The 121,975-nt window shown below is 46.5% G+C and overlaps 4 protein-coding genes across 9 annotated transcripts in view; 1 reads left to right on the forward strand and 3 right to left on the reverse strand.

Moving 5' to 3' along the window:
• The window catches only part of USP22 (ubiquitin specific peptidase 22), a 200,609-nt gene extending 192,896 nt beyond the window's left edge, over window positions 1-7,713 (reverse strand). Inside the window, exon 1 of the mRNA XM_075069166.1 lies at window positions 7,500-7,713. Coding sequence (XP_074925267.1) covers window positions 7,500-7,625 — 126 coding nt within the window. The 5' untranslated portion in view covers window positions 7,626-7,713. The remainder of the gene's footprint in view (window positions 1-7,499) is intronic.
• A 27,414-nt stretch (window positions 7,714-35,127) lies between these two features.
• DHRS7B (dehydrogenase/reductase 7B) lies at window positions 35,128-58,105 on the forward strand. 6 transcript variants are annotated; one of them, XM_032782948.2, is made up of 8 exons: window positions 39,937-40,546; window positions 42,251-42,416; window positions 44,643-44,824; window positions 48,694-48,809; window positions 50,446-50,656; window positions 51,956-52,048; window positions 54,420-54,572; window positions 56,478-58,105. In XM_032782948.2, the coding sequence occupies exons 2-8, from the start codon at window positions 42,274-42,276 to the stop codon at window positions 56,681-56,683; spliced, it is 1,104 nt and encodes a 367-aa protein (XP_032638839.1). In that variant the 5' UTR covers window positions 39,937-40,546; window positions 42,251-42,273; the 3' UTR covers window positions 56,684-58,105. The 6 variants fall into 6 exon arrangements, with proteins under 6 accessions (XP_032638841.1, XP_032638842.1, XP_032638839.1 ...); XM_032782950.2 differs by lacking the exons at window positions 39,937-40,546; window positions 42,251-42,416 and adding an exon at window positions 35,128-35,223; XM_032782951.2 differs by lacking the exons at window positions 39,937-40,546; window positions 42,251-42,416 and adding an exon at window positions 38,512-38,981.
• A 4,248-nt stretch (window positions 58,106-62,353) lies between these two features.
• TMEM11 (transmembrane protein 11) lies at window positions 62,354-73,013 on the reverse strand. The gene is made up of 2 exons (XM_032782955.2): window positions 72,902-73,013; window positions 62,354-63,250 (listed from the first exon to the last, which is right to left on the reverse strand). Exons 1-2 carry the CDS (start codon window positions 72,967-72,969, stop codon window positions 62,734-62,736), a joined length of 585 nt encoding a protein of 194 aa, XP_032638846.1. The 5' UTR covers window positions 72,970-73,013; the 3' UTR covers window positions 62,354-62,733.
• A 4,780-nt stretch (window positions 73,014-77,793) lies between these two features.
• NATD1 (N-acetyltransferase domain containing 1) lies at window positions 77,794-113,827 on the reverse strand. Its single transcript, XM_032782956.2, has 3 exons — window positions 113,532-113,827; window positions 90,188-90,306; window positions 77,794-82,607 (listed from the first exon to the last, which is right to left on the reverse strand). Exons 1-3 carry the CDS (start codon window positions 113,626-113,628, stop codon window positions 82,491-82,493), a joined length of 333 nt encoding a protein of 110 aa, XP_032638847.1. The 5' UTR covers window positions 113,629-113,827; the 3' UTR covers window positions 77,794-82,490.
• Between the last annotated feature and the right edge of the window lie 8,148 nt (window positions 113,828-121,975).

Here is a 121,975-nt window from a genome sequence, read left to right on the forward strand (position 1 = left end):
ATGCTAATGTCTAAGGAGGCAGAGGAGAATCTTTGCTCAGAGTGAGCATATTTTTGTCCTCTCAGTCAGACTGTGCAAAATGTACTTAGTCTCCTTTTGTCCTCTGAACTGCAGCAACCACCGGAGAGTTGAAAGTAGGTGTGTGGGAAAAATCCCTCGTATGACAGGCTTTAACAGTTACATATCTTCTTTAAAATGGCCTGGTTAGACTTGGCTGGTTTAGAAGAGTTGTTGAAAACAGAGATCATACAGTGATCTTACTGTTAGAAGAGAAACCCAGTCTATTAAACACCAGATTAGATATCTCCTGACATAGACAGGATCGCTCATGTCACAGCTTCCACTTTAAAATGAATGGTATCTTCAGAAGAGGAAGATGCCGTTGAAACTCCTACAATAGAAGACCTCTGACTATCAGGCTCCAGATCAGTGTCCTGGTATTCAATTGCTCCCCATCAGTTCTTCCTATGAGTGCTGCTGCTGCTTCTTCTTTATATCCTGGTGATGCAGACCGATCTCGGAGCACTGTACCCAGTGTATGAGACTTCCCCCGACTTCTAGGAGGGGACTGAACAAATTCATCCTTGCAGGGATCTATGTCCACATAACATCTAGACAAGGGAGGGAAGTATACCAGGTTCCTTATCTTCGTACCGAATAAAGTGAGGTTATTGTCTGTTTATATGAACAGTGCGTAGTGCTTGTTCTAGTTCCCACTCTTTACAGTGATGGGAACAGAGGTTCTAAATTAACCTGTCATCATTAGTTTAATACCAGACTGTGGATCTGATCTCAGATCTGAGGCAGTAAGTAGGGGAAAGCTAGTGGTGGCTTTGGCATCCCTAAAACAGAAAAGGGGAAAACAAACTTCCTGGTGAGCCTGTAGGAGTTGTAAGAAGACAGAGTGAAAGGTCTGGGGAAATCTGAATCTGCTCCATGATCTTGTCTTTCCACCCCTGAAAAAGCTAGAGCAGTAAGTGGCCCTGAGGCTTTTCTTTTATTCCCTTTAACACTCTGACCATGGGATGTATAGATCTGCATAACCTCCACCTCAGATTCTAAGTGCAAATGGAAGAGATATACCTGGACAAATATTGTTAGAGATACCAATGACATTGTGTCAGAACCAACACCCAGAGCCATTTTGCTTGTTACATTAGGGGAATGACCCTTCTTTAAGTATTTGCCCTGTGGCTTAACCTTTGGCCTAGGTTCCAAGGGTATCTTTGGAACTGACCTCAAGGAATCGACAGAAACCCAGAACTGTGCTTGGCCCTGCTAATAGGAGCAGTACTTTGTACCATACTCTTCCTTGGAATGGGACGAGTCTGATCCCAAAGGATGCTCCCATTAGGATTGCCTCTGTTAGCAGAGCCAGACACCTGTAGGGATCCATTGTATCTGGAACTAGGATCTGATGGCTCAGGAACCCTCAGTACCAGAGGTTTTGCATTCACTTCAGGAACAGAGGATGGAAATTTTAGAGAGATCTTGTGTTTTTTATTCCTTGAGGAGCAAGGGTCCAATCCAAGCCTCAGTCTAATTCATGGATCTACTGGTTACAGAACTGGAGCTTTGGCCTCCTGAAGTAGTACAGCTTGGAGCCAGTTCTGATGCTCTTTGTGAGCTCTTGGGGAGAAAGTGCCAAATACCGCACACTGCAAAGGAGAGAGAGTCCTTTCCCAAAGCAAGCTAGACGCCTCATTTGGGCATCCAATCCAGGAAATACAGCAGGACAATACACCTACCTTGAAGCCTGGCCTCTTTGCCTTTGTATCAGCCGTAGCATCTGTAAACCTGCACTGAAGTGCAATCTTGAGGAGGCTTGGGAAGAGAGGAACTGCAGAGGAACCAGTCACTAGAAGCAGGAGAAGGGACTGCAGCACTGGGATGAGGGGGGTAAAATGGGACCCAGCTGGGGCCACTTCCCCCTAGAATTCAGAACTAGACAGGGACAGGGACAGGGACAGGGACACACACACACACTTTAGAGGCACTACGACCTGTCCTGCCTCCACCATGCAGCTTTGGGTGGAAACCTGCAGAGAGGAAGCCGGCCGCAGATACTCCAGCCAGCACGAACAGTCAAACCAGAGACTTTTAGACATTCAGAGAGCTTTCTACAGTTGACTGGACTTTTTCTGCCCAGCACTGATTGCTCCAGTCTTCCCCTTCCCTGACTCTTCATTCCATACCAACCCTGTCCTCCTCACATACATTCCAAACTCTCTTCAGCTAGTTAATCCCTCCTTAAGTAAACTTACCCCCCAAAATCATGGCACTCACATGATGTTTGTGTCCATCATGCTGTTCACTATATTATACCCAAGGCTATGATTTTGTCACAGAGGTCGCAGAAGTCAGAGAATCTGTGACTTCCAAAGACCTCCATGACTTCAGCCCCGATGTCTGGGATCTGCAGGGTCCCACCACCTCCCACAGTGACAGGGAGCTGAGTTACCCCCGCTGTCTGAGGCAGTGGGCCCCCAAGCACCGAGCCACCACGTGCAGTAGGGGTACCCCGCAGCTCCATGGCCGCTGCAGCAAGGCAGGGGGACCACCTCACAGATCTGAGCCCCCAGCCACCATGCAGCTGCCCCGCCCCTTCCCATTTTATCATGGATGTTTTTAGTAAAAGTCATGGACAGGTCACAGGCAATAAAGAAAAATTCATGGAAGCCTGTGGCCTGTCCCTGACTTTTACTAAAAAAATCCATGACAAAATCTTAAGCCTTAGTTATACCCCTTCCCCCACATTGTGTCTATGTCCATCTAGATTGTAAGTTCTTCCATTTACTACTCTGTTTGTACAATGCCTAGCACAATGCTGCGCCATTCTTGGTTGGCCCCTAAGAACTATTGTAATAAAAAAAAAAGTTTATTCATGTTTAAGAAAATAAGATAGAATCTTACAATAATCCTGAAACTTCCATGGAGCTGAGTCTTCAGAGAGGATCCTGGTCCATCTGCTGCTGCATCTGGAAAGAACTGAGGTGGCTTGAACACCCATTCCCATAGCGCCTCTCTCTCTAGTGTTCAGGAACGGTGAAGTGAGGAGCAGTGAGTGTGCTACTCAACACTCCATCCTCAGAGCTATGCTGCCGGAGCATGCCATGAGTTGGAATGTGCAGACGCCACTCAAAGAAGGAGGATTAAATAGAAACTGAGTTGAATTGTGAACTGAAGTATCTACAACTGAGAACATACAGCTTTTATCTGCCAGTACATGCATAATAATTGGTTCATTCCCTAACCATAACCTTAGAGAGAAAAATGTCACTGCAGTCTTAAATACACAGGAGTTAATACTCTGGGAGAGATTAAAGAGAAATTATCTGGATTAGAGATACAGGGCCTGGAAACCTTTCCCAGGTGGGACATATGTGTCATCAACAGTGCCTGACCCGACGGCCAGTTATGCTTTGACTGATCAGCATAAGTGTGAAACAATCATGCATTAGAGTACAAATAGGACCCTATGTACAACATGACTGTGGCCAAGCAAACAGCTACAAGCTTAATTTTTATTACACAGTATTTGCCTAAAGAATAGAGGTAGTCCACACCAAGCCTTGCAGGATGGGGGCAGGGGGGAGGATGTTTACCTGCAAAGTCCAGCAGTCCTGTCCAACCAGAGCTAGGATCCAGCTGTTCCTTGAGTTCAGAAGGCCCCTACTTAGCACACTAACTGCTCAAACCACAAAAATCAAAGCATATGATTATGATGAACTGACTGAGGGCAAAAATCCAACCCCCACTCAAGAGGGATTCTCAGCACTGCAGAAAGATTTGCTTACCTGAAGCTAAAGCTTCAGGCAGGGCTTTAAGTGTTTGCCTCCCTCATAGACATGGAATTTAAAGCTCCAAGAAACATCACTGAAGTTTCAACTTATGTTACATAAAAGTGAAATGCCTAAATGATGAATATGAGACTGGACAAAAAATAGATTGGTCTGTTCCCATTTGTTTCTAGTCAGTTACTTTGTTTTTCATCCACTAACACAAAGTTAGATTTGGGGAGCAGATAACAGATTGTGTCCTTTTAAAGGACCTACGTAGAGGCCTAATTATAAATATTTTCAGGTCTAAATATATTGGGTGAAAATCCAGGCCCCACTGACTTCAACAGGGTCAGGATTTCACCCACTATCCCCCTGTGAGTGAAAAGTCACTTGGCCATATATTTGTTTATGATCTATCTATCTAACAATGGTTTGACAGAAGCTTGTATGCCTTTCAAGCTAAACTAATCTGCTGTTTTTTCATCCACAGAACCCTAGCTCAAGTCTGATTTTCAAGACATCTTAAACTACTACTGGACAGTGATCATCACACCCTGTTTAGTCAAGAATTACCAATACAGATGTCCAGGACCCAAGCATATACAAACACAGAATCCTCTCTCATTTCTCATTAAGATCCTGATTGAAGACAAGTGTAAAGACCTAGTTCACACGTTCAGTCACACTCACCACAGCTTCACAAAGACACTTTCCTTTGGATTTTCTCCTCACCTTTAATTTGCATTCTTCAAACCCTTGCCAGCCAGGTCTGCTCTCCAGTGGAGTTTTGCCACCAGCATAGCTAAACTGATTCATTTAGACCAGTGCAAACCCCTAACTCAGAAATGGTACACTGGTGTACACTGTGATTTGCACCAATTCATCTCCCTCAGAGTAATCTTACACCAATGTACCCTGTCTATACTAGTCATCTGTACTGGTGCAAATGCATGTTAGTTATGCTAGCGGCTAAAAAAAACCAGTGTAGACAAAAGCCACAAAAATATTTGAGGAGTCTGTACACAAGGGGCCCTACACCAAGACTGATCAGTTATAACTGTATGTGTAATAGCCATTGCTTGTTTCTGATTAAAAACAATCAGGAAATATACTCAGATTCTTTAAAAAGCTACCTCTTTAAAATTCAATCTGTTCTATTTAATATTCTGTAAATGTAGAGTGTATTGGATTAAGAGTTTAAGACCATATAAGCATATTTGTAAAAGAAATAAGAGTAAAGACTGGAAACAAATGGCAAAAGGCAAGCAGCGCTGAAATGGTCTTTTAAAACATAATGCAGCACGCAGTATAAGTAACCTAGTAAAGCAGCAGAAATGGACAGTTTCTGCCCCCTGTAGTTTCTACTGCTATCTGGATTTTTAAGACAACACTCAAAAAGTAAAGATAGCGTCCAAGAAATCTAAAGAATGATAGACTGATGATCACTGGATAACCAACCATGCAAGACAATTTTCATGGTAGGTTCTTATGACCAAGAGAGGGTTTATTCAATGAATCTTCATATTAATATAAAACTTGACTGTGATTTTGCATGATTTCTACAGCAATAAATGACGAAGATTGTGATTGAAATTCTTTCTGCTGAAAACTCAGTGACATAATTTGAGAAAACCAAGGTCCAGTTTTTCTGAAGTCATTCTTCTATCCACCTCTCCATATTGATCAGGATTCAGACATAGAGCTCTCATCCATGGAGGGGCACATTCTTAACATCAAAGCTATGCCACATTCATAGCAACATACCAATATGGAATTATTTTCCAATTGCTAGAATGCTCATTCAAAATTAGTTTAATTATTGTTAAAATAATTTCTATGTGAAGAGGCAGGAACTATTCATGTTCTTAATCAAAACAAATTTTTCACTCCAGCAGTAAGACTCACTAACTGATACTGGTCAGTCTTTCTACCTCACATTTGACTTTTGTCTTTCAAGATATACTAGACATAACTATCATGAATGTATGTTTTCATTTAAGCCATTATACACATATAAAAAGTCATGTTTTGGCCTATTTTCCTCCCTTTAACACAAAATTATTGCAGGGTACGAAGAAGTTTGTTACTAAAGCATTAGGGTACATTCAATGACAAGAGGAGCATAAATATTCAAATATGCCTGTAGCTAGATTTAATACTGCTTGAACATTAGATAACTAAATAGTTTTATTAAATATATAAGTGTGGTTAAGTGTCCCATTTGCTGTCCCTTTTGGAAAGAACATTTTATAAGCTGGACAGGACACAAGTTGCACAGTCCTTTTATAAGCCTTTTTAATATATCTAATTTCTGAATGTTGTCTTTCATTCTCTCTCTATTTTTATGAGTGATCTGAATAACTGAATGAAAAGAAGTTATGATCACAAGACAGGTAATTGATTGCTTCAATAAGAACAAGCTTTAATCCTTCAGTTGCTGTTGCAGTCTCTTTTTCAATCATTAACGTGATCACTGAAAGAAATCTGCAAAGTCACTAGCTTACTCTGAGGAAGGAAATCTATGAACAGTTAACAGATCAATCTTGCAGAAACATATCTGCCTACATGACCAATTTTTAAAATATCTGTTAAGTAGTAATTGACTTGTTTTACACAAATGTTCCTGCCAGTCTTCTCCAATATATTCATTATGCAATTTGTGCAGTACATTCTCTATACATGTGAAAGAGCAAAGTACCCTCACTCTTGCTGTGTATAAAATACTGATTCAATTCTTTCCCCCATACACACTTTTTCCTCACACCAAACTAGGAATCATCTCCTGATTCTGTTAGCAGTGAATGCATTTGATCATTAAAAAGTCATTCCACAGACATACAAATCTGCAGACATATTTCCAGTCAGTGTGTCTTTAAGCCTTTTCTAAGTACACATTAGGTGCAAGCGTGATTTGCAAGCTCCTCTCTCCTTTCCCACTGTTCCATAAATTTGAGGCTTGTCCTGCATCTGTCTCTGTATCCCATGCTTCCCAAACGCTAGACTATCTGCTTAAGTGCCTATGCAGTAGCTACATTTAATAATTTACCAGTGGGTGACACACTGGATTAAAGATCCACTTCTCCCTTTCAGCTTCCTTATCCCAGCCTGTCACTTACTGTACAAGCCCCTGATCGGAAGCAGCCTATTCACTGCAGGAGGCTGCCTCCCAGTGCCCAGAGCTCGGCTGCAGGCCGGCCATGCCCATCTGCCCCGGGCGCTCTCCCTCCCCTGCAGACAAGCAATGCAGTTGCCTGATTCCGGGAAACCCTCACTCTCCCCAGCACCTGGGAGGCGGCGGCGGCGCGTGGCCCAGCCTCCCACCTCTGGATGGGAGAGGAAAGCCCTTGCGGCAGCCTCCCCTACCAGCCCAGCCCAACTCCTCCGTCCAGGGCAGGTGTTTGAGGGGATCCCCTGCTTCCCCGTCCGTGCTCAGTGAGGGGCTGAACGGCGCTTCCTCCTGCCCGCAAGACCCCGATCGTCCCTTCGCCCCGCGGCGCGGCAGCCCCCTCCCCGCTATAGGAGACCGCAGACACCCCGCTCCCGCCGCATAGGAGAGCAAGGCGGGCCCTGGGGGGGGGGGTAGGCATGGGGGGAGCCGCCCCCCGGGATCGGGGCCCGGGGTCCACTGGGTTGGGCGGAGCGGGGTGTGGCCCTGCCACCCCCCCTCCCGCGGGCTGAGGCGGAGGGACGCGCGCCGCCCCCCTCCCAGCCCGGTACCTTGCGCTTCCTGGTCTCGGCCGAGCCGCTCCACACGAAGCACTGGTAGATCGCCCGCAGGTTCTGCTTCCAGTTCTCCACCTTGAAGCCGGTCACATGGCAGCACCCGGCGGCCGGCGGACTCATGTCCGACCCCCCCTCATCAATCCGCCCGCAGACGGGCCGGGCCGGCGGGCAGCGAGCCGGCCCCTTCCCCCTCGCAGCCGCACGGACACGGGACGGGGCCGCCGCTCTGCTGCGCCATTCTTGGTTGGCCCCTAAGAACTATTGTAATAAAAAAAAAAGTTTATTCATGTTTAAGAAAATAAGATAGAATCTTACCAGCGGGGCGCGGGGCGCTCGCCCGAGGGCCGGGCTCCCCCCGGCTCCGAACAAAGCGCGGCGGCCGGGCGGCAGCGCACAAAGATGGGGCTGGCAGTGGCGAGGAGGAGGCGGCGGCGGCCGCTGCCGCCCCCAGAGTGGCCGCCGCTGCCGCTAACTCATGGAGGCCGCTGGGAGGCGGTGGGGCTCGGGGAGACCCTGGCGGCGGAGGTGCTGCCGGGAGGGGGAGGGGGCTCGTCCGCCGCCGCAGCTCCCCCAGCCGGCCGCCCGCTCGGCTTCTGTCTCTTTAAATCGTCCCCCCTCCCCCCGCAGCGCCTAATGGCCCTATCTGCGAACTCAACCTAGCCCGCCAGGCCCGGAGTGGGACAGACCAACAGGGAAGGGACAGGGGGCGGTGTCGGCCTGCCGCTCTGCCCCGCCACCATTGGGGCGGTAGCCTGGGGAAGGAGCGCGACCGTTGGTCGGACGCCTGTCACTCCATACCTGAGTTTCGCCTCCTCCGGCGTCTCATTGGCGCGTCGTCCTATCCAACATGACCCCGCGGGAGAAGGCGGGCACTGACAAAATGATGGACAACGTAAATAAACCAATGAGGAGACGAAGACGGGACCTGTGTTGCAATCAGCGCTGCCAGATTGGCCGCAAGTCTCCCGTGGCGAGGCAGAGATCTAAAGGGATTGGCTGAACGGAGTGTCAGGGTGGAGCCGCCCACAGCATCAGGCTGCGTTGCGGGGCAGAGCTGCTGTCATATCCGCTTATCCCTGCAGCTTCTCTGTTACCCCAGTGATTTCCTGAAAGGGGGGAGGGGGTAGAGGATGGGCGCTGGAGCTACTCCCCCCTTTCTCCTGCGGGGCAGGATACATCCCCCCCCACAGGCCATAGAGCTGCTCTGCCCCACGGCACTAGCCACAGAGCCAGCCACAGAGCTGTTCTGCCTCATGGCACCCGCCACAGGCCACAAAGCCGCTCTGCCCTCCCACAGGCCCACGGCACCCACCACAGAGCCACAGAGCTAATCTGCCTCATAGCACCTGCCACCGGCCACAGAGCCGCTCTGCCCCGCCACAGGCCCATGGCACCCACTAAGGGCCACAGAGCCTCTCTGCCCTGCCGCAGGCGCATGGCACCCACCACAGACCATAGAGCCACTCTGCCCCTCCATGGGCCCACGGCACCTGCCAAAGGCCCCAGAGCTGCTCTGCCTCACCACGGGGCCTGTCACAGAGCCACTCTGCCCCACCACGGGCCCACGGCAGCCACCACGGGCCACAGAGCCACTCTGCCCCACCATGGGCCGAGAGCACCCGCCACAGAGCAGCTCTGCTCTGCCACGGGTCCATGGCGTCTGCCACTGGTCAAGAGCCGTTTTTCCCTGCCACAGTACCCACCAGAGCACCCACCACGAGCCACAGAGCCACTCTGCACTGCCACAATGCCCACTACAGGCTATAGAGCTGCTCTGCCCTGCCTCTAGCCCAAGATGCCCTCCACACCCAGTTAGCGTGTTGCTTGTGGCATTGGCCTACGGATAGGCCCAAGTTGGCAGTCTATGGCTCCACACCAACTGAATAATTCAGAGCACATGCAGATGAAGAGGGCTCTCTCATGCCAGGGTTTCCCTCCTATAACCATACAACACAACTATTTAAATACAGCCCCTGGTTCATTAACCTCCCCTGGCCACAAGGAGCACCATGCATTATACACTCTGAAATCAGAGTTAGGCTGTAGCTTTTTTCACATAAGCTGCAAGTCTATGTATGCATGCACATTAGGAATTCAAGTATCTTGATATTCAGGGGAAACCAAAATGAGTTCAAATATTTTAGAATTTGTGTTTGTTTTCAGCCTCTAAGAAACATTTGTAGAACCTAATACAATGAGATCTCATCATTTTATGGCACTGATATGCTAAACTCTTACCATAGCATACCATGATATGATCAGTTCTGGTATTACTTCAGCCTCATCCTCTAAATGAATACATAAGGAAATGACAAGCGAGTGAAAAAACATGAAAATATTTGAATCTAAACACAGCTCTTATAGACTGTATTTGCCACACACTACACAGTTAATGTACTTACAGAGTTACGTAACAGTGGAGGGAGACAATGGGCATAGATAAGAAGGGGAAAACGACAGGCTTTTGGCAGAGATTTGTAGAGATAGAGGTAGAGAGATTCTGGAGGCTGTTTCAGACAGCAGGTGCTGCAGAGGATATCGCTCTTGCACTAGCAATGGGAAGATTGTCGAATAAGAAAGGTAGTGCTAAAGCACTTGGTTTGCCAATCTTTTTCAGTTCATGCTATTATTTAAACACTTTCTGTAGGGATCCCAAACATTAAATGCAGCTGAAACTGCTGTATCAAGGCTTTTTAATACATAAAGCACTGTGAGGCTTAATTCTGCTCTCCAGGCCTGTGGGTTCAGCTCTCATTGAAGTCAAAGAGAATTGTTACTGCATATCACACAGCAGAATTTTGTCTCATGTTATCTAGAGTTGCCACTATTTGAAAAAAGAAAAAGGGATACTTAGTTGCTGTTGTATGAAAATTATTGCAAATTATTTAATAAGCTATTTGCAAATAATATGTATATTTCCATAAATTTCCATTTTAAAATAATTGTGGGATTTAATACTTGTGAAATGCATTGTGTTGACAGCCCCAGTGAATGAAGTTCTCTGTTTATCTACAGGTCTCCAGCAGAGAAAATTTCCCACACTCTGCCCTGCCACTGTGCCCATGATCTCGGGGTAACTTCCTGTAGGGATAATAGGAGCAGTTCAGTCTTCATGGCTCATGCAGTTCTTAGCCTCTCTGCTGAAATTCCACAAAGCCAAAGGGCAGCTGAGGATGATGCCCAGTCCTTTCCTTGACCCCATATAATAATTATCACTAGAAGGCCATCACTGTGGGAGTCCAGGCTATGCTTTTTAAAATAATAATAACAGCAAATAGTGCTGCTGCACATGCTTCCCCCACAATGCCCTCCATCCCTAACATAATGTTTGCTTCTGTCTTATGCAAACACAATGCTTTCAGTCATAGTTGCTTGAGTGGTACACCTCTTCCACCACCCACTCACTCACTCACACCAGAACTCCCATGAGTCATAGCTAGTTTCCTAGGCCCCAATCCTGCAATGACAGCTGTGTGCGCAGTCCTCTGCGACTGTGTGGCACCCTGTTGACTTCAATGAAAAAACTAATTTGATAGTCTCAATGTTAACCCATTTTACTGTATCACAAAACTACCATATAGTTTGCTAAAACATCGCTCATTCTCTGCAGTCTGATAAGGTCACTTATGGATGTAAGGAACAGCAAGAGGGAACCAGTATACTGACTTCATCATGTGTGAACTAAAATAAAAACCAACTCTTTCAGATATGGCAAAGATGCCCCAGTGTTAATTCCACAAAAAGGACCAGGGAGAAAAAACTACAAACTCACTAATGGTCCGATCCTGCTCCTATAAAATCAGTGACAAAATTCCCATTGACTTCAGTGGGAGCTGAATTGTGCCTTAAACACATTGACTATTGTATGTTTCTCTTACCATCACAAAACAACACAAAACCAAAGAAATGTCTCACATTTCATGTTCAGGCATGCTGTTTAATAAGCATACTATCTTGATCTGAACAGCAAATCTGTAACAGACATATTTGAAAGAGACATCTCACCTAAGAAATGTCAAACACAGTTATTTAAAATAACCTTGATCTTAAGATCTATAAATCCTTAGCAATGAAAAACCAACAGAAAATATACTATACATTTATTAATCAAGCAACTAGCAACTGCCTCAAAGGATAATTTAAGCAAGCTATGATGGCACTCAGATATCATCTGTTAAAATTCAAGAAGGAAATAAATGATAAAACTGAGTTCTCTTGGATGTTTCTCATCCAGCTACAAAAGAGCCATCAAAGAATTTTATCAATTAGTTTTAATTTAGAAGCCAATCTTTAAACTTCCAGTGGTCTCTCTCTCTCTCTCTCTGACAATGTGCCTGTTCTCCAGAGCCTTGAACTAGCTAGTTATCTATCCCTAGTTCCCATCACTGTAAATCAAACCAGTACATTAACTCTGATCATTTATGGGGAAACAAATACATGTTGTAGAAGCACATTCACTGGCAGAACTTACAACATGTGACATTATTTCATCGGTACCTGTGCCTCTCATCTGTCATCATGTGGTGTCAGCCTACTGACTGCAATAAACAGTTCCCTCCTCCCTTCAGTAGGTGCTGCAAAAGGAATAGTGGATTTTGTATGCTGGTATAACTTGCACATCAATAATTAATAATTAATTTGCCAAATAGTATATCAGCTGCATTTAGCAAGCCAAAAACTTTTGGCAGATATCTGTGTTATTCAAATTGGAACATTTTCAGCACTGCTGATTTTGGGTGCTGAATGCAAGACACACCCTGCCCAGTCTTTGTTGGTACTGACAACGCCCATGAGGTCAATGGGAGTTGAGGGTACTCATCATCTCTGAAAGGCAGACCTGAAGAATTTTAAGTCAGATGCCCAAAAACTGAGACACTGAAAATTAGTGAACACTTTTGAAAATGATGGCCTTTGTTTTCAAGTTTTAAGTCCCCTGAAATTCTTTCTGGCACGTTATTTCCTCTGCAGTGACCTCCTCCACAGAGAACAGAGCCAACCACCACCAGCTGTAATAATCTGGTGTGGTACTGAGCTACTAAGTCATAGAAATCACAATAAGAATCTGTCCCAACATTATGTATAAGGACAACTCCTCAGGCTTGTTGAGATCAAGTGCTTCCTCAAAGAGTGCTGCCAAAGCTTGAACAAAGATCTAGAAGAAGGGATCAGTGATCCATCAAGTTGTTAGTCCCTATGCTTTCTATCTTGAGAACACATCAGAAACTTTGCAGTGAAGTATACAAGTTTCTCATTCTACTAATATCTTTCAGTTGTTACAACCCACACAACGAAGGTGGCATAACACAGCTAAATGGCAGTCAAAACAAAATGAGAGTAGAAAATGGTGATATATTTTTGTCATGTAGTAATTGTCAAATCACAACCTCCTTGCTTATATACAAGAGTTTACAAGCTTGCTCTAGTTTAAGTTACTCTTGGGCATAACTTAGGAACATTTCTAGACCGTAACCTTTTTGGTGCAGCAGACAAATTGAGAAAAGATTTGCCTCTGGGGGCAGGAAGCGGCACCAGTCACACTTGGGTCTGTCGGAGGAATTTTTATGTTGAAAGCACTGAAGATTATGTAAATTGGTGCTTGCCCCTGAATTATGGTGGAATATAAATGTTGATAGTAACTGAGCATACTGCAAACATGCAGCAACTTTGCCTCTAGAGAGCCACCAGTGTTACGTGATATCTCAGCTGGGAAGAAGCAAAATTCTTCCATATGGAAGAGAAAAGCAACTGAATCCTTCCATTCATGCCATCCCAGGGGGCAGACTCCTGGGCTTTACAGAACATGAAGTGGGCAAGTCTCATTTTATTCCCTAGACATGCTTTCCCGCTGAGTGTTTGCACAATTTTCCTACACAAAAAGGATATACTGTTTTAATTTTTCTCAGGTGAAAATTAACCGTTTCCCTTGGAGGCTCCTAGACATTTGAACAGCATCAAGGTTTTTGCTAGGACTCTTGACTGAAAACCTTAACTGAGGTTGAGAACAGTGTGCAGTAAAGCCTGCATTTGGTCTTTTAGGCTCCATCTGCAAGATGCTGAGCAGTCTGGTCCCAGGATTGAGTTCAACGGGGCTACCAATGGACTTGTGCAATTTGCTGGCTTGAGGCTAGTGTGCTCAGCGTCTTGCACGAGTCTTTTGCATGCCACTACAGGATGGTAGGACTGAGACAATGAAGCTGTTAGGTTTGTTAGGTACACATTGTCATAAAGCAATGTTACGGAAGATTACTCTTCTCCCTGTGCCAGGGTGCTGCTAGTGGAGGCAACTGAGCAGAAGCACCTTCAGTGTAAATTGGAGGGAGCCAATAATAGGACATTCTCCAGTGACAGGTCCCAGACTTCGGAATTCGCGCTCCCTTTGGTTCTCCAGGACCTGGATTTGTTATGCACCCAGAAACACTGCAATGACCATCTCTTTTCCTAGGCTTCAGGGAACAGGGTAGGCTAAGTCAGAGCCAGAGCTAGGCATAAGCAGACTAACTGCTTAGGGCCCTGAGTAGCTCAAGGGCCCCCCCTCCTCACTTTTTATTATAAGAACTGGCCTGTTTTAGTATTGTGGTGGGGAGGGAATATTCCTGCTTAGGGTTCCCAATGGACTAGCACTGTCATTGAGGGGTGAGGTTGCTTTATGTTATTATCATCCTATTAGATGATGGAAATGTATTTATTGTGCTTTGTGTTGGGTATTCTAATTCATTGGACAGTCACTCAGATCACCGGATGGGGGACTAGAGATAAATCTAAATAAATAAGCAAGTATTTGCAGTAATTGGGCTATGCACGTATCATCATAGGCATAAACAGCCTCCTTCCACAGCTAGGGCGAAAACAAGACATTATCATGGATTCATATGACAAAATGTGATTAGATAGCAGCCTGTATTCTATCGAAAGCACCTTATATCCTATGCCTCTAGGTCACACACAGTTCAGACAGCAATGAGCAGGCAGAATGAGCAGGTGAACAAGCCAAATACTGCAAAGCCTGAGATCCCCTGGAAGGAATAAAGGATAACCAGACCTGGCCCAGGAGGTCTGCAAAGCCTGCTGCTGTGGTCCCCACTTCTGATTTGGGAGATTGAGGAATGTAGGAGCTAACAACAACTGTTATTTTTCAGTTGTTTTAAATAAAAACAAAATCCCTAATTCTTTTCTGTTGGGGAGATGTCCATCAAACTATAAGCCAATAGAACCCCATTGCTAGGGTTGAATATTAATCTCTGAATTTTCACTAAGGATCGAGTTCCTGATCCCCAACCGTCCACGAAAACCATGGCCTAAGGGGCTCCTCTACTTTTGGGAGGACCCCAGATGAATTCGTGGCCATTGGGGCATTGCTGATGGCATGCCTTCCAAGGTGGCTGCTTGCAATTGAGCTGACTCTGATGAGCAACCAGTTTGACTTCCGGCTACCAGGAGTGACAGCTCAATAGCTCAAAAGCATGAGACTAAATAGAGGACTGAGAGCAAAGATTTTGCATTCTAATCTCAACTCTGACATTGACTCCCTCTGTGGCCTTTAGCAAGTCACTTCACATCTCTTGCCTCAGATTTCCCATCTATAAATGAGATAACACTACTCACCTATCGCACAGGGGCATGGGTGCTGATGTTTGTAGAGCACTGTGTAAACAATAACATTAATGAGATCATTTCCACCAGCTGAGGATCTGGCCCCTATCAGGAACTACAGATGGGTAGCTGAGTGCATAATTTAGCTCTGAGAGGCTGCAAGAAGGTGTACGTTGGAGTTGGCCGCATGGGTGGAATATGAACGCCTCCTTCGTGGAGGCTAGTCCCTCAGCCACGCTCCTTCTGCCCGAGGCTCTGCCCCTTCTGCCCCCCTCACCCGCTAGAGCCCCGAGGGCCCTGCCCTGAACTGAGGCCGGAGGAGCACTGGCCAAACCGCCCTGGGCTGACAGCAGCCCTTGAGCACCAGCCCGAACCCTGGGCCGCCTTCCGGCCCCAAATGCCAGCCCAACCCCTAAGTCACTGGCCAGCCGCAAGCACCAGCCCACCCAACCTGACACCTGGGCCACCAGCCAGTCCCAAGCACTGGCCCAAGCCCCAGGTCATAGGCTGGCCCTGAGTGCCAGCCTGCCTGATCCCTGGCCAGCATGCCCGATCCCCGGTTGTCCCTCCAGACCCCCAGGCTTCTGGCTGGCCAGCCCTGAGCCACCCCCTGCCCTGAGCCGCCCTGGGCCACCACTGACCACCAGCTAGCTGAGCCCCAGCTCCAGGCCGCTGGCCTGAGCTGAGTCCCTGCTAGCTTCAGGGGAGAGGGGGAGCCAGAGCATGGCTTTGGGCCAGGCCGTGGCCATAGCCTGGATTAGGGGAGGCTAAGCCTCCCCTGGCCTATGATACCTGCCGCCCATGGTTGGCTGGAAGGGCTACATTCACATATGTAGACAAGGCCTTAGACTCAGACTCCTTTACCTCATTAAACTGGCATGCAACTTACACATCACCTCTGAATATGGCCTGTTTACAATTTTTTTGACCAATTTAACATTAAATCTTTTTAATGAGTTTCTTTACAATTATCACTTGTTTGTTTGGGGTTTTTTTAGAGTATCCTAATGCTACTAATACAAACCCAGGCATATCTAAACATAGAGAAGCTAAAGTACAGGTTGCAGGAGGGAGGAGGAGGCACCAAGAAGACAGTCTGTGTGCACCTGGCTGGAATGCTAACTGCAGCATCTCTGTAAATAATTATCTTAATAAAGAACCAGCTTAGTTTTACAAACATGGAGTCCTTTCATGTTAATCCCCAGCTTGCTGTACAAGAAACATTGCTAGTCCTCCAGTGCCTTCCCACAATTCTCCCCCCGTGGCAAGAATGGACAGACAAGTTCTCTTAAAATTAACTGGGAAAGAATTCATAGAGCGGCTCAGCTTAGGGCAGCACAAAGAAGCATATGATGTGCCCCCAGAAGTGACTGCAGTGCCAATGTGGACACAGCAACTCAAGTTGTTATTTCTAAGTGTGGCCGATCTCATTTGAGCAAGGCTACATCAAAAAAGTAACTCAAGTGTAGATAACTTGAGTTAACTCTGCAGTGAAAACTTACCATAGGCATTCTACATTCCTGACCGGCACATGCAGCATTTACAGTCAGGACAGTGATTTGGCTACATATGACATTACTCAACCTGGTGAAATAGTTTGAATAAAAAGTGTGTGATGAAAAATGGCCTCTGTTTTTAAACAATTTTGTTGTGAAACATTGTTGACTTTGTTGACATTTTTCATTTTTGGCCAAAATATACGAGTCTTTTTATTTAAAAAATATTTATTGAAAACATGATCTGAAATTTTATTGAAATGAGTATAGAATGTTTCCTCTAGTTTTTGGTAAATGAGCATTCACCCAGCTACTGAGCTAAATAATCTTATACTAGTCCCAGCTTTACCTTCTTCCCATAATTCATTAATTTTGTTTGCATTCTGATCCATTAACAGAAGCATCTAATGACTGCCAGATTGCCACATGGCACTGTCATTGTGCAAAGGGGAAGAGGAGCTGCTTTGGAAATCTACCACACAGTGAGTGAGGCACCATCCAAGCTGTACACCCATCTGCACAGGTACCACCAAGAGGATGTTATACTCTGAGGGACAGGACGGGAGGATGAGTGAAATGCTGAAGGATGCAACCAACCTAGATAAACAGAAAGGGTTGCCCCTATGTTTCTGGAACCCATTCATTAGTACCTCCTTAATGCTGTCCTGGGGTGAAATCCTGGCCCTGTTTGAACTCAATGGGAGTCTTGCCTTTGATTTAAATGAGCCAGAATTTCACCCTGCTATTAATCAAATCAGTTTTACCTGGACAATACTCCAGGATCTGGCTCCAATTGAACACATAGTAAAGTTCACTTGTTTAGTCTCAGAAGGCAGCACAGGATATATGGCTAGAAGAATTAAAAAATCGGTTCCTCGGCAGGCTGTTTGTATGGAGTGATGGATCCATCCAGTGACGTTTCAGGAAATATGTGGACAAACTGGGAAAAGTCCAGAGAAGAGCAACAAAAATGATAAAGGTTAGAAAACAAGACCTATGAGGGAAGATTGAAAAAATTGGGTTTGTTTAGTCTGGAGAAGAGAAGACTGAGAGGGGACATGGTAACAGTTGTCAAGTACATACGAGGTTGTTACAAGAGGAAGAGGGAGAAAAAATATTCTTATTAGCCTCTGAGGATATGACAATGGGCTTAAATTGCAGCAAGGGCAGTTTAGGTTGGACATTAGGAAAAACTTCCTAACTGTCAGGGTGGTTAAGCACTGGAATAAATTGCCTAGGGAGGTTCTGGAATCTCCATCATGGGAGATTTTTAAGAGTCGGTTAGACATACACCTGTCAGGGATGGTCTAGATAATACTTAGTCCTGCCATGAGTGCAGGGGACTGGACTGGAAGACCCCTCAAGGTCCTTCTAGTCCTACAATTCTATGAACAGAACTGATACCATTTTCTTTAGGATATAAATGTTGACCATGACATCAGTGGATCCCTGTCATCTTTTTGGGGGGAGATTTTCAAAGGCACAAGGGCATCCATCTCTTTGAAAATCGTTATGCAATAAAATCTTTGTTTAAAATGCTTGCACTGTCACTGTCTGTGCTTTCCCACTCCCTCCTCCAGGCACTATAGCCCTGTGCATTTCCTATTTCTCAAGCCAGGGAAAGGTACCTTTGCTAGATTTGCTAGTCAGCACTGCTCAACCCAAGTCCTTCTCTGAGCATAGTGACTGTCAAAGGTAATGCACCATCCCAGAACTACGTGACGCTGGAGGCTTGTGTATAGAACACTTGGTTCACAGCAAGCTGGGCTGTAAATCTACCTTGCACTAGCCTTCTGCACACTAAGTCTCTGGGTTGACCCTGCTGCCATGCACCCAAAGTTCCCTAATGTGCTTTGAGCTACTTTGCTTTGAAATGGGAGTTTAGCATGTGGCAGGCTTGTGTGATACAAACCCCAAGTCTTCACTGCAAAAGAGGTTTTTACAGCAGGTTATCCAACACATTAAGTATCCCACTGTAAAATCACAGAAGAGACAAGGCACTGTAATTCTACCACGAGATCACCTATGGCAGGGGTACACACACCATTCATTTATGTTTTTGGCAGTGAAGTGAAGACAGCACCATAGTGCCACCTGATCAGCATACAGACAAAAAGCACAGGGAAGGATGGTCACTATAACAATACAGCTACTCTGTCTGGCAAGAGAAAGACATTCGAGCACATGACAGAGTGGAGTCTAAGGACTGCTGCTCCCTTTACTGCACAGTCACATGGCATCATGTTGCACACCTGTGCAAAACCAGGCTCCCTGCCCCCAGGGGAGCAAAACCAAAATCTGTCTCCAGTATCTGATGATCTTTAATTCCAACCATTTAAATAATTAGCTTCCCAAAACTATGAAAACAACCTTTATTTTCTGGCTTAATGAAGGAAGCTGGGTTCCACTGAGTAAGCCTATTAAGACGTTGCTAATGCACTGTTTGATTTCATTGCCTGCAACTGAGCACAGAGCAGCATGGGCTCCTGGGAGGGCGTGAATGCAAGGAGGGCGGTGCTGGAGGGTTGGAGTGGAAGGCAAGCAGGGAATCCCCAGAAAGTCAGGGCTTTGTGGTTTTATTCTCAGGGTGGCTTTGTTTGTGTGTCTGGAGGGTTTTCTTTGAGGTTGTTGGAAATGCCATGCGGCCCGTAAGGAGGATAAAATCCTGAGATATCTTAAGGGCTGAGTAATTTGCTGCAGACATTGACCAATCAAAGTCAGTTTACATAGGGAACACATAAAGCGGGCTAACAAACAGAATGAATAAAGAGAGACAAAGAAGCCTAGCCTTTGGGCAGTCACGCAGCAGCTTTTGCCCAGGCTTGGTAGCTAGGACAGTAGAAAGTGCTGCAAAGTGCTTTAGTACAATGGCTTCCACACTGTGGGTCGCTGCAGCTGGACTGAACCATGCTTGCCCTCCCTACATGTGGCTTGCCAGCTGGTTGTAAACTGGTTCCTAGGAGCACATTGTAAGGGCTTGCTTCATGCTTCCTGCTAGCAGGTGTTGGTTTAAAGGTTGTGCTGTTTTAAAACAACTCTTAATTCTTTGTTTTCTGTGTGTGCAGGGCAGTGATATGCTAGGAGCTCAGTGATCCTACAGAAGAAACTAGGGTTGGAGGGGTCTGGATAGCCCTATTCTATGCCCCAGAAACCCCACGTAGGTTGACCAGATGTCTCAATTTTACAGGAACAGTCCTGATATTCAGGGCTTTGTCTTATATAGGCACCTACTACCCCCACCACCACCACGATTTTTCACATTTATCTGGTCATCCTAACCTCACGCCACATCACAAACAGCTCAGTATTAACAGCACCTCTGCCTTGTGCCTCACCCAAACTATTCAGTGCATTGTCTTAGGCCCCAGTCCTGCAACCCTTTTTTGCATGGGCAGATTCCAGGGCCACAGAGCCCCAGTGAAATCAATAGGTCTCTACATAAGATAGTGATTCCCAAACTGGGGTTCATGAACCCCTGGGGGTTCACAAAATGTTACAGGGGGTTCTCGGGAAAAAATTCCCTAATGGCAAACAGAGCTGTCCCTAGGGACCCTGGACAGCATGGGGTCAGCAGCCTGGAGCCCCTGGAGTTCCAAGAGCTAAGCAAATCAAAGCAAGCATATCTATCATACTGAGGAGATTTAAATTTCAAGACTCCTTATAAGAAATGGAAAGGGAAGTGGATATTTTTTGCTGTTTTTAAAATTAAATAGGCAGGTATTATTGTTTTTAAAATTATTATGAAGAACAAGTTTAAGCTTTGTTGTAACGTTTGTTGTTTGCCTGGACTACTCAAGACCTGAATGATTATGTAGGAGGAACTCTTTGAGTTGGCTTCTTAAATACCTTCATGCTGTTTCAAATCTGATACTCCTTGATGAAACATAGGAGCCTTGTCTTATATCAGGCTTATTCAAAGTGATACAAGCTATGGAAGTGAGATCTTGGAAGAGTATTGCCGTTTTCATAATGTAATAAAAATAGTGTAATTATAAATAATAATTAAGAATAAATAGTGTGTAATAAGCATGTCATAAAAACAAATTGTATATTTCCAAGATCACTGCTTTTATAATTTATACTCAGGTAAAGGAGAAAATCGCTGGAAATATTCATTTTTAGGAAGGGGTTCACGAGACTTGACATTTTAGTGAAAGGGGTTCACAGGCTGTTAAAGTTTGGGAACCACTGACATAAGAGAACATAAGGGCTGCAATACTGGGTCAGACCATAGTCCATCTTGCCCCAGTATCCTGTCTCCAACACTGGCTTGTACCAGAACTTCAGGAGGGGTGTATAGAACAGGGCAGTTATTGAGTGATCCACCCCAATCTTGAACTCCCAGCTTCTGGTAGTCAGAGGGTTAGGGTTGCCCCGAGCATGGAGTTGTATCTTTGATCATTTTCATTATTAACCATTGATGGACCCATCCTCCATGAACGTCTTTAGTTCTTTTTTGAACCCAGTTATACTCTTGGCCATCACAACATCTCATGATAATTTGTTCTGCAGGTTAGATGTGCATTGTGTGAAAAAGTACTTCTTGTTTGTATTAAACCTGATCCCTATTAATTTCATAAAGTGACCCCTGGCTTTTGTATTGTGTGAAAGAGTAAATAACATTTCTCTATTCACTTTTCCCTCACCATTCATGATATATAGACCTCTATCATATCTCCCCTTAATTTGCTCTTTTCTAAGATGAACAGCCCTAATCTTTTTAGTCTCTCCTCGTATGGAAGTTGTTAGATACCCTTGTTCATCTTTGTCCTTCTTTGAACACTGTCCCATTCCACTATGTCCTTTTTGAGATGGGGTGACCAGAACTGGACACAGTATTCAAGGTATGGGTGCACCATGGATGTATACAGTGGCTTTATGATATTTTCTGTATTATTTTCTATTCCTTTCCTAATAGTTCCTAACATTCTGTTCACCTTTTTGACTGCTACTGTACATTGAGAGGAAGTTTTCATAGAACTATCCACATTTACTCCAAGATCTCTTTCTCAAGTGGTAACAGCTAATTTAGAACCCATCATTACACAGGTGTAGTTGGGATTATTTTTTCCAAATGTGCATTACTTTCCATTTATCAATGTTGAATTTCATCTGCCATTTTGTTGCCCCATCAACCAGTTTTGTGATATCCCCCTGTAATTCTTCACAGTCAACTTTTATCTTAACTATCTTGAATAATTTTGCATCATCTGCAAATTTTGCCACTTCACTGTTCACCTCCTTTTCCAGATCATTAATTAGTATGTTGATCAGCACAGGTCTCATTACAGTTCCTGGGGGGACCTTGCTGTTCATCTATCTCCCTGGTGAAAACTGGCCATTTATTCCTACCCTTTGTTTCCTATCTTTAATCAGTTACTGATCCATGAGAGGACCTTCCCTCTTATCCCATGGCTACTTAGTTTCCTTAAGAGCCTTTGGTGAGGTACCTTGTCAAATGCTTTCTGAACATCCAAGTATGCTATATTGACTGGATAATCCTTGTCCACATGCTTGTTGACTCTCTCTAAGAATTCTAATGGATTGGTGAAGTATGACTTCCCTTTCCAAAGACTATATTGACTTTTCCCCAACAAAGCATGGTCATCTATGTGTCTGGTAATTCTGTTCTTTACTACAGTTTCTACCATTTTGCCTGGTACTGAAATTAGACTTACAGGCCTGTACTTGCCAGGATCTCCTTTACAGTCCTTTTTAAAAAAAAACAGTACATTGGCTACCTTCAAGTCATGTGATATAGAGGCTGATTTCAGCGATAGGTTACACAGTTCTGCAATTTATATTTGAGTTCCTTCAGAAACCTTGGTTGAATGCAATCTGGCCTTGGGACCTTATTACTATTTAGTTTATCAATTTATTCTAAAACCTTTTCTGTTGACATATCAATTTGGAACAGTACTTTAAATCTGTTGCACAAAAAGCATAGCTCTAATGTGGGCATCTTCCCCACATCCCCTGCAGTGAAAACATACATGGGTGCAGGGATCTGGGAGCATGGAATAACTTGCAAAATCAGGGCTTTAAAGGGAAAAAATAGTTACTAAAACAAACATCACGTCAGGCATCTCCTGAGATTCCAGAACAGGGAATAACCAGGAGCTCACCCAGCTGTTCAGGAGGATTTCTCAGTCTCTCTCTTCTGCCACTCCTTCTCTCTCTAGTTCTATTGGCCTCTTCTTCTGATCTGGTCTGTTTGCTTGGACTCACATTCCCTTCCCCGAGAATGTTCTTTGCACATACTTCACACTGTTAGCTTTTCCTCCCTGCTGATGTCTGGAAAAGTACCACTCCTTGCGTACCCAACTCTATCACACTCCCCTTAGCATAACTGTGGACTCACTGCAGCAGGGGAAATTACCTCCCTCTAATGACTTTGCATTTTCCTGTCAGTGTTCACACGCTTACCCCGCATCCTTTACTAATATTCCCTCCTTGTTTCTCTCTTCCCTGCACGATATGGGCATGTGTGCGTGCACAGGCACTGTTGTCAGTTTTCTATACTCTCTCCAACTGCTTAGTTCAAACAGCCACTCTGCAATCATCCAAATCAAACTGGCACAGCCCAAATCCAACCACCACTACCCAGCAGCCACTCCCTAACTGTCCAGTTCAAACTGCCACTTCCTGACTCATTCCCCCACTCCCAGCTAACCAGGGACCTTCTGGAACCTTCCAAAACCCAAGTTCATTCCATTTTCCTGTCAGAGAGACATCACCCAAACACTCTGCCTGCTGTCTGACTAGAACTGCAGAGAGAAAGAACATCAGTCTAGCTCCATTGGGCTACAACAATTTATATCTCTATGGCCCGATTTTCAGAGACGTTGAACCGCTACAGCTCTCATTTTGAGAGGTAGGTGCTCAGAACCTCTGAGAATCAGTTCCGAGGTTTCTAAAGCTGACCACGCAAAATTGGAGGCCACTTTTGAAAATGTCGCCCTTTAAGCTCAGTCCATTGGATCTTGCTGTCTCCTGTGTTATACCAAGACATGTTGAACCATTCATTTCAGGGAAGTTACACCAGGGTGAATTTGACTATATTTGTCCAGGAATCTGAGAAATCATTACAAACAATGGAGAGCTAATACACAATTGAAGTCATTAAAAAGTCAAATCCTATTTTGGAATGATGTCTAATGTAAATTAATCACTTGTTAGACAATGCAACAATCAGCTATTCAGCTGCTATTCATTATCAAAAACAATACAAGAGGATCAGCAGAGCAGAGCCATGTACCAGAAGAAACCCTTTAGGAAAAAACACGGAACCAGGACTGGATTCTCTGTCTGCTCTTCCATTGTAATCTGACAATAGTTTGCTAATGTCCAATGTCAGTTATGTTAACAAATTTCATCTTTTTTCAAACACAGAAAGAGTCAGTAGTAATATTGGCCTTCAGAAATGAGCTGAGTTTCTTGCTTGTGTTAGGAAGAACTATGTGCATTAAGGCTGAGATTTTCAAAGCCCTTGGGTGATCTGAAAGTCCAATTTCAATTACGCAATTTGACAATCTCAGGCTAGATGGCATAACCAAAACCCTGGGTACAGGTGGGCATTAAGTTCTGTGGCAAAGTCCTTGTCATCTGGTAGAAATCTATTAAATTTTACGCCAACATCAGATTCATTAAAATCTTGAAGTTTTTACTTAATTCAGTATTTAAACGATTAACAGAATCAGTACAGCTGCCCCTGTATTATTTAGTTTGATATTACATTGTATTTATTCTAGGCTGTCCTCACATTTTCAGGTTCCACAGCTTTTTGCACTGGCAATGCCTAATGGCATTTTAGGAATTGCTGGGTCAGATGGCTGTTTTGGGAACTGGTTGGAGCAGCGGTTCTCAAACTAGGGCGGCCGCTTGTTCAGGGAAAGCCCCTGGCGGGCCAGGCCAGTTTGTTTACCTGCTGCATCTGCAGGTTCGGCCGATAGCAGCTCCCCGTGGTCGCGATTCACTGCTCCAGGCCAATAGGGGCTGCAGAAAGCAGCCATACGTCCCTCACCCCACACCGCTTCCTGCAGCTCCCATTGGCCTGGAGCGCGAACTGTGGACAGTGGGAGCTGTGATCGGCCGAACCTGCAGACGCGGCAGGTAAACAAACCGGCCTGGGCCACCAGGAGCTTTCCTTGAACAAGCAGCGGCCCTAGTTTGAGAACAACTGGGTTAGAGGACAGTCCAGGCTTTGGGCATCTGGAGAGGATTAGAGATTTGAGAGGAAGCTAGGAATCTGGGAATAAGCACGTTAGCTAGATTTTTCTGTTACAAGGCTTGGTAGTAAAAATTTTAATGTTAGCATTTTAACATTCATCCTTAATTTTCAGAATCAATGACCCATTGAAATGAATGGTGCAGTTCATACCACTCAGAGATATTCACAGAACCATAGAAATGTAAGATTGGCAGGTTCCTTGAGAAGTCATCAAGTCCAGCCCACTGTACTGAGGCAAGAACAAGTAAACCTAGAAGACTATCACTGACCGGTGTTTATCAACCTGTTCTTAAAAACCTCCAAAATGATGGGGATTCCACAACCAGCCTTTGAAACCTATTTCAGCGTTTAACTACCCTAACTTAGGTTAGATGCTAGTTTTTCCTAACATCTCATCTAAATCTCCCTTGCTGCAGATTAAGCCAATTACTTCTTGTCCTATCTTCAGTGGACATGGGGAACAATTGACCACAGCTCTCTTTACAACAGCCCTTACCATATTGTTATCAGGTCTTCCCTCAGTCTTCTTTTCTCAAGGTCAGGCTTTCTAAACTTTTTATCATAACAACATAATTATTGTTTTTGTTGCTGTCCTCTGAGCTCTCTCCACATCTTTCCTAAAAGGTGGCATCCAGGATTGGACACAGTACCCTAGCTGAGGCCACATCAGCGCCGGGTACAGAGAGGGACAATTACCACCCATGTCTTACAAATGACACTCCTTGTTAATACATCCCAGAATGACAGTAGCCATTTTCACAACTACATCATATTGTTGATTCATATTTCATTTTTGATCCACTATAACCCTACAGCCTTTTCATCAGTACTAGCACCTAGCCAGTTATTCCCCATTTGGTAGTTGTGCATTTGAATTTTCCTTCCTAAGTGAAGTACTTTGCACTTATCTTTATCGAATTCCACCTTGTTAAATTCAGACCAGTTCTCCAATTTGTCAAGGTCATTTTGAATTCTAATCCTGTCCTCCAATGTGCTTGCAAACCTCCTAGCTTGCTGTCATCTACAAATTTAATAAGAATACTCTGCTACATGATTTAAGTCATTAATGAAAATATTGAATAGTACCTGACCAGATATTATTTCAGGCTGTCTGCAGACTCAGGCATTAGATACTGCATTGGTTCAAGTCCATTCATGTTTCAAGGTTATCTTCCCAACTATGAGGACTAGATTTAAAAAAAAAAATTAGATTCTGGAGCTAAATTCTACAGTAAAGGATGAATTCCATGGCAAACTCAGTGGCTGTGAAACACGAGGAACCCTGGTTATGACTCTGTACAGAATCTGAACTTTAATGTACACTTTTAAAAAAACAACAACATCTTACTCGCTCAACTATCTAGTACTAGCTTACTATCCCAGAGCAGATAGCTAGATACTGCACCAAATCCCACAGCCCTTACACATGCTAAACACCCCTGGAAGTAGCTGGGAGATTTGGCTTGCCATTGGTTGTGACTGAAAGTGAGCACCATGTGACAGCTGGCTGGTGGTTCTCACATGCGATGAGTTGCCAGGAGGGGATCCTGAGGGACAATTATTCACATCACAAAATCCATCGTTGCTATTGGCGCAAATTGGCATCCTGTGGTGGAAGATAAACATCCTAAGGATCCTTTTGAAAAGAGAACAATACCAAATTAGCACAAGAATAGTATTAATACACACTAATATATACCATTAATATATTAATATAACACTAATAATTCAGTGCAACCTGTACAAGAGAACAGTCTATTTGGCACCCCCTTTTTTTTTTTTATGCAAACTTGGCTTCAAGTATCTTGACGTGAACTCAGTAAAAGGAAATGATTTTTGTTGGTCCCTTGACTGGTCTTTTTAGATAGGTTTCACTGTAATTACGAACCTCACAGCAGTGGAGGAAGACTTAATTATGAGAGTTACTGTGGGTGCATTGTCAGACAGCTACAATCCAGTTCTTCTTGATAAGACACCTGGATCTGATTGAGATGAACCTATTGACTAGATAATTACAGTCTGTGAAGTGCTTTAAGATCCTCATGTGAACAGCAGCCTGGACACACTCCAAGCAAGGTTCATTAAAAGCCCCTTGACTCCACTCAGGAGTTTGGTTTTTTTAAGTCTTGCTGTACACCTCAGGATACACACTGAAAGATTTTGTATTTATTTTTTAGAAAAAAGTAAGTGACTCACCAGTTTCAAACAGTGACATTTCAGTCCTGAACTATTCTCAGAGCAGCTGGCTCCATGACACAAAGACATGGGGGAGAGAGTCAGATTGAAATGTGAAAGCTACTCAATCTCTTCCCCCACACAGGTATGTTGCTTTGAGCTTCAGAGCCATGTGATTGCAGACAATCTGGTAAATTCTACACAGGAAAAAAAAAATTTGGAAAAATCTTTCTGAGCCAGAGATAAAAGTCAACTTTTGCTAGGCTAGTTTAACAGCATGGTTTGATCTCTGAACCCCAGCCAAGACAGGGAAATTCAGTGTCCTCAAAAATCTACCCCTTGAATTTGGGCATTGTAGTTCTGGGCTGCCCTCTCAAAAAGCCATCATATGATGCAGATGCAAGGCTTAGTCCTCGGCTGCACCCAATTAATGGCGGGTGATGCTTGAGGAGCGGGGGAAAGTCAGAAGAAATCCATTTGCAGCTCCCCAGTCCCACAGGTAGTTCTACATGATCCCCGGTGTAGTTTGGAGCAGCCTCAGTGTAAGTGCAATATCATTATCATAAGCGTTAACACCCTACATGTGTGCATGGTGTCTCTCAATGCACATCAGTGGTGTGGTATGTCAGTATGTATATGACATGGCAGTCCCAGCAGCATGTTGCGGACATGGGCATCAGCATGGCTGATCATTTTGTCACAGGAGCTATGCGGATAAGTTAATTAACATTTCGGATGCACTCAGCTATCAAGCAGCAAAGAGTCCTGTGGCATCTTATAGACTAACAGACGTATTGGAGCATGAGCTTTCATGGGTGAATACCCACTTCGTCAGATTCATGAAAGCTCATGCTCCAATACATCTGTTAGTCTATAAGATGCCATGGACTCTTTGCTGCTTTTACAGATCCAGACTAACACGGCTGCCCCCCTGATACTCAGCTATCAAGGTGATAGATGCATAAGCAGATGCCACCTTGCTGTCACACATGCATCAGGGGCAGGTTTGCAAACTGGACACATCAGCATGGCATGAGATCACAAACTGCGGACACGAAGGAGGCAGCGTGAGCATGTCAGCATGAATGCAACGTCACAGCTGTACATGTCAAAGAGGGAAAACCTCTGGGCAGTCTCACATGGGGCCAGTGCAGGATGGTTTTCTACTGGGTACATTGCACCAGTGCTTATGTAGGGGACAGGGGATGTATTTAACCTGTAAAGTGCTGTCTAGATTTACAACACTAGACAAATCATTGCTCACAATGATGCGATGAAAGCACACGCCTTGCTATGCCTTGTACAGTACAATCTAGTGACAGATTCTGGTGCGTGCTGGCATGGGAGATAGTCATCCAGAATCGTGTTCAATCCCAGTTGCTAGTATAAAAGAGAAGACTTCTTTTGTGGCATTCTTTGCATAACAGTGCCCCTGGTGCCGATTGGCAAATCCAAGCCCATTCCAATCCCTCTCCTGGAGGCAGCCTTATTAAAATCAATGCTCACTCAGGGAAGAGGTGCGTGCCTGGTTGCTCCGAATGGTGAGGCATGCAGCACCGGTGACCTTGAGTAGGTATTCGCCTCATGAATACAAAGATGGATATAAAAGCCTTGGGCTCCCCCCAGCCCCCTTATTAAAAAACAATTTCCTGCTTAAGGGAGGGAAGTGCCATGGGCTGTTAAATGAGTGGCTCTGTCAGAGCTGCATTTTTTGGTAACTTCCCTAAATGCCCTTCACCAGCAGGGAAGGGGGAGGGGATTCGCTCTTTGAAGCCACTTCCTTGGGGGAATAGAAAACACGGAAAGAATTCAATTCTCCACTACAGCCAAGTACCATTGATACATGATTCGAAAACCAGAGGCCGAAAGGCCAGCAGGCAGGCTGGTGGATGGCTGCTAGATTACAGTAGCATCCGATTATGACTGTCTGCCATCCAGCATCAATAAGTGTCCCCCCATAGTGTTAAAACAGAGAAGGCAGAGGAGGAAGAATGGAGACCACACAAGTGAAAGGAAAATCAGGAAATTCAGTGCAGATCAAAAGCCCCATCTAGTGGAAAAGAAGAATGCTGCAGTTCAAACCTGTCCTTGGTGAGGCTGCGAATGGAATCTGGCTTTCTACAATGCCTCTCAGATGATTTACACTAGAGGTGGGCCAATAAAAACGTCCCACAGTAGGCATCACAGCGATGGACAAGAAGACGGGGAATAATACAAACAATCAAAAGCAGTCATAAAAGAACTCTTAATACCGTCAGCAAGCTTTGCCTTCCACCAGAGGATCTCAAAGCGCCTTAAAAACAATAAGGAATTAAACACCCCAGGAAGGCTCATAGACTTTAAGGCCAGACGGGACCATTGTGATCATCTAGTTGACCTCTGGCACATCGCAGGACACAGAACCTCACTCATTCTCTGATAGACCCACAACCTCAGGAAGAGAAGCATTGCCATTTTATTTCATTAAACTAGGGAAGAGAAAGGTTAAATGACTTGCCCAGGATCACACAGGAAGTATGAGGCATATTTGGGAATAGAACCCAGGGACCCTGACTGCTATATCTGAATCCTCCGCTATGTCAATTGTGAATGAATCTTAACCTCTTAATAGCCTAAGGAGGTGTGTGTTGGGGGAGGGTATTAGTATTTATATAGTTCCATAGGTGTGCTTGTTGCTTTTCCAGCCTGCTCCTTCCTCCTAGAAGCTTTCACAATCTAATGTCTTGTCTACATGGGGAAGTTAGTTTACTGTGCATTAAGGTGTGAATTTAAAGTGAGCTAGCTATTCCGCACTAACTCCCCATCTGGACACTCTGACAGTGCACTAAGCTTAGCACACTTTTGAAGTGTATTAAGCTAATGCGCAGAAAGGCACCCCTAGTGCGCAGTCTGAGTGTCCACATGGGGAGTTAGGGCAGAATAGTTAGTTAGCACTGGCTAGAGCACACCAGTTACTGCTGGCTTTTTTCCTTGTGTAGATAAGCCCTAAATTAGACATCACAAAAAGAGAAAGGAGGGATGGAACAGAAAGTTATGTGATGTATTTTGTGTATGTATGGCCCATTGAAATCAATAGGAGCAGTATGTGCTCAGCACCACTACAACTCTGCCTTAAGCTGGCTTTCAAACATTAAAACACCCAGAATTAGTGGGCACCTCTGAAAATGTGGGCCTCATCTTTTCCATGTCTCAATTTTTTGATCTGTGCAATGGGTAAAATAATACTTCACTGGGCTGTTGAGGGAGTGTGAGTCTAGGTGCACACAGTTCTGCAATATCCATGATCAGAATTCTTTTCATTCCATTCCTCAACCCTTAGTCTCTCTCTTAGTTCTATTTTCATTCATTCATTCTCATGAGCCCAGAGTCTATGCAGGTGGAGGGGAGGAGAGATCTCAGTTGTACAGCAGAAGTTGTGATAAGAAAAGCTCTACCCAAGCTCCAGCCCTTTGAACATTTACATTTTCTAGCTTGAGACACTGTGAAAACTGGAACTTTCAGTCCAGGCTTATTCAAGGACCCTTACCCTGAGAAAGACTTTGCTAACCTGTGGAGGAGCTCTGCAAAAATGTTATCACTTAGCAGGGGTTCTCAAACGTCATTGCACCGACCCTCTTCTGACAACAAAAATTACGACATGACCCCAGGACGGGAGACCGAAGCCTGAGCCCACCCGAGTCCCATCCCTGAACTGGGGGGCCAAAGTCCAAGGGCTACAGTCCAAGGCAGGGGGCCTGTAATCTGAACCCCACTGCCCAGGGCTGAAGCCCTCAGGTTTCAGTTTCGGCCCCAGACCCCAGCAAGTCTAAGCCAGCTCTGACAACCCCATTAAAATGGGGGACAATCTTATAGGGATAATCTCATGCTCTTAAAGGAGGCTGCTAAAGCATTTCTTAAGGGAGCAGCCACATTTTATGCTTCTGCTAAGAGAAAGATGATGAACAAGAGACTGGAAGAACTAGAGCACAAAACTATGGCCCTAGAGAATCAGATTAAGAGACTGTGTATCCAGCTGAATGATGCTTGCAAAATGAATTAGATATCACTAGAACCATTTATAACTAGCTCCTAAAAAGAGATGATGTTGCTCTTTTGGTTTTCAAAAACACCTTCTGTAAGGGGAGGAACAGAACTGGCAGAATGCTTGTCCGGGAGGCACTGAAATGTTAGAAGGCTTCCAGCTCTTAGCTGTTCTGGAACAACAAGGTTTGAAAGAGGGGCTCAAAAGACAGAATAGATGGTAATAAACATTCCTGTGGAAATTTTTAAAGAGCATAATAATTTTTGCCAAATTGCCATGTGTGTTCTCCAAGAGAGAAGCCTTGGTTACAAGAGATAGCATCAAATTAATCTCTGGTGCTTGAAATCAGTGGTATTACTCCAGGGATTAATTTAACCCAATGGGTTTAATATGTGACACTCTAGGGAATCCTGATGCTGCTGAAATCCAGGGCCTTCTGTTTCATTTTGCTGAGTTTCCATCTCTAACTGCAAACACAATCTAAAATGTAGCCTTTATTCCCTGGATTGCTACTGGCAAAGCCACCATCAGGGCTATCCATTTCAGAAAGGAGCCCCTGGGACGTCGTTGAGTTTCAATCCGACTTTGACAAGCATCTGAAAAGCAGACAGGTGGTGATGCAGTGGTGACTGTAGCTTTTTCTAGTTAAGTGAAATAGGGTGGCAGATGTTACGCAGGTTACCATGGAGGTTAGAAGTAATCAGCTCTCAGGCAGCTGCACAGTGGCCTGTGAGAATGGAACTGGGTTATGCATGGAAAAGATGGGTCAGAGGTGATCTTTGCATCTCTGAGTTCTAGGAGTCTGTAATGACCATTGTTTCCAATGGCATTACTATGAAATAATTTGAGTTGTTTTCAGTAAAGAAGTTGTCATTTTGGGGATTACATGTAGAATAGTATGCTATTCTTTCCTCTCCTCCCCCAAAGAAGTACATCAGTCACAAAAATTTTTATAGTGAAGTGGATCAACCTCACTCCCATTCCCTTTCTCTCCAGAATTTTGTTCTCTTATTTATGGACAATCCCTAACTGAAATTAATCCACGTCACCCGTGTATCTCCCATATCTGAAGAGAGGAACAATACAAAATAATCAGAACATAAACTGTCCTTCAAACAGCACTAGTGGAGAGCTAGTCTACCACTTGCTGTTATCTATGCTTGGCCTATGGATGGTGCTGCTGTGCCTCTGGAAACCATCTGCACACACACTTTCCTGGCTTTAACTAGGAGAGACAAGAAATTCATGGGGTAGTTTAATCTCTGAGGACCAGAAATAGGAAATGGCTATTTGAGAGGGAAATGCTGTGAAGTATTTAGTAATTAAATGTTCATTTTAAAATCAGAGCCACATCTGATGCTGTTAAAAGAGAAGGACTAATGATATGGCCAGGTAAATGAAGAGAGGCAGACCCAGCACAGCAAAGTGCTGTGAAAGATTTCCCCTTCCTCCATCTCTGCCAGTGCATCTCAATCCTGACCTGCAAACCTGTTTTTATTCCAGTCTCGGGCTTCCTCACACAGCTCTGTCAAAATACCTCAACCCTGCTCGCAACCACCACTTCCCCTTGCTATTCCAGCTTTGAGGCACTACACAGCTGCACCAAAGCAGGTCTGTTCTCTGCAGCAGCACACCTTTATGTGGGTCCTGGTCTTCCTCAAACAGCTCTGCCAGTGAATCTCAGTCTACAAAACTGAAATGAATTTTTGAAGATAGCACTAAGTGTAGTGCTAATGAAAAGTTACGACCTGGCAGTTTTAGAAACTGGAAGCTTCTATTAATCCACAGAACATGTACATCACGGAGAGTAGAAGGACAAGTTTCTCACACAATGACCAACCCATGGGCCTTAACCCTGAGAGAGTTCACATTTCCATGGTGCAGGGGCTATTCACAATACTCAGCCCATTCAGTGTGAGGGGCTGCAAGGAGTTCCAACAGTGATAGGGATGTTGGTGTTCCTTCAGAGTCGTACTGAGACCCTCAAATTCATTTCACATAGGACACTGGACAACCACTAAAGACCTAGCCTGGAGTCAAACTGCTGACCTAGTGCTGAAAGGCTCCACATCCCATTATCAATCCCCCGAAATTTATTGCCTCAGCAGAGAGATTTAGTTAATGGAGACAAAACTGAACCCCCGCCCCCCTTTGTGTTTGCAGGCCCCATCCCGTCAAGAAGAGGTTGAAATGCTAGTGTTCCAGAGTCTGGATTATGAGTTTATAAGACTACTGAGTGAGTGTTGAAGACTCTTCAAGGTACAAACACCTAGTCCTGTAGTTTAGGTAAAAGTTCTCTGTGGTAGAAAACAGAGTATTGTCCCTCTTCTGAAACCCATAAACCTAGCAATCCTCAGGAGTTTATTTTCTGTGCAAAGATGAAGTACAGGGTTCAAAGAAGATTCTTCAAATATCAACAGGGATAGAATCCGTACAAAAATCTCTTTTTCAACCCAGCTGGTATCCTTAAGTCAAAAGAGAAGGTGTTGAAAACTGGTTAAAGATTCCTCGGCACCAGATGGTGCTCCTGAAGTTTGTCTCAGGGATGTAGTAGTCTGAGTGAAATCTGTCTATTAGATGCCCTGTATTAAAAATCATCTTTATATAATGCAGGCCATTTGGGGCCATTTTTGAAGCAGAAGTGTCATTTTGACACTTCCAGTTCATCTGTTTTTCAAAATTCTGCTCAGGGATCATTTTGTTGCACCTTGGCATTAACCCAAGGCACATGATCAGGAAAGTGGGAGTCAGTTTATGTAACAGTGTGTTAACTCCTGTTCAGTTCATCACATAAAAAACCCTCAGAAATTGCCTTATAGCTCTGAAAACATATCCATAGCTTCAGATAAGCAGTAATGTTATTTGGCTGTTAAAACAAAATAAGTTCAGTGGCACAAACATATGAAACCATGTATATTGCTTTTAGCTTGTTTTTTCCTTTATGTCCTCTTAACACTTGTCATTATAGTTACTGGGGCCTCAGAACTGACAGACTGCAGGATGCTCTTAAAATATAATTTTACCCAGGGGTGCTGGAACTAGGGGTTCTGCTGCACCCCCTGGCTTGAAGTGGTTTCCATCATATACAGGGTTTACAGTTTAGTTCAGTGACTTTCAGTACTCCCCACTATAAATACTGTTCCAACATCACTGGTTTGAATATCCGCTGATATTCTCTACTCCATATATAGCACTGCGATACTATCTCAATTCTTCTCCACCTCCAATGGAGGATTCGCCATAATAACACATACCTAATAAGAGTAAGGAGCCCACAAATGGGGATCCATTTGGACGTATATTTAAACCTACAGTGGCCACAGCATCACTACCAGGCCCCATAATAATGCCCCCATTACACCTCTCCTTCAATAGATACTGACTTCCCCTCCCTGAACTAGTCTTTTGGGGCTGAGCAAGCAAGGCTGGTGTCCTGCTACCCGTTTCGTCTGGGTGTGATTTAGGGCAAGAGGGACAGACACAAGGCCTACTCCTCCTCTGAAGTCATTGCTGTCTGTTTCCTCTTTTCCCACGTGCTCCATTATTTCCCTCCCTCCATTAGGGGAGGCACCACTACTCTTTCTGGAGCCAAGGCTCCATTGCCGGCTCTGTCGCTTTTCACCCCAAGGGCCCCCAAGCCCGTGGCTGCCCACTCCACCCTGCCGCAGAGGGGCAGCAGGAGGAGGAGAAGGAACCACAGGCCTTGCGGCCTAGGCAGAGGCTGCACACCACAGCTCCCAGGGCTGAGTGAGAACCCCCAGAGCTACCAGGGGCTGCCCTGGAAATCCCAGAACACGTTTCCCAGTGATTTTCAAGCCTCACATCTTGTAACACTGACACAGCCCCCGCCCTGTGCCCGGATAATGTCCGGGCAGACCCCGAGCTTTGGAATCCCAGCGAGGCAAAGGGACCAGCTTATCCTGGACACGGGGCAGGGGGGTGGGGGTGTGTCTTTCTCTGCCTAGCGGAACCCCAAGGAGGAGCCTATGTTTCCCGCCCGAAGCGTAAGTGAGAGCGGACCCATTGGTCCGTTCCTTCAATCACCCGCTCCGGCCCAAAGCGGGCAACATCCGCCTCGCGCCGGCGCACCCCCAGCGAAGGAACCGCCTCGCTCCTGGTGACGCGAAGGGGCGGGGAGCGCGTTCATTGGTCGGCAGACGAATCGCGGCCACTTCCGGCTGTGGTCATGGTGACCGGGATAGCCAGGTAGGGTAGGAAGTGGGGCGCGTGGGGTCCCGCCCCTGCAGGGCAAGGTGGGGGTCGCGGGGGTGGCCCCGGCTCCGGGGTCAGGTAGGGCTCCGTGTGTGGACCGGAAGGAAGGGCGGGCGGGGGCCTGGCTCTGGAGAGCTGCTGGTCCGGGTGGGGGCCCAGCCCCGTGGGCTTTGGGGCGGAGCGAGCCCGGCTGAGACTCCTCGTGCGAGGCGGGGAGATGGGCACTAGCAATGGGGCGGGGTCCTTGCTGATCTGCTTGTTCCCGTTACCTCTCTGCGTGTATCTCCCTCCAACAACCCCATCTCGCTGGGCGTGGGAGGGAGGCCTCGTGAAAGGGTCCTGCTGAGGTTCACGACGCTGCAGCCTTGCGACCCCTAGGACGTCGGGCAGAGGGAGACGCGATCAAGCCCTTCGGCTGTAACTTCTAGGTGTTACTTCTCTTCCCTGCACACTTTGGTAATAGGAACTGAGAGATCGTGAGAAGGGGCAGGGGACGGAGAAATTCCTGGGAAAGCAGCCCTAGAAGTGAGCGACTGCCTGCAGCTGTGGTGCAAAAACAGCTTCTTGGTCTGGCAAACATCATGTGGTTCTCCCCGGAGGAACCCTGGTCCGCTTGACATTAGTAGATCTGATGTAGAACGACTTCTGCTGTCAGATTATTATAGTACGGAGAGATTAGAGAAAAGGGGCATAAAGATACGTAGCCTAAGGGACTGGTAAGGTCTGTTGTCTGGAACCTGAAAGGGAGAGTGGGCATGAAGACTAGTGAGTTGCAGAGGCACCACTGGAGAAGGAAGGTGGATCTGGCCAGTTCTGTTGACTTTTCTTTGCTGAGTTAAATTTAGTTGTGACAATTAAAGGGGTTAGTTCTGTAACTAAGTGTGAAATTTGAAAAGCTTAATTCTGAGATGTAATTGCAATCTATGATATGAAGAATTTGTGTGTGGTGACCAGCTCTTTAGCTACAGGAGAGTACAAAATCAAATTACTATTAACAGACAGCTGTTAATAACTTATAGTCTTGGGTAATGGAATAAGGAACATGTGGACCTCTAGGTTACCAATTCAAGTCCACCCCAACACAGTAGTAGTGACCAAAAGTCATTGCTGTCTGATGGCTGTTCAATGGCCTATATGACATAGAGATGCATCTCAAGCCAGGTCTCCATGAGAGACTTTTGCCAGTATATAAATGTTAATTTGAGGGAGTAGCTATTTGCATTTGGGGGGTTTTGACATTTGTATGCTGACAAAATTCCTAGTGTAAAGGCAGTTATGCCTACACAAAAATGCTTTTGCTGGTATAGTTTATATCGTTTGGGGAACAAACTAAGCTTTGCAGTAAAAGCACTCCTTTGACATGAAAGCTGTGTCTATACTAGTATGATTTGCCAGTAAAGCTATTCTGGAAAACCTTTTTTAGTGTAGGTCTGGTCTTTTTTTGGGTCCTAGTGGATACTTGTCAACATCAGAAAAATCACAGCTGGCACCTTTGTTGGTAGTCTCAGCGAAGAGGCTATAAACAGAATGGGTTGTACAAACTGAACTACCCCATAGATGTAGTCCATAGAGGTCAGGAAGGCTAGTAAGACAGTGTGTGAGGAGGGAAGGAAATTGCATCACTGCTGTCCATACTGTATCTTAGGGCTTGTCTACACTGACACTTTACAGCGCTGCGGCATTCTGCGCTCGGGGGTGTTTTTTTTTCACACCCCTGAGAGAAAGTTTCAGCACTGTAAAGCACCAGTGTAGACAGTGCACCAGTGCTAGGAGCTACGCCCCTCGTGGAGGTGGTCTTTTTAGAGTGCTGGGAGCCTCTCTCCCAGCACTGTGCTGTGACTACTCAAGCCACGTTAAAGCGCTGCCAGTGTAGACTAGCCCTGAGTCTGTGAATAAAGATAAGTGCAGGGCTCTCAAGCCAATACCTTTCACTGCTGTTATACTCACTAATTATAAAAAACACAAGGGAGGAGGGTGAAATTGGAGATAGGTTAATTTCCCCAAAATATTTCAGATAGCGTTTGGTCTGACAGAATATTTTTAGTAAGATATTCTTTTTGGCTTTTGAATCTTTTTTTCCTATATTTGTCAGTGTTTGAAATTGTGCACTACCCCAAGCACCTCAGCAGAGGACTTAGAAAGGGGGATTTAGAAATTAAGTTGTATGATCAAAAAAAATTGCTGAGATTAAGAATGATCTGTCCTGAACTCCCAATCCGGCAGTCAAGTGCTGAAAACATTCATTTTTTCCTGTCTCACATGGAGATCACTATATTGTATAATGACCACAGGTCAAATCATACACAACACTGTGACATTTCCTATTGAAATACAGATATTGTTTGACTTAAGATACACTTTGTAGTAATGTCTACAAGATGAGCAGCTTGTAGAAATAAAGGTGCAAAAACTGAAGCCTCAAAGTAATACAACTATGTCCATTTAAAAACAAAACCTCTGAAACCACTGATCTGTTGCTTTCCATTGTGTTCTACTATGTACAACAAAATTCAAAACCAAGATCCTTACCACTTATGGTTCTTAGAGCGTCCATGGCGCTCTTTGTAAGAGTAAGAGAGTTAACCATGACATCCTGGCCAAATTCCAGCTTGGGTTATTGCAGGCTCTCTCCCTAAATTCCCTCTGCCTTTTCAGTTGGATACAGAAGTTTTGAATTTCTGTGTCATGTTGGTGAGTTCTGTGGAATGGCCACCGAGTGCCACCTTAGAAGTTTTAGTGATGACTGATTGTCTCTGACTAGTTTTCACATTATTTTCAGTTTATAGGGTCCTTTGGAACAAATGATATTATGTAAATGTAAACTACTGGTTTTAGGTAACTTAATTGTTTAGATGTGTAGGAGTGCATGGCTACCCTTCTCCGTCAGTCTTGGAGGGAGGCCACGCCCCCTCACTCGGGTCCCTAACAAGGCAAGGGTTACTGGGGAAATAGTTTCTAAGGCAGGGGTGGGCAAACTATGGTCCCGGGGCCACATCCAGCCTTTCAGATGTTTTAATCTGGTCCTCAAGCTCTTGCCAGTGCCGTGGCTCCTGTAAGCAGCGGCATGTCCCCACTCTGACTTCTATGCGTAGGAGCAACCAGGGGGCTCTGCACACTGCCCCTGCCCCAGGTACCACCCCTGCAGCTCCCATTAGCTGGGAACTGTGACCAATGAGAGCTACAGGGGCGGTGCCTGCAGACTGGGCAGCTCACAGAGCCACCTGGCTGCACCTCCGTGTAGGAGCTGGAGGGGGAACATGCCGCTGCTTCCGGGAGTGGCTTGAGGTAAGCGCTGCCCAGAGCCTGCACCCCTGACCCCCTCCCATGCCCCAGCCCTGAGCCCCCTCTTGCCTTCTGAACCCATTGGTCCGGTCCCAGCCTGGAGCCCCCTCCTGCACTCTGAACTCATTTCTGGCCCTACCCCAGAGCCTGCACCCCGAGCCGGAGCCCTCATCTCCTCCCGCAACCCAACCACCAATTTCATGAGCATTTATGGCCTGCCATACAATTTCCATACCCAGATGTGGCCCTCGGTCCAAAAGGTTTGCCCACCCCTGTTCTAAGGGCTTGTCTACACTACCAGCTGGATCGACGGGCAGCGATCGATCCAGCAGGGGTTGATATATCGTGTCTAATGTAAATCGATTGCTGATCGCTCTAGCGTTGACTCTGGTACTCCACATCAACGAGAAGCACAAGGGGAATGGATAGGAGAGTGTCTCCCGTAGAGACACCACAGTGAAGATGCCACGGTAAGTAGATCCAAGTACATCAACTTCAGCTACGTTATTCACGTAGCTGAAGTTGTGTAACTTAGATGGATCCCCTCCCGTAGTGTAGACCATCCCTAAGGCCCTGGTCCTTTAGGCAGGGCCAAGCACCAGAGAGTCTAGGGGCTCAGGCCCTCAAGCAAGACCTGAGCAACAAACAGTTGGACATCCTGGCTCTGGCAGATAGCAGACCAACACAAGTCTGTTGGCCTAAGGTAGGGAGGGTGCCATCTAGGGGTGGGGTTGGTAGCAAGGGGTAAGGGGACCCTGGCCCATCCTATTGCACCAGGTCCCAGCCCAGAGCCCTAACAGTGGGGGAGGTTTCCACCACTGGGTCAGTGGAGATGCAACTCAAACACTGACCTGGATTCAGGCAACAACCCAACCCAACTATCATCTGGTATCCCTGCGCTACTTCCTATACTCTCCTCATGGTATACCTGTTGTTTGGGGTTCTCCTCCAACTCCCCGAGGTACACTGCTAATGGCAACTCTCTGGGTCCTCATTGCTGTACAGGTCTCCATTGGGTTCAGTCCTTGGCAGGAGGCATGTGTCTCCTCCAGCAGTTCCAGCCCAAATGAGCTGCAGGGCCTGCCTTTTATTCTTCCTGGCCCGCCCCTCTGCTTCCGGCAGGGTGGGTGTGGGTCTCCTGGCTTTGCCCATCGAGAGACAGGTGGGGGAGGCCAAGCCCCCTTGCTACAACATGGATTTAATCACTTCACTGTTACACCTGTATGTTTTTCTTATCACATTCTGAATTAGCTTTGAACCTCAGTCTGTCATTTGCAGAGAACTCTCGTGATAACATGGAAGTTCTGAGTTTATCAACTAAAAATTGCTGTTCACTTTTCATAAGATCATTGTAGCAGTTTAATAGGTGATGTTTCTATAGCAGTTTTTTGAAGTCTTAGCTGATGTTAGGTGTGATTTAAATTTCTCTACAAAGTAGTCAGCTCAGTAAAGAGATTAACTGATATGAAACATAAACACCCCTGGGCCAAACACTTAAGACACTGGGACATGTTAAGGATGGAGAGAAAGGAGGGTTTTGTTTTTGTTTTTGAAATGTAATGTGATCCAGTTTCAGGGTCTCTACTCCACTGGAGAGCTGAACTACATTTGGAACATGCTCCTACTCTGCAGAGATCTCAGCTAATCCATGAGTCTTTCCTTGCCCCTGCAAAGTACATAACATTCATTATTCGTCCTGGTAGCTGTTCACTTCAGTCCCATCAGCACCAGCTTAAAAAATTCAGCTGCTCTCTCTTCAAAGATTATTTTTGTTTTTTTGTTTTTTTTCTCATTCTTCTCTATATCTATATAAGCAAGGGGACCTAAATGACTCTCACATCTCCAAGGTCACAGACAGTGTTCCTGAGGTCTGTTGCTAGAAGCTGTTCTTGGCAATTTCCTGCCAGTGTTGGAGTGAAAGTGGCTGCTTGGCCCCTTGCCACTTCCCAGTTTAGATCTGTCTGCCCCGTGTCACCAGATCAGAGGGAGACACTATCACAGGAAGCCACTGCTGGCAAGGGAGCTCTTTTCAAAGGTAGGAGATTGTACTTTCTTCAAACCAAAGACAGTAGCTATCATAGTACAGGGCTGCACTTCCAGCACAGTTACTCCCCTACATAGGGGCTCTTCTCTCTTTTTGTTTTATTTTTTAAATGAGACCCTTCACTTTCTAAAAATACCCTCACAGTTGCTACCATTTGTCACGTAAAGGACAACGTGATTCTCGGAGGCTGGAGTTACAGGAGAATAGGTATTATGAGAGACAGTTCTTCACCGTGTAACTGTCTTAGGTTTGCGGTTTTTCATAGAGCCCCTTGGTACTTTAACTTGTCTGTGGGGCTTTAGTGCTCTCTTGTACTTGATAGACAAGCCCTTTGACTCCTGACATCTTCTACCTTCTGTTTGTTTTGTTTTGAGGGGGGAAATTATTTGGATGTGTGGCTGTGATCTGTTTTATACTATTTTGTCTTTTTGACAAGTTCCCAATAATTTGTATTTGTTTATATTCATTACAGTTTTTATTTACCCTCCTATTCTCCTCCCTCGCAATCTGTATGTTCTTCTGTGCTTTTGGGGGTTGTGAGAGTTATGATCAGTGATTTGCGACAGTTATGAGCTTGAAGTCCCCTCTTCTCTAGATAATTTGGTATCATCTTAAACCTTCCTTCTAGCGGTCAGAAAAAGGTAGTAGATCCAAGTCTTGGAATGGTTATGGTGGAATCTTGAAATTTGAAGCTGGAAGTCTGGGGAATGTCCATTGCATCTTAAATTAACCAGCACGGTTGATATATGGGCTGCCTCCTCGAATCTCTTCCTGAGATCCCTTTAGTTACTGTGAAATTTCATCAGGTTGTAGGCCTTCTGACCTTCTTTCCACAACCTTTTGAGTATTACAACTTGACATTTTGTGCTATGGATAAAGTCCTTGTTGATTCCTAGCCTGCATTCCTTCCCCAGTTCACAACTACTCATTCCTTCAACTCCTCCACCAAGTAAACCTCAAGAAAACTGATCAGGGCACATTCTGATACCCTGTTGTGTCAGCAAAGATGCTGTGCTCAGTGAAACTGATAGTACCCTGCTTAACAAATGAGAGCACACCCTGTACTAAATTCCTTGGTTTCTGTGGCCATTCATTCCAAGTTGGGTCTGCGTCCACACTATCTGTCAATCATCTGTATTTAAACTCTCACAGCAGGACACAACTACTAAGGGCTAGATCCGTTTCCTATTAAAAGGGAATTCTGTTGACTTTAATGGGAGCTGCAATAGTGCCCAAGGTGAGAGGTAGTCTTGCCTTTCATGAACCACTGAAATCCTTTCCATCAGGAAGTTAGTCTAACTGGCAGCTAGTAGGAGCTACTTCTGTCCTACTTCTCTCCACCCCTTTTATGTATTTAGGGACTATCAAGCAGTGTCCAGATTCCCTCTGATACTTACCAGCACAGGCTATTCCATATATTGACCAGAAAGCAAGGTAGGATAGGGTTTTCTATTCAAGCTATGACTAGTGAGTGAAACCCTCCCTGGAGTTTCCAACCCCAGATGCCAGGAGAGTAGCTCCCTCCTTGAATTAATCCAAAAATGTCCTGAATGGTGGGGTCATCAGGCTATGCATTCTGTCCTTATTTCCATAATTCAATTGCTTGACAGTTACTTAATGGTTTTAAATTCCACTGGCAGTGGTGGTCCCTGGTGATGTTCTTGATTGAATGAAGGACCTTTGCTCTCCCCATAGAAATATAGACTGTAGAACGGCGAATGGAATGCAGTAACCTGGTGCCATGTTTACTTGGGGCAAACTGTCCTCCAGCACCAAGAGACCCAGAGTGGACTAAGGTATTTTCTCTGTTGACCATGGAATCCGAGACGGTTGTTCCTTGGGCACGGATGTTTACAAGATGGTTTGTAGTTTTTTACTTCCTATCCATTTTCTATTGGTGCTGCCATTTGCTTTAATTGGATTCTCAAAAACCACAAGTGAAGAAAACAGCAGATCGCTGGGAGCTTTCACCAACCAATAGGGAGACACACATACACAAGTCACCTTCTTCTGCAAAGTCATGTGACTGTGAGGAATGGGGATAGTTGCTGGTATCCATGTTGTTATGTTTTTTTCATCCTCTTGTCTGGTTAATGGTTTCGCTGTTGGCCACTGCTGCAACTCTTATGCCATAGTGATGCTTTCCAAAGCACTGAAGTGTTCCAGCACTGCAGATGAGATGTACGTGGTACATAATGCACCAAAGAAAGGGCTAAAGTGTGTTTGTGAGCATAAACAAAAGCCTTTGTAAACATGACGTCTTAGCATTCCTCTTCCGTATTTACTGTTTCAGTGACATCCATATTAAGCTTGTTCAGTATTACAAGTCAGAGAAATGAGTGGGGTTTTTCTTTTAGCTGTAGGTTGATCCTGAAATTGGAGCAGAGCTTAGTGATCTAGGTCTGAGGTACTTTAGCAATTCTTTCCTATTCTTATACCTCTCCAGACAATTAAGATCAACCATGTTGTCCCTGATCTTTGTCCTAAGGTCTCAAGCCTGACTGAGTTGGGGCTTTCTTTGTCCTGGGATTCTTGTTTATAGAATTCCATTCCAATTCCATCCTCAGAGTATCTCAGTGGCTGGCAAGCCTTCCTATTCAGGTAGGTATCTCTGATCATTCATATCCCCCGTTTCACCAGTTCTTTCTTCCTGGAAATTGTAAAATCAAAGTCCTGCTGCTGGTTGTGCATTTGGTTCACTGTGATCCTGAGGTGGAGATTAGGTCACTTGCCCAGTTTCCCCATGTATAAATATGGAAATAATAGAAAATGGGCTACAAAAACTAATTAGAGGTACAGAAAAGCTTCCAGATGAGGGAATCAAAAAGACAGAACTGCCTAGATTAGAGAGGAGCTGAATAAGAAGTGATATGATAGAAGAGAATAAAAAGTGTGGTGTAAAGAGGTGGTGAGTCAGGCACTCGTTTATGTTCTTTCAGAATGCAAAAACAAGGGGATGCTCAATGCAATTAAAAAGCAGATGATTTTTTTGATCAGTAAACCGGATGACTGATCCCCACAACAGCCTGGTGCAGGAGGTAATTCTAATCAGTGTGAACTTGGACGCTGCAGAATTGCTATAGCTAACACATGGGAATTGTCCATATCCTGTAGAACAGGGTGGTTAGCACAGTTATTGTAAAACTGGTTAGAAGGTGTTATATCCGCACTGTACATGTGGGGAAACAGAGGCAAGCGGTTAAGGGCCAGATTTCCAGAATAGCTCAGCTCCCTTATAGGCACCTCAGTTAAGTGGCCAGCTCCCAGTGAAAACAACTTAGATGCCTAAATGGGACTTGAACATCTACTCTGCCATAACCTGCACCAAACACACAGGACAGTGCCAGGGCGCATGCCTCCCAGGTTTGCACTCAAACTCTAGCTCATGGCCTCCTCTTGTTCTCTGTGGGTATGTCTACTCATTAAGGAAAAACCCGTGGCTGGCCTGTGCTAGTTGACTCAGGCTCAAGGAGCTCAGGCTGCAGGGCTGCTGCATAGACTTCCGGGCTTAGGAACCCGCCCACACCACGAGGTGGATTGGTTTATATCCACCTGGAATAACGTATAGGTACTTGTCTGTTATGATCAGCATTTCGATACTGTGGTGATGAATGCTATAGAAAAATCTAAGATGTTTTGATACTACCATTGATGCGCAGACACTTCTCAGCCCAAGGTGCATGTGGTCCAACTGTGTCATGCAGAGAGTGAACAAAAATGTAAAACGAGAGAAAAGGAGACTGTTGGAAATGGAATCTCTGTGCCTAACTTTGTAACATGGTACCTTAAGATGTCCAAAACCAAATGTCCTGTTGTGATGCTCCAATTGGCATTTAAGTGTTTAAAATGGGCATTTACATGATACTACCAATTTTGTGCAGGATTTTGACATTTCCCTGAATGTGTCCACATGAAAACTGGGTCCTGTGTGCTGGAGAGGGGCCAGGGTTGGGGGGCAGAGAATGGGTAAGTGTATGTTAGTGTCTTACTCTGGTCAACATCCTAGAGGGAAAAAGGGTCACCAACAGGTTTCAATCTCTTCCTAGCTTTTCTGACTGTAAAATGCTCATTTGCTTTCATTTTGTAGCTCTAGGAAGAACATTCACAGAGGGAAGCTCATGGATCTCACCTTCACAGCCATTGTCCCACTGCTTCTCGGCAGCGTGGGGCTCTTTGCCCTCTTTAGGCTGCTGCAGCGAATGAGGATGCGAGCCTACCTCCAGGATGCAGTAGTAGTGATCACAGGAGCTACATCTGGTCTGGGGAAAGGTGGGTCTCCAAGCACACTGCAAGGTGGCGGGAGGCTGGAGTGAAGAGGAATTGTTTGTTCGGAGCCACACCCTTGTGAACATGTAACCGCACAGAGCAGAAAGTTTCTGTGTCTTTGCACCTTGGAGAGGGAATGGGAACAGCTGTACATCAAAACCAGTCACAGCCACCCAAACTATACACTTCCACGTAGGATACCAGACCTCAGCTCTTACTAGAAAGGCCCCTATTGTTTGTTTATATAAACTTGAGAGCTCATTGAAGTAGTAGCAGAGACCCTATACTGTCAGGGGCCTTTGCCCACCTAAAATACTGGGAAAGCCAGGAGAGCAGACTGATAGATCCTACAGATACATGCAGGGCTTTGGAGCTGTGCTCCAGCTCCGCTCCAGCTCCAGGCAAAAACCTGCAGCTCCGGAGCTGCTCCACGCTCCAGCACCAGGCTCTGCTCCAAAGCCCTGGATACATGGAAAATTCAAAGACTGTTATGTCAACTTTATAAATGCTAGATGTATTTGTATGGGCTAGGGATTATATTCGGGCTCCATGGGAAAGTTACAGGAGTTTTATACAGGGACTAAATCATTGGAGGAGTGGGGCAATTTAATCCAAATTTCTGGATGGGTAATAAGTTTGGAGAAGCATCACATTGCATAGACTGGTTTGACCTGATTAAAGAGGTCTAGTAAACAAAGAGCTGAAAACCTTATCACATGATGCCCCTGACAGGGGGAGAGTGAGGCCACTCACATCTGATCCAAGAACGTACATGGGACTGTGAGGGACAGGCCCTGCAAAAGGACCTGGCATCTTTTAAAACTTGCTAGGGTCTCTGTGTGGAAGATGGGTGACCCTTGGTAAGCTAGACATGTGTACATGAGTTGTTCATTGTTTCAAGATTTGTCTTCTCTGAAATGCTGTTGTTCTGAATAAATACTTTGCTTTATGAAAGCTGGCTGGTCCCTGGTTAACCCTGTCATTGTCACTGAGAGAACAGGACTGCAGGCACTGAACTAAAGTCAGGCCTGCTGAGGGGATTACAGAGAATCGTCAGAGAAACTGCACCCTAAATCTCCAGTGTTTAGGGAGAGTGTTGTGGGACTCCCTAGAAGCCTGAGACCTAAGTGGGGCAACCTCAAGGAGGATGTGAAGAGCTTAAAGGTGCAATTACCTCAAGAACTGTGACACAGACCATTTCTGTAAGACCTTCTGGAGCTGGTGGTCTGGACTCATCTCCTCTTGTACTTCCAGATTATCTTTTCCCCAGTCTGTTCCTGTCCACAGTTATGGGGCATGCTTCTCTCTCTTTGGGTACAAATCCAAAGCGGGCAAATTTTAAGTTCAAACACCCCACCTCACTACTGTCAATGGGCGCCAAGAACTTTAAGAAATGCAAAGGTGGTGCATTTGAACAGCCATCAAGTATGTGACCTGGTAGCTTTTGTCAGTGGGAGACTTACGCGCAGCCTGGGTGGATGTGCTCTATAATTCTTCTTCCCAGAATTGCCTTAAAAAAGCTTCTTGGGCTTACAGTGTCCTTTCTGCTGTCTTGTGACTTCTCGTTGTAACTTGTACAACTTGTGTATGTCCTACCTTTTTGTGTGGATTTATCCTTGAGAAGCAGCAAACTCAGTAGTGGAATGGTCAAAATATACTGGATGCCCATCTCAGCTAGTCAGAACTGAAGAGCTGCAAGTGTGAGGAGTGTCATGTTTCCTGACTGGAAGAGAGACAGAACCAGTGTCCTGGGACAGTCCTTTGAAGTCCAAGTAGTGTATTGCAATTTAAGTGGGAGTTGCTTTCCTACTTGTTGCTTTTCAACTAAGGAGCAAGAAGAGATCCTCCCAGCCCAAAATTCTTATCCCCTTTTAAAATTTTAGTTCCACTCACTATGCAATCAGTTTTTCTCTCTTATAGGCTCTGCTGCATTAAAACCCCAAGTAGAGCTTATGTCATCTTTTTCCTGGGGCTATTTATACATTGACACATCTAATTACCCTTGGAATTGTATTGTTCCACACCCTTAGATGTCATCACAAAGCAGTCCAGCGTAATTAATAAGGGATTTACTTCATTAGGTCATGATCAAAGGGCGTGGAAGGACATAAAGTTGCACTATTAGTTAAGAATTACACCAGAAATAAATAGCCCTGAGAGAGGGATAACATCACATTATTTTTTTGTTGCCTTTTCTTAAGGGTTAGAATAATAGTAGCTGGATGGATAAGAGTTATCATCAGGGCCCTACCAAATTCACGGCCTTGAAAAACATGTCACAGACTGTGAAATCTGGTCTTTTGTGTGCTCTTACCCTATATTATACAGATTTCACTGGGGAGACCAACATTTCTCAAATTGGGCGTCCTGACCCAAAAGAGAGTTGCAGGGGGGTCACAGGGTTATTTTTGGGGGCAGGGTGTAACAATATTTTCACCCTTCTGAATTGCCTTCAGATCTAGGTGGCTGGAGAGCAGTGGCTGTTAGCTAGGCATCCAGCTCTGACGGCAGCGCCCGGCCAGCAGCAGCGCAGAAGTAAGGGTTGCAATACCATCCCATGCCATCCTTACTTTTGCGCTGCTGCTGATGGCGGCTCTGCCTTCAGAGCTGGGCTCCTATCCAGCAGCCACAGCCGCTCTCCAGCTGCCCAGCTCTGAAGGCAGCGCCACCGCCAGCCAGCACAGAAGTAAGGGCAGCAGTACTGCAACCCTCCCTACAATAACCTTGCGACCACCCCCCACAACTCCTTTTGCAATCAGGACCCCTGAATTACAACACTGTGAAATTTTAGCTTTAAATAGCTGAAATAATGAAATTTACTATTTTAAAAATGCTATTATCATGAAATTGACCAAAATGGACTGTGAATTAGGGATGTAAAATAGTAAATGGTTAGCCAGTTAACTGCCCTGTTAACCACAGCTGTGCCAACTGGCCGACGGCCCCAGCTCCAGCGGTTAACAGGTTAAACAATATAATTTTAATTGAAACGGTTAACTTTTTCAATATTTACATCCCTACCATGAATTTGGTAGGGCCCTAGTTATCATCTCACCGCAATGGCAGGATGCATTCTCCCTTCATAGAGAATGAAGCTGCCATTATACATGACCCTAGTGCATTTGGCTAGGAATGATTTTCCAAGGCCCCTGATGTTGCAGATGCCTGAAGAGGCAGTGTGTCCATGTGTTATGTTTCTCCTCCCCCTCCCTCTCCGCCTTCCAATAGTACAAGTCATTTGTTTCTAGTCCAGGAATGTTCAAATACTGGACCTTAAATACAGCTTTGATTTACAGAAAAACTAGTTGAGATCCTTTTTCGAGGTGATGATTTCCATGCACTGGCAGCTACAGGCTAAGGCCCCTGTGTGCTAGGGACTGTATACACACAACAAAAAGACGGTCCTTGCCCAAAAGACCTTACTTTACGTTTTAAGACTAGGGACAACAGGTAGACATGGGGAACGTAAGGGGACAGTAACATAGTTATGAGCAGTGACCAGAACACATCAACTGCCAAACAGTTGTCAAGTGTTTCTAAAAGACAGAGCTTCTCTCTTACTCCAAGGCCTTTCTGCTGGGACTTGTGCTTCTGAGGCAGCCTAGTTTTTCAGACAAAAGATGAAAAATTAAGATACTACTTTAAAAATAAAAAGGTTTTCTGTTAGAAATGTGGTATTAAGAAAATGTGTCTTGCTATAAGTTTAAGATTCTGTTGGCATGTTTGTGAGATGATTTGGTCACATAATCAATATGGCCACCTCCAACCCATGCTAGTGGAATCTTTAGTGCATGTCTCCAGCTATAAAATAGATACAAAATCTGTTTCTGGCATTAAAACATCTGCTCTTTTTTTATCTCCTTCCTCCAAAGAATGTGCAAAAGCTTTCCATGCAGCTGGTTCCAGACTGGTGCTTTGTGGCAGAAATAGTGAGAGACTACAGGACCTGGTGCAGGAGCTCTCTGCCAAGGCCAATCACGCAAAGAATGTAGGTATAGGGAGAGAATGGGCTATCGCATCCTGGTGGTGGGATTGCTGTTCATGCCATTACAAGATATACAGAATTTATTGTTGAATGTATTGAATGAGAAATTTGCAATCCTGCAGTTATCAGCAGTTTATGCTGCATGTATGGGAATATAATCTAGTGATGTGTCCTGTCTTGCAGAAAATGTTCATGAGTCAACCGTCTTAAAAATGATCCGTGATTTAACAAACCATGTGTGTGCATGTGGAATGTAGACCTGTACCCCGGCAGAGTAACTTAATTGACTTTAATTTTGTTTTTGATCTCTACTTATAAAATTGATTGGATAAAAGGGTAGTATCTGGCCACTGAAGGTGCAGGCACAATCCCAGGATAACAGAACAGGCTGGTACTCTTTGACTATATCAGACTCATTTTATCTAACAAAGTAGTAACACACTGGTGCAAGAGAGATTCCAGGGGGATCGCACTTGCTCACTCCCTGCCTGACAGCTGGTGTTGGGAGCAGGCCAAAGTGCAGTGCACTCCAGCTATTCTGCACTGATTTATTGACCCACAGAGGGCTGTTACATGGGGGCAAAACTTAGAGCTGCGGTAGGGAGGTGCAAAGGTGACTTAAAGCTGCCTTTTGATCGTCTCCCTCACCTTGTTCCTGCACCAAGTGCAGAAATGGAGCAACATAGAACTGAGGCCCTTAGCTGTATCTCCCTCTGTCCTATCAACACATCCCCCCAAGCAGGGCAGAACAAACTGGAGGGATGTGTGTATGGTACCTCCCCGCACTCTGACATCTACTTCCACAACTCTAAGCAACACAAGAATCTTCTGTTGTGCTCTTGGGCCAGTTTCCTCATTAAATAGTCCTTTGTCTTTGGTATTTCCACCCTTCACATCACTACTAACCCTTCCCTAATGCAGAATGGTGATCCATGTTTGTAAAGTGTTACCAGTTTACTGCGGCTCAAATCCCCAGTAGTTTGAGGATGTGGATAGGAAAGAAGAGTGGACTCTTTGTGACAGACTTCTGTGGGACAGTCCCTGACAGGATATCACAGGTAGAAAATTGATCTCCACGCCACTCCATGTCATTACCCTTGTTATTTCCAGTGCTGGGAAGATCAAGAGGTGGCCCAGTTCTAAGGATCATAGAGTTCTAAGATGTGGCCAGTGGGAGCCACCCTCTATACCAGTAATACTCAGACCTCAATATTTCAGGATCAACATTACCCAAAAGAGTGACAGAAGTATGAATTCATTCTTTCATTTACCCAACCTCAGTCTAAGTATCACTGCTTCATGCTATGGATGTGTGATCTGAGATTGACACGGTCCCAGCATGCAGTTCTTCAGATTTGAGCAGAAAGTCTTGCGGAGCAAGATGGAACATTGCATGCTGGGATCTGTAGTTTCTTTAGTCCATACCAAAGGAAATGGAAATTTGCTCTATTGATGATTGTGGGTTCCTTGCAAGTAGCCACTGCAGCCTATGATTGGACAAAGGCTGGTTGCTCCTGCCTTCTCAGTTTGGAAGGTACAGTCCTCTTCTTTGCATCTTCTCCCTAAGAAATGGGAACGAATGGGCAGAATGGTCAGGAGTCCCGAAGAAATCTTTTCCTAACATGTAGTTTGTTCACAGACACACAAACCTTTCACTGTGATCTTTGACCTCTCTGATACTAAAATGGTGGTAAGTGCTGCTGAAGAGATCCTGAAGTGTGTGGGTCATGTGGACATACTGATCAACAATGCAGGGATCAGTTACCGAGGCTCGATATTGGACACGGGGATGGATGTGGACAAAAAAGTGATGGAAACCAACTACTTTGGTCCTATAGCATTCACAAAAGGTATATACCACGTATCCCTTCCTCGTGCATTCAGGCTGGGCTTAGCTTGTCAGATTGGGATTATCCCTGCCCCTTGTCCTTGCCTCGCCAGCTGTTCTAACTGCTCACCATTGTCCTCCGCTTTACATTGCCACCCCATTCGTAATCCTGTTAAGATTCTTCAGAAAAACCCTCCTGAACTCTGTCTTTGCTCTCACTTCTCAGAGGCCCTTGCACTAGAATAGTTTCTTCCGTAATTGTTGCGTACCCATATTTGTGTATCCCTGGTGACAGCCCTAGTTTTAGTCTGGTTTGGAAAAGTTTCTGTGTAGACAGCAAAACTGTGATCTATCTGGGAAGTTGTTACCTGACAAGTTTAGAAATATTGAAACCAAGAGCAAAAGCTCCTTTATGACTTCCAAGAGGAGTTTCCTTCTGCCAAGCCATAGAGGGTTAGAAAAAGATAGACACAGCCTTCTTTCTCTACACAGAAGTGATTTGCCTCTCCTCCCGTTGTAAGGTTTGTGTTGCTCCCTAGTGCATCCTGTCGCTTTTGCTGTAGAATGTAAACCCTCCAGTCCTGCCTAAAATTGCCCAGAGTTCAGATGGGCTCAGCAAAGCCTGACTTCTGTGAACTATGCTTAGTTGCTTTGGCTTAACTAGAATCTATTGTACTCTTATCCATGACCTTGTGCGGGTGTGTGTGCGTGTGAGTCAGGATCAGGGCATACTGCGTTAGATGCTTCACAAACATTTGGTAAAGTCTATCTACCTTGCTCTTCAAACCTCCTTTGATTCTAGTTCAGTAGACATTTCAAGAGATGCCTTGTTCTCCCCTCTGCCCTGGCAGAACCCCAGAGAGCACAGCCAGACTGCAATAGCCAGGTTTGCTATCCCAGCTGAAGCTGCAGTTAGTGTTCAGGTTTAAAATGATAATCATGGTGCACGCAACCCTTTTGACTCCCAAGGAGGATGGTTCATGAGTCATTAGGAGTGTGTAGAATAGTTCATGATGCAAGGTGCCTCTGGTATTGCAGTTTCAAGTGGAGCTAGAAGATTTTGGGGGGGGGGGGGAGAGAGAAGAACCAGGAGAGAATGGATCTTCTTGGCATTGCTTAATCTGGGGCCTAACGAGGGGCTTTTGTTTTAACGTGAGCATTTTGTTAACCAGTGTCCCCTGGCCCTGCTCCTAAATTGGATCAGCAGACCTTATGTGATCCCAGGTTTCGTAATGGCACTGCTCTTATAAACACTGATTCTGGGTAGCAGTAACAGCAATTATTGTTTTTCTGAATGAGTCTCCCCTCCCCATCTCTCTAGCTCTTCTGCCCTCCATGATCAAACGACAACAAGGCCACATTGTGGTGATCAGCAGCGTTCAAGGCAAAATAAGCATTCCTTTCAGATCAGCATGTAAGTACAGGACCTGTATGCAGGATGGGGAATAGGAGTCTGGGGCTGAATATTTGGATACAATTTCCACTGCTCTCATCCTTGGAGGAGGCACTATGCATGGAATGCAAGAGCTGTGGAACATTCTTATTGTGGGCTCAACCCTCTGACACAGTGGTCAGAAGTGTTCAAGGGAGGGGAGTCTTGATCACAAGTCTTAAAATCTTCATAGACTGAAGCACTGGTCTAAAATTCTCAGGGGAGGGCAGGCCAGGATCCTCCTTCCTTACCGACAGCTTCATGGCATCATCCATACTAATGTCTGAGAACCCCTGCAAACTTTAGTTACTAGGATGTAGTTCATAATCATATTGCCGTTTATCCGTGCTTTTTTCCTGGCTGCTGCATGACAGTTCTCCCTGGGTGTAAGGATCCTGGAACGTAGAAGCATATCCTGTTACTTAAAGAGGACAGTAAATTGTATGCTGTCTTACCAAAAAATGCATAAGCAGATAAGGTCTTTGGCATGAAGAGCCTGCAGTCGAATCTGGACATATAAGGGTAATCATCCAGACTCAAGACAAGAGCCATCTGTGAAAAAGTTAGTGTAGGAGACCTCAAGGAAATTGGGATTTGAAAGGAGAGAGGGAGAGTGCTTGAAACACGGGAAATCGGAGACCATTTCAAGCATAGGCTGCAGGGTGAAAAGAAGGTACAAAGCTGAGAGATAAGAGGGAACAGAGAATAAGGAGGAATGCAAATGAGTGGAGCTATAAAGATTCTGGTAGGGGAGGAACTTGAACTTGATCTAGACGGAGAGGGGAAGCCAGTGAAGGATTTCAAGAAGGGGTTGTGATGTGGTTAGAGCAGCAGCAGAAGATAACAATGGTGACGTTTTGAGCTCGTGCTCCAATACGTTTGTTAGTCTATAAGATGCCACAGAACTCTTTGCTGTTTTGAATAGATTAGATTGGAGGAGAACAAGATGAGAGGTGGAAGCTGAAGTAGCTGATACAATATGCTCCAGGCACGGACCTAGGTTTTGGAAGTTGGGATGATGAAGGGGATACGGATTTTAGAGACCACATAAAGGTGAAAGGACTTAATGAGAGCCTGAATTTGGGGTGGAGTAGGGAAGAAAAGAGATGCCGATTATCTAGTCTTGCAGACTCCATGATGGAGGAGGATTAGTGTTTTCCTACTGGACTGGGTAGAGAGACTTTGGGCAGAGGCTCAGTTGAGGTGGGGGGATGCATGGAAAGAAGGTGAACAAATCCTGCCCTAGGCTGTATGACTTCTCTCTGCTCCCACCTTGTTGTGTGAGCAGGTTTTTAATTAAGTAAATGTATTTGAAAGAAGCCATTCCCTGGGCCTGCTCTATGCCTGGTCATACCAGGCCCTGCTATTGGGAATTATATTCCCGCTCTGCCTCAACACAAGAACAAATGGATATAAACTAGACATTAGGAAGTTTAGTCTTGAAATTAGACAAAAGTTTCTAACCATTAGAGGAGTGAAGTTCTGGAACAGCCTTCTAAGGGGAGTAGTGGGGGCAAAAGACATATCTGGCTTCATAAACTTATCAAGCTTAGTCTTGGAGAGGATGGCATGATGGGATAGCCTAATTTTGGCAATTAATTGATGTTTGATTATTAGCAGATAAATAGGCCCAATAGTCTGCGATGAGATCTTAGATGGAGTGGGATATGAGTTACTACAGAGAATTCTTTCCTGGGTGCTGGCTGGTGAGTCTTGCCCACATGCTTGGGGTTTAACTGATCACCATGTTTGGGGTGAGGAAGGAATTTTCCTCCAGGGCAGATTGACAGAGGCCCTGAGGTTTTTTTTGCCTTCCTCTGCAGCATGGGGCACAGGTCACTTGCTGGAGGATTCTCTGCACCTTGAGGTCTTTAAACCATGATTTGAGGACTTCAATAGCTCAGACATAGGTAAGGGGTTTGATACAGGAGTGGGTGGGTGAGATTCTGTGGCCTGCGTTGTTCAGGAGGTCAGACTAGGTGATCATAATGGTGCCTTCTGACCTTAAAGTCTATGAGTCTAACCATGTATTTCCTCAGTTGCTCTTCTATGCTGAACTCCAGCTGTCTTATCAAATGTGAGAAGCAGCACTGATTGTTCTAGGGCCTTCTGCCCAAGTCAGATATGAAGCCCTGTATCCTGGCCAGCTTCCAACTTGGGTAATGACCTTTTGAAAATGCCTCTAACTTCCATTAAGAGTTGCTGTTCTTCACTCTTGTAACAGAGCAATAGAGTGTTGCAGTGTGCTGTTAAATGGTGCTGTGCCCTAGTACCAAAGGGGTTGCAGGTGAAAAAGTTAGTCTGAACCCTGCTCCTCCTCCCTCTGACTGCATGCCCAAGCTGTGTTTTGCAGATGCAGCCTCCAAGCATGCCACCCAGGCCTTTTTTGACTGCCTGCGAGCGGAGATGGAACAGTATGAAATCGATGTGACTGTTGTGAGCCCTGGTTATATTCAGACAAATCTGTCTGTCAATGCTGTAACTGCAGATGGATCTCCCTATGGAGGTGAGGATTGGCCCTCTGTACCCATAGGAAACAAGATCACTTCTCTGCTAACAAACTACTCTCACTGCCTGCACCTCAGGAGTTTGCCAGCTCTCCACGTTGCAGGCAAGAGAGTGATTGCATTAGCAGAGTTCTACAAAAGGGTTGCATCACCCTCAGGAGTTTGGGGAATAGGGTTTGCCTCAGGGGATGGCTTTGGATGTTGGTTGTAGAGGTGTCCCCAAGGAGTAGCACTAAAAGCTGAGATGCCTTGCAAAGAATAAATTGCTATTTGGGGGTTATACAGGGACCTCAAGGGCTTTAAATGGTACATAGGAGCTGGCATTTTTAACAAGCCAAGTCTGTGGCACTCCACACCTGTTTGAAACAAGCTTAATTGACAGTATCAGAGGCGTAGCCATGTTAGTCTGTATCTGAAGAGTCCAGTGGCACCTTAAAAACTAACAGATTTATTTGGGCATAAGCATAAGATGCATCTGAAGAAGTGTGGTTTTTTTTACCCACGAAAGCTTATGCCCAATGTGACAAAGTTCTTCCTCTACCTTGGTGGGTCCTGCGCTTATTGACGGATTTGCTTACCTCACAGATTTACCCTGTGGGTCAGGAAACAACCCAGAGACCTTCCCTTCTGGTAGAAGCCACAGTCCAGGTCAATTCCTCCTGTGTTTGATTAGGAGTTGGGAGGTCTGGGGGGAACTCGGGCCCTCCCTCTACTCTGGGTTCCAGCCCAGGGCCCTGTGGACTGCAGCTGTCTAGAGTGCTTCCTGGTACACTTGTGTGATAGCTACAACTCCCTGGGTTACTTCCCCATGGCCTCCTCCCAACACCTTCTTTGTCCTCATCACTGGATCTTCCTCCTGGTGTCTGATAACACTTGTACTTCTCAGTCCTCCTGTAGTATACCTACCCACTCTCAGCTTCTTGCACACCTCTTGCTCCCAGTTCCTCGCATGCACTTCCTCTCCTCTGGCTCCCTTTGGCCTGACTGGAGTGAGCCCTTTTATAGCATCAGAGGGGCCTTAATTAGAGTCAGGTGCTTAACAGCCTCACCTGATTCTTAGTAGGTTAATTGGAGTCAGGTGTTTTCATTAGCCTGTAGTTGCCTCTGCTCTGGTCACTCAGGGAACAGAAAACTGCTTATCCAGTGGCCAGTATATCTGCCTTCGACTACTCTGCTGTTCCCAACTGGCCTGGGTCTATCACACCAAAAACACCCACCTGTTAGTCTGTAAGGTGCCACCAGACTCCTCATTGTTTTAATTGACAGTGTTTCTTACAGTGTTGCTGTAGCCATATTGGTCCCAGGATATTAGAGAGAAGGTGGATGAGGTAATATCTTTTATTGGACCAACTTCTATTGATTAAAAAAAAAATATTACCTTATCCACCCGGTGTCTCTGTTTCTTACAGGGATACAAAGAATATACAATAGAAAGGAGGCAGTTAGTTGAGAGGGAAGGAGACACACGAGTTCAGATTACTGAATTATAGCTCCAGCTGAGCTTTGGGGAATATGGAAACTCTCCATATTCTCCCTCACTTCAGCCAGCCAATATGCACCTGGCATTTATGCAGTCAAATGGCAGGAAGTGAAACTTGTGAGAGCGTTCAATATTGGAGCCTCCATCCATAACTGAATTAAAATGTCTAATAATGCTTCTGGTGGATCATGTGGTTCAGTGGTGGTGCAATGGCCTGGGATCTGGGAGGAACCCATCTACTGACGTGAGCTCAGCCATCACTCCAAACTTGGGCTCTCAACAAACCCACCTAAAATTGGTTTAAAAGCAAGAATCTTATTGACAACAAAACACTGTGTGAGCTGAGGTTTCCTGGGGAAATAACCCTTCAGAAATGAGTGGTTACCTGCTGCCATCCATGCTGATTTCCCTTTGCTCTTTACAGTTATGGACAAGAACACCATTGAAGGCAGAACAGCTGCAGAGGTGGCTCAGGTGGTTCTTAATGCAGTGGGGCAGAAGAAGAAGGAGGTGCTCATAGCTGGCTTACTGCCTTCCCTGGCTGTTTACCTGCGAACTCTGTCCCCTAGACTCTTCTTCACCTTCATGGCATCTAGAGCAAGGAAGGAGAGGAAAGCAAAGGACTCTTAGTCAGAGCTCAGCTACCCTGGGCATTGACTAGGAAAAGAAAACGAACTCAGGCATCTTGGCTTTGTCTATGGATGTGTTACTTCAAGAAACAAATTTAAAAGGTTGCATCTTACCATTGTGTGCAGAGTTGGAAGTTCCATGCAGATCACGGGAGGCCCACGGGTGCTAGAAAACAGTGCCTCACTGTCACCTAGAGGCGGCTTCCTCTACTACAGGTGAACTGGCTGAAGTTGCAGGGGATGATAGCTGAGGAGAACCTTTCCCACTCTCCCCACCCTCATTTTGAGTTTTATTGCTCTCCAGTGAGTGGGAACCAGGGCTGGCTAAGGCCAAGCACAGGCAGATAGATGTTCGCTTTCCCCACACAGTGCTCCCAGTGAACTTCAGTCCTCACCCAGGAGCTCTCCAGAGCAGAGTCTGCCTCCAGTCCGATCCAGAAGTTATCCCTTGGGTTGGAATGGTCTACTGTGTCCCTAGTACACAGCATCACTTGATTTAAGCCAAAATTAACTGTTCAGTGCTGCTTTTTAAACAGTTTAACGTGCCCAGGTCTGGATTAGGAATGACACCATGGATATCTGCACTGGATGGAGCACGAGTGACCCATTAAGCCACCTAGCCTTCAGATCAGTTTTTGTATTAGCCTTTTTCTAAAGTAGCTGTAGAAAGACAAGCCCTCCACAGCAGTGTTCGGCTCCAGTGCACGTTGCTGCAAGGTAAGCACTGAACCCCCCGTGAAAGGTGGTGGCATCCGCATCATCATCGTGAACCTTTGACTGTAAAACACTCAGACACCTAGCATTGTTCTGCTGTGGGCCTAGAGCAAGGAATAAGCTGTGACCCCTTTGGTGCTAAGCAACAAGCCTTGTGATGACAAGGAGTGGGAAGTGAACCTGTAGGTGCAGCTAATGGAGACAGACCCATGCGGTTTTACCTGTTTTAAAGCCTTTGCATGTTAATTGGGACCTATTAGCCCAAAATACAGTGTGGAAGCAGTATCCTGCTAAACAACTTCAGCATTGAGGCTCCAGGGAGAGGACACTATCTGTCTCTTCTCCCATTTTCCCTGTGCCTAACGGAGCATCTCCCTCACAGAGGGAGGCAGGACACTCATCCCTTCTCCTGAACACTGGTTACTAGTGGGAAGGTTAGAATCTGTACCCTATAGCAGGGTGGTGTTGCTCAATTTTCCATTTGTTTGATAGGTCAGGCAGAAAGGGAGCGGACTCATTCTTAGTTTCCTTATTTAGATAGAAACCGAGTAAAATCCATCCATACCGAATCCCTGCACTCAGCTGCTAGCCCCTGTCCTGTGCTTATTCTTAAGTCTCCATGTCTGCACACTTTACCACTCTTGCATGTGTCCTGCCTGTAAGTGCACCTCAAATGTTGGAAATAAAAGTTGTACTCTGTGTCCCCTCAGGGTTTGAAATGAAGTGTTTTGTGCTGCAGCCCCTGTCAGGCAAGGCAGCTGAAGCCAATTTGAGGGCATTCCTGTGCTGGTGCCCTGCCAATGGGAAGTTAAGATGACATTCTAGCACCATACACCTTAGTCCTAGCCCCTGCTGGCTTGGGCGGAGTCTCAGTTGCAGAGTAGCCGTCTCCAGCTTCTATTTAGGCAAGAGCGAGTTGTCATGCAGGGCAGCCTTTTGGAGGGCCTTCCCCTTTGAAACCTGCTTCAGGTTTTCACCTTGAAGTACTGAATTGCTTCTGCTTTGTGGGGACCCTTGCCCCTGAAAGCCCTAGCAAAACATTCTATTGTAGAGCTGGTAACAAGATAAACATTACAATTCCTTGGATGGCTGTCACCACAAGCTTCCTGTGTAAAATCTCAGAGCTGAAGTTATGGCTAGTGGAAGCTTTCTGGTGCACTACCTGAAGCTGAAGGGTCTCCCAGCTAAGACTTAAATCCAAGGCATTACCAAGCAGTGTTGTCTTTAATCACTTCCTGCTTGGGAGGGGAGCTTCCCTTCTACTGAGAGGAACTTGTTCTGTGTTTACTAGCTTAAGTTTTCAGACCTTCCTACAATGGATATGTTTTGTTTAGTTCTTGCTACACAGCCAGTATGTCATTTAATCAACCTGGATCCTTGCACTGTTAGTGGAATACAGCACTTCTTACTAGTCTTTTGCACCTGCACCATCTTCAGCCCCTAACAGTGGTTCCAACAGAGAACAGCACAAATTGGTAAATTACCATTGTAGATGCTGCTTGTGAGCACCACAAAGCTAGGTACACTGGCACATCACACCAAGCAGCTAGGAATGTTACCTGATAATGAAAGTTTTAGAACTGCACTGTACACTGAACGTATTTACAGAAATATCATTGTAGCAGCCAGCTGGGATTCTGCACATTATTCATATTTGTAAAATGGTTTTTCCTCTTCCTCATGAAGTTTAAGATACTTCGAGCACTTCACCTGCAGGAATGGTGGCCAGGCAGCAGTAGGGACTGGAGTACTTATTCTGGGGAGGAGGCTGCCCTCTGGGGCTCCTAACCCCTGCAGGACAAGAGAACCTCACATGCAAGGGTTACAAGCTTTACACAAAGGCTAGGGGGTAGCTCTTGTAAGCAGGGCTGGTGCAGAGCCCATGGCTACCTACACAACTCATCCATTGTGCAGGTTACTGACCATCCTTTGTGTTTGTTTTCATTCCCTGACTTCCCTTGGTGGAAGCATCTACATCCCATCTCAGTTAATTGAATAAATGAATCTGAAGGGTGTGTGTGTGAGAACCAACACAGCCATCCTAAACCTCACTGTCTCCTATTGTTGATAATCTCATTACAGGAAGAACTGACAGTCTCAGGCACAGGCCACTGGTTCATTCACATCTCACACTGTGGCTTTCAGATGGCACAGAATTCACTAGCAGCCAGGGGATGGTGTGCATCCTGTCAAATCACTCTAGGTAGTTCTGGGTTATTTCTCCCTACACATACCATGATAGAGCATTTTGTCTCTCCCCACTGACCCCTTCTATAACAAGAGCTTAACCCCAAAATGCTACTGATGCTTAGGAGGAATTTTGTACAGGAAGAATCAATTTTTAGCACACCATCCAGAATCTGCCCTTCTACCTGAGCTGGCAGCTAGATCCTGCCTTCACTGTTTATGCCTGCACATTTCTCTTGTGTTTCATGTACTGAATTCTTCTTGTGATTAAGGTGCAATCTGTTTTGCTAGGACAAAAATTCATGATAGTTGCTGGCTTTCCTTGATACTGACCTCTGAAATTTAGTGCTCAAGTGAGGTGTGTTTCCACATGTCCTCTCATGCCTTGGATGGAGTGACAGCTGTTACTGTACAAAATGAAACAATTGCTCACTGAAGCAAGTAGGTCCAGCTGCCTGTTCACATTTCAGCTTGTAATAACCCCCCCCCCCTTTGCCCCCTCCTTTTTTTTTTTTATCACTAAATCTCAGCTGATCCAGATGCACATAAGGAGAGCCAGGTAGGGTTTAGTTCCAAGTCACACTGACCCCTCCTGGGCAAGGGAAGGAGTGACAGACTGGTACCAGCACAGAGGCTCCTTGGCAGTGAAAGGAAATGAGTGGTCTTGCCAGTCCTCCCTGTCAGGTAGGAATTTCTGCTTTGTACAGCATTGCTAAAGGAGCTAGGTGCAGGAGTCCGAGCCAGCTAGGTCCCCTCTGCCAAGTGGTACATTCCAGATGATTTTGATTAAGGCAAAACCTGAGAAATGAGAGAGTTGGAAAAGCGTTAACTCCGAGGCTGGGCACAAAGCATTTGTTTCTTCTCCCCCTACAAAAAAAAGAGTGCAGGCAGCTGCTCATTGTTGCTATAAATAAAATAAGCTCTGACATCTCAGCTACTTTTAACCTTGGATGGAGATAGCTGGATTAGCAGCTTTTGTAACATAACAAAGGCCAGGGCTTTCACAATGGCCATTGTCTAGTGAGGCCAGCACGAAAGTCAGAAAAGTGAATTGATTCCTGATTCCACAAGAACTCCCTTTAAAGCCTCCATTTGGCATTGTTTATAGGTATTTCTATATCTGAGCATTTGAGTTACTCAAACGCTGTTTGCGGGTTGTGAAACATTAGCCTGTCATTAAGGCTAAGATTTTGTCATGGTTATTTTTTACTAAAAGTCATGGACAGGTCATGGGCAATGAACAAAAATTCACAGAAGCCGTGATCTGTCTGACTTTTGCTGCTGCAGCTCCATGGTTTCCCCCACCACCGTGGTGGCTGGGAGCTTTGAGGTTCCCCCTCTGCCCACGGCCACTGGAAGCTGCAGGGTGACCATATTTCCCAAAGAGAAAATGGGACACCCCCAGCCACTTGACCGAGGTGTCCTCCTGTTGCCGGAACCCTGAGGAAGGCCCCACTGACTGTCAGCTAGAGTCCTGCAGCCCCTGAGGCTCAAGCAGAGAGTGTCATGGAGGTCTCTGGACTTCATGGACGTGACTTCCATGACCTCCGTGACATAAACATAGCCTTACCTGTATCTGTGCAGGTAGAGGACATATGCCTGAAACAAAAGCTTTGCCTTCCATACCAGATGCTTAAATGAAAACAGAAGACTAAAAATCCCAGACCTTGTTCAAAATATTCTGCTGAAATTTCGACGTGATAGGGAGTTTTCTGGCCTGCTGTGCCATATGGAAAAAGGTGAGTTTAGTTTGGTCTCTGACCTTGTGTGACTCTATTCCAAGGTCAGTGCCTCAGCTTTGGAAGTCAAGTTGCAACAGCTATTTAAGCAGGCAGTACACCTGTACATACCCGGTTCAGGTTACAGGGCTTTGTTCTCATGTCCATGGGAAGCAGAGCTGCCTTTCTATAGCAGATCACACCTACCATCCTATCTGGCAGGAGGAAATAGGAGCTTGTGTCTACTCCTCTTTAAAATGCGGAATTGCAAGACTGGTCAGTTACAAATGCTTTTCATTCACGCAGAACAGGATTTTGACCGTTTCCAGCTAGGAAACAGGAATTTATGCACCAGATTGAATTTTTAAATTCCAGGATAGGGCATAATTACTTAGCAATTACACAATTCAGCAGATGGCCTCTTGCACTGACAGCAAGTTCCTCTAGAAATTACCACCAGTGCCAAAGGAAGTAAATGATCAGGGCACATGTGCTAATACTATTTTAATTTCACATAGTGGTTGCACAAATGTGTGTGACAGTAACAAAATATGACAAAGGTGAAGTCGTCAACTGGTCCCCTCTGGAGCCCTTAACTCCAGTGCAGTTTAAGACTTACCTACCACACCAAGAGAACTTAATCTTACACCCAATGGAGATATGTTCACACTGGAGGAGAACCTGTATGCAAGTTGAGCAAGAAGTGCTTGGCATCAACCGGAAATTTAGACCGATTCCCACTGAGCTCAGGAAGAAGGCAGCAGGACAGCACTGCAGTCTAAGAACAGAGCATCAGTGCTCAAGACAGATCATCAAACACCGTCACAACTGGCACCCTTCACCAAGAAGCAACTGGTGATGCACAAGAAATCAAATACCCCATTGCTCACCAAAGCCATCCCTTCATCAGACTGCAAGCTCACATGTGCACTGCTGCTGTGTATATAAGTAGTGTTAATTGCCATGGTTTCCATGGCAAAAGGTTAGGTCCCCTCCCCACTTGATCTAAACTCCAAAAAGGAGCCAGTTTAGTAGGAAAGAGCGCAAAAGCATTTGAAATTCTCATCTTTTAATGGGCAATGATAACTTTGGGCTGGTTCTGTGTATACAATTAAACAATATACTTAAAGGTTTCCCCAAAACAAAAAACCAAAACCTTTCACACCCCCTTTATATAGTTTTCTTCCATCGACATTCCACTGCTGGATTTGTCTCCCACAGCCTAGCATACAGCTCTCAAGTCACTGCAGATCCACATCTTAAGAGTAATGAAGAACTGAAAAACCTTGGTGCACCAGTGATGTGTTATTTTAAAAATAACTCTATTAAACCAAATGCCTTCCCAGTCTCCACTGCTTCTCAGAGGAAAAAAATGTTACTGTGGGAGTCTTAATACACTTGTCTTTGTGGGTTTCTCTTTTCCCTACTGAAGTCATACAACGTAGAGTTCATAGATCTTCTTTACACAGTACACCAGGGCAGCGAGTGCTATTGTGTTATGCAGTCTCTTTCTGTGCAGGTCATCCTTTCTCACCAGCACCACAGGAGTGGAGGAAGTGAGCGTATGCAGGGGCAGGCGGGAAAGTTTATAGGCATCATACTCCACTTGGTACTTGCAGCAGGGGTCAAACTGCCAGGAGATACCGTAGAGGGTGCAGCAGGCCATGCTCAGCACGCCAGCAGGCAGGGAGATGTAATGGGAATAATCTACTGGAAGTGCCAGAGGGGTGAAGAGACAAGCAGTGCCTGCTAGGACGGCGGTCTTGTGCAGGCAGTTCCCAACTGTGATCCAGCGAGCGGTCTCGTCACCGATGCGAGTGGGCTCTATCACTATATATTTGTACTGTGCTTCCAGGGCCTGCTCCAGCTCATACTCAAACTGGTCCTGAGCATTCTCCCCATTGTAGATTTCATGCACAATGTAACACTCCGTGGAGGACAAGATGATCCTGTTAAGAAGGAAACACAGAATTAAACTACAGAGCACAGAGACAACTCTTCCTCTACATTAACCCAGTTAGCCCGGAGTATGGGAGAGTGACAATTGAAACCAGGTCAGCACCTTATGGTCACCTGATCGCTGCTTTTCCCTCAACAAAGTAGTAGTTTTTCTGATCAAAACTCGCTTGAACAATCAGCTGCTCTCAAATGAAATTTAGAAAAGCTCTTTCATTTCAGCTTAACTATGCATTTTACATACAAGTGAACTTTACTTTCCTCACATTGGGGAATTAAGAACTTTTCAAGAAAACAAGATCTTGCAATTGGTTGAATCCTCCTGAAACAGATTCCCCACTTGACTTCTGCCATTAGTGACATCACAGTCACCTGCTGGGGAGATGGTGTCAATCAGCATTTAATCTGTAATGAAAGAGGTGCTGGGACTCAAGCAATTTTTTTTTTTTATATTCATAACTGATGCAGCAAGCCCAGAGGCGCCGGGGCTCTGACCTGGTGTCAATGTCACAAAGAGGAGACTGTGTCAGATGATGGAATGAGCCACCAACAGAACAAAAAAACCAACTATGGATCCTAATACAAGTTGTCCCCTCAACAAAGGTGTTGCAAATTTTCAATGAGACATGCGTTTTGGCCACCCTCTTTCCTGGCACAGATCAGAACCACCTATGCTAATCCCCACATTTCCAGATCCCACACCTCAACCATGTTAGTTCTACAATCAAGAGCTATGCAACCTGTATTCCAGCTTGCTATAAGACTGGCTAATTTGTGGGATCCAGCCTGTGGTGATCAGGAACAACACAAATGTGCAGTTACAGGGAGAGGTAACAGCAGAGCATCAATCAGAATTTGTTAGCACATTTGGTTCCTTCCTCTCACAACACTGGAAGGCAACAGGGGAAAGAGGCGGGTTTTACTGCAACTTTGGTTAAATGCTAAGAAACCGCTGCTCGAATTACTCTAGAGCAGTCTCCCTACTCCTGCCACTGGACTGTACTAGGGAAGATCTGTACACAGACTGCATGTATCATGCAAGATCTCTAGCCCTTTGTAAAACAGCTGGTGGTAGCCTGGACTAATTTCCAGCTTCTTGCCCATCAGCAGCATCTTGTCACTCCAAAGTCCACAGATATGTTTGCTTATCTGTGCAGTAGCCTCACATCTGCTCTGCCCCTCAATGAGAAAGCAGAACAAAGCAAATGGCGTCGTCTGTTACACTGGGTGGGTTTTGCCTCATTAAAAGAAACTGATTTTAATATGTTCTCTTAGAGCCCGTGTCCCGAGCACATGGGCTCCCAAGGATATAGTGATTTGGCAAATTGCTTTCGCACAGCAAGAGCAACCAGTACACAACTTTGTCCTACTCGCAGCAGACATCGTTCCTGCTAGCACTCGGGCTCACTTGGTATTAGTGATTTGGCAAGGGAGAACTCTGCAATGGAGACTGAAACTAACCCTTCTTTCTTGCTCCATTAGTATAAAGACACTAGTGTGTTGGCAGTGGAAATGGCAAAGGAAGAGAAGATACATGTTTGCAAGCTGCTGTAGTGCCAGACATTACCCTTTAAATTCAGTTTTAGTCACACTATGAAGGGTATTATGTGGCAGCCACCTGTAATCAAGAATATTGTTAAATTACAGGCTGTTGCCTGAAGTAGCTTGTTCACAGTGAATGGTGACAACAATACCAAGCAGCAGGAGCTAAGACTTAACAGCCTCCTTCTTCAGGACCAGAAGAGCTGTTTCTATAAGAGTCTGGTTGGCAAGCAAGGTTTTTCTTGTAAGCCAGACATTGGGCATTTTCTGGTTACATTACATTTGCCTTGAACATGTCTGCATTTAGAATAGGAGATTCTGCCAGTGCTGCCTAAGACAAGGACTGGTTTGCAACCTCTTATGAGATTCTATTTATTTGGTGACGGACACAAAACATTTCACTGTGAAGCTTAAGATTTCTTTTCCCAAAAAAAGTACGTTCTCTAGCAGATTAACCCCTTCAGTTTGTCCACTGCTCAACCTTGGAGGTGCAAGCTTTTAAAGGAAAGCATTTTTGCTAATTTAAAGGGATTGTGTCTAGTAAAAGTACAATATTTGTTATAAAACATTGAAATATGTATTTGTTTTAAATTGCAGAGAGACGTTTCTAAGGTTTAAATGCCAAACAGAATTGGGTTAGCATGACAGCATCAGGAAAAGAACTCGAGCAACCTAGTTTCACTGCACAAATAGAGCCAAACGTAGTCATGGCATACAGGGTGAAGTTATATCTTTTCACCAATGGTTTCCCCCTTGAGTAAGTACTGAAGATGTCTTAAGTGCTAGTGTAGGACAGTAGAATTTCAGATCTAGTTCAGAATGCATCAGGGATGGCATGGGGTTTTTACCAGAGGTAGTTTTTACCTGGAAAAATCATGTTTTTTATCACCCCAGAAAAAGTGAGTTATTCACAGTTTAAGGGATTTTCTATTCTGAAAACTGTTTAGTTAATGCACACCACATTACACTTGGTTTTAGTTACATATTCAAATTGTGGTTACACAAGGGAGTAGATTAATTGATTAGTTCAGGTTTGTACAAATAAAGTAAAAACTACAGTAAGGGTAATCCTAATATATTTAAATGAGAATACTGAACATTGGAATGCCTATGCATTTTGGTTTGGTATGTTCTCAAGCCAGTTATGCATGTCATGGCTCATTTCTCTTTTCAATACTCTGTAAACAAAAGTCAAAGCCATTTGATTATAGGAAAATGACAATAATGCAGTTGTAGGCTTGAAGCGTTAAGCAGTCAGAGGCACACAGACTTGCAGACTACTAGGTCCTTCTGGCCATGCAGCATTCTGTAGCAGAAGACCACCTTTGATGTAGTGGATAGACGGCACCCATTCCCCAGCTCTGAATGGATGTATCCAAGGCTTGACAAGGATTCGTTCTATGCTTGCTGAACTAGCCGGACACGGATGCAATTATTTTTCCCCGGTTTAAACCATATGTATGCCTGCATTTACCAGCGCCCTGTCCTAAGCTAATTTTTTTCTGGGAAACTGCTAACCCTGGAAGGCACACTTGAGACCCAGGCTTTGTGAAACAGCAGCAAGTGGTTTCACCCAGTTGGTGCTAATACTTAATGACTTCAAGCCAGCTTCAAGGGGAACTGATGCTGAAGCCATTTTCAGCAATTGTTCAGCTTCCTAGTTAAAAACAAGGCTCAAGCGTCTTACATCAGAAATGCCATGTCAATTGAGTGAAGATATGGGAAACACTTAGGTTGAGAGAAGAATCCTACCCACTGTTAAACTTCCTGTAATTTTGTAAGTTGCTCAAATTAGATCTGGCAATTTAAGAGGAACGGCCCATTCTCAGACTGAAACACACCAACCCAGCTCAGACCCTAACACTCTCAGGCTTCAAGTGATTTCTTCCCTCTAGAATCCTTCTCGTCCTTGAAGGATCTTTGAATATCCCTCCCGTCCCTTGCCTTCCTTTCCCCACACTTTATATGCTCTCATAGACCCACTTGGTCAATAGCCTTCCAGTCAAGGAAAATAGGACAGGAACACATTAAACATTAACTATGGACTGAAATTAGTATCAGAAAATAAGTTTATTCAAGCCCTCCTCTCTCTTCAGAAACTTTATCCATTCTTGGGGTCTAGGCTTTTATAGGTGTGAAATCAAAACACGATGCACAGGAGCAAAAATACGCTCAATAAAACTGTTCCGTATAAAAGTCACGAAGCAAAACAGAATGAGACGTGCACTCCCGAAAGCATCTGGCTCTAGGCGGTATGCTCTTGTGGCTCCAAGCACTGCAGCTGCTGATTCCTTGACCAAATAATCCCTGTTAGAGCAACTTATTCTTCCATCAGACAGTGCTCAAGATGCAACTGTTCATCTTGGCAATAGATTAGATAATCCCCCAAAAAAGGAGGGGGAGGAGATGAGCTACTCAAACAATTGCAGGTGTCAGGAGACAGTGAAGTGAGCAAAAATTACATATGAGGTAAATGCAAGATAAATATTATACTAAAGTTCAGGCACGTGGGAAGTTAAATTCGGTGTGCGTCATTCCCACATGCGAGACTGGCTGCAATAGGTGGAAAGCCTGGGGAAAACCATCGTACACAAAAGAAGAAAAATCCATATAGTGTGTAGTGTCCCCCCATAGGAGAGAACTCTGGAGAACTCTGTCTACAAGACTTACCAGAACTTGTTGACATGCAAAACAAGAAATGGGTTTTTGCCCTCAGAGACCTCAAGTACAAAGATTAACAAAACTGATTTTCCATGACATAGGGCCTTTCATTTGAACAATACAGCACACACTGGAGTCTGTGCATTATGCTTTTTGGAACTCACCACCAACTCTGGAAAAAAACATAGCCAGGGTTTAAGCATGGTCAGTGCTGTGCTTGTATGGACCTAGCTGGGAGCACTGATAACTCAGTTATTCTCGATTCTCCTTAAAAGTGCAATAAGTAACCAATGTCAGAGGAGATCCATGTTCAGACAGCATGTAATGATGCCTCACAGCCAAATGCTGGATGTGCTAGTTATGCTTAAAAGCAGGTGTTAAACTAGGCAACGTTAAATGATTTTCTAGAGCCATTCTTCCAAGAAGGAAAGGCTTTGCCACAGGAAAGTTTTATATCCATTCTGTGGTAGCTGTGTAACTTTTTCTTGAATACTATTTGCATATCACTGCTTCATGAATCCTATTTCCAGTGATTTTTCTTTTCTTAAAAAAAAAAAAAAAAAAAAAAAAAAAGTGTCTCATTCTTGATATCTGACTTTTCAGTGTCTGTGTAAAAAAAAAAAAAAAAAAAAGAGAGGAATACTCTGTTCTGATGGTTTAGTAGATTAAATGGCTTCTGTCACTAGTTTTATAAGTGAACTTACACTGATTTCTGTTGTCAGGATTACAAACAAACAATGCACCTCAGCAGCTGATACAGGAACCACCAGCAGGAGGGGCAAAAATGCCCATGTTAACCACACAGCGAGTTTAAAATTGAATTTGAAATGTATTCCCCTACTGAAAACATCACTAAGTACACTAAGAAGACATTGCAGCTAGCTATATGCTAGACACTCACGAAATTTCCCAGCTAGGGTTCCAAAATCTGTCCCCTCTGACTTCCTTAATAAGTTAAAAAGCCTCTGGTGGCCACCTAAATGTCACAGGATACTTCTCAAACTACCGCATGAGCAATGCTGCCTAGCCTGTTTCCGTTGTCTCCTACTCACAAACACACAGTCTGTTTCTTTTTCACCACACATACCTTTAATCCAGAGTTTCCAAACTCAGCAGGACATTGCACAGGGATACAGCAGGAGGAGCCTGTCACATCTTGCTCTCTTGCCCCCAGTTCTGCTGAAAATGGGATCCAGGACAAAGTCCTGGAAGAACTTTCCCAGTATCCTCCTACAACCAGCAGCTGGGAATGGAGAGGAGGTAAGGCCTTCCCATCAGTGGGGTGTCCCTGGACCTCACTGGTGGAGGCCCACTCCCTGTCCCATCTATTGTATATACTTCTGGCTAGTAGTTTTAAGTTCTGACTGGTGGGTGTCTGGAAAGCATCCCCACTCCCAATAAGAAGTATCCCCAAAATCATGCACAGTCCATGATTCCCGTTGCATTTATTGTTCAAGTTTCTGAACTCCTTTTTTATATGATGTGTAAGTCCCAGGTTAGCTTTCTGAAAGGTGATACAATTGTTCATGGACAACAGAATACCTGTGGTTCCCCCATTCAAAGAGAGGTTTCTTGACTGTAGGTAAACAGTACTAGGCAGAAATTCATGAGAACTGCAAATGCAAAGAGACCTGTTTGAGTGGTGATTGAAAAAGATGGGCTTCCTCTCCTGTGATAATGCTTGTGATTTGCAAAACTTGCATCACATGCAACATGCACAAAAGAAATAAGTACACCAGTGCAACTAAGGACTGAACACTGGTGTGTGGATGAATTCCAATAGTGCCACATCACAGAAGGCCAAAAGCATACAGTGTCTGACACTGTTAGAGTCCCAACCAAACCTGAATAAGTTAGTACGTGTGGATAGGCCAAACTCAAAATCATCAATGCACGAACCTTTTATTTCTAGATTTGGATTCAAGTCTTGTTACTTTCAAGATGAAAAAATGAGTTGTGGTCTCACTTTAATCCCTAGTGGAAAAATTCCACATCACAAAACCATCATACAATTTGACAAGCTTGTCCATTTCAGCTCAGGAAAGGTCCAGGACTGCAATGACAGGGGTACTCCACATGAGAATTGAGGTCTGATGACAAGCTTTCCCCACAGCACCGTCCCATATTCTAGTATTCTTGACCTATTACTATCAGTATCTTAGCACAGAGACAATGTGTTCAACCACAACCTTCGGAGAACAATAATCAATATGGTCAGAACAAAGACGACAAGAAGCAACAGCACAGAGGCAAAGCAAATTTCCATTCAAGGGATGCAACTTTAATGCAATAAGATTATAGCCAAATAAGGAATTCTATATAGTTCTCTTTGGAAACAGGATTGTGGGGAGAGAGGGGAGAACAGATCAGGGAAAATGAGCCCGAGATCCTGAGAGCTGCACCAGTGATAGAAGACAGCACCCACCACTGAAAACATTGCAATACCATTAAGGAGACCACACTGAGCAGAAGCACCACTTTTAGTTTAACAAAAGAATTAGCTAGACTAATGGAAGCAGATCAATCACTGCTACAAACAAGCGGATCACTGGAAATCCAAGCGGTACAGGTAGTGAAAGGAAAGACTTTTAAGACAGCCCAGAAGCCAGTAGACACAGTTGGGATGAAATCAAAGCTGCATTATTGCATTGTTCTTTCTGAGCTGTACAAGTTTGTTAGACTGTTTCCCCAGGGAAAAAGTGACATTCTGTTTTGTGCTCTAGTGGTCATTGTGCAGAATTTCAGACAAGAAGTCCAAGTGCACGCAGTAGCTGTTCTCCATTATAAACTGCTTTGGGCTACAGATTAGCAATTCCCTTTAGATACTCTGCATAAAGAGTCCCTTTGGAATGAGGGAGGGAAAGCAATATTCAGTGGGTTCTCTTTAGTTTGTTTTTCAGTATTTTGTTTAACCTTTAACCACCATCATAAAACCAGCCCAGAATCAACCGCTGATATACTGTTAGATCCTTAGCCATATGCCCCACGAATAAAGTATAATCTGGTAGTGACCAAAGAGACCTTCCAGGTATCAATCAGATCTTTTATGGAGGGATATGGTCTTTGTAATTACAGCTGCCAGTCATTTTGTTACATTTGACTAACTTTCCTAACACTGGACAGTATTTTATTCACTAGCTTTTCCCTTGAGATTACCCTCAACAACCACTCCTTTTAGACCAGCTGGCTGACAGCTAAAAACTGAGCTAGAGAAATACCTTAAAACAGCTCTTTGATGAGAAAATTAGACCAGTGTGCTCAGTCAGTAAGAATCTGTCTTTGAACAAGAATTATATTCATGAACATAAGAAAACTGTATTTGCTAAGTATCAGAGGGGTAGCTGTGTTAGTCTGGATCTGTAAAAGCAGCAAAGAATCCTGTGGCACCTTATAGACTAACAGATGTTTTGGAGCATGAGCTTTCGTGGGTGAATCTGACGAAGTGGGTATTCACCCACGAAAGCTCATGCTCCAAAACGTCTGTTAGTCTATAAGGTGCCACAGGATTCTTTGCTGTATTTGCTAAATGTAACATATACACGTTGTCATCTGATGATAACTGAGCCATCACCATTGCCCTGCACACAAGCCGTGTTCCCAACACCACACAAGATAGGTAGGTGTGACTTGGGAAAAGACACCAGCCAAGAGTGCAATCACCAACTGCACAAGTGGGAGAATATCATCATTTGGCTAAGAAGATTTACACTAAAAGCAGGTGATCTTACCATACAAAGTTATTTGGAAGGGGAATTGTCTGACACATAACAAAAGTAGCCCGTTGCCAGGTTTGTGTTGGGAGGGAGTGTGTAGTAGCGGTTAGAGGTACTCTAGTCACAAATTGTCTTGCTGTGTCATCTCTGTGCCTATTTTCATGCCCAACCCCTCTCCCACTCATTTGTAAAAGTTAGGATTATATTTAAACCTCAGAACAGGTCAGTGAGGCAAGTAACTTGTTTGTGTTGGTAAAGCACAACATCAACATCACCACCACCACCCCACCTATGGCTGTCAAAGTCTTTACATTGGGCCATAGAACAAAGGACAATTTTGCTACTCCATAAAGAGAGTGCTGCTTTCAAAGGCTGTTGGTTACACTAGCTAGCAGCAGGGTGGGAAGAAGGAAGGAGATGCCAACAGAAGGGACGACAGGATTGAGCCAGAAGTTTTAAGAAAGTAAAGAATTATGCATACAATTTTTAAGGAAGTGCAACAAGATTTCTCTCTTTCCTGTCTTTAAACTTAGGCTTCCAAAATTTCTACAGCTACTCCACAGGGAGTTCCACCGTGTCCCAGTTGCTCATCCATCCTGACAGAGGCTGAAACACAGCTGGTAACCAAACATGCATTTTAGAAAGCTCTTTGTGAGCACAGACACTACAAAAAGCCAACAGCAGCAACCGCCACCAGAGCAGCCAGGCCAAGTATACACTCTTCCCTCCTGCTAAAATTACTCCACAGCCTCCAAATCCAGGGAGCAAAACAGCAAAATCCTAAGGACACAAGCCACTCAACCAGCATTAAGCACTCTCCAAAGGGAGGTCACTCTGAAGGTCTTCTGTTGCCTCCATCGCTTTTCAATACAGATTTTTAAGGAGCGTCCCAGTCTCCAGAATGATCCTACCACTGAGCACGTCCACGAGGCATCGTTTGGCCTAAGGGTTAAAGCTGCCTTTGGTAACGTGCAGATTTGCAGTCACCTTCCCCCTGACGCTGCCTCTCCCTCCCTTTCCCTCCTCGCCCCCAGCCAAGGCACTCCAGCTGGAGCCAGCTGCAGACTGCAAAGCCACTCGCTCGCTGCAGCTGGACTCTGCCCTGAATTTACCCACAGGCTTGGGACTATCACAGCTCTGTCCTTAGCCCACTCTGATAGATGGTGGCTTTGATTCCTCCCATCACTGCCCTGTTCTCCTCCTTCCTCCCCCTCCCCCACAACAGGCCTCCCCATTTCCCCCACTTGCCTGTTCTTCCCCTCTCCTCCCTCCCGAGCCCCCTGACCTGCACCCCCTCACTCCAGCGGCCTTCCCATCACTGTCTCCTTCTCCGCTCCCCCCTCCCCCTGGTCTCCTCTTCCCCCATGACCTGCACCCCCTCACTGTCCCCTTCTCCCCCTTCCCCCACTGGCCCCTTCTCCCCCCCCACTGGTCTCCCCCTCCCCCCATGACCTGCACCCCCCCACTGTCCCCTTCTCCCCTCCCCCTCACTGGCCCCTTCTCCCCCCCCCAAACTTGTCTCTTCTCCACCATGACCTGCACCCCCTCCCTCCACCGCCCCCCCAGCAGCGTCTCCCCCGCGTCCGTCCCGCTCACGGCGGGGAGGGGGCCCAGCCTCCGCCCAGCCCGGACCAAGCAGGCCCCCGGGTGCACTCCCCATCGCCCCTGCTCAGCCCCTTTGGGGCCCAGTCTGGCGGCGCCCCAGGGTCCCGCTCGGCCAGGCCTCACCTCTCCCTACCGCCGCTGCCACTGCTGCTGCTGCCGGGGCCAGCGCGCCTCCTTCCCCACGCCGCCATCTTGGAGACTCTCGGCTCGAGTCGCAAATGTCTCTCCGCCAAGTGGGCCCAGGCCCGCCCCCGAGCCTGCCGGGAAATGGAGTCCAGGTCGAGGGGCCGGAGCCACTGAGGGAGGGCGGCGGCCGCCAGAGCGGCCTACAACCCCCACCATGCTCTGCGCCGCGCTGGGGCCCATGGGACATGTAGTCCTGCGGGCTGCAAGGCGGGCACCCTTCCCAGCTTGGGACGAGCCGGGTGGCGCTAGAGAGACCCAGACCCTGAGTGCAACCCTATGCCCTCCCCATAGCCATCTTGTCTTCGCAGAGAAACACCCAGGGGAGTGGTTGGGGAAATGGACTACAACTCCCACAAAGCACCGGGGCGGCCACGTGGAGCCGGATATGCGCTCTCAGAGCTGGGGGCCCCTATAAAAGCCTCATCTCCCACTTCTGTAGTCTCTGTGGGACTCAGATAGGCCTGGCTCCACTCAGCCCTAGTGGCAGGGTCGAGCTTTGGACCAGTGGGGACAGGCTGAACAAAGACAGTCCTGGGGAAGAGGTGGGCGCCTGTGCAGCTATTTAAAAATAAATACTAACCCAAGCCCTATTGATCCCGACTGAGAATGGGTAGGGATGCTCCTGACTACGGGTCTAGCATGGCACCCTCCATGTCCTGCTAGAAGGAGCAGGAGCGGACGGCAATGTAATGCATGCTGTAGATTACGAACCCTCAAATAACCTGTAAATCTCGCAGGTGCTAGATTTCTTTAGCTCAAGCAAGCCTGGGCTTCTGCTACTGAGCTAAAGAGCAATCCCCTTCAGCCACAGGACTGTGGTATTGGGTTTATGTCAGCTGTAGGCTGGTAACCAAGAAGGGGTGACACATCACTCTCAGTTGGGAAGGTCTGAGATTCCATGCAGCAGAGGCAGGTCTATCCTGGGAAGAGTGAGTTTAAACCCACCCAAAACTAAAGACCTGCCCCATCAAGTGAGGGGGAGCAGCCACAGAGCCGAGAAAGCAACTAATTCTGGGGGACAATGAATGACAAAACAGGGAGAGGCATGGAGGCCAAAGGTTCAAAGCAAAGGCTGCAGAGAGGAATGCTGAGCAGAGAACTCTGAACACCATCCATTGCCTCATGCAGGAGCCCCAGGAGTCAGTGGATGCCATCTGAGGAACAGTGCAGTAGGGGCAGGATTGACGCTACACTGCTGGGAACCAGGCTTTGCTGGAATTCTTGGGACTCCAGTTCAGTGCCGCAGCTGTGAAAATGGCACTGAAAAGAGTAAGGGAGCAACAGAGAGCTGCAGGCTGCAGAAAAGACAGTTCCTCAGCTCAACATCCTCCATTGTGCCATCACTGAAACTCAGGGCATAAATTATTTTCCTGATTTTTTTAAAGAAATTCCTTTTTATGTCTACTTGTCTGGATCAAATAACAAGGAAAACTTGAGGGAGGGGAGAGGTGAGAGCACCCAAGATGCGAGTCTTGGGGTTTTCACTTGCAGACAGGTATGGTTGACACATGCAGATGGATTACAGTGTGAGAGAGAAGGGTGAAGGGCAAGCAGGGAGCTGGGGCACTGGCAGAGAGGACAAGTGGGTGATAAGAGCTAGCTGTATTGTGTATGGATACCGTCAAGATGATAATATTTGGGCCTGAATTAAAGATTCATCCCATCTTTTGGCTTGAGCATGGAATCTCTGGGAATAAGCCTGCCCTTACAAAAGGAAGTGGACTAGCACATTTCCATCTCCAGTTTCTTATGATCCCAAAGTATTTTGCAGATTTAACAAGCTGACATACAAAATTGGCAAAAGGATGACCTCACCCACCCACTGAAATGCAGCCTCCCACAGGGTGAAACGGGAGAACCACCACCACATAACAGATTAGGAGACTACAGGAGTTGTTTCTTTTTGTTTAAGTTGCCAGCTGTAAATTACCTGAGATGGAATTTGGCCAGGACGCACCTACAGAAAAACTCACCTCAGACCTCCCAGTAAGTGCTTAGCGCAGATCATGTGGACAGAAACAGAATAGAACAAGAGGCCAACTGTAATAGAAAGTAGGTGGAAGGCGTACCAGTGCTTAGCCACACCCTGCCTACTCTCCATCATGGGCCAGTACCATCAGGAAGTGGGTAGTGCTGGTGTGGAAGGGGGTGGGGCCAGAGCAATTAGGGGATGGGTTAGATTCAGCACATCGTCTCAGCAGTGAGAGCTGCTATTTATCCCCTGGTATAAGCACTAAGGAGAGGGCACTATTAGGAACAGCACCCATCCTCCCTGGGGTATAGGCCCCCTGGCCTCTGAGAACAGCACCTTGTAGGTTTGGCAAGCTGCAGTTTGCAGGGGGTGAATCTAGTCCACTGTGCTAAAAAGAAGAGGATTTTTTCTGTCATTGATGCTTCCCTATCTCATGTTATAGCAACACAAAAGTAACGTTAAAGATTTTCCAATGAAACAGCGTCCTTTTCCCCCAGCTGCAGCTGAGTTCACAACATCTCCAGATAGGGCGGCCAATCCCAAATAAAGACCTTCCGTGGGGCGATACCTGCCCTGCCCTGTCCTCGCACTCAGCCAGCAGGGGCCCCTTTCCCTCAGCAGCAGGAGCAGCAAAACTCCTCCTGGTCCCTGGGGTCCCTTCAGAGATGACCCAACATTTCTCTAGTCCATTTACAGATGGCTCAAATGGATCTGCTCTCAACTTCTCTGACGTTGCACCTCTTCTTCTTGGATCTGACAGTGCTCCCCAGGACATACCGCCTTGGAGGGGCCTGGGCCCATTAACTTTTAAAATTCCTTTCTCCTGCTGTTTCAGTCTATCTGCAGGAAGGATCCATTACCCAACTGCACCTAACGCCTACAAAATGTGCAGTGAGACCTTTAGAGATTACAAGAGGTCAGGGCATTGGCTTTTGGTACATGTGTGAAGTGACTGAAAATGCATTTCAGAATATTGTAAAGATGTCTGTATATCTCCCTGCTAGAAAAGTACCAGTGGTTATCAACAATGTCATGGCATTGATGAGCAACCTAATGTAAATAAAGATAAGGTAACAACTCCTTAGTCACCTACAACTTTACACAGGGCTTAGTTGTGACATACATAGGATAAGTTCTGATTCCTTCCAGCCGAGGGCAGTGGTGCATATACACTCTAGCCATGTCATTACAAACGTGTTTAGAACAGGCCTAAAGCACTGCAGAAGTCCATTCGCTGTAGACCAGGGGTTCTCAAACTGGGGGTCGGGACCCTTCAGGGGGTCACGAGGTTATTACATGTGGGTGCACGAGCAGTCAGCCTCCACCCCAAACCCTGCTTTGCCTCTAGCATTTATAATGGTGTTAAATATATTAAAAAGTGTTTAATTGATAAAGAGGGGTCGCACTCAGAGGCTTGCTATGTGAAAGGGGTCACCAGTACAAACGTTTGAGAACCACTGCCACAGACTGTACTGTCAAACAGCAACATTACCCTTTGTGTGATGAACAGTCAGTGGAAATAAGACTTTCTGGAATGTGGAATGTAAATAGAAAGAGTGTAACCAGCAACATTCCAGCTTTTGTGTTATAAACCAAAAACGACAAATACGCAGCTCAAGAGGTGCATCGACTAAAACCTCCAGTGCGTGCGTTTGAAATCCAAGCCTGGAACCAGACCTGAGTTTTGCAAATGACCACCGGTTTTACAATGGATATAATCAAAACCCTACGACCAAGCACAACCTTGCTCCCCCAGCCTGGGGCGGTGGAGATCTGGCTTCAGATTCTGTGGCTTGCACCTGGCTCTTTTTGAAACAATATCATAAAAACAACTTCTGTTCAGGGGGCCGGGAGACCATGTACTTGAGCTGTGCTCCTGGGGCTTGTGAAGGCATTAGGTCCCTTGATGGAATTTCCTTGTTTCATGGTGGAGCCTGCTTGTTATCCTTGCTGTGTACAAAATCTGCAGGGAGTAAATCTTTTTCTCCAAGCTATTGAAATATTATTCGTGCATTCTAACCCCTGAACACAAGAACGCAGAACCCCAGGTCAAGGGACAGGCTTACAACTTACCAGGCCCTTGTAGGAAACCCAGATGGAGAGAATTGGTCTTGGTGTCCTTCTTTGTTATGGTCCTGCTGCTGGATGGCAGAGGGGTCAGGCTGTGACTCCGGAAGCACTCAGCTTGAAGCAGTCATTATGGCCGAGTTCCTCAAAGGTATTTAGAAGCCTCTTTTCCATTGAAATCAATGGGAGTTGGGCTCCTAAATACCTTTCAGATTCTAGGCTTGGGTGAGTACAGCCAGCCTTAACTATGACCTCGAAATAATATTCCACAGCTTCAGTCCACAACTCCTTGAAACTGGATAGGTTCTTTGCAAAGGGGAGCCTCTCCCTCCCCATTAGTTGGGCTTGAGTCCTTGTTCGCAGGGAGGGTGGTTTGCCAAAGAGCTTGGGTAGCCCTTGTTAGGGGAAAGGAAAAGACAAGAGCAGTCACAGAGCATCTGGGAATATACCACACCATGTTCAGGTCAGCAGCTCAGCACCGGGACCAAGCCTCACCTCTTATAAGGAAGTGTCTTTCTGAATAAGAATCCAGCTATGTACTTAGATGCCATACGTTCTGAGTACCCACCCCTTCGTGGATTTATCTTCCCAACAGCCCCTGTTGGATAGGGAACTAGCATCCCCATTTTGCAGATGGAGAAACGGAGGCACAAACAGTGACCAGCCCAAAGTCACACCAGGATTTGGTGGCAGTATCAGGAAATGAACCCAGATTTTCCAAGTCCCAGTATCATGCCTTCATTTCAAAAATAGCCTTCCCTTTCCCCAATGCAGGAGCAGCCCCCATCAATGCAGACTGGTTAAGCCACACCTTTTATTGTATTGTATTCCATGCAATATGTTCATGTTTAATAGTATGACATATAGGGAGGGAGAATGTCAGACACAGATGAAAGCAGAAAGGTCATTTGTGTCAGGTCCTGAGTAGGAAAGGCACATAGTTACCACTGAATTCAACAGGAAAAAAAACCAAAAACCCTAGACAGAGGGGAACACAACACTGGAGGCCAGATGAGAAAGAGGGAGCTTCAAATTGGTTGACACAGAAGTCCGTTTGACAATGTCCCATATATTTCTTAGGTCTTTAGTTCAAGTGAGTTTTGATATCTCAACACACCCCTGAAATCTCTTTCCCATTCTTGTTTGAAGAGCGTCTAGGAGTCCGAATCCCCCAAGTTCAATCAGCACCATTGAGTATCACAAGGTGTTGAGCGGACTCCTTCCCACAGGGATGAGCTAGGAAAGGATGGGTGATGGAAGCGGTGTAGGGAGAGTCTTCCATCACCAGGGACCTGCAGGTCACATCCAGCTGCCAATGATGGGTTATTGTAGCATGGAGGACTGCAGCAGCACCAATGACTTGCCTTGGCTAGTAAGTATTGCTATTCCCAAACATCAAATAATACCGGAAATGAAAGGTGGTGGATGGATACAGCAGTAGAACTGTGAGCACAAACACTATCAAATGTCTCCATGGTATCAGGAACAGAAATGGTGACAGCACCTCAGAGTGAAGCAGCAGCAAGTCCCTGTACTGCGCTTGTTTTAAGGCGGGGTGGCCAATCTTGATCTGATCTAGGAGGGCCAAGGTTCCCATAGAAATAGCACAATAGTGTAACATGTGAAATGATAACACCATAGTCCTCCAGTGGGCATTCCAGCAGGAGGCATAACTTTGCATGTCTGGAAGCTGTACACCCAAGAGAAGTTAATACCAAAAGTGGGATGAGGTTCTCAGTAATGGGCTTGGCCCAGCACTTTGCTTCTACATGGCAGCCATGCGGCCAATTCTCAAGCAACTCTGCTGGACCACTGTTACAATAGTGTCTTCTCATCTCAAGCAACAGGAGAAGGAGATGGTGATGAGCAGGGCAATTCTACCATTCTTCAGTTTTGGTGCAGCTAGATCTGTCCCTGTGCCCATCTTAACTAGGCCTTATCTGTTCTTTGCCAAACATAACTCTAGTGTGTAGCACCTTAGATTCCTCTTGAGCACTGGGCCTTTTAACTCTATATCCATGCTGCTTTTCAGATTCCCTCTACAATTTCCTAGAAGCAACAGTCAAGCCCAGTGCATCCAAAGCACAGAGAAGTTCAGGGCAGTCTCTTCAACAATATACTACCACGGACAGCACGAATCTGAGGCATTTCTGTCACTTTCATCGGCCTGGTTAGACAGGACAAAGGTCCATTCATTTGGGAAGCTGGTGTTGTGACAGGTTTGACGATGTTGCAGGTGGGAGAAGGGGTGTGAAGCTTAGCGTGACAAGGAAGGATTATATCGGAGCGTTGTCAGCTAAACCACTCCAGTTAGATTTCAGCCTGTCATTTTAAGATGAGTGAAGGAACGGCTGGTGACAGCCCAGGTGTCTGAAGTCCTAGGTCTGCAGAACAGATACAGTCTAGTTTGTAGCAAAGCAGACTAACTGCAAAGTAGCCCACGCTGAGCCTTAACCTTGGCCTGGAGTTTAAGGAGGATAGTTCAATCTTCATGCTGATTCAGTCACTGGATGCTCTTCTGAGACTGCCACCAAAGAGACCAGTTGAGCAGCCAGCGATGAGGACACCTGTTCTGTACCGCTGAGCCAAAGTCTAGTGAAGTCAACAAGAGTCTATCCATTGACTGCAGTGGGCTCGAGCTTAGGTTCCAGGAACAGAACTGGAATCCTCTCTACACCCAACTCGTTCCACTTAGACCCCTGAGCAGTGATCAGATTGTAACTTTCAGACACTACCAAAAGAAGGTGGATTTGAATATGGCCCAGCAGTGAAAGACTCCGTATCTCACTATCAATTGCCTGAGACACCCACGCCCTGGGCGTTCTGTCACGCAGAGAACAGCATTGAGACCCCTTCTAAGTGCCATTCTCTGGAGTCTATCTAGCATTCTGAAAGACATTTAATGAGCCCTGGCTATATTTTGGGCCTCTCAGTGCCATGATGCTGGGTGACAATGGTACAAGACCTTGTCCATAGGGGAGGATATGACAATGCTGAGCCATGGCACACAGATGCACAGTCACCAACCAGTGATGCAGCAGCAGGCTGTGAGGATGCAAGCCGTGCATAGCCATAGTTCAGTATCTGAACTGGATTATTTCTTCCCCACATGCCAAACAGAAACAGGTGGGATACCGACTGTGGCAGAACAGCCTGGGAGCAGCAGTGAGGGGCTGGTGAGCAGGAACCCTTGATCTGCTTCCTCACTGCCTCACATGCCTGTGCACCGGACAAAACAGACCTCCCTTGCTTCCGAGGTACAGCATTTCATGACTTGTGAGGGAGGGAATAACAGCATTTCAGAGATGCTCTGCTGACTGGTCTGTCACTGCAGCAGAAGCCAGCATCAGAAGGGTTAATTTAAAAATATAATAACTGAAAAAAATAGCAACTCGAATGAATGCCGGAAGACGTATATAGTGTCCAGCAAAAGCAAATCAGATCACATAGGCCAGGCTCCCATTAGGAGGTTAGGAATACAGCCTTCAAGATCTGGCCCAGAGATAGTAATAGGGTCAACTCCAAAGTGATGTTGCAGTTTCTGTTGGAGTCAACGGGTGTTGGCAATACTCAGCACCTCTCAGGATTTAGCCTAATATCAATACAGGAGATTCTTGCAGTTCCCGTTAGTTCACTGCAGCTCTTCTAAACCAGCAGGATGAGCTAACTGAAGGTGGTGGGGGAGAGTCAGCTACAAGTTTCACCCATGCAAACCCAGTGACTTTCCTGACATTGCCCCGAGTGACCTGGAGCAGAGCACAGCCCTCCACATCCTGAGCACCAAAAGGTTCCTGAAGGATAACCCCCTCCCCGCCCTCAAAGTCAAATGATCAGTGTGAGAGACTGGGATGGAGCAGAACACATCCCTTGCTCCCCGCCTGGCATGTCAGCCCTCCGCTGCTGCACGAAAAGGGGAGGACAAAAGTCTGACTCCTCCCCCTTGGGCGGGAAGCTCTTGGATGCAGCCGCCAGGGTTCCTAGCAGTAGGGGTTAGCAGACAATGCTGGGCAGGGGAGCGGAGAGGAAAGTGACCAGTGAGTGATCCCTGTGCAAACTCCAGGCCTACGCTATTGACTGAGCAGTGGTGGCAGCAGCATCTCTCGACTCATGCGCTGCATCTGCATCCTTGACCCCCACCCTGAAGGGACATTCTGCTCCTGGCCCCAGCCTCCCAAAGGGCAGCGGGAGGGAGAGGGGGCTCAGTAAGTCACTGGAAGAGCAGAGCTTGGGCTGGGGAGGCAGCATTTGGCATTGGGTGCAACAGCCTCACCCCCGCTTCTCCATGGGGATTGGACGCATCCCCTTCTCCCTCCCCCGGGCTTGGCTGAACACCTCAAGGATCATGTCCTGCTTGGCTCAGCGTGTAAGTTTGTGCGCTTGGCTGGGATGGTGGCGCCTGCTTAGCTCATCCACGGGACCCCTGCGTTCCCCTTGCTGACGGCGTCTCTGTCCCTCCCTCGTCACTCACCGCCCCTTGGAATCCGAAAGAGGCAGAGAAGCAAAGCCCGCGGCGATGGCAGGCACTCCTAGGGCTGTCTGTTACTGCTCCAACCCCAGCAGGGAAACGTCCCCCCGTTCACGGTGGAGTTGAGTCAGCAAAATGAGAGACTGGCTCAAAACACTCCTGTCCCTGATGGAGTAGCAAAGTTTATAACCTCCCTTCCCTTGCCCACCTCTCAAGCCACTGGGCTACAGAAAGGAGGTCTGGGCTGAGCCACTGCTCTTGAGCACCCCTCCGCGATGCTGCCCGCCCCTGATAGAGGCTGATGACAGACCATCTCACATAGGTCCCCTTTCTGGGACAGAAGGCATCCAGGCCCCAATGTCTCTGGAACATGCAGAGAGAGTCCCCTAAGACCCAATCGTCCACCCTCTGAGACTTGATGCTAATGCTTCTTGCTTTGCCCGAAGGGAGCTGACCAGCCGGACCTCGATCCTCTCCAGCTCCAGCCCACACAGCAAATGGCACCGACTGGGCTTGTCAGGCTTTATCATTGGACTTTTCCATCCCCTTTGTGACGAAAGGTGGGTAAGACCCTGCCCCTCTCCGCAATCCCCCTTCAGCTCAGGACGAGTTCATCTGCAGCAGCCCCACACATTGCCGGAGGAGAGGTGGAGCCCAATGGCCACCCCAAGCTGACATCCACCCGCCAGGTTCTTGCTTTCGACGAGCTGCAGGGGTGAGGACGTTGCTGAAGGAGGCCAACAGAAGCCATTGCCTTCCACCCCGTGGCACAGTGACAGGGGAGGCTGCTGTCAACAGAACCCTGAGCCAGCCCAGCTGTGGAAGGGCCCAGCTGTTGTGCATTACCAGGGCCCCGGCGCTATTTGGGAGGGTCACATCCCCCACGTCCACACTTAAAAAAAAATCAGGATTTTGAGAGAGCGTGGGACTTCCTGAGACCGCGCAGAAGTGAAGGCCGCATCGGACAGTCAGGGGCAGGGCGTGCTGCTGCCAGAGCAGTCCGGGCTTCGCAGCCTCCTGGGTTAAGGCTGCAAGTGTTCCAGGTACTGCGGCAGGGGGTTCTCCTTGACGTATTTCTGAATGTACCAGCACGTCAGGTGAGCTCGCAGGTCCTCTTCGACCACAAAGTCCAGGGCTGCCTAGAACCACAAGAGAGGACAGATGGGTTTACAAACGCCACACTCCCCTGGGCGCGAGCTAAGACAGGATCCTGGCTTACACCTGACTGGCTGGACCATGCCGGGGGGAGCGGCCTGAGCACCAGGGAAGTTACCTCAGGACTCCTTGAGAGCTGGGACCCTTCGGGCTGGTGCCATGAATGGAAATCTGCCTTGATCTGGCCATCTCTCAATCCTGGGCCCACCGAGCCATTCCAGTGACAGCCCCCAGTGCCAGGCAGTAGGCCACATGCTCCCCTCTGGGTGAGGAGCAGGGGGAGCAACCTGGGGCAGAAAAGATGAACTCTGACCCCAGGAACCGCCCCTTGGGGCAAGGGATGGAGCAGAGATGGGGCTTTGGAGGCGGAGCAGCCATAATATACGCTTCCTCAGGACTGTGTGGAAACCAGCCGAACCAGCAGCCACTCCCTCCTGCGCCGGCCACTCCTTGCATGGGGGGCCCAGGGAGCCGCTGCCCGGAATGCACGGCCATTGAGGGACAGCCTGGCACTTGCGTGATGCTGCAAATGCCCCTTATGAGGGACGTTTTGCTGGTAATTCACAGAGTTCCCCCCTCCACGCACACGTTTGGGGTCGGGGACACCCGTGGCTGGAACAAACAGCCCATTGACTCTCACTGAGCCTGCTGCCTCAGCAGTTGTGCTGCTAGGTGCCCGTAAGAAGTTGGCTTGTGTTTCTCACTGCCCCATCCTTCTCCCCCTTTCCCACACATGAAGCGCTGCTGGTGGGGAAAGAAGGGGTGGTGCTGGAGCCTCTCAGCATTTAAGCCCCCTCCAGGGGTAGCAGTGAAGTTGCTCTTGCAGCAGATACTGCGGTGGCAGATAGACCCTCTGCTGCACGTACGGGAGAAAAAAAATGAACGTGGTTTTAGCCGAGAATAGGTCAGGAATGTGCAGACTCCTTCACAGAGCTAGGAACCCGCCTGCTGCTGCTTCCCATCAGGCGGGGAAAGTCCCTGCCTGTTTCAAAAAGTAGCAGCATCCCTTTCCCTCTCCCATGGCCTCATGCAGACAAATGAAGCTGCTAGTTGTCCTCATCTCCCCTCTGTGTGATGCAGAGGGCTGGGAGGCAGCAGGATTACTGCTCTCGAAAGGAAAGCAGCAGCTCCGAAACAGCTCAGTGGCTGTCTCTGCAGTCACAGGAGGGGACGAGCAGAAAAGCAGTAGGGAACTAAGATCACTGGTATAAGCTGGTGCTGCTTGCCACAGTGTATGCGGACAGGGGAGAGCTTTTCCCCTGCTTCCCCTTTGAATGATAAATAGAAGACTAAGCACTTTAAAAATGTGTCAGCCTGTTCCTTGCTCATTAACTAATTAATGGCCGAGCACCTGGGTGAAAGGGGCAGGAGATGCTAATCTGCAGCCACTGGACTGATTCTAGGATGGGAGGAAAAGCATTGAATGCTGCATCTCAGCCCCGTGCAGGAGGGTCTCCAAGGACCTGTCAAAGGAATTCCCCAGAAGCAGCAAGCTAGCTGTCAGCTCTGTGCCTGGACATTCAGTTTAACAGAGCTGGTCCCACATGCTGGGTTCAAAGCTACCCACCCCCCATGCTCCCTCCATCGAAGACATATACAGAGAGAAATCCCCATCCACTGCCCCATTGCCCCTGCCATGAAGCAGTGCTGGCGCGGGCAAGCGAAAGCCCACAGGGCCAGGGCAGCCGACAGCCCCTCACATGTTCTCCTAATCCTCTCTGTGCTGAGTTGTGGGCATGTGGGGGGAGGGGAGAGAAAGCTGGCAGTTGCTCCGCCCCCCATTTTATTTCTGGACATAGATTCCCAGATGATGTGATTAAACGTGTCCAGCTGGAGTACAAAGGGCACAAGTTCCGAGGTAGGGAGGAAAAAGGGCTTCATCTGACCCAGGATGCGGGATCACCCCCCCTTACACCCACAGCCGAGCACTGTCAGTTGTAAGAGACATGTGTGAACTGCAGCATAAAGAAGGATTTACCCTCCCTAACGAGCAACTTCTCCAGGAGTGGTGTGGATACTGCAGGGGACCGGATTCTGTTCCTGTGCATCTATAACTCTATTGGCTCCAAGGGCACGACTCCTGCTTTATGGGAGATCAGGATCAGGCCCTTTGCAAGGATATTGGGCTTTCATCTGCAACACACTTTACAGGCATTTACCCCGATATCGTCCTGTATATCATTAGGCCTGTTTTATGAGGGGAAACTGAGGCACAGAAGTAAAGGGCCTTGCTCAAGGCTACTCACCCAATCAGGTCAAAGACAGAATTAGGGCTCAGGATAGGAGTTATGGCTCCTGAAGGTCAAAGGGAGTAATTTGTATGCCGCAGCGGGAGAATGGAGCCCTCCGTTCCTGCCTGCTAGTCCCATACTCATACCATCCCTCCCTGGTCTGCTCTCCGGGGCCGATCTGAGCTGCTGGATAGAAGCAGGGTATTTTCATTTTCAGATGGAAAGAGGAGGCGGTTGGATTAGTAGCTGGCTGTGATGGTACTTGCCCAGCAAGCCAGAAATAGGAACCTCTGAGTGCAGATTTCCATACCTACAGCCAGTGCCCGAGAAGGGGAGAGGATGAGAATTTGCTGGCTGGTCACAGCGTTATCAGTCACTCATCACAGAAACCAGCTGCCCAGAGCACCCTGTGCCTGAAATAGAGCATGTGGAGTGAACTGTCTCCCAGCCAACAGGGCAAGAGCTAAATCCCTGCTTCCATTACATGGCTGCGATTCTACAGGGACCCTCTTCCCGGCCTGGCTAGGGGACAGTCAAGCCAAGCTGTCAGATGCCAGGAACAAAACAGGGCTTCCAACAGTGCCAAGGAGGATAAAATTCCCAATGGGGAATATCTCTCTGCTGATGGAGCAGTGGTGCAGTGTCACTTAAGAAGCTCGTGTGGGGGTGTTTCTGGGGCAGCCTGCTTATCTCTGAAGATACACCTCACCTTGTTCTCTGAGCTTGGAAAACCCGCTGGGGAGCCACGTGAACATAAAAACGGCCATATTGGCCATCTAGCCCAGTAATCTGGCTCCTGACAGTGGCCAATGCCAGGTGCTTCTGAGGGAATCAACAGAACAGGCAGTCGTCAAGTCATTGATCCCCTGTCACCCATTCCCAGCTTCTGGCAAACAGAGGCCAGGGACAAGTGCCTCGGTAAAACACTTCCTGGGTAATAGACACATCATGGAAGTGCTGCTCAGAGACGCCAAACTAGACCTCCTTGGCCTTTGCAATTTGAGAGGCCTCCCAAAAGCCAAAGAGACGCTCGCTTGCTTGGCGCCAGCTCCACCTCCATCCAAGGTGGGGAGCCACACGCTCCAGGAGCCAGGAAGCAGGTGGGAGCGGTACAGCTTTGCGGGAGAAACAACAGTAAATCGCTAACAACAATCACGAGCTGGCTGAGCAGCTCAGTCATTCAGCAGCAGGCAGGGGACGAGCAAGGGGCACGTACAGAAGGGAGTATGGGAAATGCAGCAGGGTGGGTGTGAACGGCCAAGCATGGCAGGAAGGGGAAGTGGGCACAGCAGGAATTAGGAAGATACGCAGCAGGCCACCTTCCCCACCACACAGAGCCAGAGCCTTGCAAACAGGTTTGCCTCATGGAGGAGGAGTGGATGGGTCAGGGGAAGCAGGGAGCAGGCCCCAGAATCAGGCTAACGCGTCCTGCTCGCAGAGGGGAGTATGCTCTAGGACTTGGAAGAGCAGGTTGAAGCAGTGAGGGACCCACCCCAAAGGGAAGGTTGGTAGTAACACAGTGTGTAGCCAGGATGATCTGGGTTTGTAACGGGGCTGGTTGGTACGCACCAGGGACAGAGACCAGCAGTGAAATCTAGAAGGGCCTAATGTTTCTTGCTCACTCTGGAGCTAACAGAGATGTGCCCCCACCCTGCTTCCATCGAACGCTGGTGGCCACGCTGCGGCAGACGTGCCATTTGTCTGTACTTGTGCCTTTAAACACCAGGTGCTAGTTGGGGCAGGGACAGACTTACGTCAGTGCTTCATCATATAGATTACGGCAGTATCAAAAGCAACTCGTTATCAGGGCCAATGTGATAAAAAGGAGCCACTTAACCCTGCCCTGCACTGCAGACTGAAAGGCCTGGTAGGACAGGCCAGGCGCAGAACCTCTAGGATTATGTTCCTAACTGGGATGCTGCAGTATTGATGCTAGTGGGACTCCTTGAGCAGTGCTGGTGATGTGGATCGTTACTCCTGCAGCAGGCAATCCAGATAAAAGACAAGTCACTGGTGGCCCTGGCGGGAGAATCGGTGTAGCAATAAGGAGTGGGAAAGCAGAGGCTGCCGGGCGGAGGAGAACGTAGGGTAGGACAATAAGCAGAGGGAACGCAGAGAGGTGCATGAGTGATTGAGTAAGGCCTCAAGAAACCAGCACAGAAGAAGGCAGGCTAGGGTACTTGGAATTTAATATCCAGGGAATTTAGGTTGAGGGCAGAGCATTCCTGAAATAGCTGAAGATGAGGAGTTTAGCAGAGAATGTCCATCAAGCTGCTTGAAGCCGTCAAAGGAGAAAGTAAATCATGAGCATAAATCCAGAATGGGTGGAGGCAGGAGTGTGTAACACCAACAGACCCCGGGTGTCGGTGGTTGGGATTGAACCTGGGACCTCAGTGCATGAGCCTCTACTGCATGAGCTAAAAGCCAGCTGGCTGTTAGCTAAGGCTGTAGAGCAGACACATTAATCTCTTTCTCTCTAAGGTGTCTCGGTGCCACTAGCTGGGACAGAACACCACATCCAGAAGGTGTGTGGGTTACAAGAGGATGAGGGTGAGAGGATTTCTAATAGAGAGGCAGGGCCGTGCTACTGAATTTGCAGCCCTGCTTGTAACAGAGGAGCTGGTAACCCCTTGACAGGAGGAGGAGGAAAAAAATAGGAGAAAATGGTAAGAGATCATTCCCAAGGTCACTGTTGTGAGAGAATATGAACATGAGCATGAACCAAGAATATGAGAATAATAATGAGAATAAGAATAAGAGAATATGAACATGAGCATGAACCAAGTGGGCAAATGCACACAGACAGTCTGGAGGAAGAGGGGGGAGAATGTGACATGGGGGAGTAGGCTTGGAGGTGCACTTGCAGATCACACACAAATCAAATCGGCTTGGGCATCAGCCAAGGAGGAAGCGAGGAACACCAGCTGGGATTTGTGCTGGGGGAACCCAGGGCGTGGAGACAGCCAGGCAGAATGGCCCTGGCATTGCAGCCTGGAGAGAATGGGGCAGACAGGAGGACGCTCTGCAGAGCAGCAATCACAGTCCCATTCAAATCAGACATTGGGGGGGAAGAGCCACCTTCACAAAGCTTTTCTTCTGATAAGGACGGGGTGACAGGCTCTGGGCTCCTCCAACTCCCAGCAATTCTGGAAAGCCCTCCACTCCTCCAAATCCCACAAGAACACCTGATCCCCTCAAAGCTATCATCTCCTCAGCTTGCTGCCGACACAAAGCTCCCCGTCCTCCTTCCCACAGCACACACAGGCAAGAGGCAAAACTCTTGCCAGCCACTTTGGAAGAGTCTGTGATGACACAGGAAGGACACCAACGAGAACGGATCATGCCCTCTGCTACATTATTGCATCAGGCAGCAGGAGGAGCAGCTGACCCACTAGCAGGGCTTCTAGAGCCTCCATCCCTCAGCAGGCCCACAAGAAAGGAGTTTATCATTGAAAATCCATTCATTCCCCAGGCCTGTGCATTTCCCAGCACGTCCATCCTCCATGGGAACCTTTGATTGCAAGCTTGTTGCGGCAGCGGCTAATTTGATTGTGTTTTTTCCTTCTTGGTACCATGAAGGAGACTCAGTGAAATGAACAAAGAAAGCCAAGCTGAGGGGCAAGGAGGAGAGGTTAACGTGAGGGTCACAGCACCTGAAATTTGGGGTGGTTTGGTTCTACTCCCACAAAAAGGTCACTTGGACAAACGGTGTTGTTCCAAAGCTTTGCTGACATGCTATAAAACAAGGCGCGTGGGGAAGATCCAGCGATCAGACACAGAATGCTTTGGATCCGTTGCGCTGCCGAGTGGCTCATGAGCACGACAGAACAATGAAGCAAAGAGAGTCAGGGAAGGAAGAGCCTGAACCAAAGCTACAAACAGAACGGGGGGAATAAAAGGTTGCGTGTGAGAGAGAGAGCCCCATCCCCGCAGCAGACTCACCAAAATGCTGCAGCATGCAAACAAAGGAGGTCTTGAGGAGTCTACACTAAGGGAAGGAACATAAATCAAGGGAAGTTATTCTCTCACCAGAGAAGGTAGGAGCCAGAGCACGTTTGCACTGTGGAACGCAGCTCTGGTCTCCGTACTACTGGAAAGAGATGGAAGGATCACAGCAGGGAGCAATCAAAGCGATGTATGCATCAAGGCATGGGGGTTATGAAGCAATGAGGCCGATTCAGCCTATGGAGCAGGAAAAGGAAAAGGAACATTTCCTGCTGAGAAAGAGAATCCGGCGAGTGGACGAGGGACGGAGCAACATGAAGAAGCCATTTCAGAGAGTGACGCATTCGGGAACAGCAGAAACGCACTAGCCCAGAAGCAGAAATTCCTTCATAGCATGGGGTGGTTGAAATGGCAAACGGCCAAAAGTCAGCAGCCACATTAAGCGCGGAGGCAGCCGGGCAACCTGCTGGGAAAGGAGAGCGGAAGGAACATGGCCATTCATCAGGATTTATTAGAGCAGGCCCTAATTGGCCATATGGTCTCCCCTGGCTCTGAGTATTGCTGCATCTCTCCACACCTCCCCTTGCTCCTTCTGCAGCTTCCTTTCAGCGAGTGTTTCTGGACATTGGTGCAAATCACCCCCAGTCGAGATGGTCTCTCCCCTTTCTCTGGTGTTCCTGCGTGCCACCCTTCTGGAAGGCACATGGTGCCAATCCCTGGAGTCACAGGCCTGTGCTGGAACAGACTCTGGCAAAAAGCCTTTTTTTTTTCTTTTGCAAAATTTCATTAAAATGCATGTTCACAGATTCATTTTGTGGCTCAGGAATGTCAATTTTCGCATTTTTTTTTTGTAAAAGGTTCTGTTTTCCATCCAAACCTCCAAGATGGAGGGGATTTTTGGGGAGGGAGGGGTAGAGAGCTGGGAGGGGGCATGTTTCCTCCCCCCCACCCAAGATTTGGAAAAATGCCCAGGTTTTTGCTCTAAAGTAGTCATGTTTCACAGTTTGTGTCAAATGGGTCACTTGCGTGAGTTCTAAACACTCTGCTGAAGCATCCCGCCGCTCTTAGCCATTTTAGAGAGGCTGCGTGGTGCAGGGTTTAGGACACTGGATCTGGCTTCTTGTCCTGGCTCTGCCACCGACCTGCTGCCTGACCTTTGGTAGCTCACTTCACATCTCTATGCCTCTGCTTCTTCTCCCACCCTTTGTCCATTGTGTTCCTTTAGCCTGTAAGGTCTCTGGAGCAGGGTCTGCTGCTCACTCTGCGTATATACAGCACCTAGCGCAACAGGGCCCCGATCTCAGTTGGGGCGCCAATGCTATTGTGAGATAAGTAATATTTGTCCATAAAGGAAGGCAAAATGTTGCTAGAGGCTGGTCGAGTCGTACCTTAGCCAGGTGCTTGGCTATTCCTCTTCCTCGGTAGGCGTCTGGTACCTCCGTGTGCTGCAAATCCACTATCCTCTTCCCCACGTACTCGTAGAGCAGCACTGCCCTGTCGTGGCAACCTACGGAATGCAAGGCAGGAGTTTAGCTACAGAAATGCCTTGAGGGAGAGAACCCTCTGCTTGGGGTGAATGCAGCTCACAATGATGCTAAGCTAGCACAGGTATCTATCATTATTGAGGTGTTCTGAGATCCCTCTCTGCTGAAGGAGCTTGCAACATCTCTTTATTGGAACAGAAGGAGGCCACCACAGTCTAGCGCACAGGAACGTATTGGCTCAGATTTTGCTCCTACTTATACTCCGATTCCCTATTTCATGTAAATGAGCTGTAATGGAAGGCAGGATCTGGCCTATTGGGATAGCTGTGAGGTTTCCCCACCACACACACCCCAGGCCTTGAATTACTGTATTATGATGAAATGATTTGTAATATGTACAAATCTTATGCCGACTAGCGTTGGGGGGGAGGGGGGAAATAGAAACAAACAGATCTTTCCTCTCTAATATATTATTTTTTCCCCCACGGTGTACAAAGTCTGCAAGCATATTCTGACATGGCAGCCAGAACTGGTATTTTAAACACTTTAGATCTAGTAGAGAAGATAAAAATTCTTCTGTGAATGAAAACAGACACAAACACACACGCACACTAATTAGGATAAATTATGTTTCCATCTCTAATCATCATCAAATGTGGCGCACAAACATGCATAACATCAGTGTTGTAATATATACTGTTAGTTTCTCTTCGTAATTCAAATACAGGGGAAAAGGTCTCAGTACGTGGAAAGTGGCGTGTGTCACATTTCAAAGATCCTGAAATTTGACCATTATAAGAAGAGAAATCATTTGAATTCTGCATTTCCACAGGGCTGGTTATGCTTAAAGTTTCTCAAAAGGGATTTGTGCCAAGGATTTAGATCAGCCTTGCCGAATGGTCATGAATGTTCACCAGTCCAGACACAGAGGGCTCTGCACCTGGGGCAGTCATTGCACTGGCCTAAGAAAGCCGTATAACACACTACGAGATCAGAATGGTAAAATTTCACACCCATGTTGTGTGAGCGTGATTACAAGCTGGGGTGGACAATGCAGGATCTGGCCCAGGTACTCACTCATTCTTACTACGATAAAGAAAGGTTAGTGATTGATATTTTGTGCAACTGTCCAAAACCAAAACCAAAACAAAACACCACCACACACACAAGAAAACCCACCACATCAAATGTGTAGAATTTTGCACACCCAACTTAGATACTGGGGTGTGCAGTGGGCATGTAAAGGCAGCTACCATTATTTTCTCAGCAACAGCTCACGCACAGCAATTTGATAGTAATTTAGACAGAACTGATAGATTTTGACATCAGTGCATAAGAAAGTTTCTGAAACCCACAAACAGAGAGATGATGGATCATAAAATACTATCTCCCTCACCAGCCAGTTGCAGTTGGCTGTTCTGCGTGAAGTCACATTTGTGAGTACATGGCCAGACACCGGTTACCGGTGAAAGCATTTACCATACCCCAAGCTTTGCATGTCTTAGTACAAATGAAAATTCAGTCACAAAAATCACACCAGAGCGACTGTTTTTGCATTTGCAAGTTTAGAAAGTTTTAACTATGCCATTAGAGAGTCACAATACCATGTGATCCAAGTGACCAATCACACACCATGAATAGCTGATGCAAAGAGCTTGGAAACAACAGATAGATGGAAAATTCCTGGCTATTTAGGAAGACAGGACTGGAGTCACTGAGGTCACTGAGTCCAGTCTCCTGCTATCACAGGCAATCCATCTTATCAACCCATTCACAAACTTATCAAGCTCCATCTTAAAACTAGTTAGGTTCCTGGCTCCCACCACTCCTGCTGGAAGGCTGTTCTAGGACCTCACTCTTATGGTTAGAAAATTTCTTTTAATTTCCAGCCTAAATTTATTCATAGGCAGTTTAACCCCAATTGTTCTTGTGCCAACTTTATCCTTTAACTCAAATAGCTCTAATCCCTCCCTGGTGTTTACCCACTAGTGTTTTCACAGAGAGCAATCATATCCCTGCTCAACCTGCATTTTGCTAGGCTAAATAAGCCAGCCTTTTCCAGTTTCTTGCCAAACCTTTACACTTGAGGAAATCAGGCTTGGGAAATGGACTGAAAGGCAACTAAGTTTATTCTGCACCTGGTCCTCCACTGCCCTGCATCTTCTAGGTGCAAAGTGGGAAATAAGAGCCTACGAAATCAGAGTATATATGTATCTCCTAGAACTGGAAGGGACCCTGTCATAAACAGATAGCTAAGGGTTAATGTTTCTTTTGCCTGTAATGGGTTAACAAAGGGAACCAAACACCTGACCAGAGGACCAATCAGGAAACCGGATTTTTCAAAGCTCAGGGAGGGAATTTTTGGGTGTGGGTTCTTTGTTCGGTTCTAGTGCTCTCTCGGCTCTGAGAGAGGATCTCTCTACCTTCAGGCTTTTCTAATCTTCTGTGTCACAGTTGTAAGTACAGGTATAAGACAATATAGGTTTTTATATTGTTTTTGTATTTACATGTGTGTAGTTGCTGGAATGTTTTAAATTGTATTATTTTTGAATAAGGCTGTTTATTCATGTTTTCTTTTAAGCCAATAGCCCTGTATATTGTCACCTTGATACAGAGACCATTTTTATGTCTTTTTCTTTCTTTTTATATAAAGCTTTTTTTTTAAGACCTGTTGGATTTTTTCCTAGTGGGGGCTCAGGGGGATTGAGCCTGCAGCTCTCCAGGGAATTGGTGGGAGGGAAAAGAAGAAGTGAGGAAGGTGAATTGTCCTCTCTGTTTTGTAATTCAAGGAGTTTAAGTACAGTAATCTTCCAGGGTAACCCAGGGAGGGGAAGCCTGGGACGAGGTAAAGGGGAAGTGGGTTATTTCCCTTTGTTGTAAGACTCAGGGCATCTGAGTCTTGGGGTCCCTCAGGAAAGGTTTTGGGGAGACCAGAATGAGGCAGGCACTGAAATTCCTGTCTGGTGGCAGCGATATCAGATCTAAGCTGGTAAATAAGCTTGGAGGTTTCATGGTAGCATCTTATTTTCTGAACTCTAAGGTTCAGATCTGAGTAGGAAAGCTATGACAAACCCTGAAGGGTCATTGAGTCCAGCCCCCTGCCTTCATTCACTAGCAGGACCAAGTACTGATTTTGCTCCAGATCCCTAAGTGGCCCCCTCAGGGACTGAACTCACAACCCTGGGTTTAGCAGGCCAATGCTCGAACCACTCACACTTGTTCTGCACTGGTGGAATGACCCACATGGAGAATCAGGCCCATTGTTCACAGTAAAGAATTCAACCAGCTCTACCTGCAAAACAGGATGGGAATTATACCCAGTTCTCCCACATTGGAGGAAACAAACTGTCATGCATTTGGAGCTGCCCTGTGACCATTTATGAACACTGGGATGTTTACGGTATGATGAGATTGGTTCAGTTTAATAAGGGGGCTGTCAGGAAAAACAAACAGGAAAATGTCTGGAGAAATGCCGCTTGTCTGCACTCAGTTGAGCGTTGTTAAGAGACAACGTCAGGACAGAATAAGGTCCATGAACACAAGCAAGCAAAGGAGCTACAGCAGGGTTAGAAGAGGGACCCTCTCTCAAGAGAAGATTGTAGTGGTTTTGGGGGAAGCAGCTGGAGACACAAGGACCCTGCGCTGGCAGTGTCTGGAGAAACTGCGCCTGCCTGGGTAAGCCTTTAGGTAAGACAGACATGCACATAGATTGTTCACTGTTTTAAAATTATTTTCCTCTAAAATACTTTGTTTCTACTGTTAAGATAAACAATATTTTGGTGCCATCTGATGACTGTGTTCAGTGCCGGTCATAGACTCCTGAAGGAAAGAACAGCAAGCATCCAAATGCAGTCGGACCTACTGGGTAAGAACGTACTATACCCAAGGGCCAGTCTAGGAGTGGAGAACTGCAGAAACTCACCCAGGAGAGCAGAGCCGAGAAGCCCAGAAAGGGGAGAGAGGTGAGCTACCCCTGTAACAGTGACACAAACCCATCATCCGAAGAAGGAACTATTACAACTAAAAGCACCTAGAGAAACCTATCTTCCCCCAGGAGATCGACAGCCTTAATCTCAGGGAATTAGAGCAAGTTCCACCACCCTCATGTGATTTCCACATTGCACTGAGCACAGGAAGCAAAGTGTTCAGTGGAAGCGGTATCTATTACAGATAGTGCCCTACCAAATTCATGGTCCATTTTGGTCAATTTCATGGTCATAGGATTTAAAAATTCATAAATTTCATGATTTCAGCTATTTTAATCTGAAATATCATGGTGCTGTAATTGTAGGGGTCCTGACCCAAAATGGAGTTGGGGGGGGGGTTCGCGAGGTTATTGTAGGGCGGGTTATGGTACTGCTGCCCTTACTTCTGTGCTGGCTGGCGGCGGCGGCATTGCCTTCACAGCTGGGCAGCTGGAAAGCGGCAGTGGCTGCTGGGTGGGAACCCAGCTCTGAAGGCAGAGCCGCCGCCAGCAGCAGCGCAGAAGTAAGGATGACATGGGATGGTATGGCCACCCTTACTTCTGCGCTGCAGCCTTCAGAGCTGGGCACCTGGCCAACAGCTGCCACTCTCCAGCCACGCAGCTCTGAAGGCAGTGCAGAAGTAAAGGTGGCAATATTACGACCCCCTAAAATAACCTTGTGACCCCCCCAACTCCCTTTTGGGTCAGGACCCCCAACTGGAGAATGTTGGTCTCCCCTGGGAAATCTGTATAGTATAGGGTTAAAGCACACAAAACACCAGGTTTCATAGGCGGAGACCAGATTTCACGGTCCATGACGTGTTTTTCGTGGCCGTGAATTTGGTAGGGCCCTAATTATAGCAATCACCAGTAGCGCCAGTTATAATTAAAGGCTTTAAACAGTTTGTTATAACTGCTCTTTTCACGTGCTCCTAATTTTCCACCACACTCATTGAAATTTCCATGGTCTCCGGCTGATTTTTTGGAAAAAGTTTAAGCAAAATCCTTTCAGCTGTTTTTACTGAGCTGTGGCAGAGTGGGGGAAAAAAGTTACTTTTCTCATTCTGTAAAAACATATTACGTATATGTGCATGCATCCACGCACACACAGAATCCTGCCGCAAAAGATGTCTTAAAATATGAAACCATGCCCTGCACAGCATCTTAACTGAATATTTTTACTTGTTATCACAGTAGCAACTAGACACTCCAGCCGAGATTGGTGCCCCATTTTGCTAGGGGCTGTACATACCCCTAACAAGGGACAGTCCTACCCTTGAAGGATTTCTAATCTGAATACACAGAGAAAGTTTCAGTCCAGCTCCTTAAATGCAAGACCATCTTTCTTCTCAGGAAGTGTTAGGGCGTTTACTTGCACTTTTTAAGGGAATGTTTTATCAGTTGTCTGACCTGTTGAAAATTATGCCCCAAGTATGTAGTAGAAAATAAAGTTGTTTGCTGGGGCGCAGGTAGACATAGGTGTACTCTGCCTGGGTACATGGCCAGTTCAGTGTGCAAAGGCACTGGTCCTGCTTGGAAGGTCCATGAAGAGCCCCACTGAAGTGCATAGGGGGTGCAGGCATCCACCTGTGCATGTAGTTGCTTCGTTGTTTAAAGCAATTTACAAACTGGGGAAAGTCACGGGAACTTGGTCCTTCCAACAGCAGAACAGCTTTGGAGCAAGGGCCGTACCAGCTTCCCTGGCAGGATTCAGAAGCTTTGGTACTTGAATAGCTGGATTGTCCTCGTTTTTCCTTTTCTTGCTTTATCATCCTTTTTAGACAGGGAGAAAATTAAATGCAAAGAACTGTGTGAGGGATGCACAGTTAATTGTTATGTAAAATCAGGAAATTGAGAAATTAAGGTTCCAAGAGCAAGGTCACAAATGGCCCACAAAGGAAATAGTTGATCTTGTGTTTTGTTTTGTTTTGAATTGGTGGATAAAGATGCCTGGATGTTTGTTTGGTTTTTTGGTCAGAGTAAAACCTTTTGTCATGCTTTTTCCTCCCCTTCATGCGATCGATTTAGAATCTTTCAAAGCAGACACAATTTTATGGTGATTGAAAAGCTAACAAAATGACTGTGGAAAAAATAATTACATGATCATGTAATTAAAGACAGTATCACAATGCACTTGCAGAACAGGAGGGGGCTGAGTTAAGGCTTCACAGAATTATTCTGGCTTTGCCCAACTTCTGAGTGCATGACTTTGCAACCTGAACGTTCTTTTACCTGTTTCTCTCTGGTGTGTAATTTCCTAGGGAAAAACGCAAACTGAAAATACACATTGCTTCATGCGGCATCATACTGACAGCCACATGGATCAACAGCAGGTTTGCAAGCTTTAGCTCCACTGCATAGACCTCTACCGCTTGAGCTAATGGAGTCACTTATAGCAGTAGTAGGTTGTCATCCTCTATGTGGACCAGCACTAGAAGGGAATGAGACACACACTTTACCCCAGTGGGTTTCACAGGTGTTTGCTGACAGCAGAGGAATGGCGAGACTCTGCAGTCTTGAGCTCCAGTCCAGGCTCTGGAAGTGGACACAGACCCTTTCTTTCTCCCACTTCTTCCAAAGCTTCATCCTTTCTACCCACCTCCTCCATCTTGTATCCGGCTCAGTCATGTCTCTTCATCCCAGTCCTGGCCTCCTTGCCCAGATATTTTTAGTATCCCCCTCAATGTCCCATTCTCCCCCCTACTTCGAGTCTTCTTGCCCATCCAGTCCCAATTCCTCCCTCCTGGCTCTCTGTGTGAGCCATCTCTCCCCTTTTAGTCACGGTTATATTCCCCTGCCTTCCCAGTTTCCTCCTCTCCACTTGCAATCTCAGTCTCCTCAAACCCCATCCCAGTCCAGGGCTTTTATCCCCTATGAATTTGAATCAGGCTGCTTTGCCCTCCATGCTGGCTGGGTGCCAGCTGCGGGGGGAGTGGGGAGGACTGGAGGTGTCATTGAGAACACAGTATGATGTCCTGGGTCTCGAACCAGGTTTGGGAGTCCCCAGACAACTGCCATCACCACATCCTGGCCTCCACCCAATGTCTACTGAAACCTGGTGCGCTGAGAAGCTGCTAGGACTATAGCCCAGCCAAGGCACCACCCCTGGGAGCTATGATTGGAGGACTGCTTGGCCCCACTGATTGGTCCAACTACACTATTTAAGCCAGGCGGAAGTTTGTCAGAGCAACAAAGTGGTTTCTGGTTGTGGCTGTGTTGGACCCTGCTTGTGCCTGCCTCCTGTACCCAACCCTGTTCCTGATTCCTGCTCTGCTCCTGCTTTACCTCCGTTCCCACCATGCTCCTGCTCCTGCCTCTCCTCGTGCCCTTACACCTCGCCTCCAAGCCTCAGTGACCAGTCCTGACTCCAACTCCGACTTCTGACCTTGACTTCGGCATAGCCTTTGGCATCTGACCTCGGCTCTGCCCCTCAGCGTTGATTTGTGGTTCCGACTCTGGCTTGACCCCTGGCTCTGGTGACTGGCAGTTGATTCTGGTGCTGACCCGTGGCTTCGTTCCCCAACCTGGACACCTGCTTTGCCCACTAGACCTGACTCCAGCTCTGGCCATTAGGTCAGACCCCCTCCATCCTAGTCCATAACACACAGGAGAGAGAGAGAGAGTGTCTCTCTACTCTTAGTTATGGTTGCCAGCTCCATCTGTGCCCGCTGCAGCCCTGCGGAGAAGCATGTTCAGTCGTTCTGATGGGAAGGCACATGTGCAGTTCTGTCAGCACTAGGAACTATGAGAGGCTCGAGCATGCTCACTGAGGACGGAATCTTCGTGAACGTAGGCATTAAACTCTAACAAGGCTCTACTGGACATGTGTAAAACAAAGCTTTTCAAAGCGTGATATCTTGGTTAGATTTGAGCAGGTTTTCTTGGGGATGGCACGAGGCACATCCCTGACACAAAGACCACCCTGCTACCAAATTTCAAAGCACTTCTCAATGGCTTGGAGGCATTAGAGCTTTTCAAAGCAAAGGTTGCCAGGATTTTTTTTAGATGGCAAAGCAATATATTTCCCCCTTAACCTTGCTCTTGGAAAAGGCAAAGCCATTTTGGTTGATTTATTTTTTTTAAAATTCTTCCAGAGGCAGAAACCCAACATGGAAAGTTTCAGCCCAAATGGTTACAGTTTGGCAAAGTTATAAGCAACTGACAACAGTCTTATAATGGGACCTGTCAAGCAACCTTAACAACAGGCATTACTACCAGCCCAGCTTGTAATGTCACATTTTCTTGAGTCAGCAGAACATCTCAAGCTCCATTAAAGTCAATGGAATTTAAGCACATGCTTCAATGCTTTGTTTAATCAAGGTCCAAATGCTTATAGCAGATTAATATGGTACTGCATAAGACCCTGGTCCAGCACTGGGTATCCCCAGCAGCTGTACAGTTTGTCCTTTGCAGAGTCCCACTGAAATCAGCGGGCTTATGACCCTTTGCAGGGTCACCACCCACATCATTAAACATATAGCATAAAGATACTGAATAGGAACATACAATACAATCCCGTTCACGTGGCTGTTGGGCCTTCTCTTTTATCGTTCTTGGCTTTTTGTGTGTGCGCAATTTCCGCTTTGCAACCTTAACATTGCACCTACCCCGCTTCTTGCACGTAGCATAGGGATGGGGGTAGATGCCATGTGTTCACTGTGTGACTGAATCTGACGCAGCCACAGGCCAGAACATGAACTGCATTTTTCAGATGGAAAGAAACATAGAAGAGATGATTTTTCCATGTTCATTCCACCCACAGCAATAAGCACTTGCATCTTGCCAGTCTGCCATTACCTATCCCCTCCCCCACACTCTCTTGGGAGAGAGACTTTCAGAGAGGTCTTAGTTGTTCAAATGAAAGCTTTGCATAGCGTGGAAGTGCCACTGATGATGCTGGGAAATGAGACGGGATTTTTCTTCAGTTCATCTCCGATGCAGCATCTGGTTTCAGTGGAGTTCCTGCCTTTTCTTCCTCCTTTTTTCTCCTCTCTTTCTCCCCCCTTTTTTTTAAACATACATGATTTTTCAGCTCCATGGATGAGGCAGAGGGAGGTCAGGCGACTTTCCTGAGGTCACACAGCGACTCAGGGGCTCAGCCAGTATTAGCATCCAGGCGCCTCCTTTGTTCCAGTCATGACACTCCCCATCCGAAGCTACCTGTGCTGGTTGCAGCCCGGCGGTGATAGAGATCCAGAGGCAGGAGAGGAAGGGACAATCTCATTTATAAGAATTAAGAGGACAGGGTGGTAACAAGACACCCGCATCTGGTCTTCACAGCGCTCCTACCACTGCCAGAAGTAATGGCACTGTACCCGTGCCAAGAGCAGTGGGAGAGGAGTTGCTGAAAAAGCCCCCAGCCCGGACACTACAGAATGAAATGAAAAATGATTCTGAGAGGTTATGACAGAAGCCCCTTCCCCACTCCACAATGGCAAGAAAGGAGGCATTCATGAGGCATCAGCTGAAGCAACTGGACCGCAAGACACCAGGAAGTTCAGCCAGCCTGAATAAGTGGCCATCTGCAAGGGGCTCTCTCACCAGCGGTCCCACGTGTTAGCGACCCCGAGAGTCTGTCTTGGGGAGGATTTAATGCCGCACTAATGGTGTTTGATCAGAGTGTGCCGGGAGGTCTTTTCTCCACAAAGGAGCTTTGGACAGAGGATGGACCATCATATGGGCTGATTGCAACCAGAAGAGCACATGCAATGCAGATTATATAGCTGACGGCGTAGAGCATCAACCCTTCTACCCCAGTTTAGGGATGGCACAAAGCAACGTGAACAGCATATGTCCCTGGTTTCTGTTCTCTTCAGGAAGCATGGAGATTAACTTGCATAAAACCCATGACTACTCAGGCTTCAGAGAACCAATCTCCAGCCCCCTAGACCATGCGGACCTACAGCACAAGCCCCCCACCCCTGTTGCTCACCACCCACCACACGCAACAGATTATGATCAGAACAGGCCCTTATGCAGCGGTGGAAGCAAGGTGGCAAACTTGGGCTTTAAACCAGCTCCCACAGACACTCCTAGAAAACTGCCAAGGTTTTCAGGGGCAGCACCTAATGGGGCAGATCCCCAACAGACACAGAGGAAAGTGGCTCCAGTTTGCACACGGATTGGGTGTTGCCAGGGTGCAACTGTAGCTCTTGTTCATTCAGTCTGGTGGGGCTGACAGGGGTATCAGAAGTGGGGGGGAAGACTGGCACCAGCTGCCAAAAGGTGGCAGCAACTTAGCTTCACTGCTGCTCAAAGTGCCAAGTCCACTGGACCCAATTCACCCCCAGGACCATTGGATGTAGCAGGTTCAGCAGGACACTGCAGCAGGATTTCAATGGATGGACTGCAGCAGGCAGCACCAGGGAAGACGTTAACTGCCTCCCACCCCCCATCTCCACATCTGGGCATGGAAAAGAGCTCTTCCTATGGAATAATGGGTCAGCTCATCAGAGGGCAGAGAATGCCTCAGCAGCAATCAGGAGCCATCCTGGGGTGGGTGAGCATAAAGCCTTGCGAGGTAGGTGGACATTAGGCTGGAAGAGGTTAGGGGTCCCTAGTGAGAAGCGGGTTCCAGACACTAGAAAGCAGTAGACGCCCCTTGTCAACCATCCCGAGAGACATACCCACCAACAGGACGCCATCAGCATGTGACTGGCACGAGTGGGCTAACCTGGACTCAGCTTTGCCAGCCCTTTAGCTGGCAGGGCAATGCCTCCTGCTCTCACCCTCTGAACAATGAGGGCTGTTCTGGGCAGTATCAATACTAGGAAGCCTCGAAGCAGGGAGAACAATAGAACAGGCAGCACCAGGGTGGGGGATGGAGTAAACGGCTGCTGTGTTCCAGGGATCGCCAGCCGGGCAGCTCTGGAAGGCCAGTTATTGTCTCACATGGGCTTTCCCTTCGAGCCCAGGATTTTTGCTTAACACTTTTGTACATTCAGGTGCTAAAACCTGGAAGAGATCAAATCGGGAATGCTGCCTGATGAGGCACATGGCGAGGGGGGCGGGAGAAGGAGGGGAAGGGGAGAGAGACACACAGACAGACAGACAGCAGAAGACCAGTAACTCCGCACCTTTGTTACTTTGCATTTATTCAAACACTCTGGATTCACAGTCCCTTTCTAAACACCACCTTCCTCCACCCTTTCAGCTTTCATGTCCCAGCAGCAGAGATTCCCTGACAGTGTTCCCAACCTCTTCTGTGCTGGGACACTCCCGACCTCCTGCCATCCAGGAATATGGGAAGGGCAAAGTGGTCACGAACCCTTCCCGCCCCCGCAAGTCACACCTGGCAGGTTGAGAAGCTGGGCCTTAGACAAACACACATCACAGGCTGAGCTGCTGTAACTCACATGGTGTGCAGCCGCAAGGAAGGTGTGTAACAAGATCAGCAGCTACGGGCAGGTGTGAGAAGGTGCAGGTCACGTTATCCACACCCTGAGGGGATCAGCCTGTCAGGGACACCATGAAGGTCTTTGTAACCCACCTCTTGGAATCTATCTCCCCACCCAGTATCTGAGCACCTCACAGTCTTCAGTGTATTTAGCCTCACAACACCAGAGCAGAGCCATTATCCCCATTGTACTGATAGGGAAACTGAGGCACAGGGAGATGACGTGATTGTCCCAAGATTCACACAGGAAGCCTTTGGTGGAGGACAGAATTCCGAGTCCCACGTTAGTACCCTAATTAGCAAGCCTCCCTACTCCCAGTGGCGTTTCTGCAAGCTCCTCTATATTCTGCACAGAAACATCACTCTAATAATGATTTATCACCATGGGAATCTGGTCTTCATCCAGCCCCAGGGACTCTACTTAAGGGCTTCTATGCCCCTGCACAGGACTAGCCAGAAAGTTGTCCAGCTGAGGTGTGTTTTATAAGCTGCCTGACTGAAAAAAAAATAAATAGGAACTTCACTAATGCCACAACACCCTATGCAGAGCCTCCTGGTGTCAAGGTGGGCGGGTGGAAGGTGGGGGAGACAAATCAGAAAAAGGCCAAGATCCCCCGAGACGGCAAAGAACATGGAATGGCAGCCAGGGAAGTTACAATTCTGCTGTAACACGGAATTCACAAACCAAGCAGGGAAACACAGCCATTGCCCCGTTCCAGCATCCATCCCCTCCTCTAGACCAGGAAGGCAGCTCCAGCTGTTACAGCTTTACTGTAGGGGAACTTGGCTGTCTGCAAACCAAGGAGGGGAGTCCAGTTGGAATGCACAGGACACCTCCGAGCTTGCCCCACAGCCTGGGGTCTTCAGATACTTTGGCACAACAGGCCTGTTGAACTCAGTCAGGAATGGAAGGCTGCCACCGTACACGCACTATCAAGTAGTCACCACAGTGCTATATATCCTACAATGTATATAATATCCTACAGCTCGCGTTCCGGCACAGAACCAGACCTGGGAGAGGAGCTAATTTAGGAGGACGACCAGAGATGAAATGTTAGATTTAAAGGTTACCAGGAGCAACCCCTCAACCCTATAGGTAGGTTTGGGAGCCTTAGATTTTTCATTGGTAAAGGTCAATTTCACACACACACACACACACACACACACACACACCACAACAACACCACACACCACACCACACCACACACACACACACCAACACATCACACACACACACCCACACACACACACACACACCACTCCTCTCTCTCTCTCGTTCTCTCTCTCTCTCTCTCTCTCTCTCTCTCTCTCTCACCATCAAATATTTCCATCGATAATAACTGAAATCTACAGACTGGCAAAGGAAGAAAAATGGTGCTTGAGAACTTAGAGTCCAGCAAGTCAGATTTTTGAATTAGGCTTGTTACAAAGAGGACTAGCAAATGAATGGCAAAAACAGGTCTCATCAATGCCACTCCCACCAAACCTGCGCTCGCCTCTTCTCTCCCTCACCCAGTGGTGGCTCCTAACCCAGCAAACCTTGGGAGCGGCTCATATATACAGGTCTGCAGCCTCTTGCTGCCCCAGGCTTCTCCTCTGCTCCCATGGCACTTAGCTCGGCCAGGACAGCATGTGCAGCCCAACCTGATGGGGCCCAAAATGAGCATCCCCAGCCTCCGTCCTGAGCAGAGTGTGAGGAGCAAAAGGAGGAAGAGATCTAAACACTAGAGAACAGAAGAGAGAAACATTCCTCCTCCCTCACTCTGTTGCGTGTGCAATGAGGAGAGGGAAGGGTGAACGTACAGGGCAGGGCGGTTGAGGAGCACAGGAAAGATGCATCAATTCATAGCAACATGGGCTGCAAGAACAACTTGAGAACAACTGTCTTAATAGCTTTTGCATTAGCTTACAGGGTCGTTGGGCCCCCACCACCTAACTCACCCCTTTGGGACACGCCAGGAGTATGGAAGATACAAACAGTCTATAAAGATCACAACCAGCACATGGTGCTCCCGTCCAGGGCCCTTTCTGAGCTAATGGGGCAAAGCACAGACATTTCTAGTCAGAGTCTGGATTCTCTTCTTTGATTCTTTCTTGTTTTCCCATCTCCCAGGGCTTCAATTTTCCCTCCCCATCCAGCCCAAACAGCCACAACCTGGAGAGATGAAGTTATATGACCAAAAGCATCCTAGAGCCCTCTCACCTCCAGTCAGACTCCTGCTCAGGATTCCCCGGCAGCAGTGACCGTGGCTGAGTAAGAGACTGAGTGACGTCAGATACCTTTTCATGCCATGTTGTAAAGCTTTGCCTATGAGAAACAGAATGGATTGAAACCCGTTGGCTTTGGGAATGGGAGGGGGGAAGCCATTCAATTAACTGACCCGAGATCAGCTTTGGAAGTCGTGGCAGAAAAGCGAGTAGCTGTAGTGGGCTTTTTAGGACGCAGACGTGGTGGTTGACTGAGTTTGCCATGTGTAATGAAGTATCTCTACGTTTCACATGTAAGACATAGCCTCAGCATCTGGGTCCCTCCTGGTTGCTATTGCTTGACAGAGGCGCAGTCTATCGGGGGAAATTTACAAAGGATTTCCACCAGTGCTAATGCTGTGTTAACGTTAATGGTGAATCAGTGCATTCCTGGCACTGGCAGGAATTATTTGTCTAAGACCAAGACCTTAGACTCCCCAGTGAAACTTATCAGGCAAGTTTCCCAAGCACACATTCCAGCTAGTTCCGGATGGTTCCAGAAACTTGCCAATGGCGAAGAGATGATAAATTTGAACTTAACCAAGCAGGGTGGCAGGGAGAGGTGCAACATCAACAGGTACGTTAGGCGCAGGATGACCATGTCAGGGATATAAACCCTCTTGCATCAGGGCACAAACAAACCACTAGCTGACGGGGTGAGGAATCAGTTCCCCCACTATGGGGATCCTGGCTCCTTCATCTGAAGCATGTCTCATTTCAAGACAAGCTAGGAGCACAAGGGCACAATCTCAGGCCTCGGGATCACTAGGAAAAGAGGTGTTTTCTCACCATGTTAGCAAACACCTAGTAACTAATGAGGGAAACACCTAGGGTGACCAGATGTCCTGATTTTATAGGGACAGTCCCGATTTTGGGGGCTTTTGCTTATATAAGCGCCTATTACCCCCCACCCATCCTGATTTTTTACACTTGCTATCTGGTCACCCTAGAAACACCTTGTGCAGACAAGGTCAAAATGTGCTACTGAGATTCCGGCTGCATTACATAAGTGAGCTCTGAATAGCTTTGTAGCTCCTAGGAGCGGAGTTGGTGACATCATGGAGCCGGGATTGTGCTTAGGAGCCCATCTCAGGGCTACAATTGAGCCTTGCAGAACAGATGCAGGAGTAGAACTCCTTGTCCCCAAAGAAGTTGCCCTGTCAAAGCAGTCCCTGCCGGACGAAAGAAAGTGAAGAGACTGGGCCACCTTCTCCTCTCCGTCACGCTCCTGGCCTTGCTGCAGTGCCGAGGGACGGTGGAGTCAAAGGGGGAAAAGCAATCTCCACAGCTAATGAATCCTGAACTTGTGTCAGGCAAGCTAAGCAGTGCCTCACCTTTGCAAATCAGTCATCAGCAAGATTCAGTTACAGGCAGGTAAACCAACACTTTCCACACAAGACAGTCAAGGGCTTTGGCCTCCCACCACAAAACCCAGATTCTAGCAACACATCTGCTCAGCCAGCCCCACAAGCTGTGATCAGTGAGCTGAGAGATCAGCTGCTTCCATGAGCTAAACCGTTACAGAAGGGACGAGAGGCAGGGCAAAAGAGAGGGAGAACGTGCATCTCAGAAATCTGATGAGCAGATACGTGACAAACTGCTGTTTGCTGACTAGCTATCAGATCAAAGGGCTCTGCTCCTTTATGAACTCCGGTGGCTTGGTCTGCAGAAAGCGTATTTAGCAGATCTAGTCTTTGCATCAGGACAGTTTCCTCTTGCATCGCTGTCTTGTCCTAGTACCCTGGGAGTTTACTGCTTTGTCAGGTACCTCCAAAAAGAATTTCACTGCGTGAAAAGAAATACATGCATATATTTCTCTGAGTGAGAGGTTTTCCCCTCCAGACACGCACAGCAACTCTTCCATTCAGAATAACCTTTATTGTATACGAAGAATACCCACACAAGAAAAGAACACAAGTAAGATACCTCGGAGATAACACAGTGTGTTTGTGCCCTCTGCAGCAGTTTGCACCTGAACACCGAATGGCTGCTGAATTCTGCATGTGGGTAGAGTGATAAGAAAGGGATTTCAAAAGCTCTGTTCCTTTCAGGGTACTGGTTTAAGTGAACCACACTTTGCAGTGGGGTGAATGATTCAGATAAGAGAGAATAAGAATTTCCAGTCAGAACTCTTGAACTTTCACCCAGAAATGAAATGGAACCTGAATCTTTGGTTAAATGAACTAACTCTGCCGAATCACCACAAAGTCATTTTCACATACCTCTCCTGCCCCTAAATGGGCTCTGCCGGTGCTGTAGGAGACTGGGGATCAGTTAGAAACTCTTGGATTGTGAGTGCTGCAAACCAATGTGACTGAAAAATGAAGCGTGATTCTATTTGGTGCCATCCCAGCTCACTGTTAAGTTCCCCCCTTGGCCAGCTGAGAGGTTGAATCCCTGACCTCCCTACCTGTGCAAGGTCCGCTTTGATCCTCTCTTACACAGATATGCCAAAGCAGGAATCGCTCCCTCTCCAAAAGGACGGAAAAGGAATGTTTACCTGGGATGGGTGAGATCAGAACAAGGTGCCTAAGCTTGCTACCAAAGCAATTCAAGCATTTATTTTCATCGTCTGAAATGGTGGCAGATGCACAGGGGAGAGTTCAGAGGGGACTCGAAGGCCATGCTTATGCTATGGGTTCTTTGCCAGGACAGCTATATGGGATGGGGTGTATGCCCCACATCGGTCCCGAGAGAGCGGAATTAGGCCAGGCAGGCCCAATCACTCATGTATGCGGAAAATGAGGAAGATTTAGGCCGTGTGGAGAGCTTTGATCAGAAAGCAGCTCACTTGTGAGGGAACAGGCAGGGGATTCTATAAAGCCAGGAGGCCAGAAATAGTGTAGGGGGGCAGCAAGGAGGAAGCCTACTGTCTCTCTCCCTGGAGTAAGGGAGAGTATACTAAGTATACTAGATGCGATAAATCGACCCCACTGGATCGATCGCTGCCCGCCCTTTTCACACAGCAAGCCTCTGAGTGCGACTTCCCCTTATACATTAAAATCACTTTTTATATATTTATTTAACACCATTATAAATGCTGGAGGCAAAGCGGGATCTGGGGTGGAGGTTGACAGCTCACGACCCCCCGTGTAAGAACCTCGCGACCCTCTGAGGGGTCCCGACCCCCAGTTTGAGAACCCCGGCCCTAAGCTCTCCGAGGGCAGAGATGGTATTACTCTGCTTGTACAGCACTCGACGCAGTGGTGCCCCCACTGTGGCTGGTCCCAATGTAGTACTGCAATAAACGTGATAACGTGCAACTTGCAGACACACCGTTCCTTTGCACATTGCCTCCTGAATTTGGCCCTCTGAACGTAAGGGAGTCTGAGTCAGGGTAACTAAGCAGCTGAGGGGTCAGAAGAGAGGAGTGAAGCAAGAAACACAACTAAGAGGATGATGTAACAAGGTGTAAAGCAGGCCTCCCACCCCCGGCTTTTTCTGGCTCCTTGGCACGTGAATCATGGATGCATCAGTTGGTCTAAGGGAGTCTGACCAAATAAAATGGAATCTAAAGCTTTGTCTCCACTGCGGGGGTTGCACCATTACACTCCTTTACACACCACCTCTGAATTTAATTGCTAGTCTTACAAAATGAAACAAATTGAGCCCAGCCCTTCAGGAAACGCTCTGTGTTTTCAGTACAGGCTAAGCGCACTAGTGAGCTGATTGCAGAGGTGCTCAAAGGCTGAAGCCCTCAGCGAGTTGTGGGTGCTCCTCTTAAAATCAGGCTGTAAGTGCATTCAGCATGTGACTTTTTTTTTTTTAATTATTATTATACAAGTGTTTCATTGAGTCAAACATTATGTGGTCACTTAGCAGCTAACCCTTCCCCACAAAGAGGAGAACACATGGCATTTGTTCTGGGTCTTAAGATCACAAGCCCACCCACCTCCACCTTCCCTTAGAGATAAGGGCTTGTGTAAATCGCGGGTTATTAAAATAAAATCATGGCAGCACCTAGGGTAAGTGCTGGCATTTTACAGGGGATGGACAGCCACCGACTCCGCCCTCCTCACAAACTGCTGTGATTTTCCAACAGTGGATAGATGGAAGCAGACGTTCCAGCCTCCTCCTCCGGGCTGAGGCCCTGGCTGCTCCAGGGGGGCAGTGGGCTGGTCCTGTCCCAGAGAGGGGTGGATAGGTGGCAGGCTGGTCCCATCCCGGGGGGTAGAGCATATGTGGTATAATGGGTAGAGAGTGTCTTACCACATGGCACTGTCCATCTGGCCCAGCTCCAGCCCAGGCTGCTGGTGCAGCTTCCTGCCTGGCCAGCATGAGATGGGGTGCAGCACCGACAACACACAGAATTTAGGAGCCCCAGACCACCCTACAGCAGCCTCCAGCCAGCCTAGGGGAGACATCGCAGGAGCTGAGACTGGCACCTGCCACTTGGAGCACGAGCAAGTATGTCAGGAGCACCTCCCTGGCAGGAGAGATCCGGGAAAGACCAGGATCCAACGCCCGCAACCCGCTGGGGAGGGTCCCTTTCACATACACTCCCTGATCCACCCAGCCGGGAAGGGCCCCCTTCACACACCTGCACATGCTCCAAGTGGCTGCTGTGGGGTGGGCCAGGCTGGGGCTCCGAATTGCCTCACCTTGTCAGTGCTGGCCTCGTGTCCCTGCTGGCTAGCCAGATAAGAAGATGCTGGTGCCAGGTGCTTAGAGTCCCCTTCCACTCCACCCCGGCCTGCCATGAACAGCCATATTATCCCAGGGCTGTGATCTTCCCAACAGCAGGGAGGGGGAAGTGGACTTTCCCACTTCTGCCTTCCCGCTGTAGAAAAAATAAATCACGATTCTGGGCTAACTTCACCGTTTCCGGGCAGTCCGTGAAACCAGGATTTACTCAGCGCTGCCAGACGGCCAGCCAAAATGGAGTTTGTGTGCAACAAAAGAGCGCTGTCTCGCCAGCTCCTCACCCTCTCCACTTTCAAACGGCTCTCAGGCTTTAGGATGTTAGTCACAACTAGTGCTTGAGACTTTCGTGAGGAGCATGAGGCCATGAAGGAAGGAAGGTCCAGTGGGTAGGGCACTAGCCTGGGACTCAGAAGACCTGGGGTCATTTCCCTGCTCTGCTACAGGCTTCCTGCGTGATCTCAGGCAAGTCATTTAGCCTCACTGTGTCAGTTCCCTGTCTGTGCAATGAGGACACTAGTACTTCCTTCCCTCACAGGGGTGCTAGGGGATACGGTAAAGATGTGGGAGATGTTCAGACTAGATAGATGAAACTGAAGGCAGGTGGTCTCTGACGCTTCCCTGCCATTGCTTCTGCATGTTCTGGTCCACAACAGAGCATTGTGTGCACCCAGTGCATTGAAGGGTAGGGCTGACACGAGCTGCTGCCTTTGGGCCAAATTCTGATCTCAGTTACACTAGCATAAATCCAGAGTAACACCTCCAGACTTTGTCGGTGAATCTGACTCCAACTTTGGTCAACTGGCACAGTTCCTTAAAAAGAGGTAGAAGCCACTCCCAGGGAATGGTTTTATTTTCTCCTCACTAGATCATTCCCCAGCTCTCAGCCCAGAGAGGAAATGCAGATTGGACACTATTCCTTAACTTTGATGGCTGGGGAGTTCAAAGAGGATCATTAAAGCTGTTAGAGGAAGTGACTGCAGAAGAGAAAGGCAGAATTAAGAGGAAGAAGTTGTTCTAAGAAGCTACTGCATCCCTCTGATCCAGGGAGGACTCTACCAAGAGCAAGACCAGATTTCTCAGCAATGACACCAAGCAACTGGCATGTTACTACGGAGAAAACAAGCACACCACAGTGTACAGTATTAAGCTGAGACAATGCAACTGCCACTGAAAGGGACTTACTTAGAAAACAGAGAGGCTCACTTAAAAAAAAACAACAGTTTCCTGTTGAGAATTTACCTCAAGATGAACTAGTTGGAGAGGACAGCTGTGGTATGTTAAAGGAGTTCTGTCAGCTTACAAAGAAAATCATACTGTGAACCGTTTTCTTTGCCCGTGTTACTAACAACACCGTAGCTGATTAAAAACCCAGTCTTCTGCATTCCCTTCAGATGGGACAATGAAACTCAGCAAAGTCTGTTTATAGCCAGTTTCACTTTCAGGTCCTGATGCTTCAGCATTTGGGAGGCAAAGAAGGAATGGGAATGCGTTAAATGAAACAGCTGTTTTTATTCAGAATTTTAGAAGCCATATATGGCAAAGAATTTTTGGGGGAGAACTGGGGGAAGCTAAGAATTCCCCCTAAGATGATTAATATGCCTCATGTGAGAGACGAGAATTTCATCATCAGGTTACGCACAGGGAGCAAATGGAAACGATGAACCATGAACAGCTATAGATACTGACACGTTCTTAACCTATATACAATTACATCTGTGTTTCAGGCACACCAGTACCATTAGATGCTTTTGAACTAGCAAAGACTCCTGAAGCCCATAGATGGTATCCGAGGGGATCAGAGAATTGTTGATACGCCTGCATCACGTTGCATATGACAAGAGCATTGTGATCTGGGTACCCCTTCGAACTCACAGGAGATCGACTAATACTTGCAGATTTTACTGTATTAGGGAGAATTCAGACAAGGGCATTAAAGTGCCACTGAGAGTAAGCACAGCAGAAATGGGACAGAGGGAAGGTCTCTCACTGCTAGAGATTTATTGTGGCTTGATGCTTGTTTCCAGTCTCCTAATGAGAGATGTTTATCTTGTGACTGGTTCTATGTTATGATTTTATAAACGAATGGCTAATAATAATATGAAAATAAAAATAGATTGATTGACATTGGACCAATAAATATGGAGCACATTCGAATGGTTAGGACAAGTTTGTGGTTTTATTCCCAGCTCAGCCACTGATTCATTATGTGACCTTGAGTGAGTCACTTAGTTTCTCTGCACCTTCATTTCCCCATCTGTAGAACGGATACAATACTACTAAATTTCCATACAGTGTTTTGAGCTGTGCAGATGAACAGCGGCATAGAAGTACGTAACAGTAATATGAGTCGCTCATCATAAAATTGCTGAGATGTTGCATTTGGAATCATGGAGGACCAAGTTTTCAAAAGAACTCCGAGCCAGATTCTCACATGCCCCATAGCCAGCAGCAACCACTGAGGCACTGACAGCCAACGCACTGAGCTCTTGAAAATCTGACCATTGGGACCCAATCCAGCTCCCACTGGAGTGACTCTCATTGACCTCACAGGAGTTAAATCAGTCCGATACTGAAATGACTCATTTTGTGCCAGGCTGAAATTAGCTTATCCACATCACATTTCTGAATAGGTGGTTTTCTGTTTGTTTGAAGTGTATTTTCCACCAGCTCCTTTTCCAGCTGTTGAAGATCACTTGCCAACAATCTGACTGCCAGAGATTTTAATCTGGAGTACTCTGATGAGAAATTAAATCCCTAATAATCTTCTGCCCATAGTCCTCCCTTCACTTTTTGCACATGCAAACATTTTAAACGATGGCACCAATTTATGTTTCAAGTGGAAACTCATCACAGTGGATTTATTTTGATCTCTTCCAATTCAAAGAGACTGCCTGGCTTGATCAGCTTCTCTGTCTCCCCATACTCAGCTTGCAATGTTTAGTGTCCTGTCCCGTCCTGTCCCTCTCACCCATTGCTCATCCTGAAGATTGCACTTGTAATTAGTGGTTTAAAAAAACAAACAAACAGACAAACTGGAATAAAATGTAGGACTATTCTTGTTGTTTTATTGAGAATGCCTCCTACTGCACATATAATTTCTGAACTATCCACCGACATTTTTAAGCAATCTACCCTGCAATTTCTGTAGAGCTGGAAGACAGGCTATTTTACTCAACTAAACAAAAAACAAAACAGAACCAAAACAGCCTTTGGGATCATTGTATGTTTGGAACTAACCATTAAAACTGGCTGAGAAAATTTTTGCCTGACAACAGGAGACATTGTTGGGTGCCTATTTCTCATTCTTATAACTAATCAAATGCAGCAAAAGGGATGGCTACTAGGGTCCACATTAGAACCAGATTGTTGTGGTATTACTAACTACACGCCCATCAGTTGAACAGGCCCGATGAGAGGGGGGGAAGCCGGTACAAATTACTGGGGCCCGGCGGTCCAGAAGGGGGCCCGGGGCCCGGGTTTGTTGGCTCTGTTTAGCCGGTCCACTCTTGCTGGGGGCCCCGAAATTTTTTTTCACCAGGACCCGAACCCACTCTTGGCGGCCCTGCTGATTTCAGTAGGATTTCTCCTGTGCTAAGCGGTCACAGGGTTGGGCCTATAACAGATCAGATCCAGGACCTTCCCATTCTGTGCAAAGAGCTCTCTGCACATGGGCCATGCACTTTTAGGACTGGGGTCATAGAGAGGACTTCAAATTTATTTAGCTACATCAAGCTTTCATTTCTATTTTCTGAATGTTATAGACCAGTTTGTAGCCTGAGGTTCTAATCCTGCAAATATCTACACATGCTTGACTACTGCAAGTAGCCCCACTCAAACGGTGAGACTGCTCACAGTAGTCAAGTTAAGTATATGCATAAGTGTTTACAGAATAAGGCCTAACGATTTTCTTCCTCCCCCTACAACTCCACATTCCAAGGTAGAAATTACTTCTTTTTTCAAATCTGCAACCTGGCTTCTTAATATTTCATTATGTGCAATTTACTGAGAGCACCAAAGCCAGAGAAGTCACACTCCAAGAAGTTCCCACCTGCATTTAAAATGTTATTTTGTAAGCACCTATCAAAATTCTCTCACTGTCCTGAAAACTGCATGCTATGGATAATCTTTCACATCCCAGGGTAATTTATAGAAAGTCTGCTATTTCCACTCTGTGCCTTTCCACCACCAGTCTGAAAAAACAAAAGGTATTTAACCAACAACCTGCTAGATCTGCTCCTGTTAGTTTTGAGCACCAGATCCAGGGCTAGTTAGTTATGTCAGCGAAGGGAGTTTAAATTTTTGTAAAAAATTGGATTAGTCAGTATATAGGGAGGGCTTGGCGATCAAGGCAGTTAACAGAAAACGGAAGAAGTGGGTAGTATCAACCTTAGTGGCCAGTTTATAAATAGAGACAAAGTGGTGAGATAATATCTTTTATTGGACCAACTTCTGTTGGTGGAAGAGACAAGTTTTGGAGATTCACAGACCTCCTGTTCAGGTCAGAAAAGGTAACCAGCTGTGCACAGTTAAAAATGTTTATAAATAGATCTTACAGAGACAGGTGTTCCTCTACCAGACTGAGCAGAACAGATACAGCAGCAGTTTACCAGAAAGTAACAAAGACAGGAAAGAGGAATGGAAGGTTACTGAGAGAAGAGCTTGCAGGGGAATAGATTTAAGCACGTTCCTTGGACCTTTACCTCCTCCATAGCTGTTTGGTATTCAGTGGCTCTTTGTTGACACCAAAACTAATCTGTTGCATAACCATCCTCGATGTTGCTGTAAAATAATTTAGGAAAAGGAAGCGAGAGAATTCCCTAGCTGTGAGAGGAAAGCCAGTCCCTGGTTTAGCTAGAGGGCACTCTTCTCGTTACCAGCCTCTTTGCTTTACTTGCAAACAAAAGATAGAAAACCGGTGGGGTGGGGGGCGAGGGTGGAGGACAGCGAGAGAAAGGGAAGAAAGAAAAGTGAGATCCCAGGGTCAGCCGGGACCTTACCATTCAGCCGCACTGTGAATTGTCTCCTCCTGCGATCGTGCTCCACCTGGATGGGGCAGTTCTGCTCCAGGATATTGAGCTGAGCTGCATGTGCCATGTTGCTGGGTGGGCTGTTGCTTGGAATTTTGGGGGTTTTTTTTTTAACGCCTGTGCGGGGACAGAGAGATTTAGTTATTTCTAGGGCTGGACCAGCTCCTTCTCTCCCTGGTCAGCAAGGGGAAGGTACAGAACGATGACCGGCGGGGAGAGACATGATGAGCGCCTGCTGAAACTGACACACACACACACAAAAAGCCAGGAAATCAGCTGTGAACTCACGTGCTGACCTCACAGCCAATGCCCGAGCAGCTTTTTTGTTTTGATACATTCCATTCGACTCTTAAAGGAACACTGCACCTTGAAGCCCACCCCCCTTCCCGCACCTTCTCCTCCTCTCCCCCTCCTCCTATATCTAGAAGTGAACTTCTGTGCCGAAGGAAAAAGAATCATGCTGTCTTAAGAAAGGGGGTAGTTTTATGATTCATTTCTCCCCACCCCCCAGTGGTTCATTCCCTCCTTAGAAGTGATAGCGCCTGCGGATTGTCCTCAAGAGGCATCTGAACTCACCTGACATCACAGCTTCCCTGCTCTGTGACACAATGGAAATCCGAAATCATTTCCTTTCTTTCTGTACCTACATGGGGAAATGTTCCGGCAAAGCTATGCTAGTACAGTCACACCGCTCTAGTTATAGCAGTGTAAAGCCCTGTGTGGACGTTCTTACTACAGAATGAAAGTGCCTTTTTCTGGTTTAACGCAAGTTTGAAAGCAGTTGAGGGAATACACCTGTTTCCAAGGAACATATTTTTCTCTGTGGGTTGTGAAATCATGATGAGCAATACCACAGAGCTCACTTTAATTAACAAATTACACTATTTTGCAAAAACAGAGCTAGAAACAAGCATACATTGCAAAAACAAAGCTGCTGCAGAGGACAGCGTTCCTGTGCAATCTGTCTTGTGAATTGAACAGGCTCACAAGTATTAAAAGAAAACATGTTCTTTGGCTTTGCCATCTTACAGGATACAATCAGTGTTTAAAATTAAAAAATAATTAAACTGCATAGTCAGTGATTTTTACTGTGGTTTCAAATCATGCGCTATATGAAAGATAGAGGGCCCAATTTTCCATTCACAGCCAGTTGCTGCTCCCTTACTCTGAGCCCCCTGGCCCTGGAACAAGAGCCACTGCCACCCTTCCCTTCCCTACTATGCAGAGGTGGCTGTCACAAGAGGCAACAGAGCCATCTCCACCAGCTTTTTAGCAGCAGTGAGTTCCCCAGCAGGAGGGGAATTCTTCACTGTTTCTCTCCAGACTCCAGCTGCTTTCAGTCCACTTTGTGTTGTGTTCATAGTGAAAAGTGAATTTAGCAGACCATATAATCAAGGTCCTTTATTTAGGCCTTGCTCCTACAGTGAACTCCATGTTGGAAACTTCTGTGTCCATGCAATGCCCTATTGGCGCAGGGATTTGTCAGTGCAGACCTCATTACAGTATCCCAGTCCTGAGTGAATCTCAGACAGATGTTCCTTTTCTATGCTCTGGTCTCCATTGGACGCTGGATTATACTCCATTTGATGCTGTATAAATCTACTCTAAGTACCTAGGTAGAGACCTAATACAAGTTCCCAGAATACATTTGTCTGACAGTTTTCACACAATGCATTGTTAGACTGTGGAACTCATTGCCAAGGAAGTTGTGCAAGCCAAGAATTTAGCAAGATTCAAACAGGAACTTGACTATTATATGGATATATCCCAGAGTTATCCTCAGACTTCAGATCTTAGGCCAAGCTTTAGCTGCTAGAAATCAAGATGAGACCTAATGTGGGGGGCAGATTATCCCACAGCTGCCTATTGTGGGGTTCTTGCATCCTCCTGTAAAGCGTCTACTGCTGGCCACTATCAGACTGAATACTGGACCAGATGTCCACAGATCTGATCCTGTATATATGGGCATTCCCATATTCCTATTTTTTTCTCTCTACCAACGAGTGTGATACATTTGAGTGAAACTGCTTTGGACAAACTTAATAAAATACAGTTTAAAAGATTATTGGAGAAGACTACATTATTGTTATTCTGTATCAAATGGTAGGGAACTGGGAATAATAATATTTAATAATTAGTAACACTTTGTCCATCTATAGTGCCTTTAAACCAAAGATCTCAAGGAGATTAACAAACCTGAATTAATTAACGTCATCAAGTCTTTGTCCAAGGTCACACCCCATATAAGTAAGGCAGGATGGTCCAGTGGTTTGCATGTTAACTTCAGGCTCGGTAGACCTGGGTTCAGTTACTTTCTCTGACACAGACCTTTTGTGTCACCTTAGGTATGATACTTAGTCCCTGTGTATCTTTTCTCTCCCAGAGGTGTTGTGAGGATATATACAGTAAAGATTACGAGGAGTTCAGACACTAGTAATGGATGCTATATATGTACCTTAATACAGGGAGCTAAGCTTAATAGTCCTGACTAGTAGCCCACTGCTGTAACTAATAGACAATGCTGTCATCCGTGTAGCTCCACATAGTTCTGTGAAAGATTTACCAAGAATCATGTGAATTAAATGAAAGGGAGAATTTGATTTAACGTGGACAAAAGCAAGTTCCACACACCTGGATTCTTTCAGCAGCCCCTTGAAAATATGTTGCCATATTAGATGCTATGGATTTATCTTCATGTTGCATGAGGATTATATCCTTGCTAGGACTTCAAAACAGGTATTCAAATGCCAAAGCAGCATCTCTCCCAGCTGAACTAAGGAGAATTCCCAAGTGCTTTTGGTAATAGAAATCTTCTATCAGGGTTCCAGCCACTGAGAGGCAAGACTGTTGCATGTCATTGTCTGAGATCATGCAGTGTTCAGCTGGATGATCCACCACCTACTCACACACTGATCTCTCCATTCCAGAGCCTACAAATCCACACACTGACCCACAGCATGTAATAAAACTTTAGAAACGTGTGGTGGCCTTTTAGGAATGTTAAAAATCCATCCCCATATGGAAAATTATAAGAACATTTGAGCTCTGTTCGGAATTTTATCTGTATCTCTGCCTGGTTGCCTCTGCTTCAGGCCAGCAAAGCAATAGCTGCAGCATAGGACAATCAGCTCAGACAGACAGAAGGAGTCGCAGGCCACAGAGAAGGTAAAGGTACTCAGAATAGGACTTCATCTTGGGAAGATAATGGGAGTTCTGCCATTGACTTCAAAGATCACCAGCATCAATCCCAGAACTGCCTGTTATTCTGTGTCATCAGGATTCAGGCCATGAAATTCCTGCTGGATATTTTTCTTTATTACGCTCAAGGATGTTTTGTATATTTTTACTCTACCTAGCAATGACGTCATGTTACTATATCGAATTCTGATGATAAAATATTGTATCAATACTTCTGCAGCACCTTTCTCATCTGAGGATCTCAAAGCACTTTAGAAACGTTAGTTTAACTAAGCTACACAGCAATGTGGGCCTTAGATGAGAAATACAGGGATTGTTTCATTTAGCCCTTTCAGGGCAACCACCGTTGGTGAGGAAACCAGCACTTGTTTAACAATGCAGAGTAACGCTGCACAGTGGTTTGGGAGAGGAAATGAAGAACAACACTTAATTTGATTTAAATTAAAAGGGCAATTCAGGGAGGCTAAATATAATCACTGGTGATGGAATTTGCCAAGGTATGAAGGTTAACACCTCTGCACTTGCAAAAAGTCCCAGAGGCTCCTTAAAACCACAAATGGTCAAGAACTCACAGAATTGACTTTTACCTGGAAAAGCAGCACCTCCAGTAGCAGAATTACTGGTTCAATACTGACGCAGAGGGAAAAGTCCCACCTACTATATCACCAGCACCACTTCCTGCAGTGGTACCTAGGAGGTTTTTTTCCCACTCAAATGCTGATCAAGCCCAGTTCAGATCTGGGATCACAGGAGAAGGTGGTGTGGCTGCCAGTATAGAGTTCAGACTCTTACTGATTTATAGACTCATATGTTTTAAAGCAGAAGGAATTATTATGATCAGCTAGTTGATCTCCTGCAAACACAGGCCAGAGAACTGCATCTAGCAGTTCATGCGTTAAGCCTGATGACTTGCAGTTGAACAAGAGCAGATAGCTAGTCCTGATTTAAAGATTTTAAAGATGCAGAATCCACCATCTTCCTTAGGAAGTTGTTCCGAGGATTAATCACCCTCACTATTAATAATATGTGCCTTATTTCCAATATGAGTATTTTTTGCTTCAGCTTCCAACCACTGGATCTTGTTCTGTCTTCTCTGCTAGATTAAAGAGCCCTCTAGTACCAGATATTGTCTCCTTCTGTAGGTACTTGTAGACCACCATCAAATCGTCTTTTAACCTTCTTTTTGACAAGCTGAATAGATCCAGCTCCTTAAATGTCTCACTGTAAATCAAGTTTTCCAGTCCTTTCAACATGCTTGTAGTTGCACTTTGAACCATCTCCCATTTTTCAAAATCCTTTTACAAGTGTGGACACCAGAACTGGACATAGTATTCCAGTGATGATCTCACTAATGCCAAATACAGAGGTCATATCATCTCCCTACTCCTATTCAGAGTCCCCCCCGTTTATACATCCAAAGATTGTGTGAGCCCTTCTGGCCACAACATCGTGCTGAGAACTCAGAAATTTGGTAACAGAAGGCTTTTCAATCTAGCAGACAAAGGTGTAACTAGATCTAATGGCTGGAAATTGAAGCTGGATAAATTCAGACTAGAAATAACGTGCAATTTTTTTACAGTGAGAATAATTCATCACTGGAACAATTTACCAAGGGCAGTGATGCATTCTCCATCACTGGAAATTTTAAAATCAAGATTGTCTGTTTTCCTAAAAAATACGCTTTAGTTCAAACTGAAATTCAGGAAAAACCCATGACTTGTGTTACACAGGCAGTCAGACTAGATGTTTTCAGCGGTCCCCCCTGTCTTTATAATCTATTCATCTACATTAAGATGGTTTCCAGCCTGCTTCCTTTTCCAGAGTCACTATTTTCCAGGATACAGAACCCCATCCCGTAACTATGACCACAATTCTTTGTTCCAACAGTTAGGCCCTTGAATTTAGCTGTATTAAAACTGTACCATTATGAGCTGGGTGTAGGGTGACCACCCATCCCAAATTGGGCGGCACAGTCCCAAAATGCAGAGTTCAAGTCTCAGTCCTGGGCTCAGGGCTGGTGCTTCCATTAGGCAATCCTAGGGAGTCGCGTAGGGCGCCAGGATTTGGGGGGCAGCATTTTGTGCGCTCCCCACGGGGCGCATGGGAGCTGCTGGTTCTGCTCCCGTCACACTGCCAAAGAAAGACCTTCTGCCGACATGCCGCGGAAAACAGCGGCAGGCAATTGAGCAGCTCAATGACTGCGCTGTCGCCTGTGGCATTTCAGCGGAGGGTCCTTGTTCGGTGGCGTGACGGGAGCGGAACTGGAAGCTTCCGCGCACCCTACAGGGAGCGCACAAAATGCTGCCCCCCTGAATTCTGCCTAGAGCGCCAGAAACCCTGGTGCTGCTCCTACCTGGGCTGAATGACTCTGGGACAGCATTTGTCCTGAATTCCCTGGAGCACTGCTCTGCACCTGCCTGAGGCTCCAGGGTGGTGCCAGCTTCTTCCTGCTGGTGGTGGTGGAGCGGGGGGCGGCATGGCGGGGGCCTGAGGTGGGCCTTAGCCCCCCTCACCATGAGGCCCTGCCCCCCTGCTTCTCCTCTCCCCTGAGGCCCCGTCCCCTGGCCAGGCCAAAAACCAGAGTGGGGCAGTGGTAACAGCTGCCCTGTATGGTGCGTCTCTGGGGGTGGGCACACAGGCCTGGGGCTGCTCCTGGGCATCCCGGCCCCCTGTCCAGGGCAGGTGGAGGATCTGAGGCTCCCCACAGTGGACCGGGCTCCCTGGGTGGCTCTTACCATGGCCTGGCTGTGGCTTCTGACCTGGCTAGGGAGTGAGACGTCGAAGGTAAGAAGAGGAGCAGAGTTTGAGGCCTCAGGGGGAAGAGGAGGAGCTGGAGGCAGGGTCATGGGGGGGTGTCCCTCCATGTGTCCCTCTTTTGCCTTTTGAAAAGGCGGTCGCACTAGCTGGTGAAACCTTGTTACGGGTTCCTCACGGAGACTGATAAGCTTGAATACACTCTTCAGTTAACATAATTGTAAGGACAAGCCCCATCTTGGATAAAGGGAATATGTGAACACACCCAGGAATATTCCTTGATTATTGCTTTGTGTACGGCTGTGTGTGTGTTGCATGTGTGAAGGTGGAACACAGTGGACAGAAAGCAACACAGCCAGCCAAAAGGAGCAGCTGAAAATGCAATGTCTGACCCAGAAAGAAACCTGGCGGGGGGGGTGGGGGGAAGGTTTCTGGCTCAGAGTGCAGGCTGAAAAGAGTTTTCTTGCTGTTGTGAGCAAAAGAAGCTGTTTTCTGCTATTTGCTTCCTTGTGTGTACATTCATTGTCAATGAACAAAACTGCATCAAAGAAATACCTGACTACCACAATTTCTGCTCCCAACTGGAACATCCCCAGGGTCCCAAACTAGCCACTCAGGCCAAAAATGGACCACAGCATAAAAAGTAATTGATTTCATTTCAGACAGCAAATTACACTCCTGCCTACTTTAGGCCAGCCCTGTGCTCCACTGGACTTATTTAGCTATTGTGAAAACCATAGTGCATCCTGGGGTGTCAGAGCAGAGTGTGGGGACAGGAGATCAGGACGGGGTTGGCCCTAAAAACCAAACAGTCTATTTTAGAATGTCAGCTGACAATGGTAAGCTCATTGTAAATGTAAAGTGCTTGGTAAGTTGTTCCAATGGTTAATTACCCTCACTGTTAAAAAATTATGCCTTATTTCTAGTCTTAACCTGGCTACATTCATTTTCCAGCCATTACATCTCCTACAAGTGCTAAGGATTACGATGCTGATTATTAATGTGCTGAATACCCTTCTCATAGGCCTGGCTATTGAGGACGTTTAACAATATATGGCTGCCAATTTCAGTTCAGATGCGGAAATCTCCTCTGAACATAAGGTTTAGTGAAGCTGTTGTGATACCCTAGACCTCGCTTCCCATTGGCTTTCCCTGGATAGGGATGCACTCAGCAGGATTGTCCCCTCCCATCCTGTGTGCATTCTTCATAGAGACCCAGACAAAAAAAGAATTTGTGGAATGAAGGTGGGTGGAGAATATAAAATCCTTATGTGGGAGATCTGCCTGTGAGTGTGTTACTCAGGCAGCTTACTCAGCTTGTCCTTTAAGGCAGAGTTTCCTAGCCTATGTTGCCATTAAAATATGTGGAGGAAAGGTACAGTTGATTAAAGCTCAGGGCAGAGGAGAAGGTTGGTTGGCTGGTTGGCTAAATCACTAACTTTTCTCCACTGGATTTCTAATGAATTTGAGTTCTCTGTGGGTCACATTAAAAAATGTGTTCGGCGGCTGAAGCCTACAGATCCATTTTCAAAAGTGCCCACTAATCATGAGTACTTCCATTCTTGGGTGCCCTGACTGAGGTACTTAGGGGCTGATTGCCAGAACTGCTGTGCATCCGAAACCCCCACTCTCTTGATTTGGAGCTATGGGTGCTCAGCAGCTCTGAAAAGCAGACATGAGATGCCTTAAGTTGGGCTCCTTAAACATGAAAGTTTTGGCCTTAGCACTTGCTTGATGTTTGTCCATAACACTAAATCCGCCACAGAGGGAGCAAAGCACGGGGGAGATGGGAAAGAAGAGACACTCATTTAATGCTGCAGACCAGGATAGAAATAGGAAACAGCAGCATGCCAGAGGGTGATGGGAAAGCAGAGGAGCTCCTGAGGGCTTGTGTGAGCCAAGGACAATGGCAGGGATGATGAGGGAGCAAGAAGGAGCACCGGGAAGTGTCTGATTTCTGTCTTTCATTTTCCCTTGGAAGAAATGCCGGCACTCAGCTCCTGCAAGCCCTTCCTCACTATGGTTGATAAACCCTGGCCATTAAAATGCAAAGCCAACATTTGTGCTAAAGAAACCTGGAAGGGTCAGCTGTAGAGCTGAAAGAGAGGTTCTCCAGAGTCTCATTAGTTTCTGGCCTCTCTGCTGAGTCTGTCGATGCCCACAAGGGGGCCAACTGATGCAGTGATTTTTACCAGGTCAACAGTTATCTACTGGCAACTGGCCGCCAGTGTGTTATCAGACAGTGACAATGTTTGGTTACTCTCATTCTGGATTTGAACCAGTGACCTAGAGGTAGGAGACTTGGTATCTCATTATCAATCTCTGAGCCATTCAGTGACCCTTAAGATATGTCATTTAGCATGTGATACCTGTCAAATCAGATCCATTTCTTGGCCTAACCACTGTGATTGCCTTAATATTCCTCCCACTAGGTGGCACAATCAGCACAACTGAAATGTCAG

The sequence above is a fragment of the Chelonoidis abingdonii genome, chromosome 9 (genome assembly GCF_003597395.2).
Source record: "Chelonoidis abingdonii isolate Lonesome George chromosome 9, CheloAbing_2.0, whole genome shotgun sequence".
Classification (NCBI taxonomy): Eukaryota; Metazoa; Chordata; order Testudines; family Testudinidae; genus Chelonoidis; species Chelonoidis abingdonii.

Excerpts from the sequence above, each read along its gene's own strand:
- DHRS7B (XM_032782948.2), top strand. The coding sequence starts at position 42,274 with ATGGAATGCAGTAACCTGGTGCCATGTTTACTTGGGGCAAACTGTCCT. Across the intron at positions 48,810-50,445 it reads AGGCCAATCACGCAAAGAAT|ACACACAAACCTTTCACTGT; the intron begins GTAGGTATAGGG and ends GTTTGTTCACAG. Across the intron at positions 50,657-51,955 it reads TCCTATAGCATTCACAAAAG|CTCTTCTGCCCTCCATGATC; the intron begins GTATATACCACG and ends CCATCTCTCTAG.
- TMEM11 (XM_032782955.2), bottom strand. The coding sequence starts at position 72,969 with ATGGCGGCGTGGGGAAGGAGGCGCGCTGGCCCCGGCAGCAGCAGCAGT. Across the intron at positions 63,251-72,901 it reads GGCAGCGGCGGTAGGGAGAG|GATCATCTTGTCCTCCACGG; the intron begins GTGAGGCCTGGC and ends CCTTCTTAACAG.
- NATD1 (XM_032782956.2), bottom strand. The coding sequence starts at position 113,628 with ATGGCACATGCAGCTCAGCTCAATATCCTGGAGCAGAACTGCCCCATC. Across the intron at positions 90,307-113,531 it reads ATTCACAGTGCGGCTGAATG|GTTGCCACGACAGGGCAGTG; the intron begins GTAAGGTCCCGG and ends TGCATTCCGTAG. Across the intron at positions 82,608-90,187 it reads TAGCCAAGCACCTGGCTAAG|GCAGCCCTGGACTTTGTGGT; the intron begins GTACGACTCGAC and ends TTGTGGTTCTAG.